The sequence below is a fragment of the Anabrus simplex genome, chromosome 1 (assembly GCF_040414725.1).
Source record: "Anabrus simplex isolate iqAnaSimp1 chromosome 1, ASM4041472v1, whole genome shotgun sequence".
Classification (NCBI taxonomy): domain Eukaryota; kingdom Metazoa; phylum Arthropoda; class Insecta; order Orthoptera; family Tettigoniidae; genus Anabrus; species Anabrus simplex.
The window spans coordinates 164,977,364-165,115,555 of NC_090265.1; the positions used below are offsets into that span (position 1 = coordinate 164,977,364).

The 138,192-nt window shown below is 40.3% G+C and overlaps 1 protein-coding gene across 1 annotated transcript; it reads left to right on the forward strand.

Moving 5' to 3' along the window:
- The first annotated feature begins 49,388 nt into the window (after window positions 1-49,388).
- Window positions 49,389-118,794, forward strand: LOC136863457 (maltase A1). The gene is made up of 10 exons (XM_067139867.2): window positions 49,389-49,732; window positions 53,527-53,706; window positions 59,471-59,628; window positions 66,920-67,057; window positions 75,901-76,085; window positions 83,109-83,310; window positions 88,455-88,713; window positions 95,817-96,012; window positions 99,021-99,161; window positions 118,566-118,794. Exons 1-10 carry the CDS (start codon window positions 49,582-49,584, stop codon window positions 118,633-118,635), a joined length of 1,680 nt encoding a protein of 559 aa, XP_066995968.2. The 5' UTR covers window positions 49,389-49,581; the 3' UTR covers window positions 118,636-118,794.
- Window positions 118,795-138,192: the final 19,398 nt, after the last annotated feature.

Sequence of the window (138,192 nt, forward strand, 5' to 3'; positions counted from 1 at the left end):
GACCACTGCGTCGTATATACCCCATTCAAATACACATTTTTAGAGATCATGAAACAAGATATAATAGGTAGTAAGATGGTAAGTCACATACCTTATGTTACGCCATCGGTCATCATTGGGCTCACCAGCGACCCTGGTATTTTTATTTAGCCATTTTTACATTTCTGGCTTTACAGATCATTATATTTCTTCCGGTTTCCTGGAAATAAAGCATAAAAAAGAGAAAATGCCCTTCACTTGTTTTTGTTGAGCGCACACGATGGACTGTAATTACTTCCGCACACGAATTACTTTATTTATCACATAAGAATTTATTCAGTACTTTGACCGTCCTCTCTGGTACAATTATTCCACTCAAGAAAACTATCTCCACATGGAAGCAAGACCCCAGCCACATCGGCCGAAATATGTTGGTTGAACTTAATCTACTTTTGTTGTTTGATTTCACAGAGCTCAACCCTCTGTCGTCAGCTTCGTAACACAAAATGCAGGGGGTTTCGTCATGGCGTCAATTCTTATATATAGCAGCTACCCCGTCTCTCCAGGCATCTCCCTTTGCCGCCAAGAAAATTTCTATAACTTTTCTGACTTAACTAAACTGTAATTACAAGAGTTTTGAAGGTGACTACATACTCGCTACATTTCTGGCGGTAGTGTTCATGGACATTTAAAATTTATACATGTTCAATTAGTTGGATAAATGACCTAATTTGATAAGCACTATATTTTCGAATTGGCTTGGGCACGCCATATACACGCGCTTTGAAATAGTTCACCAAAATGACTTAAGATTCTTCCGCCGTTGACACGTGCGACTGACGTCACGTATCCCGGAGCGTGGGACCGAAGGTAATCACCCCTTGCCACGTGTCAATTCCATGCTATCAAGAATCGAACTTCTTATTAAATTGACAATTTAATGCATGATATTCTTAGGGCACAAAGGTCATGGGTTCAATATATATATGGCAGGAATAATAATAATAATAATAGAGAAAAATATGACTTATTGAGTTTTACAATTTACTAATTTTACTAATTGTACATTTTACCATACGTCGTACCGACATAGATAGGTGTTATGACGATGATGGGGTAGGAAAGGTTCGGAGTGGATAAAACGGCCATGGCTTTAATTAAGGAACACTTCCAGAATTTGCCTGATGTACAAATGGGGAACCAAGGAAAATCGTTTCCAAGTTTGCCAACAGTGGGGTTCGAAACCATTACCTCCCGAATGCAAGCTGACAGCTTCGTGACCTGCGACACGCAGCTACTCTATCGATAATAATAATAATAATAATAATAATAATAATAATAATAATAATAATAATAATAATAATAATAATAATAATAATAATAATATGATTTCGTGTGTCTATTGCTAGCCTGGTGCAGTCCCATTATCTGGGACCCAAACTATTCAACTGTGCCCGTCAGGTCGGCACGATTTTCACAACCTTAGTAGTGATGTTCACACAGGAAGCGTTGCCCGGACAGTGACAGCGTTAACACAACGTCTGAAGATCAACGAAACATACGCTTCCAATTCTCTGCTCCGTATGAAACCACCTTGAACTAGAAAATTCCCAGTAACTCAGTCGCCTGTTCTGTGACCGAGTAAATAACAGGTCTAAGATCCCTTTCTCTATAATTAGCTCTTTTAGATTGTAATTAAATATTTTATGTTCAAAAACACACTCAACAGTATAAAGACACTTAAAGTGCACAACAGGTTATCTGAACACGAACGGGAGAGTAATGAAAAAAGCTGCAAGTGGAAAGACCAACTAATCATGCAATAATAAATTACTGAGAATATAAATGTACGAAAAATAAAATAGACCGGATGAAGAGTCGTATTTCTGTGAGCACCAATTAAATAGCCCTAAAACTTACAAACAGCACTTAATACGCTTCGCAGTTAATTTATTAAGTGTCAAGTAGTGTCGGTGGATGTGATTGTTGTTTTAAGAGAATGTAAAACAGAATAAAGCAAACATCAAACAAACACATTTCTGTATATAGTTAAGGAATGCATTTTGAAAGTACAGGGAAATGAATTAACCGAAAATAAATTTAGGAAATTGGGAATAGATTATAAGACATCAAGGGGAAACACAAGATCCCATAATAAATGTACAATCGAAAATTCAGACTATTTTATCAGTGTACTCCCACCCATAAAGCAAATGACGAGATCACAAGTATTCTCTTCATTAACTAGTATAGTCACTTAAATACGAGTAGTCACGGAAAAAAACCGTTAAAGTGAAATGATTCACAGCCTCTCTTTTCTTCAGGGCCTGAAGAGCCGGATACGGAAGTGCAAAAGTCATCAATATATTAGACTCGAACAACACACTTTTGTTCAAAGGAAGCAAAATCATTACCTAGTAAAACGTGCTTGTTTGCATGCACGATGTTGGTGAAGTCAAGTAGCGGTTTGGGTCTCGTGACCGTGATCTTGATTTAGGGAAACAGTAGTTTCGAGCCCCACTGTTGGTAGCCCTGAGTATGGTTTATCGTAGATTGCCATTTTCACACAAGGAAATTTCTAGCGCTGTATTTTGATAATGCCATGGTCGCTTCCTCCCAGTCTTAGCCCTGTCGTAAGCCGTATCCGGGACGGTGCTACGTAAAGCCAATAGCAAAGAGGTTAAGCCGAATTGTAAGTTCTGTTAATGTTTTGTAGATGAACGTGTATAGGCAGATCACCATAAATGACACTGCCCTTTTACGCATCTCTCCTTTATTTCTCTTTTACATTATAACCAAAAATATTCAAGCATTTGTTATGGCGTGTCTCCTTTCCTTAACGGTAGAAAGTAGCGCCCTGCTAGTTGAATCAACGGTACAGTACAGGTTTGTTCTCTCGCAGTACTTCATCAACTTCATCAACTCATCGACTATCGACCCTCATCGTCACTCATGTCTCGACCAAACTTCACCTTTTCTGTTATTTTGTAACCACTGTTGCAGTTACGATAAGAGAACGAGGGAGCATGGAACGGTATCCATTTTTCAATATAAAATCAGTAAAAGTAAAAAAGTACTCATACCACGAAGTTTTATTTATTTCTTAATCCGTTTGCCGTTCAGGGTTGGCTTTCCTCTGGGACTCAGCGAGGGAACCCACCTCTACCGCCCTAAGAGTAGTGTCCTTGAGAGTGAGACTTTTTAACCGGGGATACAAATGGAAGAGAGGACCAGTCCTCACCCAAGCGGCTTCACCTGCTATGTTGAGCAAGGGCCTTGTGGGGCGAAGAATGAGAACATTGGAAGGAATAGACAAGGAAGAGGGAAGGAAGCGGCCATGGCCTTACGTTAGGTATCATACTGGTATTTGCCTAGAGAAGAATTAGGAGGCCACGGGATACCACTTCGAGGATGACTGAAGTGGGAATCGGACTTCCTTCTACTCAGTTTACATCCCGAGGCTGAGTGGACACCGTTCAAATCCTCGCACCCTTTTCAAATTTCGTGGCAGAGCCGGGAATCAAACCTGGGTTTTTGGGGATGGTCGCTAATCACATTAACCACTACACCACTGAGGGGAACGAAAGTTTTATTTACAATGTAAATTGTACAAGTTCGTTCTACCTTTTCTTGGCAATGTTGTAAATTGCTTTCATTTGTCGTGGAATAAATCAGTCCGGTTCAACATCGAAATACACTGACTGACAGAGCAAATGCAACACCAAGAAGGAGTGGTTCGAAAGGGATGAAAGTTGGGGAAGAAACAGAAACTGCACGGACGAATAATTGATGTTTATTTCAAACCGATATTCAGGTTACACAATGCGCACGGCATCGACTCAGTAGGATGTAGGACCACCGCGAGCGGCGATGCACGCAGAAACACGTCGAGGTACAGAGTCAGTAAGAGTGCGGATGGTGTCCTGAGGGATGGTTCTCCATTCTCTGTCAACCATTTGCCACAGTTGGTCTTCCGTACGAGGCTGGGGCAGAGTTTGCAAACGGCGTCCAATGAGATCCCACACGTGTTCGATTGGTGAGAGATCCGGAGAGTACGCTGGCCACGGAAGCATCTGTACACCTCGTAGAGCCTGTTGGGAGATGCGAGCAGTGTGTGGGCGGGCATTATCCTGCTGAAACAGAGCATTGGGCAGCCCTTGAAGGTACGGGAGTGCCACCGGCCGCAGCACATGCTGCACGTAGCGGGGGGCATTTAACATGCCTTGAATACGCACTAGAGGTGACGTGGAATCATACGCAATAGCGCCCCAAACCATGATGCCGCGTTGTCTAGCGGTAGGGCGCTCCACAGTTACTGTCGGATTTGACCTTTCTCCACGCCGACGCCACACTCGTCTGCGGTGACTATCACTGACAGAACAGAAGCGTGACTCTTCGGAGAACACGACGTTCCGCCATTCCCTCATCCAAGTCGCTCTAGCCCGGCACCATGCCAGGCGTGCACGTCTATGCTGTGGAGTCAATGGTAGTCTTCTGAGCGGACGCCGGGAGTGCAGGCCTCCTTCAACCAATCGACGGGAAATTGTTCTGGTCGATATTGGAACAGCCAGGGTGTCTTGCACATGCTGAAGAATGGCGGTTGACGTGGCGTGCGGGGCTGCCACCGCTTGGCGGCGGATGCGCCGACCCTCGCGTGCTGACGTCACTCGGGCTGCGCCTGGACCCCTCGCACGTGCCACATTCCCCTGCGCCAACCAGCTTCGCCACAGGCGCTGCACCGTGGACACATCCCTATGGGTATCGGCTGCGATTTGACGAAGCGACCAACCTGCCCTTCTCAGCCCGATCACCATACCCCTCGTAAAGTCGTCTGTCTGCTGGAAATGCCTCCGTTGACGGCGGCCTGGCATTCTTAGCTATACACGTGTCCTGTGGCACACGACAACACGTTCTACAATGACTGTTGGCTGAGAAATCACGGTACGAAGTGGGCCATTCGCCAACGCCGTGTCCCATTTATCGTTCGCTACGTGCGCAGCACAGCGGCGCATTTCACATCATGAGCATACCTCAGTGACGTCAGTCTACCCTGCAATTGGCATAAAGTTCTGACCACTCCTTCTTGGTGTTGCATTTGCTCTGTCAGTCAGTGTATATGGTGACCTTCAAACAAATACATTCTTCCGTGAATTTTGTAGTCCACATTACCAAGGAAAAACGTAGGCTATAAAAAGGAAAGGGAGAAGAAAATGAAAAATGAAAATGGGACGCATTCATGGAAGTCATGGATCCTGACTCAGTGCTACAGATGAAAATGAAAATCCACAGCCTGTTTTCATTCATTGGACCATGTCAGGAATGGAATGAATGAATCAAGCCCCATCTTACGGCGAGGATGCGAATTGTGCCGGCTGTCGAAGCCTGCCGCACTCGTCTGGGGCAATGATGAAAGACTGCCAGATGAAATAAATGATTTTGGAGAGTGTTGCTAGAAGGATAATGACAGGAAAAACCGGAATAACCAGAGAAAAACCTGTCCCGCCTCCGCTTTGTCCAGCACAAATTACAAATGGTGTGGCCGGGATTTGATTCACGGAACCCAACAGTGAGAGGCAGGCGCGCTGCCGCCTGAGACACGGAGGCTTTAGTTACATACATATATACATACTGTGACCGTTCACCGTTATGCCATGGAGATGTTAGGAGGTCTGGCTAATTATATATGCCGTTTTCCGCAACATCCTGTGACATATAACTTAACGCAGTAGTTAGCATTCTGTATGCTTAACCGGGGTATGATCCGCGACGCGCCAGTCCGGAGGGAGCAGTTTCCCTACGCTGTGCCGAGAAGAAGACAGCGCAGTATTGTTAACCTTGAAACCGCGCTCTCTTTCTGAGCGAGTGAGAAGAGATGATAACGCTACGCACGGAGATGGAGGTTTTTTGAGACAGGGCCAAATTAAGGTGTGTTAACCGTTGAAAAATAAATGCCCACTATAAATTCAACACCGCATTCATTAGTACCACTTCACCATAATTTACGAAAAAGAGGAAGAAGAAGAATACTTCTATATGAGATAATTTTCCTAAATTTATAAATCAGGTCTCATTCGAGCAAATGTATTTTATGCTGACTGTCAATGCATATAAACACAATACTTTAAATATGGATCAGTAATGACTCCTATCATACAGTAGTACGCAGATCAAAGGCGGCTACTGGAATCTGACAACATGTGGAAAAAAGTGGGAGATATTGCATGATGAAACATGACGCATGATTTTCCAAATGGACGCTTTGGAAATTATGAATAACCTACTGATCGCTTTGGTTTCACAGATGTTCAGTAGAAAGTAGAGGTCATGAGCTTTAATTCGATTGTTATCACGTCGTTCAAAAACTTCGATTATCGGACCGTCATTTCCAACAGGGACATATTTCACTTCCCCCCTGACCATTTTTCCGAAGGTTATAAATATAGCCTGGACCGAGACACTGTATCTCATTCTCATCCGTGTAGCTGCAGTGGTAACACGTTACTTAATTGTCGTCTGTATAGTGGCAGCCCAACATATCAGAAGCGGACTTGGATATCAGTTACTTGGATATCAGTATATCAAGTGTTGTGCCATTGAAGAAACACATCAATGTGATTTAATAGTTTTACGGAATAAGCCGTGTGGTACAAGTTAATGTATATAATTGCCGAATAGAAGCCTTAATTTGGCATTTCAACATCACAATCGTCGAAGATAGTTAATTATGACTGATGGTGCAATCACCAACGGAGGGCAAACGCTTCAGGTTATTTAGCGTGGTGAGACAGTTAATTAATATATGCAGGGGCTGATTATCACAGCTCTTGAGCATTTAAGAACGAGTGACATTTAGCAAAAATTAAATAACTGTTCTTGACAAAATTAATATTCGCATCCTCCAGGGACATTCGTTGTGATAGTCTGTGTGACGGTCAGGGAATGAACAGTGATTTTTACAAACGTATCACTACTTATGTTAATCTGTTTGAACTTAAGAGTGGATCTTGTTACAAGTAGGCCCCCTTTGAAAGTGCAAAAAACAGTATTTGATAACTCATTCTCCATTTTTCTGTATGTTCGTGAGTGGTCGTCGAACCCAAGACTCGGAGCCTGCAAGAGTCGCGCCTCAGTGCCTGCAATCAGCTTTACAAGGATCGTCCCGAAATTCAACTGAGAAAACAGCAGTTCGAGTCATGGATCGTCGTATGAAGAAGAACCAAGGACTACTAGGAACAATAATATTCATCATGTTCGTGTAAAGAACTAAGATGTACCCTAGATGACAGCAAGCCTTACTCACCAAGTGTTAAGTACATACTTTAATATACCCTAAACACGAGAGATGCATGCCAGTAATAATAATATTTGTAAATATTATGTCATAATTAAATATTAAATATGTAGGGAACATTATGCGCGTATGATTGGGAAAGATTTATTATTATTAGTTAGGATCATCAAGTGATTTTTAAGATAATCATTGATATTTAACAAAATTCATTTGCATGAATTATTATATAGACTTCAAAGTTCTTAGCTTATATGAACTATCTTTGGGAAGAACGGCAAGTTAGCTAGATTTATATTTCTTCGTCTGGTAAAGATCTTCAGAGTAGTTTGGATATAAATGATACTTTGAGATTCGGGTATTTGTAATCCCGGATAATATTAGATAATCATTGGAGTTGATCCAACTCGAGGTGTAATTAATTTATAATTATATATAAAATTGTGAGAATAAAATAACCTTAAATAATGGGGTTTCCTCTGTGAATTAAATGAATGGATTGAGATACGATGCCAAGACATTGAGGGCGAAGCTGTAACATGTTTTGTTGTTGGAGTGATAAAGAAGAATACATAATTATAGCTGCTGTGAGATATAAAATTGGGCTGAATATATAGCCAGATTACGAGTAATAAGAAATAATGGCTTTCAAGTGAGTGCATGCTTGACAATGAGCCGAGATGGTATGTAAGAGAAATGAAAGGGAGAGTGACGGAAGATTTATGGTATCCACAACCCAGGACTAGTCACAGCTGTTATTGTGATGAACAGGTATATGCTGGTCGACCGTAGGCCGAGCAAACTTTGCAGTCTCTAGCAAAGCGATGTTAACGGGCCAAGCTCTTTTCATTTACCAAAGTAATCTCAATCCCATTCTAATTATACGTTGCAAGTAACACGGATAATTTCCGGATTTTGTGAAGGATAGGTCCTGTCTCGTGCTAAGCATTAATTTAGCCTCTGATTGGAGTCCAAAAATTTTTACCTTGGAAGCCGAAGCCTGTTGGTTCGAATGATGTTGGAGCGAAGATTTAACCAGATATTATGGCTTGGTGAAGCCATATCTTCAAGATGTGTTGTGTAAATATATTCGATATTTTTTTATATATATGTTTCTGTGTGTTTTATTATTTCCCAAAATGATATGGTGATGGGTTTGATTCCAGCTTTGACTGATTTTCTTTAATTATATAATTTGTTAGGTAAACCCAGGATACGCACATATATGTTCAGAGTGTATGTTCATCGTAAGTGTTCAATGTAAATATACATTTGTCGTGGTCAAATGGATCACATGTTCGATACTCGGCAATGCAATCTCGTGTGTACATCAGATGTGCTTATATTGTGTTATAATTTCTTTTCTTTTCTCCAAATCATGACCGGTAGACAACGGATACTATTTAATATCCATTTATGACTAACACATGAAGGATATCTGGTTCTTACCCAGGAGTCTCGAGTTCGATCCTAGGTACCGGAACCATATTTAATATCCATTTGTGACGAGAGTTTAACAAATAAATTCAATATCCATTTTTTTAATATCATGTATCAGTGTATGTTGATCGAATGGTGTACATCAAGAATTAATTATGCCAAGACAATTTCAAGAAAAGAAGGCATATAATGTATATGACTGTATCAGTTTAATTGTTTCTTTTACTCATATGTTGAGATACAACATTATTTGTGTGGTTCATATCAGTATAATAAATATGTTTAGAATATATACTTGAACGGAGATTCTTCTCATTTAACAAATATTAGCATGTTCCTCTCATATTATAGAATCCTACTTTCATTATTTTAGATAGTGCCTATTTTATTTCTTTATCGGACATTCCATTACCCATATTGCTCTACGAATTCAGCCGGTGATCTTATGAAAGTAGGGAGGATGAGACTTCAAGCCTGGTAAGTGACTTCTGGCGGTTCTCATCGAAATGTTCCATCTGTACATCTGTTTGTGAAACCAAATTAAGTAATATTGCCCTGATTATACCTAATGTAAGCCTCATTTTTGTTGCCCAATTTTTGGGGCCAGTTTCATTTTGTCGCCCGATGTGCTCAGAGCTGGTTCATACTTAATTTGGTGCGACGATTAAAGCCCTAACGGTTGCAATACATACATACATACATACATACATACATACATACATACATTATCATTATAGACTGTTATGCCTTTCAGCGTTCAGTCTGCAAGCCCCTGTGAATTTGCTAAACGTCGCCACAATCCTCGATTTCCTACTAGTGCTGTGGCCTCAGTTCTATACCTCTTATCTTTAAATCGTTAGAAACTGAGTCTAACCATCGTCGCCTTGGTCTACCTCTACTTCTCTTACCCTCCATAACAGAGCCTATTAATTTCCCAGGTAACATATCCTCATTCATTCGCCTCACATGACCCCACCACCGAAGCCGATTTATGCGAACAGCTTCATCCATCGGGTTCATTCCTAAATAAGCCTTTATCTCCTCATTCCGAGTACAATCCTGCCATTGTTCCCACCTTTTTGTACCAGCAATCAATCTTGCTACTTTCATCTCTGTTACTTCTAACTTATGAATAAGATATCTTGAGTCAACCCAGCTTTCATTCCCGTAAAGCAAAGTTGGTCTAAAAATAGACCGATGTAAAGATAGTTTCGTCAGGGAGCCGTCTTCCTTCTTACAGAATACTGTTGATCGCAACTGCGAGCTCACTACATTAGCTTTACGATACCTTGATTCAATGTCACTTACAATATTACCATCCTGGGAGAACACACAACCTAAATACTTGAAATTAACGACCTGTTCTAGCTTTGTATCACCAATCTGACATTCAATTCTGTTGAATTTCTTACCTACTGACATCAATTTAGTCTTCGAGAGGCTAATTTTCATACCATACTCATTGCACCTCTTTTCAAGTTCCAAGATATTAGACTGCACGCTTTCGGCACAATCTGCCATTAAGACTAAGTCGTCAGCATAGGCCAAACTGCTTACTACATTTCCACCTAACTGAATCCCTCCCTGCTATTTTATACCTTTCAGCAGATGATCCATGTAGACTATGAACAGCAAAGGTGAAAGATTACAGCCTTGTCTAACTCCTGTAAGTACCCTGAACAAAGAACTCATTCTACCATCAATTCTGACTGAAGCCCAATTGTCAACATAAATGCCTTTGATTGATTTTAATAATCTACTTTTAATTCCGCAGTCCCCCAGTATTGCGAACACCTTTTCCCTCGGTACCCTGTCATATGCTTTCTCTATTTCTGCGAAACATAAACACAACTGCCTATTCCTCTCGTAGAATTTTTTAATTACCTGGCGTATACTGAAGATCGGATCTTGACAGCCTTTCTGTGGTCTGAAACCACACTGGTTTTCGTCCAACTTCCTCTCAACCACTGATCGCACCCTCCCTTCCAGGATGCCAGTGAATACTTTGCCTGGTGTACTAATCAATGAGATACCTCGATAGTTTTTGCAATCCTTCCTGTTCCCTTGCTTATAGATAGGTGCAATTACTGCTTTTGTCCAATCTGAAGGTACCTTACCAACACTCCATGCTAATTTTACTACTCTATGAAGTCATTTCATCCCTGCCTTCCCACTATACTTCACCATTTCAGGTCAAATTTCATCTATTCCTGCTGCGGTATGACAATGGAGTTTATTTACCATCCTTTCCACTTCCTCAAGCGTACTTTCACCATTTTTTCCTCCTCCCCATGAGCTTGGCTGTTCGCAACACCACCAGGATGATTTCCTTTTACATGGAGAAGATGTTCAAAATATTTCCTCCACCTCTCCAGTGATTCCCTGGGATCTATTATGAGTTCACCTGAATTACTCAAAACACTGTTCATTTCCTTTTTCCTCCCTTCCAAGATTCTTTATTACTGTCCAGAAAGGTTTCCCTGCTGCTTGACCTAGCCTTTCCAGGTTATTATCAAAATCTTCCCACGACTTTTTTTGGATTCAACCACTATTTTCTTCGCTCTGTTTCTTTCATCTACGTACAAAGCCCTGTCTGCCTCGGCCCTTGTTTGGAGCCATTTCTGATAAGCCTTCTTTTTACGTTTACAGGCTGCTCTCACTTCATCATTCCACCAAGATGTTCGCCTTTTCCCATCTTTACACACAGTTGTTCCTAGGCATTCCCTTGCTGTTTCTACTACAGTATCCTTTTATGACACCCATTCACTTTCCATATCCTGAACCTGCTTACTGCCTACTGCTCGAAACTTCTACCTAATCATGTCCATGTACTTCTGTCTAATTTCCTCGTCCTGAAGATTTTCTACCCTTATTCGTTTGGAGACAGATTTTACTTTCTCTACCCTAGGCCTAGAGATACTTAGTTCACTACAGATCAGATAGTGGTCTGTATCATCGAAAAATCCCCTGAAAACTCGCACATTCCTAACAGATTTCCTGAATTCGATGTCGGTTAAGATATAGTCTATTATGGATCTGGTACCCCTAGCCTCCTATGTGTAACGGTGAATAGCCTTATGCTTGAAGAATATATTCGTAATAGCTAAACCCATACTAGCACAGAAGTCCAGCAAACCTTTCCCATTCCCATTAGCTTCCATATCTTCCCCACATTTACCAATCACCTTTTCGTATCCTTCAGTTCTATTCCCAACTCTCGCATTGAAATCGCCCATTACCACTGTTCTATCCTTGCTGTTAACTCTGACCACGATGTCACTCAATGCTTCATAAAACTTGTCAAGTTCATCCTCATCTGCACCCTCACATGGTGAATACACGGAGACAATTCTAGTCCTAATTCCTCCAACTGACTAATCTGCCCGCATCATTCGCTCATTTAAGTGCCTAACCGAAACTATGTTGCGTACAATGGTATTCCTGATAAAGATCCCTACCCCAGACTCTGCCCTTCCCTTTCTAAAACCCGTCAAGTACACTTTATAATCTCCTATCTCTTCCTCGTTATCTCCCCTTACCCGAATATCACTTATTCCTAACACATCCAGATGCATCCTCTTTGCTGACCCAGCTAATTCTACTTTCTTCCTTCCGTAATCCCCATTAATATTGATAGCTCTTCATCGAATTCCATTTCGTTCGCCAAGTTGTTTCCAAGGAGTCTTCACCTGTCAAATGGGAGTGGGACTCCGTTACTCCCATAGGTCCGAGGCTTGCTTAAAATGTTCTGAGCTCGGTAAATTCATGAAGCAGGATGCTACCCTGTTAATACATAGCCCAAGTGAGGATCTCTCCTCTACGTGTTATGGAGTACCTGTGAATTGTGTAGTCCTAACCACCTGAGCACAAGTAGGGCCATGACCCTATGTCCGAGATGCCCACTCCCATTCCATAGCAACTGGTATCCCGAATCTCAGGACCACTTACTAGGCCAATCAGCCATTGCCCATGGTTCACGAACTAGGACGTGACTACAGTAACCCACTACACCATGAACTCGCGAAAATTACCAACAGTATGTGTGCCGTTACATTTTAAGGTTCATTATCTCGTTAAATAAGGGCCAACGACACAAATCCGTAGACATGTATCTGTTTATTTATGAAGTAGGTTGGCGTCCCGATGTTTGAACGAAATCGTGACTTTATAATTATGGCCTTCTCTTGTCAGTAGACAGACACAATCCTCCTGTTTGTTGACAGGTTCCGTGATTTTGCCTGCAGGAAACCGATCGACTTACGTACCCGATAGTTAGTAGTTACACCGACAGGTTGTGCAGAAGTCCACAAGTCGGTAAACCGGAATCTTGGCACAGCGAACTCCATGCCTTTGTTTCTGAACAATAAACCTGGGAAAGTTTTTATTCACTTGCGTACGTTATTATCTCCAACAAGGTCTTCACACACGTCGTCATGATGTGGTCATCTGAACCGTTCAAGTACTTGGCCTCATACATATGTGCCTCGTGGTCGTTGAGATAGACTCAAATATACAACAATTATTTTATAGAATTAGATATCTCTTAATTTGGGAATTAAATGCACATTAAACGTTTGCAGATACATACAATATGTTACTCTTTATGTGTTTGTTTTAGAAATTAGAAACTTTAAAATAAGCAATGTCCGCCTGTGTGGTGTAGTGGTTAGTGTGATTAGTTGCCACCCTCCGAGGTCCGGGTTCGATTCCCGGCTCTGCCACGAAATTTGAAAAGTGGTACGAGGGCTGGGACGAGGTCCACTCAGACTCGGGAGGTCAACTGAGTAGAGGTGTGTTCGATTCCGACCTCAGTCATCCTGGAAGTGGATTTCCGTGGTTTCCCACTTCTCCTAGAGGCAGATGCCGGGATGGTACCTAACTTAAGACAACGGCCGCCTTGCCTATCCATTCCAATCTTCCCATCCCCCACCAAGGCCCCTGTTCAGCATAGCAGGTGAGGCCGCCTGGGCGAGGTACTGGTCATTCTCCCCAGTTTTATCCCCCGACCCAATGTCTCACGCTCCAGGACACTGTCCTTGAGGCGGTAGAGGTGGAATCCCTCGCTGAGTCCGAGGGAAAAACCGACCGTGGAGTGTAAACAGATAAAGAAGAAGGAGAAGGAGAAGAAGAAGAAGAAGATATCTCTTAATTTGGGAATTAAATGCACATTAAACCTTTGTAGATACGTATAATATGTTACTCTTTATGTGTTTGTTTTAGAAATACGAAAAATTAAATTCAGCACTAAGTGTTAGAGCCCCCAAAGCGTAGTCTTCGACGAAAATCGCTGGAACTCGCTTTGAGCGATAGGTTTGTTCCCGGATGTCTAAAAGTAATCTACAGAGAGAGAAAGAAAGTCCACAGCATGCTCCCTGTTATACGACCGGGTCAGAAATGGAATGAATGAACCCTCCATCTAGCGGCGAGGGTTAGAATATGCCGGCAGCAAAAGCCTGTCGCACTCCTCTTGGGCAATGATTAACGACTAACAGATGAAATAAATTATTTTACAGAGTGTTGCTGGAATGAAAGATGAGAGTAAAAACGGGAGTACTCGGAGAAAAACCTTTCCCGCCCCTGCGTTGTCCAGCATATATCTCACAAGGAGTGACCGGGATGTGAACCACACAACCCCGCGCTGCGAAAACGGTGCGCTGCCGCCTGAGCCATGGAGGCTCGTAATCTGCTGAGACTAAGGAGAATTTACCTCCTTCAGTACATATCTCTCTCCAAGTTACATTTTATCGCTTGTATTAACCTGTCTTTCACATTTTCGATAATCTTATAATAATTGAATACATACCGGTACCTATAGTGAGAGTAGAATATTTCCTTGGAAATCGTCTTCCTCACACCCTAAGAAACTGCGCTTGAAATTTACTACTTATTCTTTCTGCAGATAAATGTTGCTATTCAATAATTAGTAGTTTTGTCATCAGTGTCGTAACGCGGATAACAAATATCTTATTACACTATGAAATGTAACTACGATTTAACCCTTTGAGTGTTTCACACATAATTTATACTGTATTTTTGAGGGCCATTTTTCATTCCATCCCATATGAATATATTATATCTTGCTGATAAATAACTAAGCCCTTATTATCGTATTATCCGCCTCTGTGGTGTAGTGGTTAGCGTGATTAGCTGCCACCCCCGGAGGCCCGGGTTCGATTCCCGGCTCTGCCACGAAATTTGAAAAGTGGTACGAGGGCTGGAACGGGGTCCACTCAGCCTCGGGAGGTCAACTGAACTGAGTAGAGGTGGGTTCGATTCCCACCTCAGCCATCCTGGAAGTAGTTTTCCGAGGTTTCCCACTTCTCCTCCAGGCGAATGCCGGGATGGTACCTAACTTAAGGTCACGCCGCTTCCTTCCCTCTTCCTTGCCTATCCCTTCAAATCTTCCCATCCCTCCACAAGGCCCCTGTTCAGCATAGCAGGTGAGGCAGCCTGGGCGAGGTACTGGTCATACTTCCCAGTTGTATCCCCGACCAAGAGTCTGAAGCTCCAGGACACTGCCCTTGAGGCGGTAGAGGTGGGATCGCTCGCTAAGTCCGAGGGAAAAACCGAACCTGAAGGGTAAACAGATGATGATGATGATGATGATGATTATCGTATTATCATTTTATGTAGCAGACAAATCGTCTGTTCTTCACACATGGAGGTAACAGCATAGCACAAGCACAGTAAACTCCTCTACCAGAAGAGTGAATTTGCCTTCATCAGAATAAATCTCTCAGATCCGATCCCCTTGCGGGTTGGGGTGGTAGAATAACACCCACTGTATCACCTGCCTCTTGTGAGAGGCGGCTAAAAGGAGCCCTAGGGGCTATGAACTTTGGAGCGTGGATGGCGACCACAGAACCCTTGGCTGAGTCCTGGCATTGCTCCTACTTACTTGTGCCAAGCTCCTCACTTTTATCTATCCTACCCGACCACCCTTGATCAACTCTTGTTCTTTTCCGACCCCAATGGTATTACAGCATTCGAGGCCTAGGGAGTTTTTCATTGTCGCGCCCTTCATGGTCCTTGTCTATCTTTTGCCGATACCTACATTTTTCAAACTGTTGGATCGCTTCCATTTTTTCTGTCTTATTAGTGTTGTATCCGCGAACAGACCTATCGCTCAAACCGAGTTTCAGAGATGTTCGTCGAAGAATACGCTTTGGGGATTCTAACACCTATTGCTGATTGAAAAATTTTGAATTTCTAAACCAAACACATAAAGAGTAACATAATAGATGTATCTGCAACCGTTTAATGTACATTTGCCTAGTTGTACTTCCTCTTAAAACAATAATCACCTCCACCACCACCATCTCAGATCTAAGTGTGCGTCTTTTCCGTAAAAGCCTGTTAACACGAAAGCAATTAGCATTGTATTAATTTTTCTTAGTTTAATTTTAAGAGCAGTTATGTCTGTTGTTAATTTTTTTTATTTTTGCTAGGGGCTTTACGTCGCACCGACACAGATAGGTCTTATGGCGACGATGGGATAGGAAAGGCCTAGGAGTTGGAAGGAAGCGTCCGTGGCCTTAATTAAGGTACAGCCCCAGTATTTGCCTGGTGTGAAAATGAGAAACCACGAAAAACCATCTTCAAGGCTGCCGATAGTGGGATTCGAACCTACTATCTCCCGGATGCAAGCTCACAGCCGCGCGCCTCTACGAGCACGGCCAACTCGCCCGGCGTTATTTCAATTAATTGTCACTTCAATAGGTTAGGAAGTTTAATCCAAGCTAGTAAATAACACTGGCATGATTTCCTTAAACGAGATTATAGGGGGTACTTTGATGTAGTATTAGTCACGTGGAAGTTTCGTCACAAAATGTCGCCCCACAGCACGCTGAAGAGCCGAATACAATGCTAAGTTTTACTCTGTAGAACTGTAGTTACAATTAATTTGTTTAGCCTCATAAATGCAACAAATGTTTATGACCCTTTTATTACTTGCTCTTTTACCCCAGAGAAGCAAACTCTGTGTCGCTCTCCTTAAGATACTGTGCACCATTCAACCCATATATTCCATCCTCTTTATCCTCGCACAATCGAAAGGCATTATGCACCCCCACCCAAACCATTTAGTATCTACCTCGACGCAATTATTCTAATCCCTGCCTTCTAACTCCTTGCTCTCAAATAGGATTGGACCTGCACCACAGAAAGCTTCCATAATTCCCGTACACTACCAAGTTCCATACTAAAGCTTTACATGCTTGCATGACAAATTCAGATAGCTAATAGCATAGCAACACAGCCAATTAAATGTGCACGAGGATTGTAAGATCGGCTCTGAAACACGCAGTACTGAATATTCGACATATTAGTGAGCAGATACAATACGACTTCCTCCGAGAGAAAGTAATCTGTAAACTAGATGTAGTAAACACACGAATGCCTTTAATCAATAACATAACTATCACTATTCTTATGTTCCTGATAGTTTTAGACCTATGGTTTCTCTGACTCTTTGTCTGAATAGTCATTGTATTGGCCTCTGTTTCAGGTGGTCCCGGCTTTGATTCCTGTTCGGATTTTAGTCGCAACTGGTTAATTCTTCCATTTTTCGGGGACCGAGTGTTTTTGTTCGTCTCAATATACATTTCTTCATATGCATTCACACATCATATTACCAACCACCACAGAAACACGTGATAGTGAATGCTACCTCCACCTGAGCTTAATACACGAGTAGTGGCGATATCAATTAAATGGTAAAACTTGAAGAAGAATAAAGGAAGTACACTAATAATTATGGGTTGTTCCATGCAAACAAGGTATTCTATGGGGTTGCCTAAAAGAGGCATTAAGAACGTGTTCGTTTCTTCCATACTCTGTCGAGAAATGTGTAAGTAACTTTTGCACTTTCGGAGAGACATATGATACTGGGATTCACTCGACCTACATACGGAGGGAGTATCTACTGATTCCCGGCTGCAAACAAGGTCAGTCATAGAGATAACCACTCTATCCCATTTAGTGTTAAAGCTAAGAATATTATGAAACTTGCTTTCATAGCTTATTGAGTTCTTGCTGTTTTAACTGGTTTGTGAACTTTGTATATATGAATTCGGCATGTAGAAAAGGGAAAAACAATCTTACCGTTTCACGTGACTGTTGATTTTGTGATCACAGCAACGTAACTCCTGATACGTTGAATCCAAACCACATGAATTTCAAACTTTCCAACGTATTATCTGGTAATAGAACCACACCTTTTTCGTAACGAGCCATTCTAGGTGTCAATCATCAACCCTCCCCCCTCCCTACTGCGAACACTTTTTATCCTTTTATGTGCACCCTAATGTTATATTTTAATTAAACATCAGTCCGTAATATGCACAACAAAAAGATTTGTGTAATGACGAACAGAACAGAAAAAAAAAAACATATAGCCATTTTTGGAAGCTGCTGAAATGCCATTCGTGATCTTGTAAAGTGTATCGTCATGAAACATTCGCGTGCCCCTCACACAGGGGTCCGCATGTCCAAGTAGTCCACACATTGTGCGGAGGGCTATTCATGTTTAAGGCTGGGATAACGCAGGGACGGTGGGCCCCACTCATGCTTCTTAACGGCACTATGGCGACAAGCGTTATATTTGAGAAGTGCTGCGACAAATTGTGCGTCCATCCAGAGAGCAAATCGGCGTCGGATTAATTCCCTTAGACGATAACGCAAGACGGCATCGAGCAGAGGAGGTGCAAACCTTTCTTCGGGTGTGAGATCACAACACAACTATGGATTTTATAAAAATCACCCACGATATCCGATTAAATTCAGACAGACAAAAACGCACTGTATTGCATCTGTTCGCTTTAGGAAAACTATTGACTTTTTATAATATGAATTACTTCGGAAAAAGTTATAGTTTGTTAGATTGTCACCAAAACTTTTGCCGTGGCTTGAATTATAATCGTCCCGTTGTTCCTAGAATGTTGTTTACCTTGATGGTCTGTCTTTAGTGTGGCAGTTAGTGAATACTAATATACCCTAAGATTCAATGCTTGGTCCATTATGCTTCTCGATATAAGTCAATGATATATTCACAGTTTATAAGATTATCTTCAGGGATTCATTCATTTTATTCCTCGCGCAGCACATCGACATACATAATGTTTCAATAATAGCATCGTCCGTATCATTCAGTGGAAAAAAAATTCGAAATCTTTAGATAAATATTTTCAATGCCCAGCTCATCCTCCCCTGTGAACCATGTGACCTTGCTGCTTTGGGTAAGCTTTCGTGTCCCAATGAAGGAGATAGCCAAACCGCACGTGCAAGTGTTTATGTCAAGAGACCAGACTAACGAAAGTGGGGTAGCAGCCTTTCGGAAGTTGCAAGGGTGGCAGTCTGGATGATTGACTGATATGGCCTTTTATAATACTCAACATGGCTTAGCTGTGCTCATACTGCTACATGGCTGAAAGTAACGGTAAACTACAGCCGTAACTAACTCCCGAGGACATGTAGCTCTCTCTGTATGACTGACGTACTTATTTTGGCTTCCTTCCGGCTAAAATATTCCGGAGGTAAAATAGTCCCCCATTCGGATCTCATGGTGGGGAAACACGAGAGGGGGCAATCATCAGGAAGATGGATACTGACATTCTGGGAGTCGGAGCGTGTAATGTTAGAAGTTTGAACCGCTGTGGTAGGTTAGATAATCTGTAGTTGGTATAAGTGACGTTCGTTGGCAGGAAGAACAGTATTTTTGGTCAGGTGACTACATAATTATCGACACAAAATCAAGTAGGGGATATGCAGGAGTTGGATTAAGAATGAATAAGAAAATTGACCAGCGGTTAAGCTACTACGAACAGCATAGTGAAAGGATTATTGTTGCCAAGATAGATGCCACACCAATGCCCACCACAGTAATGAAGGTCTATATACAGTATCTACTAGTACAGCAAATGGTGAAGAAACAGAAACAATATATATGAAGAGATAGATTTAATACAATATGTAAAAGGTGACGAGAATTTAATTTTGATGGGAGATTGAAATGCAGTGATAGGCCAAGGAAGAGAAGTTTATGCAGTAGGAGAATTCAGACTAGGACAAAGGAATGGAAGAGGAAGTCGGCTGGTTGAATTCTGCACCGATCATAATTTAGTTCTTGCTAACACTTGGATCGGCCGGGCTGAGTGGCTCAAACGGTTAAGGCGCTGGCCTTCTGACCCCAACGTGGCAGGTTCGATCCTGGCTCAGTCCGGTGGTATTTGAAGGTGTTCAAATACGTCAGCCTCGTGTCGGTAGATTTACTGGTACCTAAAAGAACTCCCGCGGGACTAAATTCCGGCACCTCGGCGTCTCCGAAGACCGAAAAAGTAGTTAGTGGGACGTAAAGCAAATAACATTATTATTATTATTATTATTATTATTATTATTATTATTATTATTATTATTATTATTACTTGAATCAAACACCACAAGAGGCGGCGGAATACGTGGACGAGACTTGGAGACACTGGAAGGTATCAACTAGACCTCATTATGATTAGTCAGAGATTCAGAAACCAGGTGTTGGATTGCAAAACTTTCCCAGGAGCAGACGTGGACTCTGACCACAACATTTTGGTCGTGAAATGCCACCTGAAGTTGAAGAAACTCAAGAAAGGAAGGCATGCATGGAGATGGGATTTATACAAGTCGAAAGAAAAGAGTGTGAGGGACTGTTTCAAGAAACATGTTTCACGAGGACTAAATGAAAAGGCTGAAGGAAACACAATAGAGGAAGAATGGACAGTCGAGAAGAATGAGGTCTCTAGGGCTGTTGAGGAAATGTTAGGAAGAAAGGAAAGATCACCTAAGAATCAACGGATAACTCAGGAGATACTAGACCTGATTGAGGAAACAATATCGACAACTTAAGGGGTCTACGAGGTTTCGATTTCGGAGCCTCATGAGACGGGTCTGGTCGTGACATCCCTGGGAAGGGTGGTAGGAGTTCCTCACCAGGGGGGATGTCGTGACCAGACAGATTTAGGTTAGATGTAGTATATATTCAATGTAAATTTGTCATTTTGATTCTAACTTTTCTTTTAATGTTATAACGTAATAAATAATAATTCGTCCAGTTAGTAAGATAAGGTAGGGAAGATACATGTTGTCCTAGACTATATAATATTGTTAATGTCTAGGACAAAATAATTCATATTCAGTATAGTAACAGCCAACAATTGTAAGAGGGTATTGTAAGTCATGTATCATAATTCAAGGAATTGCAATAAACGAATGCTCTCTCCCCAGCTCTAGGCGATCCGGAATTGGAGGATGGGAGTATTCTATTCTATTCTATTCTATTCTACTAGACCTGATTGATGAACTAGGAAAGTACAAAAATGCAACAAAAAATGAAGAGGGAATAAAAGGAATGCAGGTGATTAAAGAATGAAGTGAATAGAAAGTGCAGGACAGCTAAGGAAGAATGGCTGAAGGAGAAGTGCAAGAATGTTGAAGGCTGTATGGTCCTAGGAAAGGTAGATGCTTCATACAGGAAAATGCAGGAAACCTTTGAAGAAAGGAGAACTAGGTGTATGGATATTAAGTGCTCAGATGGTAAACCACTTCTAGGGAAATAAAACAAGGTAGGAAGGTAGCAAGAACGTATCCAACTGTTGTGTGAAGGTTATGACGTAGATAATATGGTTTTGGAACAAGAAGAGTCTGTTGATGCTGATGAAATGGGAGATCCAATTTTGAGGTCCGAATTCAACAGAGAGAGATCTAAACAGGAACAAGTAACCTGGAATTGATGACATTCCCTGAGAATTACTGACTGGTTTAGGAGAAATCCAGCGAGGCTTAGTGTGTAAAATATATGAGACAGGAGAAGTGCCATCCGATTTTCACCAAAATGTTGTTATACCTATTCCCAAGAAAGCCGGTGCTGACAAGTGTGAAAACTACCGCACCATTAGTTTAGTATCTCACTTCTGGAAAATTTTAACACGTATTATTTACAGAAAACGGAAAGACAAGTTGAAATTGAGTTGGGAGAAGATAAATTTGACTTCAGAAGAAATGTAGGAACACATGAAGCAATCCTGACTTTACGTCTGATCTTAGAGGATCGAGTTAAGAAGGACAAACCCGCATAAATGGCTTTCATAGATCTTAGAGAGGCATTTAATAATGCTGATTGAAGCAAGGTATTTGAGATTCTGAAGGTGATCGGGATCAGATACCGAGAACGAAGAATTATCTACAATCTGTATAAAATTCAGTCTGCAGTAATAAGAATCGAGGGCTTTGAGAAATAATCAGGAATCCAGAAAGGAGTGAGGCAAGTTTTCAGTTTCCCCCCCTCCTTGTCAATGTTTACACAATAGAGCAGGCGGTAAAGGAAATCAAATAAGACTTAGGGAACGGAATCACAGTCCAAGGAGAGGAAATCAAAACCCTGAGATTTGCTGATGATTTTGTTATTTTATATGAGGCTGCAGATGATCTAGAGAAATTGCTGAATGGTATGGACAGAGTCCAGTGTAAGGTGTAAAGGAGGTAAGTAAATGAGGCCAAAACAAAAGTAATGGAGTGCAGTCGAATGAAGTCAGGTGATGCAGGAAATATTAGATTAGGAAATGAAGTCTTAAAGGAAGTAAATGAATATTTTTACTTGGGTAATAAAATAACTAACGATGGAAGAAGTAAGGAGTATTTGGGTGGGGGGTGGTGCGGTAGTTAGCTATTAGGCTTTCACCCGAAAGGCTGAGATTCGAATCATAATTGATCCTAGGTTGAAATTTTCATCTCGAGGATGGTGTGGCGTCAGGGGGGGTATACTGTCTTAAACCCCTGGCCGCAACCTAAATGTGTTTGGGGGTTCCAGTGACCCAATCATTAACTGGGGTAATAATAATAATATTAATAATAATAATAATAATAATAATAATAATAATAATAATAATAATAATACACTGCATTAAGTAAGTCACCCCGCAGTGAACTGAGAGCAGCTTTCGTCAAGCAGTTTTAAGTCGCTTTGATACCTACCGTACCGTAAGAAAGAGACTCATGTACCTCTGAATGAAAATAATGATGACAATTAACAATTATGTGGAAAACTAAAAGTCAAATACTCAATTACTAAGAGCCTTATGTACTCTCAGAATGACGAAAAATGATGACAATGAGCAATTATGTGTGAAACTACAACTCAAGTACACAATTAGTGTCACTAATAAAAATAATGATGAAAATGAAAATATTCACTGAATATGTATTATAATTCACCACAGGAGAGTTCACCTCTGTGTGCGTTAGTATTGTAGGTACGTCTGAAAGCGGAGATTTCTCCATACGGCGCTATTTAAACTTCACAAAGGCACTGAGACCTGCTGCGGAGAGTTCCATATCGGTCTTAGGTACATTTTCATATGACTTCATTTAGACTGCTTATGCATCAGTTTCGATGTTTTACTTTTTTCTACTAGATGGCAGAGAAACTAAAACTCTATTGGGCTACCTGCTAATGAGTTTGATTAATATTGCCATGTAAACACAGAATGTGTTACTCAAGATATTTTGCACTGCGGCATCACACGTCATGGAGTGCGAAATGGACATTTTTCTGCCCTCACAAATCTGAATACCTCTGTCGAGCTTGAATCCACGTTCCTGGGATGCTGACGTTACCAGTCACATATAGGGCGAGCTTCAGTATCAGTAATTTCAAACTGAGGGACATAGAGGTTCAGCAGTGAAACGTGGGGAATGGCATACGATCCCTCTACCATCTAGGAGAATGTATAGATCTCGTTTCACTCGCCAGTGAACGTAGATGAGGTCGACCTGAAATCTGCATATGGGGGCAGAAACAGTCCTGTGAACATTGAGCAGGTGCGGTTTATATCAAGGGATGTACTTCATAAGGCAGCCAACTATAAATCTACTCAGAAGGAAGGCTTCCATCTCAGGCGCCTGTACATCTATTGTAAGCCAGGCCAGCTTTGTGCAGGCAACTCATTAGGGAACGTGAGAAAAACAGTTCTAATAAGCTGAAGGAGACTAACCGCAGCAAAATAAAGAACATAAAATGCGGTATGGCGACACGAGTTGCGGTAACTAAGAGATCACACGGCGAGAAGCTTTTACAACACTCTGTATAAATGTATTCGTGCTAAAACTTGTGGAAACTTGGGGGATATGCACATATAACCAAAGGAATATTAACGTGGCAATGCTTATGCCTTGAAAAGTGGCATACATTGAGCGACTAATGGAAAAGAAAGAAAAGCAAATAGGAACCGATACAACAGTTGGACATTGTAAGGGGTAGAGCAAGGGCAGGAGAAGGCTCAGGAAAAGGAGGAAGAGGAAAAACTAGAAAGATGAGGATGAGGACATTAGGGGAATGAGGAGGAGGAGCCGAAAAAGGAGATGACAGAATAGAAGGAAGAGAGAAGGGGAAGGAGATCTAGAAGAAGGTGATAAAGAAGGAGATATAGGAGATGAAAGGCGAGCAGAAGGACGAGAAGAAGGGTGCTTAGGGTGAGGAGGATGGCGAGGAGAAGGGGGGAGTAGGAGAAGAAGCAGTAGAGAAAGGAAAGAGAAGGAGGTGGATGGTGAATAGGAGAAGATGGAACACAAGAGGGACAAGAAAGAGGAGATGAAAAAGGAATAATTGACAAATGAGGAATAGGTGGAAGAGGAGAAGATAGAAACTAGGAAATTAATTATTTACAGTGAAATATATTTGACATTGTATTGCACCTAGAGGTGAGGCACAACCTTAAGGCGACACTCCGGAGATAAACATATATTTTTACCTAATGCATGGATTATCACGAAACTTTGTGGGATTGTCACCTGCATAAAAGTAGAGATATCACGAACATTTCTTTTATATACAATTAATAGTTTTTCCAAAACATTTATTTGAAATTTTAATTCCATTTTTTCATGAAATTGAATTAACTTGTTAATGTTAATTCGTAATTAGGTAGGTAATACTTTCTTAAAACTACTACATATCGATTTTTCTCAACATAATTTATATAAGGAGATATATCGTACTAAAGTTTGTGAAATTTTTACATTCTAAAATTTTGGACTTAAAAATCCCTAATATCTGGAAGAATTCCGCAATTAAAAAATTCCACACGCAGGTTTCTTAATATAACTCTAATACATATATCATACACATTTTGTTACATTTGGGGGAATATTATGGGAGAGAAATGAGATTTAAATGTAAAATTTGGCAAACAAAGCATTATTACACTAATAAATTGTTTGAATTCAGCGGAATAACTTCGTGACAAGAAGAAAGAAACTCAATCCTTTCAATTTCAGTCATAAAAATTTCACCAAAATGACCAAAATACCGATTTTTAACTCCGGAGTGTCGCCTTAAATTTCACTCTCTCTCCTAGGATACGTTAGAGCAGGTTTGTTACTTACATCGACCTGTTGTAGTGTGACTTTTTCATTTCACGATATGAACCAAGCTCGTAAAGTGTTTTCTTGTGCACCCAGTCTCTCTGTGTCTTTTGTAGAATCTATCGTATGTAAGTTATAGAAAACCTAGTGAACAGTATTTTCTGGCTCAGTGCCGAGCGAGTTGGCTATGCAATTTGGGTCAGGTTGGGGTGAGCTTGCATTCGGGCTTCTTATAGCAGCTGATGGTGGAATCAGCGGAGATTCAACCAGCCTTCGGGACAATGATAATAATAATAATAATAATAATAATAATAATAATAATAATAATAATAATAATAATATATACGGATATTTCGTGGCTCACAGAGGAATAGGAAGGGCCTGGGTTGAAGGGCTGGACAGGGGATTACTTAGAGCAACTTTCACATTAATAAATTTGAAAAGTTTATTTTTTTCCTTTCATAAAATTCAGAGATAGAAATGTAATAATATAACAAAGAACAGTAGAGAATGTTAACTGCGAAGTCGTCAGCTCTAGCATTGCCTTAGACTTCGAAGTCCTAAATCAGGTACAAAATAACTTGGGAGAAACTTGCAGTTGTTAAATTACATACCAAAGAGCATAATTGCTTCTTACAGGTACAATATTATGACAGAGCATAGTTGCTCCGAACAGGTACACTTCATAGCAGTCTCAGCTCCAGCAATACAAGAGTCTAGCCTCGAACAGGCAATCAGTTGCTTTTGACACTCTTAATTACACTAGGCAACCCACAGGGTGACCCCACTACAAAGTGTTCATACGCGGTTGCCCCATAGTGGGATTATCTATTGCAAGGTTGTACAATAAGTTTAATTACTGTTCCCAGAGGGAACCAAAACCAAGACACAGTTACCCAAAGAATTATACAGAATAAACAAGGACATAATTACCCATTCTACAAGAACTGAAGAATAACAATTAATGGTTACTCATAACAGGCCATTAACATAAGGCAAGGAGGCGAAACACCAGCATTCCTTAAAGAATTTTCTAAAAAGACGGGAACCTAAGTGGGCTTAAGGCCCAATGACGCAGAGGCTAATCTCATACTAAAATGGGTGACTAAAAATGGAAAACTTAAAAGCGAGACAAGATTTTCAAAATTTGGAGGTTGAAAACTTTAGTCACCCAACTCCAAGGTTGAACGGGAGACAACTGAGGTCCACCACTCGTGCTCCCTTACACAAAATATTTCTCATTAGGGAATAGAATACAGTCTGAAGACTGCGCAGAAGGTCCTACATTTCAACGACCAATAAGACAAAATTATATGTTAGATATTAAGAAATAGGCTGAAACCTTCTCCTCGAACGACCCGCAGGCAAGATCATATGTTTGGGTAAATTCTGCCATTACCTTGTAGCGCTGGATCTTCTTCAAGTCAGCCACGCCCTGCCTCCCTAGCCCTCTCTGGCCTCCGTCAAGTCGCACTCTCAACAACTGGACGTAATTCAGACAAGACGGCCTTTTTTTTCGTTGAAAGCTCGTAGTTGTGAGTCCCGAGGCGAACACAAAGCCTCTCTACTCATCGGTTGCGGCGAAAGTGCGAAGACTCGCATCAGCACCAGCACGACGTACACATAGCGGGGGAAAAATCGGCTCTGTCGTGACGAACAAGTTCGCCAGTCAGAAAATGAGAACCCCCTCTTCGCTTTGCTGATAGTTATCTAATTAGACTAGTGCTAATAGGAAAGGCTGGGAGACATTGTGCGAAAAGAAGAAGGCAATTTTTGCAAGTTTAGAAGAAGAGGCATGGCGATAATGCATGGTGAGTTGGGTGATTAGGGAACTATTTGTTGTCGGGAGGGCATGGCAGGGAAGAGAGGGGTAGTATTCGGTGCAAGAAGACTGAGAAGTAGTTGAATGAGGGGGGAGGTGTCTTAGATGGATGGGCGAGCGGGTGAGAGGGGTGGCGGAGGAGTGGAGTGGTTGAAATGTGGTGGTGGAACACTGTTGTTAGTTAAGTGCCTTGCGCGCCTGTAGTGTGCCCTGATGGCTCTCTTGATGAAGGGGCACCCGGGGAAGGAGGCGGCATGGTTTCCTTCGCAGTTGAAACACCTCGCCTGGTCACGAGGCTCCTTGCAGTCAGTGTGACGTTGGGAACCGCCACACCTATTACACCTGGTGGAATTGGTGCACGTTGCAGCAGTGTGGTGTAGCTGGAGGCAGTTGTAGCACTGTATTACCAGAGAGGGGTGGGGACCAGGGGGTGGGGGGTGTGGTAGGGTGGCTGGTTTGGGGCGCGAAGTAGGCTTCGGAGTAGATGTCCGTTTCTTCCTTCTTCGGCGAGTCTGGGTGGCAGAGGTGGCTAGGTTACTGGTAGTGATTGACGGCGGAGGGGTGCTGGGCGGAGGAGTAGGCGATGAAAGGGTGGAGGGGGGTCAGTTTGGGCTTCCTAGGAAGTGCTGGGAATGTGGTCAGTTTGAGTTGGAGTGTTGTCGGTGGTTGGGGCTTGAGTACTATGGTTCAGAGTTGCTTTGTGACAGGAATTTTTGGCTGGATTGATCTGGATGGGTGGGGGGATGTCCAGATGTTGAAGTGACCTGAGGATGATTGGGATGGAGCTGTCTTTGAAGGGGGTAATGAGGAGGTGGTTATTGTGGGTCCCCTCAATTACTGCTATGTGTTTACTGATGAGTGGGTTGATTTACTCAATGATTGATTTCTTGAGGAGGGGTTAGGGTCCTAGGTTCGTGAGGGGTATAATGAGGAAGCTGCTCTTGGCTGAGAAGGGAAAAGAGGTATTTTTGGAGGTATAATGGAAGGGTTGTTCGAAGGGGTGTTCTTCTTCTTCATCACGTTCGTCGTTCGCAGAGTTGTCTTCTTCTTTTTCCATTGACACCTCTGCGCCGCAGTTCTCTTCCATTGCATCCAAAATTTCCTGGGGGAGTTGGGGGAAGGGTGTGCAGGGGATGAAATTTTGAAAGATGCGATTAGAAAGGGTTGTTAGGGCTTTCTGGGCGGTTGGAAGTATGAAAATGACGTGAGAGTGGACATTTTCATCGACGAGGTGAATAAACTTGGTAGAGGGGAGGAGGGCAGAGGCAATTTGTTGACGATGGGTCTTTAAACAGGCTGGTGAAGTGTCAGGGGAAGGGGGACTACCAGGTAGCCATCTTGGTGGCGGGGGTGGGGGGCGAAATGATTAAATTCGATGGAGGTAAAAATCTTGATATGGGCCCCAGCTCCTCGGTCCACCAGGAGAAGAGAGAAGGTTTGGCGGGGGGGGGGGACTTGGTTTGATGTCAGGAGCTAGCACTAGTTTGGGTCAAACTCCGAAGAGCACTCGGGGGGTACCAGTGATGCCAGGTGTAGTTGTACGGATCGCGCCGGGACAATGCACGAACAGGAACACACCAAGCGCCAGACAAATTGCTCAGATCGTGTTAGTTAGCCCGATGGGACTAGCAGGCTGAGATCTGGCTGGGCTGGACTTGTGGGCAGTCGAAGAGCCGGTTGTAATATGGCAGACCGCAGAAAGCCGGCCACCGGAGTATACTCAGTTCGGACCGCGCTGAGAACCGCGGTAGACGAGTCGGCGGCTGATGGCGGGGGCGAGCTTGGGCTCGCGATGGCAGGCAGGCCGGTGAAGTGCTTTTGGCTGCGAGGTGCGGTACTGAGGTACCGCAGAGAGAACACCAGTCAGCAGATGAAGGCGAGCTGGCGGTTAGACTGGGTACGCGCTCGGGCTTGGATCTCTGAGGATGTTTCTCCTTCAGAGCATCAACCTAAAATGCCTTCCTTATATAGTTCCGTAGAGGAAGTTACAGACTAAATTAAAAACCAATATGTTGATAGGCTGAACTTCCGTACACACCGCCGGGTTTGATTGGCTAGAGAACGTAGTTACAAGCATGTGATTGGTACATTACAATAGAGCAGGAACCAGCTGAAGTGTTGACGACTTCGGTACATTAAAAAACAATCCTCAAAAAAGGTTTACCAATAACAAAAACATTTCCTAACCTACTACTTTGTATCCAGCCGTAAGAAGTCGCTAACAAATAGATGGTAGAGCCATCTAACCGTCGAAGAAGGAAGTTTTTAAAACTTCAGCTTCGCTGGCATAGATGGCCGTAGAGAAGGCGCGCAATTTAAGTAGCTAGGGAAGGTGTGCCGCCCTCCATGGCAGAAATGGAATGGCCTACACTGACCAAGACAAGGCCGACGCCCTGGCGGATACATTCGAAAGCGCATGCACCCCCAACGTCGAGCCTTGCGACGACAATTTCGTAGAGATCGTCGAAAACGACAACGAACTTCACGCCACTGACGAGACTGACCTTCCCCCTGACTTTAAGTTCATATCGCCTACCGAACTGTTCGCCGCCATAAAACGACTTAAGAACAGGAAATCCCCTGGCCTTGATAGCGTGTCAGCGTCTTTCCTTAAGAACCTTCCCCGAAAGGCGCTGACATGTCTAACCAAGCTTTTTAACGCGATTTTCCGTTTCGGCCATTTCCCTACGTGCTGGAAGACAGCGAAAGTCATCATGTTACCAAAACCACAGAAAGACAAAACTTTTCCGCAAAATTATCGACCTATCTCCCTCCTCAGCATTATTTCTAAACTATTCGAAGTACTGTTCTTAAGCAGACTTAATACTATTATTGACGACAAGAAACTTATGAACGAGGAACAGTTCGGCTTCAGGCGAGGCCATTCCACTGTCCATCAATTAACTCGCCTAACTGAAGAAATCACCAAAGGCTATAATGACCGTCGCCACACCGGAGTCTGTTTTCTAGATATTTCCCGTGCGTTTGACAAAGTTTGGCACGATGGACTCATCTACAAATTAAGGACTTTAGGCTTCCCTCCTTACGTTCTACGACTACTGACGAGCTACCTAGCTGACCGAAAATTTCAGGTCCAGGTCGGCGCTGCGCTGTCGAGCCCTCGCCCAATTGAGGCAGGCGTTCCGCAGGGTAGCGTGATCTCACCAGTGATTTTCAACCTTTTTATGACCGACATGCCAAAACCTACGCACGGGAAATTATACTTATATGCTGACGACACAGCTATTTCCTCTGTCTCGTGGCAGGCATCTAAAGCAAAAGACTATCTCCAAGACGCGCTCTCCACTTTAGAGCCTTGGCTCGAAAAGTGGAGAATCAAAATCAATGTAGACAAAAGTAGTGCTACACTATTCACTAAACGCCGTCCTGACCCCCCACAGCCCCTGATGTTTTTTGGCGAAGTCATCAGGTGGACCAATAAAACCAAATACCTAGGTGTCACCCTAGACAGAGGACTTACCTTCGCGGACCACATTAAAACTATAGTTGCGCAAGCTAAAGTGCGCCTTTTTCAAATTATTCCCATGATTAAAGCCGATAATGGGCTTACAATAGAAAACAGGCTCCTATTATATAAATCAATGGTTAGGCCCATCCTAGAGTATGCCAGTCCTATCTGGGGAGGCGCAGCTAAGACACACCTGGAAGCAGTGCAGCGGGTACAAAACCGTGCCCTGCGCTCCTTAACAGGTGCCCAATGGTTTGAGAGGAACACCGACCTGCATGATAGATACCAGCTAACTACCATCCTTGGCAGGATCTATCACGCAGCCACTAAATTCTACAATAAGCTCCACATGAGCACTAACCCTCTCATCTCCAATCTGGGGAATTACGACACCGTGGGGCTGCGATACCGCAGACCTAAAGATATCTTAAACAAACCACACTAGGTTCGGCGCTGTCGTGGTCCCACGGACATCCAACATAATGTAAGTCAACATCATCCTACCCCTCGGGGTACAGGCCATACCCTGGTCAATTAGATCCCTTATCAACAATCCACACAACGTCACAACAATGCAGTTCCAGTCTAATCTTACCAAGAAATAGCACTCAAGGCCTTTAATTGGTCGATGGGCTAAAAACATCATTGGTCCCTCGGGACCTCTGATGAGGTGGCTTCATCTGGAATAATAATAATAATAATAATAATAATAATAATAATAATAATAATAATAATAATAATAATAATAATAATAATAATAATAATAATAGGCTAATATTTACCATGGTCGGCAGTCCTAAAGATGGTTTCCCGTTGTTTCCCATTTTCATAACAGGTAAATGTACCTTAATTAAGACCACGGTCGTTTCCTTCTCACTCCTAGCCCTTTCCTGTCCCATCATTGCCAGAAGACCTATTAGTGCCACGTAAAGTAAATATTAAAAAGAAAAATAGATGTACGTCTTCCCTTCGTACCGTTTCTTGATACAGCGTCGGAGATGAGGTGAGATACATTTATATGGCATTTATTTACGACCGGATGCCCATCTTGACGTCAACCACAGTTGAGCAGGTAATGAAGGATGTGGAAGGAATCAGTTATGGCCTGTGAATAGAAAATGTCCCTTCATTTCCCTGGAAGGGAAATGAGAAACCACAGAAAACCATTCTCAGGACGGCCGATGGTGGGATTCGATCCGTCGCATCTCAGGAATGCAGAGCTTGGCTGCATAATAATAATAATACGGCACAGAATTTGTAGTCAACAAAAAGATTCTGGACTGCAACACAAATTTCACCTCTGTGAATAGCAGAATCTCGACTCTGTCAATTCGAAGCACAAACAATATATATATATACTATTGTGAACGTTCATGCGCCGATAAACCAAGCGAACAGGAGAGACCCGGAGGGAACTGACGGATTCTGGGAAGAACTTGAGGATATTTTATCCCAAGATTCCACACAAACATACCATCACCTTAGTTGGAGATTTCAATGCCAAGGTAGGCAAAGAGAGAAAATTTCGAAACATCGTTGGAAACTATCCTGCTCACCAGAGAACAAATCATAATGGTGAAAGGCTAATAGAGCTGTGTAAGGCATTTAACTTCGTAATGAAGTCTACTGCTTTCAAACACCTGCCCAAGAAGCAGAAGACCTGGAAATCCCCAAATCTCCAAATCCCCAAATCCCCTCCCCCCAATTGGTGAATTCCAGATTGATCATGTCGTGATCGCATGGAATGCTAAAAGAGAAATTGAAATGTGAAAGTTCTAAGAAATGCGAAATTAGACTCAGATCACTATCTACCCTGAATAAAAAACAAACTGCTCCCGGGAAACACAAGGTGAGTTCGAGCCTAAAGGGTTGAAAGGTCTGATAGAGAAAGCTAGGATCTAACCTCGAGTTCACGAAGAAACTGCAATCCTTGGATGCAGAGAACTGGAAACAATTGCTCGAGGCCATGGTCGAAACAGCTAAAGAGACGGTTCAGCCTACTATCCCCAGGAAGCATTCTTGGTGGAACAGTGAATGCATGCAGCGATAGGCAAAGACAGTTCGCCTAGCACAAATGGAACTCGCTTAAGAACCAAGTCAACTGGACAAACTTTTTGAATGAAAGAAAGTTTGCAGCATAAACCATCCGCAACGTTAAACGTGCTTTCGATGAATACCAGCGGGCTCAAATTGATTAGGATTTCAAGAACAATACACCCGACTTTTAAAAAACACTCAAAAAACTTGAGGAAATACAACTCATCGAGCCTACAGTTCAGAGATTCTTATGGAAAACTAGTCCATAACAAGGAAAACTGCCGGGTCTTTGCAAAATACTTTGAATCCCTTCTTAAATGGGAGGCCCCAATATCCAGTTTCACATTTGACGACAAGGAACAAGTCCACCCAGATTCAGTCCCATCCACAAAATAGGAAATCAGACAGATCATCCAATCCTTGAAGAACAATAAAGCATCGGGTGAAGATAATAGCTCAAGTGTGGAAATTTTCTAGTGACAATGTAGTGGAGAAATTAACAGACATCATACATGAAGTATGAAATACTGAAAGACTTCTAAGTGACTGGACACCCACCCTAATCCACCCACTTCATAATGAAGGTGGCAAGTCGGATGTTAACAACTGTCCTTTCATATCTTAAACTAAGGATCAAGGCTTTTGTAGTAACGTTCATCGACTTTAAGAAGGCCTATGATTCATTTTTAGCTGTTTGCTTTACGTCGCAACGACACAGATAGGTCTCATGGCAACGATGGGACAGGAAATGCCTAGGAGCGGGAAGGAAGCGACCGTTGCCTTAAATAAGGTACAACCCCAGCATTTGCCTGGTGTGAAAATGGGAAACCATGAAGAAGCATCTTCAGGGCTGCCGACAATGCTCACTATCTCCCGGATGAAAGCTCACAACTGCGCGACCCTAACCGCATGGCCAACTCGCCCGGTACCTATGATTCTATTCACAGAACTACCTTAATTCAGATCCTAAAGGATTTTGGCTTAGATGGTAAAACAAGAGCGGTGGTCCAACAGACACTCACCAACACCATCTCAAAAGTGAAGTTCAGAGGGGAGACTTCAGATGTCTTCGAAGTACGGACAGACGTTAGGCAGGGAGATGGCCTCTCACCTCTGCAGCTCAGCTGAGTTTTTGAGAAAGAGATCCGTTAATGTCGCAGAGAAATGAGGTATGAAGGAGTCGAAAGCGGAGTCAGACTAGGCCACAAGAACAAGAACCTTGCAATTGACTGTCTTGCATTTGGAGACGATCTTGCAGTTTTCGCTGGTTTCCTGGATGTGGTCACGAAGCAGATCAACCAGATTCAAACACAAGATGAGAAAAGGGCCTCCAGATCTCATTTGAGAAAACGAATTTCATTACAAATATCAAACTGGCGCCAAGTGACCTAGTAGGGACCCACGGGAAAGACAAGCGGGTAGAAAAAATTAAGTATCTTGGAGAATGGGTAGAACCTAACTTGTCCGAAAAAGGGGACATGGTTCAGTGGGGTACAGAAATATCTGCAGGAGATTGGTATCTCATTTGAAGATATCCAGGATCTTGGCCCACTTGAGAAAAACCTCCAAGAATATCGAAGCTTCCAACCAAAGCCGAAGTTTAAAACTGGAAAGGCATGGACGAAAAATCGAAAGGAACAACACCATTGACTCGGCCTCCCGTCCCAGCTAAGACTGCTCCAGAGCCAACTTACCCCACCGCTTTTATAGCCGCTTGGGCTAGCGCGTGTATGGGGAAGTCAGCACTGGCGCAGCCGCACTGGGGCGGGAGGCTATCGTGTCGTGAGACCCCTGAAGAGTGGTCCCACCGTGCTTATTTTATTATTATAGGTTACACAATACATGAGCGACAAGAAACATACATACAACAAACAAAGTATAAGCAATCACAAAAATAACAATACATCCTGCTAAAAGGCAGCCATCTCTCACGCAACCTTGCGAGGACTGCGACGTGTCAGCCTCCTGGTTCCTGGTTGTGGTCGGCGACGTCTGCGAGGTGGCAAGTATAGGACCATGCCTGATCTTTCGGCCGTCGTCGGCGATGGATTTGGACTCCGCCGGACTCAGGGGAGTTCGTCCGGTGGTGGAGTAACTGTCGCTGCATCTACTGTGGAGCGGCTGCTGGTGCTGCTGCTGCGGCCACTCCTCTCCCTCTTTCGGCCCGTCCGCCACGACCCCACCCCCTGGTAGCTCTGGTGCGGCTGACCCGTGTCCGCGGAACAGGTGGGAATTGGAAGCCCGGCGGAAGCTCGGCGATTTCGTCTCCTGTCGCCTGATCCAGTTGGATGGCGGCGTTCCAGCCTCGAGAAAGGGAAATATACAAGAGATTGGCCCTGTTGAACGCGTACTTGCGTTGTGCGTGGTCCAGGCTGTACCAGGCTGACAGGAGCCAAAGAGTGGTCGTCGTATCGTGGTGGTCTCGTCCTGCTGGTATGGATGGTAGGAGTGCTTCGAGGGCCGTAGCAATCTGGTAGACTCTGTAGTCCGCTGGTACTTTCAACCTCTTCGGATAGTTGTTCGGTCGGAGCTACCGAAAGGGCAGCTCCCCTACTTCGGAGTTGTCGCCGCCCCCGTCGTCCAACTCTCGGCCGTCCTCTAAAAAATGTTGGGTCAATATTAAAGCTCAAAGGAAACAGTTGAAATGACGTGGTACTTAATTGGCCGAAAAGAAACAAGAACGAGAGAAATAATAATAATAATAATAATAATAATAATAATAATAATAATAATAATAATAATAATAATAATAATAATAGTTCCAAGGTATTTGTGGAACAGCAGAGGTGAAAGAAGGTGCGGGGGTGAACAGGTCCCAAAATACGAAATTAAAGTTAAGATAAAATTTAACAAGGTTATATTTTCTTTCCAAGATTAAGAAATAACAAGAATGGCAGGTACAGAGTAGCGAAGCAACCAATCGAGAATGTACAATTACAGAGTTACAGGATTTGGGCTCCGAGAGCCAGACACACATTTCTTGAGCAGTAAGCCCAACTTTACCCATACATAAGGTTTAACAACGGGGCAGAAAACCCCAATCATACCCAGGAGCACTTGCTCCCTATTACTCAGAAAAGCCTGCTCGAGGCACACAGAAACCAAATTTCAAAAGAGCAATCCGCTCTCAAAGTTTAATCCTCTCAAAGGCCACACCAAACTCGACTTTCAAGCTGTCCTCCAAGGACATAGACACAGGGGTAAACATACCCAACCTACTGAGGCCTATTCACCAAAGAAACAGGACAATTACATGGCCCCAAAATACCAATTTGAGAGGAGGCGAAATTGCACTCCTAATACATTTTGTTTAAAACCTACTTGGCACTAGGCCGTTAATGCAAGGGCTAATCCCATACTAAAGAGGTGACTTTTAGAAGGAAACAATTTACATTACGTTAAGGAAGAAACGGTTGCGAAAATAAGTTCACCTCAAGGCAATATGAGTGGGAGCTCGAGAGGGTTAAGCACTCTCTATCCCAATATGTAGTTTAAAAGATAGAATAGATACTAAGTGTCTTTACATTTTAGGGGAAAAGTTACATGGTGGAAAGGCTTCGGACCTGCCCCGAGAGACAAACTGCTGAGCTGACAAGAAAAGAAGTTATTAAACGGCCATTACCTGGTGGCTGAACTGCTGCACGAAGAAAGAGGCGCTTCCCGCCCCCTGCTACGTACTTTACACACTGAAAGATGTTACTGAAGTGGCGCGGAGACCCGAACATCAGCAGTTTATATACTCTCGCGGAAAGTTCGAGGCTTTTCAGGAATGAGAACACCCTCCCACAAGAATTTTATTGGCTAGGGTTAAGCAACATATCCAAGTTGAAGAAGATACACCTGATTGGTCATAAATTAATTAAAGAAATTCGGGATTGGCTAAATTCAAAACAAGGGGAAAGAAAGGGTTAATATTGCCAACTTAAACAATGACTGAAAGAAATTTAACAAAGAACAAACTTATGAATTCAAAATTTCTCCAAAAACATAGTTCTTTCACTTCGCACTAGGGTACACAATTGTAGTTCTTCAGTAGTGCCATCTGGAAGACAATGTCCACACTTCTTACTACAGGCAAAACAAAAATACATCGAAAACAACCCAGTTCAGAAACTTCAAAATTTCCAAGTAGTGACATCTTCTGAGAAACTTGAAAATTAACCCAGTAGATAGAGTTCAGACTTCCTCCAGTAGAGGAGTTTCAACTGGCGCAAAGTTTGAATGAGCGGCGTGGAGGTGTACCACCCGATACAATAATAATAATAATAATAATAATAATAATAATAATAATAATAATAATAATAATAATAATAATAATAATAATAATAATAATGGCAGAAACTCGACAAGATCAAATACGAATCACAGGATGCCTATAGGACCTGGAGATTGTAAGGGAATACGTATAGGTGGGTCAGTCATCACAGACACTGGAAAATATGAAAGAGATAATATGGCGTATTATCCACGGTAGAACTGCAATGATTAACCTCACGAAGACCTGGCACACCTGGGCAATATCAAACACGAGGAAGATGCGCTTGGTTGAAACACTAGTGTTTTTGAGATGTACTGTTGCTGGGAAATGCTTCGATTACCTTAGGTGGAAACAAGAAACAACGTTTCCATCATACGAGGGGCGTACTATATTGTTTTACACTTTATGATTTGTACGTCTGGGTATGGTTCACATTTCATTTTTGAAGGTGGTGACGTGTAACTAGTGTCTTATTACACCGTTTGGTAGCAGTACATGCACAGGGGCAAACGAATGCACTCGTCACAGCCATTAATTTCATAAAAACACTGTCAGCATAGGAGCTTACAACATGGAAAGCAACCGTCAGGGACAGCGCAATACGACTTGGTTCCTATGGACAGAAAGCGTGACCACAGAAGAAATTCATCGGCGCTTGGTGGCAGTCTGTGGAGAACATGTGCCGTCACGGATGTCAGTTTACAGCTGGGTGGAAGGTTGGAAAACAGGGCGCATATCGGTTGATGAGGGAACCAGTTCTGGAAGGACTGTGACAGTGTCAACACCAGCCAACATATACCGGATGAAACAGGCCATCCAAGGAAACAAATACACCACATTTACGGAAATGGAGGCAGCCACGGGAATTAGTCGAAACACCCCACAGCGGATCGTGCACGGCCACTTACAGTTGGGAAGGTGTCATCCACGTGGGTGCCTAGACTCTTGTCTGCGGACGAAAAGCAGAGGCGCGTGGACGTGTGTAGAAAACTTTTAACGCCATTATCAAGATCTAGCCGACTTCATGGTTTGGCTTATAGCTGTTGATGAGACATGGCTCCATTACCATGAGCAACAAACGAAACAACAATCGATGCAATGGAAGCATAGGGGCACCAAGTGATTAATCACCTGTTCGGGAACATGAAGAAACCTCTGCGTAGTCGCCGTTTTGCTGATTTTGCAGAAATGGATACAGCTGTCAATGCATGGGTACGCAACATTGCGAAAGAATGGTCTCAGAAAGGTGTGGAGAGACTAACACATCGATGGCAAAAGTGCATACAGTTGCAATGAGATTATGTTGAGAAGGTGGACGCAACAACTGATCTGTAATGTACTCCATTTGGGTAGAAAAAAATACTGTAAAACAATATAGTCCGCCCTTAGTATGTGAAATGAACATTATGAATCATGAAACATCCCGTGTGAGTGTTACCTCCAGTTTCTTGGCCAAATTTTCTGAAGAGTGTGCCAGAATTTGATCATTCGGTATGTTCACAGAAGCTTGCAGACTGAACGCTGAAAGGCATAAGATTCTATAATGATGCCCTTCGAGTTGATATCCTCAATTGAAGGGTTAATGAAGTTGAAATAATTATGAATGAAATTGGGTGAAAGGGATCGGCTGTGGCCTATGGATTGGAACTGTCCGGGCATTTTCCCGGAAGTGAAAGTGGGAAACCACAGAAAGCCACTCTCAGGACAGCCGATGAGGGGTTCAAACCCACTTGTCTCTCGAAAGCAGAGCCCTGATCCATAACCGTAGCGCGCTGACATGCGCGATCAATCCCCTCGGTCCCAAACATCTTCATACAGAGGGAAGACCTTTTTCCTTGTCAATAATCGTGAATATCTCTTTTGTTGCAGGTAAAATGCCATTGTAACGTCAAGGCCTAATAAGTCGAAAGTTAATTTCGAGTACAATGTGGTCGTGAAAATAAAACATTCTACCAGATTGAATGTTGTATACCAGATGCGAATTAATAATATACCTCCCATGGAAGTTCTCAGAATATTGCCAACAAATTGAGAACGTTGTGTAAAATTGTGATATTTAGTATTGCCGTGTCAATACCATTGAAGAATAGTACCAAGCGAGTGGCTGTGGGGGTTGGATCACGTAGCTGTCAGTTTGCATGCGGTAGATAGTGCGTTCGAACCCCACTGTCGGTATCCCTGAAGATGTTTTTCCGTGGTTTCCTACTTTCACACCAGGCAAATGCTGGGGCTGTACCTTAATTAAGGCCAAGAGCGTTTCCTTCCCAGTCCTAGCCATTTCATATCCCATGGTCCCTTTAAGACCTATCTGTGTCGGTGCGAGGTAAAGCAAATTGTAAGTTAAAAAATTAATAATAATTGAGAAACAAACAAATGTTTTCCCCATATATGGAGACTTGAGGGACAGCCCTGTGTACTAGTTATTTACGTACCGAGACGGTTTGCAGTACGGTTAGGTTCCTGTAGCTGTGAGCTTGTATTCGGGAGGTTGTGAGGTAGAATCCCACCGTCGGCAGCCTTCAAGATAGTTGAACGTGGTCTCCAATTTTACACCAGGCAAATGCTGGGACTGTACCTTAATTAAGGCGGTGGTGCTACCTTCCCAATCCTAACCCTTTTCCATCTTTCCATCACCAGAAACCTTTCGAAGTGTTTGTCCGACTTTAAAAAGGTAGAGAAATAAACGTTATAAGGGCCGAGGGCCGAAAGTCAGGTATTACTTCTGATTTGAGAACAGATGGACCAAATTTCTCCCCTGTAAAGTACAATATTTTCTTTCATACTATGTCGAATGTATGTTTTAAAAGTCTCAGTATGCTGAGTTATGGTCCCAGAATTAATACAGCATGCTTACTTCAGGGCGTGTCCGACTCGTTGGCTGAATGGTCAGCGTACTGGCCTTAGGTTCAGAGGGTCCCGGGTTCGATTCCCGGCCGGGTCGGGGATTTTAACCTTCATTGGTTAATTCCAATGGCCCGGGGGCTGGGTGTTTGTGTTGTCCCCAACATCCCTGCAACTCACACACCACACATAACACTACCCTCCACCACAATAACACGCAGTTACCTACACATGGCAGATGCCGCCCAGCCTCATCGGAAGGTCTGCCTTACAAGGGCTGCACCCGGCTAGAAATAGCCACGCGAAAATTAAATTACTTCAGGGCGTGCCTTTCAAACAGTCTATGCCATACATGAAAGAATGAATGTCATCAAGAAAGTCGATATGTGCGTTAATTCGCCCGCATGACGCAGTGTAGCCATGGAAGTATCCTAGTGACTGTTTTACACGCATCAAACATGCTTTGTGTTGGCAGAAGTTGGGTGCGGTAGCTAACTAACGTGTCATTAATTTCCACTTTCAACATTATTTAAAGAACGGAAACTTATATACTGCACTGTAATAGAATAGTATGGAATCGTTTTAATGCACCACAATTTCAGTTCGTTAATATACACGTAGGTCCTACCTCTACAATGCTACAACTGTGAATGTGTTATGGAACAAGTCATGACTGATCCATTCATTCTTCAAGACACGATCTAACGTAAGTAACAATAAGCAGCCCAACTTCTCTTACAATTATTTTTTTTTTTTTTTTTTTTTTTGCCGACGTGATTTCCTGAATATTTTGAGTGTGAACAGTTAGAACACATCAAGTTAATTACCGGATGTTGTGACATTTCCTGCTCAAACTACAAGACGGTGTCCAGCAAAGAGAATGTCACTGGCAGTAAATCAAATGTAGGGATGGCTATTATTATTATTATTATTATTATTATTATTATTATTATTTTTATTATTATTATTATTATTATTATTTTTATTAAGAACTACATTACAGATGGGAGATATCCCGATGGTAGAGTCTGATTATAGTGGTAAAACTATGGATATCTGAAGAGCGAAATGAATAAAAAATAGGAATTATAACGTGAAAATAGAAATAAAAATGAACTATATTATCTATGTTATTTATTATTTTTATTCTTCTACCATTTTCTTTCACGTGGCACCGACGCAGATAGGTCTTACGGCAACGATGGGGTAACAAAGGACTAGGAACAAGAAGGAAGTGACTGTGGTTTTAATTAACGTACATCACCAGGATTTGACTCATGTGAAAATGGGAAACCACTGAAAATCATCTTCAGGGCTGCTGAGAATGGGACTCGAACCCACTATCTCCCGAATGCAAGCTGATAGCTACGTCACTCAAACCACCCGACCACTTGCTCAGTATGTTAGTTACTGCCACCGACCCCAATGAATAAGTTTGGTGAGGAAGACAATAATTACATTGATGTTCTACACATTGTACTAAAGAAGAGATAAAGGTTCTGCAAGGTTAGGAAGAGGCAATTTGCGTGAATGAAACTTAAGCAACAACATGACCATGTGATGATGGAAGAGCTTCATACATTGGCTGCCATGCCCGTCAGTTTGATACATCTCTAGGGTACCTTGTGAGGCCATGTAGTGTATATAATTTAAATACATGTTCAAAGGCCTAGTTTCAGGCCCATGTATAATCTCTATACACATTTACTACTTACTTAGCGTGTAAATTCCTCATGGGGTAGTTCAATGAGTATTTTTGTAGTTAATATTAATTAACTTTATTTCTCGCGTAAATCCGAATGGAGTAATATTAAGTGTATATTATACAGGTGATTGCCGGCCCCGTGGTGTAGGGTTAGGGTGCCTGCCTCTTACCCGGAGGCCCCAGGTTCGATTCCCTGCCCGATCACGGATTTTTACCTAGACCTGAGTGCTGGTTCGAGGTCAACTCAGCCTACGTGATGAGAATTGAGGAGGTATTTGACGGTGAGATAAAGGACCCGGTCTAGAAAGCCAAGAATAACGGTCGAGAGGATCCGTCGTCCTGACCACAGGACACCTCGTAATCTGCAGGCCTTCGAGCTGAGCAGCGGCCACTTGGTAGGCCAAGGCCCTTCAAGGGCTTTAGTGCCATGGGGGGTGGGGTGTATACAGGTGATGGGAAACAACTTGAACCGAGTATACGAGCGATGGAGCATTGGCCATAGGCAATTTGAAAACACATACGCCGATATTTCGAGCCCTTGTCATTTTATACGCTGCTGAAATTAGTCAGATCGCTTCGCGGGCGAACTGCCACCACAGCGTGCTTGCTGTGTTGCGAGCCTATCAGCAGGGAGATTTTGTTTCAAGTTCCTCCCCTGGAGAAGTTTTATTCTTCTATTGGCGCTCTCAAGACGGTCGTAGGCCACGTGCAGATTTAGCAACACCGCCTCGCAAAGCCCATCTGAAATTGCCCACGAAGAGATCTGATTGGCTAACTTCAGCAGCTGATAAAGTGACAACGCGCGAGATATCGATGTATTTTTTCCAAATTACTACCCAGTATGGCCAACGCTCTAACGCTCATATACCCGGTTTAAGTTGCTTCCTATCACCCTAATTCGGGCAAAACTCCAGGCAAAAACGGAAAGCAATGTGGCCTGCGAGTGTGATTTACCATATAAGGCGTTGCAATCAATGTACTGAAGGTGACATGCTAGGGCATTACTCTCTAGGTAGAACGATTGAGGAGACATTCCCTGGAATACAAAGTTATGGAGGTTTAGACAAGCTTAAACACATTGTTTAGGACTGATGCAGTTAGAGAAGACGCGTGACTGAGTAAGTCAGCCGTAGGACTAAATAGCGAATGAAAGCAGGATATGCATACACAAAAACAATTTATTTCTACCATGGTAGCCACGGGACGTTAGAAGGTTAATGATCTCACATGAGGGGTAAGTATGTAATCTGCTGACTGTAATCGGAATCTTAGGATTGTAGTTAGCTTATCGGAATAAACACTTATCGAAGTCAATGAGAGAAGTAATCCACAATCTAACGTACAGTTGACGTTATCGAAACGATCACAAATATTTATTGTCTGCTGGAGGCGTGTTATATGACCAAAGTTTGTTTGATTGGTTGAAGTTTGTTCCATGTATCAGCAATAATTTGGCCATTTTATCGTCATAATAACTGATGTGTGGCTTAGATAATTCCTACTTCGTAAGTAGACAATTCGCGGCCATCGAGTATTAAAATTACGTGTTCAACACTCTAGTCACAAAAGTTTCTGAGCACGAACATTCCGCTGCTTTTCGACATAATACGGTATTTGAACTGTTACAGCGAGTATTCACGTACAAAGAGGTTGAATGTGATATATACTAATCTCTAGACATCAGCACTAATGTACTAAGGGATGGTAACACGTGCTCTTGGTTTATGTACTGAAGTCAGTAGTGACGTAGAAATGGAAAGTAGGGTGTACAGATGCCGGCAATTAGCTGTACACTTCTCCGCCCAACTCCTCCTGCATACTGCTTCAGCGTACATTTGCCACTGGCATAATCGTGTACGGTTGAACACACTAGTCAGAGGGCGATGTAGTGTGTTCTGTCTCCAGTTCCTAATGATAACAGCAACATTGTTAAGAAACAAATTATACCACCAGCTTCAAGAAAAGGAGCTAATTTCAGTGGTATAATTATCTCTTTTGTAAAAATTTTAAGCCTCCGTAGCTCAGGCGGCAGCACGCCGGCCTTTCACTGCTGGGTTCCGTGGTTCAAATCCCGGTTACTTCATGTGAGATTTGTGCTGTACAAAGCAGAGGCGGGACAGATTTTTCTCCGAATTCTCCGGTTTTGCCTGCCATCTTCCATTCCAGCAACACCTTCCAATATCATTTCATTTCATCTGACAGCCATTAATTATTGCCCCAGAGGAGTACGACAGGCTTCGGCAGTCGGCACAATTCCTATTCTCGTCGCAAGATATGGGCTTCATTCATTCCATTCCAGATCTGGTCGAATGGCCGGAAACAGGCTGTGAATTTTCACTTTTAAATGTTTAAATATAGAAATAAAACACGTAAATTTAAATTTCTTAATCTGTTTACCCTCCATGGTTGACTTTTCCCTCGGACTCAGGGAGGGATTCCACCTCTACCACCTCGAGGGCAGTGTCCTGGAGCTTCATACTCTGGGTCGGGGACACAATTGGGGAGGATGACAAGTACCTCGCCCAGGCGGCCTCAGCTACTATGCTGAACAGGGGCCTTGCGGGGGGATGCGAAGATTGGAAGGGATAGACAAGGAAGAGGGAAGGAAGCGGCCGTGGCCTTAAGTGAGGTACCATCCGGGCACTTGCCTGAAGGAGAAGTGGGAAACCACGGAAAACTACTTCCTGGATGGCTGAGGTGGGAATTAAACCCACCTCTACTCAGTTGACCTCCCGAGGCTGAATGGACCCCGTTCCAGCCATCGTAACACTTTTCAAATTTCGTGGCAGAGCCGGGAATCAAACTCGGGCCTCCGGGGTGGCAGCTAATCACACTAACCACTACACCACAGAGGCGGACAATAAGAAAGTCATGTATTGAAAATTACGCGAGGGTTTACTGGTTTTTTGACCAGGTAATCTTTGTCAGTATGGGAAATCTATGAAGTCTTCTGAATTATTCCTGTTTCCTGGCACATGTTTTTAATTGGGGTTTTACTTTATCTTGAAACTGATCATCCAAATGTCTCTAATCGAGGTTGTACACGCGTGCACAAGACACGGTATTTTCGATTTATATCGTTAAACTGTATCGGGTTTACTAAAATTTGGAATAACATCATTTGCTTCCTTCTGCATAAACGTGCTAGTTCCTTGCTCTGTCCATGCAACGTTCTACTTTTAAGTTTCGAGGAAATACCATGCATTTCATCAGAATTTGGTTAAACAATGAAACTGAACATGACTGTCGCTTGTGCCAGAGAATCTACTGTCGTGCGCGTCGATGTTATCAGACAGGCACGCATTCGGCTCGGTCCCCGCACTGCTCATTGCACCTCTCCCATCATTTCGCTCAAATGGCCAAGTGTACACTAACTGTCGGTATCTGTACTTCAGTCAGATTCATTTGTTAAGAAAAGTCCTCGTGCATGAAAGGAATATAAAGCATGTTTCAAATTCCTTCATTAAGGTAAACGTTTATGTATCAAAGAAATAAATTGTACACTTGATTCAGTCGTTGAGGCTAGCGAGTATACTCAAGTTAAGGTAAAATGTGGTTTGAGATACATTCGTTAAGGCGGTCTCAAGTCACACTTAACGGAATAACACTTACCGAAGTCAAGGAGAGATATAATCCGCAATCTAACCTACAGTTGACGTTATCTAAACGAGCACAAAATTTTGTCATATTCTGAAGGTGTGTTATGCGACCGTTGTTTGATTGATTGATTGATTGAAGGAGGTAAAGTGTCCCTGGGTAAACTATTCCATTTTCCAATTTCTAATTCCTCTCCCTATAAACGAATGCTTGCTCTAATTATTCCTCTTGAATTCCAAACATAATTTGATATTGCAGTATTAACTTTCGTACGTTTAAAATCTCCATTCAAACATTTTTCTTCTGCTAATGTAATTTCACGCCATCTCTCGATGGACAACTCGGAACATATTTTCTAGTGGTAAGTTGGCATCCTGGTATTGGTCCAAGGAGATTTTAACTTTCAGTAGTTAATTACAATGTGTGTGCCGTATTCAGCATTAGAATTCATCATAGGTAGGGTCCCATCCTCACAGACCCAAGGTGTCAAATCGAAAGACCTGCACCAGGCCGTTCTGATGCTTGATGATGCTTGTTGTATAAAGGGGCCTGACAAGGCCGTTCCGAAGACCACACCCAGTTATTATTATACTCTCAGGGTGAACCCGTTCTAATTACACTCGTACACGTAATAATTACTCTAAACTGAAAAGAAATCTAGGGGTCAATAAACTCTTCATCACAAAAACACTTGAAACCAAGGACAAACTGCAGTACTTTATCATATGTAGTAAGTTAATGGAGATATCTGAGAGCTCGGTTATCAGAAATGTCAACAATGAATGATCATTTTGTTATATAATTTTGTTTATACTAGAAGTTCACTTTCTTTCTTTCTTTCTTTCTTTCTTTCTTTCTTCTTTCTTTATTTCTTTATTTCTTTCTTTCTTTCTGTTTTCGGGAATGATACTTATAATAATTCTATCATAATGCATGGAGGTTCTTGCTGTAGTTCTTGGTAATTGACTGCACGGTCGCATCATTCGCTATGGCGCAATCTTGAATGCGTTTTGATATAACCAGCTATTATAGAGCCTGTTATAGTGTCTAAAACCGAAAATGTGTAGCTCAAATAATGAGTGTACTTATAAGAATACTCCTACATAGTTTTAGAGCAAAATGAGACAGGATGCCGCATGAGTTAACTTGAAAAACACTGAATTTGACAGGTTGAAATTCCTCGGCATTGACCTGTCAGATAAACTGGAACGCATAGTGGTGCAATAAAAATAGGCCTATATGGCCCTAAAAGAAGGAAGGAAGGAAGGAAGGAAGGAAGGAAGGAAGGAAGGAAGGAAGGAAGGAAGGAAGGATTAACTAAATTACGAAATATCGTATTATAAGAGGATATATCAAGGCGTAATCTGTTTTAAATGAAAGAGAGAAAGTTTATATTCTTAACAGTTCTCAAAGTTTGCACACCAGTTTTGATTTTCCAATTGTCATCTAGATCTGAAGTGGAACCCTACTGGGAGGATTCTCAAGCTAATTTTGCCGGGTAAACTACTTAGCATCGCATGGAGGCCCAATATTTTGTTTTCTCTTCAAAAAGTATACTATTTCGAACTTGACCGAAACCATTATCTTGGAATCGTGAGTCGACTAATGCGTTGCTGTCACAAGTGGCAAGTGTGATAAACACTTAATTCCCCTAGCAGTAAAATAAAGAAAATTATATATCAAATACAATAAAATTTTGCACAATTTTTCACGAAGGTTGGTGATATAGATTTTCTTCTTTTTATTTCGCTGGAATTGTGGGTGCGCACACTTTCATACATGTGGACCTGGTCCTCCTTTGAGGTCGGATCTCCTTCTTGATGCCGACAGTACGTAGAAGGATCTTGGTATGGATGATTAGTTATGTCATTGTCCGAAATATTTCTTTTTTCTGCGGCTTTAATCCTCATATTAGATACTCAGGACACAATACAGAAATAGTTTTGTACTAACGTTTTATCGGCTGAGTTACTACTGTTAAGTAAGACTGTTCGAAATTTCTTTTAGGAAATTGATGATGAAGATATAATTATTCATCTGTCTGTCTGTTAGGTCATCAGCTCAGAGGCTGGTTGGATCCTCAAATAGCACCACCAAAGGTTATGCTGTTATGGGGAAAACCCAAAAACCAATGGCAGCACCAAAATGAGGCGTACTAGGCAAGATGAAAAGTGAGGTAGTTTGCCATTGCTTTCCTCACTGGGTCAGAATTACTATTGCAGCACAACTGACCCTATGAGCAGCACCTTTCATAACACTCAGTTGCACTAGTCATGCTCTGAATGTCATTACTCAGCACTACCCATACCCCCAGCAACTTCCATATTGTCACAGCCATGGATGTTGACTGGGACTTCGGTGGAAGCTACACTTTACTCTGGCCTGTGCCAAGAGATGGATGCAAAAGTACTGTATCAATCAAGAAATGACAGCAGGCAGAATAATTATTCATATGAAAGTAATATAAAGTGGGATGACCAAATCCAGAACCAGACAAAGACATACTTCTCTCAAACAATCCGCTAAAATGATTTCAAAAAGTCAGAGATATGTTACATCATAATTGAGGACCAAAGATGGAAAAGGGTGAAACATGCAAAGTATGTTTTCCTGTAATAAGGGGTTGTATTAATCGTGCCTCATATGGTGCTAACTTGTGCATATGCCTGAGGTCATTAGTTTAGTTGGTAGGAAGTTCAACAGGTACAGCCACAGTCCAATGTGCCCAGCTGAGTTTGTTGGGGAAGGGTGAATGTGCCAGCGTTTCGCGCTGCAATTCTTCTGTGCTGTCCATTGTGTCAGCGTGCTATCACTCACGTGTTTTCTAATATCTGAGCCACTTAATTAAGGAAATGAAATTTATAGAAGCTAAATATCCGACTCGTTGGCTGAATGGTCAGCGTACTGGCCTTCGGTTCAGAGGGTCCCGGGTTTGATTCCCGGCCGGGTCGGGGATTTTAATCGCTTCTGATTAATTCTTCTGGCTCGGGGACTGGGTGTATATGTCCGTCCCAACACTCTCCTCATCATATTCAGACAACATACTACACTACCAACCACCACAGAAACAAGCAATAGTGCTTACATCCGTCCAGAGAGGGTTGGCGTCAGGAAGGGCATCCGGCCGTAAAAACAGGACCAAATCCACATGTGCGACGCAGTTCGCACCCGCGACCCCACAGGTGTGGGAAAAAGCGGCAGGAAAAGAATAATAAGAAGAAGAAGCTAAATATTGTTATGTAATGATATAAAATGTATTGATGTATTGTACTTGTACTTCAAAGGCCGTACGTAACCATTAATTCCTGGTCTCCTTTGGTGGAGAAGGAGGAAGTGCCATTGTGCTCGGGAACCCTATTATTGGCGTTTACTCGAAAGCATGTTTCTGGAACTTTCACCCTTTTCCATCTTTGGTCTTCAATTCTACTGAATACAGAAAAATTTAATGAACGATCCCAAAAGTAAGTATTTTACAACAAATTAAACTGTTTTATTCACAAAAGAAAGAGACATATCAACTGAAACATTATTATTTTAATAAATCTATACACCAACTTAGTTATATTTGGATGGCAGGAAATATGTTTAAGCTGAATTAGTCTATACTTGTATTTATCTGCTGAAGGTATGTCATTCAGAACCTTAGTGATATGCAACAGAATTTAATGGAATTCATTACGAGGAACATTTTGAAAATTAAATTTTAAAGTAACGATGGCCAGTAAATCTTGCCAGATAAGGGTAGCGAATTTCAGCACCTTCCGTACCACAGGAGTGAAGCGGGGTTGAACCAACAACGTGGGGTGAGCAGGTCAGTGCTTCTACCGTCTTAGACATTCAGCCCATTCCTTTCTTTCTATGGAGGGTATTTTTCATAAGCTTATACAGTATAGGAATATTTTGAATGAAAAAATTCCACACTACAAAAACGAAATAATTCACAACGGCTGATGTTTTAAATATTTTTCTTTTTCGCCGCTAGAAAATTGCTATTGTGCACTTGCAATTGATGGCTTTACTTGTTTTGTTTATTTGGTCCCTGCCGGGACAAGTAGCTCAGACGTTAGAGCGTTGACCTTCTGAATTCAAGTTGACAGGTTCGATCTTGGCTCAGTCCGGTTGTATTTGAGTTTGCTCAAATACTCCAGCCTCGTGTCGGTAGATTTCCCGGCACCTAAAGAAGTCGTATGGGAAAAATTACGGTACTTCAGCGTCTCCTAAAATCGTGAAAATAATTAATGTGACGAAAAACTATTATTATTATTATTATTATTATTATTATTATTATTATTATTATTATTATTATTATTATTATTATTATTATTATTATTATTTCGACCTTCCCTGTAATTCTATGTCGGCGAGGTTCTCACCATTCCCTAATCACCTATGTGTGGAGGTCAGCATGTAATTCCGCTCCTTACGTAATGAATGATTGGTGGGAGGGGAGGGGGGGAATCCCACACAGCATTGCGTTGTAACCTTTGTAGTTTCACCGTCTCCTTGGCAACGGAATAAGCAGCGGTTGGTCTAGTGCCATTGTTAGACAGATCATGTTATTCCTGCAAACGTTAACTATCTGCGTGGATTCATCTAGGAAAGTGACTTCTCAGTTGGTGATAAGTGACTCCTCACGCCAGGTTGAATGTTCAATTGGATGATAAAGAGGATGAAAGCAATCGCGTGCGAAGCACGTGACTAACCGCTCGGGGTTATAAGAACAAGAGGAGTCTCCTCCTGTTTCAGAGTCACCATCATGACTTCACTGAGTTTACTTGCAACACTTCTCGTGACACTCGCTGTCACTTCAAGCGCCGACCTGGAATGGTGGCAGACCGGCGTCATCTACCAGATCTACCCCAGATCTTTCATGGACAGTAATGGGGATGGAATTGGTGACCTTGAAGGTGAGTTTTATTATTATTATTATTATTATTATTATTATTATTATTATTATTATTATTATTATTATTATTATTACCAAACGAAACTGGAACAGATGGATTATTTCGAGTACCTAGGAAGTGTATTCCATGAGAATTGTAGAACACTAAGTGAGATTGAAGGAAGGTGCAGCAAAAGCGACCAACTCTATAAGAATGAGGTGAGTTCACAGACGAGGTTGTCTTTATATCGGTCTGTTTTCAGACTGAATTTACTGTATGGGGATGAAAGGTGGCGAGTGTTAGGATATCTTATTCATAAGTTGGAGGTAAAGGACATGAAAGTAGCGAGAATGATTGCAGGTACTAACAGGTGAAAACAACGGCAGAAGGGTACTCGGAATGAGAAGATAAACTTAACGTTGGGCACAAACTCTGTACATGAAAGTTTACGCATAAACCGGCTTCCGTTGGTGTGGTTATGTGAGGCTAATAGAGGAGTTTAGGTTACCTGGGAGAATAATGGACACGGCCATGGAGGGTAAAAGAACTAAAGTGAGACCAAGGTGGTGGTGATGATGATTTGACTTCAATTTCAGTGATGTAAATGTAAGAGGTGCAGAACTACACAAAGCCACAGAGCTAGTTACAAATAGAGGATTGTGGGGACGCTTGGGTAATTCACAGAGGCTTGCACGCTGAATGACGAAAATCATACTAATCTTTAACAAAGTTCTATATTATTATTATTATTATTATTATTATTATTATTATTATTATTATTATTAAATAATACCGACTCCCCCGGTGTAGGGGTAGTGCTCCAGCCTCTTACCCGGAGGAACCGAGTTCGATTCCCGACATGGTCACAATTTTCAACTGAATCTGAGAGCTGGTTCGAGGTCCATTCAGCCAACATGATAGCAATTGACGATCTATTTAACGGTGAGAGACTGTAGTTACCCCGTCTATGAAGCCAAGAATAACGCCGACAGGATTCGTCGTGCCCACCACACGACACCTCGTAATCTGTAATCTGCAGACCTTCGAGCCGAGCAGAGGTCGCTTAGTAGGCCATGGCCTATTATTATTATTATTATTATTATTATTATTATTATTATTATTATTATTATTATTATTATTATTATTATTATTATTATTATTATTATTATTATTATTATTATACTTTAGCAAACATGGCTGGAATCCTTCTATGTAAAACATTTTGCAGTAGTCCGACTCCATGGCTATATCCTTAGCATGTTTGCCTTCATTCCAAGGCGTTCCGGGTTCGATTTCCGCCCGAATAGAAGATTTTAACTATTGTGTAATTCCCCTGGCTCTTGGTGTTTGTGTCGTCTTTATCATTAGAATTCATATTAGGTAGAGCGCTACTTTCAGAGAGGCGCAGGTCATCTATGGCGCGTTGACTCGAAAGATTTGCACCAGGGCTCTCCGGAGACCACACGGTATTATTTGTTTCTCATCAGGCCAAGGTGTCATTCACATTACACAATACACCTATTGTTGTATTATTGTTTTAATCAACAGTCCACAAGCAGTTTTGATGCAGCTCTCTACGCCACCCTGTCCTGTGCTAAACTTTTCATTTCTACATTACTACTACATTCTACATATGCTCTAATTTGATTATCATATTCATACCTTGATCTACCCCTACCCTCCTTCTTCTGGTAAGATTGCGCTAAATCGTTCTCTTATTACCAATTCGATTCAGCATCTCTTCATTTGTGATTGGATCTATCCATCTCACCTTCAGCATTCTTGTAAAACCACGTTTAGATAGACCTCATTGTTTGAGAAGCCTTTCTCGTGAACAGTCGAGATTTTCTTCTGAAGACGCAGATCAAAGTTCTCTGTGATACGTAAAGAATTTCACCTATTTTCTTGACATGCCACAAGCCCAAAAGCCTATATCATGTCTACAGTATAAGTACGGGCCGTGAAAGCATCAATGGTAACACGTTTAAATAGCTTTTATTGAGGTAGTTATTGTTCATGTTTCGCTTCTAAGCAATGCTACCCTTCAGACGAAAACGAAAACCTCTGTATAATTCCTATATCAATGTTCCAAATGAGAAAATTTCTTTTCTTAAGAAAGACCTTCCTTGCATTTTGTGTCCTCCTTATTTCTGCCATCGTTAGTTATTTTACTACCGAAGTAACAATATCCATCTACTTCCTTTATTACTTCATTTCCTAATCTAACATTTTCTACATTACCTGACTTCATTCGACTGCACTCCAGTACTTTTCTTTAGGACTTATTTATTTTCATCCTCTACTCCTTCTCCAAGACTCTTTCCCTACCATTCAGAAATTTCTGCAAATCTTCTGCAGACTCAGAAAAAATGACAATACCATCGACAAATCTCAGATTTTTGATTTTCTTTCCTTGTATTGTGATTCCCATTCCGAATACCTCTTGGATTTCCTTCACCGCCTGTTCTGTATGAACACTGAAAAGGAGAGGGGTCATATTGTAGCCTTGCCTCACTGCATTCTGAATTGCCGCTTCTCTTTCAATGCCCTCGATTCTTATGACTCCAGACTGAATTTTGTACAGATTGTAGACAATTCTTCTTTCTCGATATATGATCACAATCACCCTCAGAATATTAAACCAATTAGTCCAATCAACATTATCAAATGCCTGTTCTATATCTTACTAGCTCAATGTAAGTACGCGGGCTTGTGCATCTTACACCTATTACAATAATATTATAAACACAAACTGATGATGTGTGTAGTGTATGTTAGTTACATTGTTTTATTGAAGTTCACCACTTAAAATCCGTGCCACATAGAACCCATTTTTTCGCTTTGACATGCCAAGACGACTGCTACTCTGTCAGATGGCTCGCAGATATTTCAGTGTCACGAATCAGCGTAACAACGTTATACTGTCAGAATGAAGTGAAGTTTTGGACTAAACTGCCTTTACATCGGTCTGTTATCAATTGACTTTGCTGTACAGGACTGAGAGATGGTCGTATTCATATTGCTAGTAACAGACATGGAGGTATCGAAAATAATAGCTGATATAAACAGATGGGAGCTATGTCTACGTATCTTGACTTTTATGACTGAGTTCGCTGCCTTTCTTATGAACCAGCTCCTCAACTAGTCTCGCAAAGATGAACGAACTTTCAGCCCAATACTAACATTCCTCGACTGATCTGAAATCGATAGTAGCTTACCACTTCATAACCTTTCTTTTATATTATTCTTGTCTTGTCTCCAATATCAAATTGGACCAAGTTCTAAGAAAGTATATATACTCAAAAATGTCAATTATTAATTTCTTACTATGTGGAAGTGTATACGTGACTCTTAGGCAATCGTATTCGTTCTGTGGATGAGTCGTGGAATTCTGGCTTCAGCATTCCAATATCGTGGGTTCAAACTCAACAAAGTAGTCTATTCTAAAGGGTGGGATAACGTCAATTCGGTACACTATGTCAGCATCTAAATTACCTTTGATAATTAAAGTTTCGTTAAAACTCAGCTAGTGTTCATTCTATATAGTTTCTGTTTTTCCGCCATCTGATAGGATAAAATGAAACGTTAGTACCGACACCCAGGCAGTCTATGGCCCATGAGATCAAAATGCTTACACATGGATGTTGAGGTCTTACAACTATTATTATTATTATTATTATTATTATTATTATTATTATTATTATTATTATTATTATTATTATTATTATTATTTAATAAGGTAAAATCTCTACTCATATTTTACTTACATGCTCCTGATACTTGACTGACAATTTGAGGAAAATATAATTTTTCAGGTATACGCCAAAAGCTGACCTATTTGAAGAACCTTGGCGTGACCGGCATTTGGTTGTCACCAATATACAAGTCTCCCATGGCGGACTTCGGATACGACATCGCAGACTTCAGAAACATAGCTGAGGAGTATGGTACAATGAATGACTTCGACAACCTTCTGAATGATACCCACGCTCTTGGTGAGTTAATTCAGTAATACAGTACTTTTACCGTCGCTATGCCAGTTTTTGTCCCTTTTATTTCCTTCTTATTCCTTTTCTATTCACATCATTTTATACCTCTTATTCCTATCCCGATAAATTCTAAAGCATTGAATTTGCCATAGCTGTAGGAATTTCACTCTTTTCTCTTGTAGAAACAACCCCTGATCTATTTTACACTGATTTCCTCGCCTTGCTGTAGTGGTTATATTTTGCTTGAAGGAATTAATATGAGTTGCATACCGTAAGAAAATATATTGAGTATTGTCTAGTACTGTATGTTCTAATATGTAATAAGTACAGTAATAAGCTACTTTCTTCTATGCAGTAATAGGGCATATGCAAAGTCAGCTTCTATAAATATGAATCCAAGTCTGAACAATCATTATTTCCTCAATATGTACACATTGGTTTTATATCTCCTGCAACACACTTACCTTTATACGACACATGGAGTGTAGTTTGGAGTCCAGGGGACATTTCTACAAAATATTTAACATACCTGACAAATTTGTTGTCCCTTTATGAGTAAAAGTAACTCTAGAGGAGAAAGGGAACACATTCAGTCCCAGATAAAATTACCATCAATAATTACATTCCTTATTTCGTTTTCGGAAAATCCCAATAGGAGGGGTGAAGAGGGGGCTGAAAATGGGTAAAAAAGTGGTTGAATGCCTTTAATGAGGACACCAATATCTCACAAACTGAAGGTATTACAGACCTGACAATTGGTATGTGGGATCTCTTTTATAAACAAAGAAATATTAATTTTTTGTTTCTGGAAAATCCAATTAATGGCGGTGTGTGAAAAGGGGGTGAATTTTTAAAATGAGTGTATCGATATCTCAAAATTTTTAAAGTTTACAGATGTAAAAATTGGTATTTAGAATCTCCTTTAAAAATAAAGAAACACGTAATTTTTGGTTTCCGGAAAATTCCAACAGGAAGGGTGAAAAAGGAAAAAAGGGGTTCAATGCCTTTAATGAGGATACTTATATCTCAGAATCTGAAGATATTAGAGACCAGAAATTTGGTATTTCGGATCTCCTTTAAAAATAAACAAGTATTTTTAGTTTTGAGAAAATCCAATTAATGGGGGTTAAACAGGAGTGACAAATTTGGGGTTAATTTTTAGAAAGACTATATCTACAGTATATCTCAGGAACGTAAAATATTACAGACGTAAAAATTGGTATTTGGAATCTCCTGTAAAAGTAAATAAACATAGGTGATTTATTTTTACTAACTCCACTTAAGGGGACCTAAGAATGCGGTGAAATTTTAAAATGAGCATTTCTAAAGTACATCTCAAAAACTTAACATGTTACCGAAGTGAAAAATAGTATTTTTATCTCTATTAAAAATAAAGAAACATGTATTTTTTATTTTCTGAAAAACCACTTGGGTGGAGTGGTAAAAGTGACTGAAGATGGGGTTGAATTATTTTAATTAGGATACTGATATCTCAAAAGCTGAAGATGTTACAGACGTGAAATTTGGTATTTGAAATCTCCTTTAAAAATAAAGGAATACGTATTTTTGGTTTTCGGAAATCCACCTAAAGAGGGGAGGGAAATTGAAAAATTAGTTGAATTATTTGTATGAGGATACTATTATCTCAAAAAGGAAAGATTTTGCAGACGTGAAAATTGGTATTTGGAATCTGGTATAAAATTAAAGAAACACGTATTATAGGATTGGTATTTGAATCTCCTTTAAAAACAAAGAAAAAAGTGGTTTTGGGGGAAATCTACTTGGGGGCGAAGGTGAAAAGGAGTTGAATTCCTTTTATGAGCACACATACCTCAAAAACTGAAGATGTTAGAGTCGCGATAATTGGTATTTAGAAGATCCTTCACTATTAAAGAAACAAGTACTTTTCAACGGGAAATTCACTTAGGGGCTGGGGGGAGTGTGATAGGAAGTGAAAAAAGTGAATTCTTTTTATGGGGATACTTATATCTCAGAACTGAAGGTAACAGACGTGAACATTGTTATTTGGAATCTCCTTTAAACATAAGGAAACACGCCTTCTTTTTTTCGGGGGGGGGGGAGGGGTGTAAATCAACATCGGTGGGGTGAAAAAAGGTGTTGAGACCAATTGATTTTTCTGTTTATAATGTACTTATTCCGATCATAAACTAATCATTTTTAATCTTTCCTGGGTTCGTTTTCAAAAACCATTTTTTCCTTTGGAGAACATAAAGTTAGAATACAGTAGATTCTCCTGGCATATACATAAAAATTTAAACTCATTTGAAATACACGATAGGAATGATATTGACCGTGCAATTGCTTACCTTTATAATAAGGTCAATAATGCACGGAAGTATATCATTCGTGTCGCCAGTGAGCTTGCATCCGGGAGACCGTGGGTTCGAATCCCACTGTCGGCAGTCCTGAAGATGGTTTCCCCTGGTTTCCCATTTTCACACCAGGCAAACGCTGGGGCTGTACCTTAATTAAGGCCACGGCCGCTTCCTTCGAACTCCTAGGCCTTTCCTATCCCATCAACGACATAAGACCTATCTGTGTCCGTGCGACGTAAAGCCCGTAGCAAAAAAAAGGAATTTCGTGTCGCCAGAAATCTCGCGCACTTGCCTACGCGCGACGATGGTGCTGGTCTCATTGTCAGCATTGACAATGGCAGCAGATGTAATTTACTGCCACGTATCGGTTTTGCATTTTTCTGTGGGTTCCAGACCATGAATATTAATAATAATAATAATAATAATAATAATAATAATAATAATAATAATAATAATAATAATAATAATAATAATAATAATAATAATAATAATGTTCTGGACCGTCGACAAAATGTGCAGACCGCGCTGGAAACGGGTCCTAGTGGAGTAATGACTACGATTGCAGACCGGCCGCGGATTCGGTACCGCCAAGGCCCCCAAGATGACACCACGTCGGATCTCCTCAAGAATTTGATCCATATTAAAAATGCTTGTAGGAAAATATTTAGGGACCCAACTGACCGGGTGGAATACCTGGACCTAGCCCGGGAAGTACGAAATCTATTGCTGGAAAGAAAGATTGAAAATGGGGGGTACTTTGCCGTAATCTCTCAGAAAATGAGTCAGATCACGAATTTTGGCGGATTCTCTGAGAAAACGAGTTAGATCGCGAATTTCGGCGGATTATACACTGACTGACAGAGCAAATGCAACACCAAGGAGGAGTGGTTCGAAAGGGATGAAAGTTGGGGAAAAACAGAGACGGCACGGACGAATAATTGATGTTTATTTCAAACCGATATGCAGGTTACACAATGCGCACGGCATCGACTCAGTAGGATGTAGGACCACCGCGAGCGGCGATGCACGCAGAAACACGTCGAGGTACAGAGTCAATAAGAGTGCGGATGGTGTCCTGAGGGATGGTTATCCATTCTCTGTCATCCATTTGCCACAGTTGGTCGTCCGTACGAGGCTGGGGCAGGGTTTGCAAACGGCGTCCAATGAGATCCCACACGTGTTCGATTGGTGAGAGATCCGGAGAGTACGCTGGCCACGGAAGCATCTGTACACCTCGTAGAGCCTGTTGGGAGATGCGAGCAGTGTGTGGGCGGGCATTATCCTGCTGAAACAGAGCATTGGGCAGCCCCTGAAGGTACGGGAGTGCCACCGGCCGCAGCACATGCTGCACGTAGCGGTGGGCATTTAACCATTTAACGTGCCTTGAATACGCACTAGAGGTGACGTGGAATCATACGCAATAGCGCCCCAAACCATGATGCCGCATTGTCTAGCGGTAGGGCGCTCCACAGTTACTGCCGGATTTGACCTTTCTCCACGCCGACGCCACACTCGTCTGCGGTGACTATCACTGACAGAACAGAAGCGTGACTTATCGGAGAACACGACGTTCCGCCATTCCCTCATCCAAGTCGCTCTAGCCCGGCACCATGCCAGGCGTGCACGTCTATGCTGTGGAGTCAATGGTAGTCTTCTGAGCGGACGCCGGGAGTGCAGGCCTCCTTCAACCAATCGACGGGAAATTGTTCTGGTCGATATTGGAACAGCCAGGGTGTCTTGCACATGCTGAAGAATGGCGGTTGACGTGGCGTGGCGTGCGGGGCTGCCACCGCTTGGCGGCGGATGCGCCGATCCTCGCGTGCTGACGTCACTCGGGCTGCGCCTGGACCCCTCGCACGTGCCACATGTCCCTGCGCCAACCATCTTCGCCACAGGCGCTGCACCGTGGACACATCCCTATGGGTATCGGCTGCGATTTGACGAAGCGACCAACCTGCCCTTCTCAGCCCGATCACCATACCCCTCGTAAAGTCGTCTGTCTGCTGGAAATGCCTCCGTTGACGGCGGCCTGGCATTCTTAACTATACACGTGTCCTGTGGCACACGACAACACGTTCTACAATGACTGTCGGCTGAGAAATCACGGTACGAAGTGGGCCATTCGCCAACGCCGTGTCCCATTTATCGTTCGCTACGTGCGCAGCACAGCGGCGCATTTCACATCATGAGCATACCTCAGTGACGTCAGTCTACCCTGCAATTGGAATAAAGTTCTGACCATTCCTTCTTGGTGTTGCATTTGCTCTGTCAGTCAGTGTATATAAAACGTTAAGCATTCATTTATAAATTTTATTATAATACGGTAGCGAAGCACGGGTATCTTGCTAGTCATTATTAAAAAATTACTACCATTTTAAAATTATTCCTTGCTCTTGATATTAAACGAGAATTAACACACTGGGTTATCAGAGTTTTATATGCATTTGGGGAACTGGATAGCACGTCATTTCATCGTAGCAATCCCGTCAAATATTATTACGTCACAGCTACTTACTAATACATTTGAACCGGAATATAGTACTCTTCACGTCAGGTGAGTTCTTATTTTACTGAATACATAATAACAGAAAGAAATATAATTAAGGAAATGGTGTGTTTACTCACAGTACAGGTGAGAAACTAACAATGAACAAAGACATAAATTACCAGGCAGGTTATAGTCATGAAGGTTGAAGATTAGTGCTTGTCTTACGTAAGTCTCAAATGTAGTATTCCTGTACAAATTCGTGGACGAGAGAAGATTATAAAGCCCACAATGCGCTTTAATTATGTTTATGTCCGACTCCATAGCTAACTAGTTAACATGTTGGCATTTGGACGAAGGGGCTGGCCCTGTGGTGTAGGGGTAGCGTGCCTGCCTCTTACACGAAGGCCCCAGGTTCGATTCCCGTCCAGGTCAGGGACTTTTACTTGGACCTGAGGACTGGTTTGAGGTCCACTCAGCCTACGTGATTAGAATTGAGGAGCTATCTGACCGTGAGATAGCGGAACCGGTCTCGAAAGCCAAGAATAACGGTCGAGAGGATTCGTCTTGCTGACCAAACGACACCTCGTAATCTGCAGGCCTTCGGGCTGACCAGCGGTCGCTTGGTAGGTCAAGGCCCTTCAAGGGCTGTAGTGCCATGGGGTTTGTTTGTTTCATTTGAACGAAGGGAGCTGGGGTTCGGTTCCTGGCTGATTCGGAAAAGTTAACTTTTGTTTGTTTCCCCCGCTCCTTTCTCTAGGACTAGGTGGTTGTACCGTCCTTAGCATTAGATTTCATCCTAGGTAGGAACCATTCTCTCAGACGTGCATGTTTCTCATGAGCGCCCACTCGAAAGACTTGCACCAAGGCCTCTCCGGAGGCCACTCGCCATTAATTAATGTTTATGTGTCATTCTTACAGAGTGTGTAACATATCTTAATAACTTTAGGTATGAAACTCATCTTGGACTTCGTTCCCAACCACTCAAGTGACGAACATGAGTGGTTCGTGAAAGGAACCAACCCAGACGATCCCGACTTCGCTAAATACAAGCAGTACTACGTGTGGCGTGATGCTAAGGAAGATGGATCTCCTCCAAATAACTGGGTAAGTGAATGACGAATGTCTAATGAAATATCTCTTCCTTTCTTTCCTTTTTTTCCGCGGAATGACCGGTCCTTCCCGTAGACTATTTCAGGTTTATTTTATCTGTCAGTATCTAGGAGTTATGTGTTACCCTAATTTAAATGCCCAACAAATGAGAGGAATGAGAATTTTCAAAACCGATAACCGATTCCTTCCCAGACCTCATCTAAATTACAAACTATAACGCGAACTAAACAGTAACAGAGAGCGCATACATTTCATCCATGCATGCAATGTGAAGGTCAATTGATGACCACAGAGTTCATCACTCTTAAGTAGAAAAAACTGTCTGCAATTAATGCTTTAAAACCGATATAATCACTAAAAATACTCCGGGAAGGACAGTCCATATGTGTGTTACTCTGATTTTATCAACGACATTTCGACAGATAGGTTCCTTGAAGATGAAAATTATGGCAGTGTTCATGCAGAGAAGTGGAAGAACGTATCTAAAATACATGCGGAATATGTCATCGCGGCACTTGTCTGTAATTACTGCAATTTCTTTGATAGTTGACAGTGAAATTTGAACTAATTGAAAGAAGCCTTTGTTTAACGAAAATTAACATTTAAGTCATCTGTATATAACTTATTATGGAAATATATCTAGTTGTAATTGATCCGTTTGACAATGCTGAAAAGAATAAGCCAAACATAATCATGTCAAATCGGGCGACTTAAGTTTGACAAAGTGTATCCTAAGTAGATATTAATTTAAATGAAATTTCTGTCAGATATTGGTTTTGAAGGGCGTAAGACAGTGTGTTCCGTCTGTTCTGCACACCCTGTCATATAATGTCGCATATAAAAGTTTAATTATGACACTTCAGTGTTTTTTCGACTCAATGAACTAAAACTCAGCAATATGTTGCTGGTTTCTCTGCCATCTGTAAAAGTAAATCGGATTTTCGAAACTGGCTGCAGCCACTATAATTCTTAAATTCTTAATTTTGGAGATATTAGGTAGTGTAGTGCTTATAAGATTTGTGGTGATTCAATAGGGTGCATTTGATACACACCCACTAAAACACACGGAATACAGAAGTTAGCAGCTTATGATCCTCAACTCTATAAGAAAAACGTATTTTGCATGCTCGCAGAGGTTGAATGCGCAGAATATATAAGACATTAATAGAACGATACACATGCAAATAGCTCGAGTATTCAAATCAACATACTATATCATTGTTATCGGTCACCATGGGCGCCCGCAAGGGGGGGCAAGGGGGGGCACTTGCCCCCCCCCTGGATTTCTAATAGGGTTGATGTTCAATTGTTTAATATCATACCAGATTATACAGTGAGTCATCTAAACATCTGTTATAACCGGAAATTTCTGTAAACGATTTAATGTTGCTGACGTTATATTGGTTTTTATATTTAAGAAAAATATTCTAATAATGTCATACAATAGGCTACTAATGGAAATATTGCTTCAGTTTCCAATGTAGTTACGCCTACCCTAGTTTTATGTACCGTATGTTTCCATTACACTAATCATCATCATGAGTGCCGACTAACTACTTTTGCCACCCCTCGTACGGTACCTTAGGAATTTGTCCTCGGCAGTGACCATAAGGGAAAGCACGTTCTGGAGATATTTTTATACATTACCACACCTCTAGCGAAGTTCAACCCCCTAAACCAAGGTCGTGTTTGCTGACTGGTAAGACATTAGTCCAGTAAGGTCGTGCTTACAAAGCGGATTATTTATTGTGCTCTCGCCTAATTTTACGCCGTTTCATCTTACCGCAATCTTTGTTCGTGCTGCGAAATTCTGTATATTGTTATTTTTAAGGCGTGCAATAATACGGTAGCTAATTTCTTGTGAACAAAGTGACGATTGCTATAAGAGAATGGTAGCCTGCCATTGTTGTCGTACAGTAGGTTCTTAACTTGTAGTGTTAAATCATCTACAATCGAATCATTGTATAATAGTTCAGTGATTCTGGGATGTTTGTGTTGTTATCAAAGCGGCTATTAGAGTGAGAAGTGATTTAGTAATTTTTTTTCTATTTGATTTAACGGTTATAAGTTATTGCGAATACAATCAAACGATTTAGCGACTTTTATGCATTAGAAATGGATATAAGACGGTTTTTCAAAAAGGCTAAACTTAGTAACTTAAGTGAAGGGGCTGGAAGTTCTGAGGAAATAAGTGCGTCAAGTGACAGTGTTGAGCAGAACAAAGAGTACAGTGTTCGCGAACTGGAATCTAAACTTAGTAACTTAAGTGAAGGGGCTGCAAGTTCTGAGGAAATAAGTGCGTCAAGTGACAGTGTTGAACAGAACAAAGAGTGCAGTGTTCGCGAACTGGAATCTAAACTTAGTAACTTAAGTGAAGGGGCTGCAAGTTCTGAGGAAATAAGTGCGTCAAGTGACAGTGTTGAACAGAACAAAGAGTGCAGTGTTCGCGAACTGGAATCTTCACAAGATATAGAACAATGCTGTGATAAAGCGGAACTGCAAGGGGGGATTATTAACGAAGTATTTCTGAAAGATGAAAGTGACAGAAAAGACATTGGCATGTTCTTAATGCAGGAAAATATATGTGACACTCTTAAGTATGAATTATTGTTAAAACCATGGGTCCCACAAGTAACCTACGATTTTAAAGGTGATTTGCGAGCTGGAACCAGCCGCGCTTTCAGACACCAGTGGTTGAAGGATTATTCTACGTGGCTCTGCTATTCTCGTGAACTGAAGGGTGCTTTATGCCGAACGTGTGTTCTGTTTAAGCCGAGCGTTAAAAGAGGTCTTCAAGGTTCATTCATTACGAAACCTTTCACAAAATATAAGGACTTCAATGCCAGCGCCAAAGACCATATAAAATCAAACTTGCATAGAGAATCATCAGAAAAGGCGAAAAACTTTGTGGACATCTACGAAGGAAGGCAACTCACGGTGGCTGATCAAATAAATAGTAGTCTCCACCATCAGATTGAACAAAATAGAAAGAAGCTGGAACCAATTTTGTCAACTATCATTTTCTGTGGCACCCATGATATATCACTTCGAGGGAAAACTTCAGACAGCGGAATTTTCCATGATTTATTGGAATTCCGTCTTGAGGCGGGAGATGCTCAACTACAAGAACACCTCTCAAATTCTGCAAAAAATTCCAAGTACACTTCTCATCGAATTCAAAATGAAATGATAAGATTTTGTGAACAGGAATTACGAGAGATACTGGTTACGGAAGCAAATTCATGCAATGCTTTCTCTGTTATTGCTGACGAGACAGCTGACATATCTGGAACCGAACAGCTGTCTATTGGAATTCGGTTCGTCAAGAATACATCTAGTTATGATTTGAAAGTATGTGAAGAATTCCTTGGGTTTCAGCCTTTGGAAGAAATGAATGCCAAGTCAATCGCAAATTCAATTTTGAATTTTTTAACAAGCTCTGGTCTGGATTTAACCAAACTATGTGGTCAAGGATACGACGGTTGTGCTACTATGGCAGGACGTGAAGGTGGAGTTGCAAAATTAATACAAGATAGGTATCAAAAGGCTATTTTCTGTCACTGTGCTAGTCATAAACTTAACCTGGTAATAAACGACCTCAATGAACTCTCTGTTGTGAATAATGCGGCAGGTACCATCAAGGAAATAATTAACTTTTTTCGTGAAAGTCCACTCCGAAGAAAGCAGATCTGTAACTTGCCTCTTTTCTGTGAAACACGATGGTCCTCAAAGTACAAAAGCATTAGGCTCTTTTCAGAAAACTTTTCCAGTATCATGAAGGCTCTCGAAAATATTTCTAACTGCCGAAGTTTCAATTCCAAGACTCGACAACGTGCACATAATCTTCACTGTTCAGCATCGAACTTGGCCTCTATTGTTGCAATTCACGTAATGTCAAAATACAGTGGCATTTTAGAACCCGTAACAAACTCCCTTCAAGCGGAAGGACTGGAGCTCTTCAAAGTTAGAGAACATATCTTGTTGCTACTGGACCTTTTTAAAAAGCAACGATCAGACGCAATTACCCACTTTCAAAGAAGAATGGTAGATGCTGAGGACACAGCTTCTAATAGTGGATTTGAAATAACGATCCCTCGCCTCGCTGCCAAGCAGCGTCACAGGGCGAACCACAATGAAACTATGGCCGAGGACTATTACAGAGTTTCAATCTACATTCCCTACATGGACTCACTGATAAAGTCTCTAGAGTCGCGTTTTGGAGAACAAAACAAAACCATACTGATGCTGTATTCTCTCCATCCTTGTGTTATGAAGACATTAAGAAAGGTAGATTTTTTGCATTCCATGAAAGTTGTTTCTAATATCTACAACATAGACAGGTTAATGGTTGTCGCAGAGTTGTGGTATGACGTGTGGCAAACCAAGGACTGTAAACCAGATATGAATTTCCTGGAACTTTTAAAAGAAAGTAAGGATTTTTACCCAAGCGTAGGTGTTGTTTTAGAAATTTGTATATCCCTGCCCGCGACAACGTGCACAGCGGAGAGGAGTTTCAGCACGCTTCGTAGGGTGAAATCTTGGCTTAGATCAACAATGACAAACGATCGACTTAGTGGGCTTTGCATGCTGTCTTTGCACCGTGAAAGAATAGCCGAGGACAAACAGAAGTTTATTAAAAACGTTCTTACACGATTTTCCAGAGAAGCTCCTAGAAGAATGCAACTTCTCTTACCCGATTCTGTTGTTTAGGGATATATTACTTAAAAAAAATAATTTAAACTATTAATCAGATTTTAGCGTGGTTTACGTCCATTTTAATAAAAATGATGGATAATATTTGTCATGTGATAGATATGTTTTAATTGAATGAATTTGTATGCTGGAAATCGTATTACGAAACTAAGCCTTCATATTCCTAATGCTGCTAAATCAGTACAGATTTTTGATTCGTACTTTTTTCTTCTCATTTAAAGTAGACAGAACATTTGCGTAGCTAGTGCTTTTTATCACTGCCGTGAAACTAAGTGTGTGAGGAAATAAAATGAACATTACAAATTTTGTCATTCCGTACAAGTGTTTCATTATTCTAACAAGAGCACAGCAAGATATTCATGATTGGCTGTGAAGAAGAGGAAAAACGTGATGATCCACTGTAACGGTGAGTACAAAACTAGATTTTTTTAAAACATTTGGGAATATTATTTTTAAGTAACTGACAAATTATCCCATTGTGTGTGCTATTCGAATAATTAGCCAGGATGAGTTTTAGAGATATTTCTACAGTTGAATTTAACATAGTGACTTGGTATTATCTCAAAATATATCCATTTGTTTAGAAAATCCGATGGTGCGTCCACACCAAGATGTTTTTGTTAACTTTGTTAATAAACATTGTTAATGAACAATGTTCATGAACATTTCCGTGTGTTAATAAACAAAATAACGTGTTCATTAACTTTTCGAGCATGTTGCTAAACAAAATTTCTTTAACTTTTGTGAATGAAACTTTTCTTTAACATTTCGTGTTTTCGTTAACATTTCGGTTCGCACATGCGCAAAGACGCAATTAGAACACGCAAATTCGTAGCGCGGAATACTCAAAATCGAATTGATTCACCATACAAATACGTAAGTGAAGTGTAGGAGTCACCAGTTGTTACGAATCTTAAAAGTTCTACCTAGCCTAACATTAATAGAGATGGCATTCCGATAATTTGTATCATTTCTTGCAATTTCAGGCCCGATTACTGTCAACAGGAACTCAAAGTCATGTGGGGACATTCTCAGAAAATTTTGAAAACCTGCTGCATCATGAATTAAAAGTTCTTTTTTTAATTTGCTATTTGCTTTAAGTGCCGGCCCCGTGGTATAGGGGTAGCGTGCCTGCCTCTTACCCGGAGGTCCCGGGTTCGATTCCCGGCCAGGCCAGGGATTTTTACCTGGACCTGAGGGCTGGTTCGAGGTCCACTCAGCCTACGTGATTAGAATTGAGGAGCTATCTGACGGTGAGATAGCGGCCCTGGTCTAGAAAGCCAAGAATAACGGCCGAGAGGATTCGTCGTGCTGACCACACGACACCTCACAATCTGCAGGCCTTCGGGCTGAGCAGCGGTCGCTTGGTAGGCCAAGGCCCTTCAAGGGCTGTAGTGCCATGGGGTTTGGTTTGGTATTTGCTTTAAGTCGCACCGACACAGATAGTTCTTATTACGACGAATGGACAGGAAAGGCTTAGGAATGGAGAGAAAGCGGTCGTGGCCTTAAGGCACAGCCCCAGCATTTGCCTGGTGTGAAAATAGGAAACCACGGAAAACCATCTTCAGGGCTGCTGGCAGTGGGGTTCGAACCCACTACCTCCCGGATGCGAGCTCACAGCTGCGCGCTCCTAACCGCACGGCCAACTCGCCCAGTAATTAAAAGTTCTGACATAAGTGTCCTCTCCAAACTTAATTCTAAACGCTTTACCAATATTTTTCTTTGCCACACTGTGCGTCTGCGCTTTTCTCTAATTGCACTAGTTAAAATAATGAAAGCGGCAGCTATAGGTATGTTCTTCTTCCTGACCCTATCTATTGTAACCTCACAAACAATTTTGGTGTGGACACAATGTTAAAGAAGTTTGTTAACAAAAGTTTATTGACATATTGAGAAATGTTTTCGTTAACATTGTTTACTAACTTTGTTTCGTCAACATTGTTTATTAACTTTGGTGTGGACTAACCATAGTTAACATTACCAATTTAAGAATTGCTTGATTTCTAATTTTTGGAAATACGAACTGATCATTATATCATTTGTAACCATTTTAAGAACTCAACCTTTTGATAATGAATCACAGAAGAGGAAACACAAAATTTTGTGGTCAAAATCTCTGAACTAAAGGCTAAATATCCATTCATTCCGGCCATAAAGTAGCCAACGGTTTCAGAGCAGCAAAGCGCTGCAACGAAAATGGGTGGGGGTGGGGCTGCTTGCGCATCATCGTCATCTAGGTAGGTAATGAAACGAAATAATTTATCTTCTTTATAACAGGAAAGTTGATCTAGAAAAGTGTTAATGTGCCCCCCCCCCCCCTGGAAAATATCCTGCGGGCGCCCATGTCGGTCACCATGAATGAAAGCATACTGAAATTTTCTTCACTTTACATAATTTTACTTTGTTGGCGGAGTTTTTAGAAGCATATTAATTAATGGCACTTAATTAGTATTTTACCTTCCTCAAGTTCGAATTCAAACAGACTACCTAGTTTCGGATTCGTCTCTCATCCGAGACAACTAATAACCAAGGAATGCTTCTGACTTAACGGCAAAATTAATTTTCATTCCAGAACAGCGTGTTCGGTACAGGAGTACCTGGTGATGGGTGGCAATGGAACGAGAAGGTAGGACAGTACTACCTGCACCAGTTTGATGTTAAACAACCAGACCTAAACTACAGGAATCCAGAACTTGTGCAAGAAATGAAGGTAAGAGGATGACTGACTTGTACTATTCTTACGTTCAGTAATAGGTGAGCATTCAACTAATATGTTAGTATTGCAACAACTTTAGTTCAGCTCTGGGTAGTCAGCAAGTTTCTTAGGGTTTTCCTTAATACCTTATTTAACTCCAGGTCTAAAAGAATGAGTCTCAATAGCGTCTCTTTGTGGTAATAATCTTCCCTGCATGTTCATCCTCTTACAACAGCGATCGCAACTTGCGCGGACTGCCTTATAAAATCATTAACGAAAGGGGGGCTGATTTCGATGTTTGGCATCTTAAACTAACAATCATCCCTTCATTATTTAAAATGTACATGTTAAGGGCATCTTATTCTTCCTGACGCAGTCGACACTATGTGTGTGGATTAAAGCTGAGTTTTAGGGCTAGATGGCTTTCCTTACGCCAATCCCATGTAGGATGTATTCAGTATTGCATTTTTCTGTGCTGGTTAAAAGTGTGATGAGTTGTGTGTGTGTGAACGTGTGCAAGGGATTATATGAGATTATTTAAGAAGGTGTACCAAAGAGTGCAAGACACAGGAAGGCAAACAATAATGTAATAGCAAGGGAACACTTGTAGAAATTCGTAAATCAAGTACAAATGTGAAATGGAATAAAGCCGTAAGACAAAACATGAGAAACATCGGTGCATATTATGCAATAAAGATATGGAAGTGGAGCACCTACTCAAGGACTGCAAAGAAACAAGAAATATCCGAGAGAAGTATGTAGATGGGGAGGAGATAGAAGAATCGAAAATGAACCGGAACTTTACATTCTAGATAAGTTATAAAACATAGAGTAGAAGACACTAGGGAGAACAGCTAAACTGCGTACCATTATAAGGGGAATGTAGAAAAAAATCTAAAGTAGGTGAAAACAAAGGAGATATTTGTAACTAGTAGTAAGGATATGCATGTGGAGAGAAGAGCATTCTATTTATTCAGCCACTCATAAATGAACATAAGTACTTAGTTCCCGAGCGAGAGAAATGAATCAGGCGCAGATAAAATCTCCAGTCAGTGCGAAACCGACCACCAGGCTCTGTGAACTGGAAGCAACTAAGCTGACCATTCAGCCAATGAACTGGACCCCGCAAGTTACCCGTATTGTCAGTTCATACTGTATATAATTATGCTTCTGCATTTTTTAATTCTACAGAATACAATTTTAAGGATTTTTCATATTACAAACCAGCCAGTGTAGGATCAAAAATATCATATGGCCCTAAGAAAACCCAATTTATTGATATTATGTTGAATAGTAAAATTGAATTTACCAACAGGATTTTAATTTGAAGAATCGGAGCATACATTTACACCTGAAAATACATCAACGTGTTATGTGATAACTTTGACTTTTGAATTTTGACTTCATGAATATTACCGAAACCAAAAGGAACTAAAAGTTCTCAGGCTGTTTCCAGTCATTAGATCGGGTCAGGAATGGAATGAATGAAGCCACCATCTAGCGGCTAGGATTGGAATTATGGCCGCTATCGAAGCCTGTTGCATTCCTCTGAGGCAATGATTAATGATTGACAGATGAAATTAAATTTTAGGTTATTATATTGGAGAGTGTGGCTAGAATGAATGATGACAGGGAACACCGGAGAACTCGGAGAAAAGCATGTCCCACCTCTGCTTTGTCCAGCATAAGCCTCGCATGGAGTGAGCGGGATTTGAAGCACGGAACCCAGAGGTGAGAAGCCGGCGCGCTGCCACCTGAGCCACGGAGGCTCTCTAAACCGAATAAAGTGATTCAACATAAAACTGTCGCTCTAAACCTGAAAATCGAATCATGTTTTGCTAAAACGTACGGAATACTGGTAAATTTTCAATGAATGTAGTTTTAAAACACACGAGGTTTTATTGAACGTAGTTATTTTGAACATCCATTCCTTAATTCAAGTCTTTAAGATATAACACTGACTAAATGAAACAAAGGCATATCTATATATATATAAAATAACTTGTCCTGACTGACTGACTGACTGACTGACTGACTGACTGACTGACTGATTCATCATCGCCGAGCCAAAACTACTGGACATAAAGAAATGAAATTTTGGGGATATATTCATATTAAGATGTAGGTGCTCGCTAAGAGAGGATTTTTGGATATTCCGTCGCTAAGGGGGTGAAAAGGGGGGTGAAATTTTAAAATGAGTGTATCCATATCTCAAAACTTTAAAAGTTTACAGATGTAAAAATTGGTATTTAGAATCTTCTTTAAAATTAAGGAAACAAATATTTTTTGTTTTCAGAAAATCCCAATAGGTGGGGTGAAAAAGGGTGAAAATGGGGGAAAATGGGTTGAATGCCTTTAATCAGGATACCGGTACTTATATCTCAGAAACTGAAGATATTACAGACCTGAAAATTGGTACATTTGGTCTCTTTTAAAAATAAAGAAACACGTATATTTTTGTTTTTGGAAAATCCAATTAATGGGAGGGTGAAAATGGGGGGATTTTTAAAATGAGTGATTCTATATCTCCAAACTTTTAAAGTTTGCAGATGTAAAAATTGGTATTTAGAATCTTCATTAAAAATAAAGAAACACGTATTTTTTTTGTTTTCGGAAAATCGCAATAGGAGGAGTGAAAAGGGGTGAAAAAGGGGTCGAATGCATTTCATGAGTCTACTTATATTTCAGAACCTGAAGATATTACAGACCTGAAAATTGGTGTTTGGGATCTTCTTTAAAAATAAAGAAACACATATTTTTGTTTGTGGAAAATCCAATTAATGGTGGAGGGGGTGAAAAGGGGGTGATTTTTTAAAATGGGTGTATCTATATCTCAAATATTTTAAAGTTTATAGATGTAAAAATTGGTATTTAGGATCTCCTTTAAAAATAAAGAAACACGTATTCTTTTGTTTTCGGAAAATCCTAATAGGAAGGCTGTAAAACGGTTAATAATGGGTTGAATGCCTTTAATGAGGCTACTTATATTTCAGAACCTGAAGATATTACAGACCTGAAGATTGGTATTTTGGATCTTCTTTAAAAGTAAAGAAACACGTATTTTTTTCGTTTCTGGAAAACCCAAATATTGTAGGGTGAAATGGGGTGGGAATTTTTTAAAATGAGTGTGTCTACAACTTAAAACTTTAAAATTGACAGATGTAAAAATTGGTAGTTCGAATCTCCTCTAAAAATAAAGGAACACGTATTTTTTTGTTTCCTGTAAATCCCAATAGGAGGGGTGTAAAAGGGTGAAAAATGGGTTGAATGCCTTTAATGAGGATACATATATCTCAGAAACGAAAGATATTACAGACCTGAAAATTGGTGTTTGGGATCTCCTTTAAAAATAAAGAAACACGTATTTTTTAGTTTTTGAAAAATCCAATTAATGGCGGTTAAACAGGAGTGACAAATTGGGGTGAATTTTTTGAAAGACTATATCCACAGAATATCTTGGAAACGTAAAATGTTACAGACGTAAAAAGTGGGTGTTTGGAATCTCCTGTAAATGTAAAGAAAGAAAGGTGATTTGTTTTTGGAAACTCCGCTTAAGGGGAACTCAAAAGGGGTGAAATTTTAAAATGAGAATTTTTACAGTATATCTAAAAAAACTTAACATGTTACAGAAGTGAAAAATGGTATTTTTTATCTCTATTAAACATAAAGAAGCGTGTATTTTTAGTTTCCGGAAATACCACTCGGGTGGAAAGGAGGGGGGGGGGGTTAAAGTGACTGAAAATGGTGTTGAATTCTTTTAATTAGCCTACTGATATCTCAAAAATGAAGATGTTACAGGCGTGAAATTTGATATTTACAATCTGCTTTAAAAGTAAAGAAACACGTATTCTCGGAAAATCCCTTGAAGGCGGGGGGGGGGGGTGGGGGTGAAAGAATTGAAAAATTAATTGACTTAATTCTATGAGAATACATACATCTAAAAATATAAAGTTGTTACAGACGTGGAAATTCGTATTTGGATCTCCTTTAAAAACAAAGAAAACGCATTTGGTGGGGAAACCATCTTGGAGGGCGGGAGTGTAAAGGAGTTGAATTCCTTTCACGAGGACACATAAATCAAAAACTCTGAAGAAGTTAGAGTCGTGATAATTGGTATTTAGAAGATCCTTTACTATTAAAGAAACAAGTATTTTTTGAGGGGATAATTCACTTCGGGGGGGGGGAAGTATTGTGAAATGAAGTAAAAAAAGTAAATTATTTTTATGGGGATACTTATATCCCAAAACTGAAGGTAATAGACGTGAACATTGGTGTTTGGAATCTCCCTTAAACATAAAGAAACAAGCATTATTTTAAAATTTTTTTTTTGGGGGGGGGGGGAGCGGCGGTAAATAAACTTAACGGCGGTGGGGTGTAGAAGGAGGTGTATCCAATTGATTTTACTGTTATTAATGTACTTATAAGTATCCTCCGTTGCTCAGGCGGCAGCGCGCCGGCCTCTCACAGCTGGGTGCCGTGGTTCAAATCCCGGTCACTCCATGTGGCATTCGTGCTGGACAAAACGGAGGCGGGACAGGTTTTTCTCCGGATACTCCGGTTTTCCCTGTCATCAGCCATTCCAGCAACACATAATAGTAACAATAAAAAAATAATAATATACCGGACCGTCGTCAAATGTGCGGACCGCGCTGGTAACGGCTCCTGGACAAATGACTAAGAATGCAGTCCGGCCGCGGGTTCAGTGCCGCCAAGGCACCCAATATGACACCAAACCGGATCTCCTGAAGGATTTTATCCATATTAAAAATGATTATAGGAAAAGATGGCAAAGATTTACGGACCCAACTGACCGGGAGGAATACCTGAGACTAGCGCGGGAAGTACGAAATCGATTGCTGGAAAGGAAGATTGAAAAATGGGAGGAAACGTGCCGTGAAATAATAGAAAACCAGTCAGATCGGGAATTTTGGTGGATTCTCGCGGAAAACGAGTCAGTTCGCGAATTTCGGCGGATTATATATCTAAAACAATAAGCATTCAATTATAAATTTCAGTATAATACCGTAGCAAAGCACGGGTATCTTGCTAGTATTGAAATATGTGTTCAAATATCCATATATTTCGCAAATGACTGATATCCGTGCTATTTCTCATCTGTATATTATAAATTTGTAACTTTTGTCACTATATACTGAAGGTAACCCATTCGTGATATTGTCATATTGACATGCGTATTTTTAGTGTCATTGTAAATTCACAGTATGGGGTCTTGCGGACATTATTTTTATCGCCACCTTTTTGTTCTGAAAGTTCTTCTACTCCCTTTCCTTCTACGTATGGCTTGTAGGTTGTCTCTCTTGAGTATCCAACCATACTTAGCAAGCATGCTAATGTTCCATCGTAATAGGTAGTCTCTATCAACCTCCTTTAAATCTTTATGGGACTTTTCACCGTGTTCTTCGCATGTCGAACCCACATTATCGGGGAAGAAATCAAAGTGTGAGCGTGATATTTGGACTTTCAGATAGGGTTACCAGACGACAACGGCTCGAAAGCAGGACTTTTGAGTTCCAAAAGCAGGACAAAACCAGGACAGCATTAAAATTGCTTAATTTTTTTGTTAAAACCATTTATTTCGTGTACCTTATTCACATTGCTTGGCTACAAGTGAAGTCTCGAAAGCAGGAATGTCACTGACAACTTATTCATGTTGATTGTACTTATCAGAGCTACTTATTTTATTGAGAAACTCTTTATTGTCTTTTAAATAGTCATAAAACTGGTTACAAGTGAACTCTTTCATGTTAAATTTCACTGACACCAACCATTTCACAGAGTCAACATTTAACCTGTTTCTTTCTTTGGTCCACTGTGCATTTATTAAAGAAAAAAGTTCTTTCGACGTTGGCGTTATGTGCAGGAATTGCAAAATACACTTCTTCCAATTTCATTAGCTCGGAAGCACATGTAATATTGACACTATTTAGAAAACCAGCACAATTTTTATGGACTGGTTCCTTCAAGAAATTTTCATTCTGCTTTTGCATTTCAGCATACTTTTGAAGATTTACAAATTGGTCAAATAATCTAACATCATCAATGTGTACACCTTTAGCACTAAGATATTTAACAGTATCTTCAAGGTCAGTCCAGTTGAAGTCTGAAGTTAAGGTCATCCATTTAAAAGTACTGAATTCTTCAAGTGGTTGTAACCATTTTCCAAGGTACTCCAGGCATGCATTATATTTATCATGGACTTCTTTCATGAAGGAATCACTGTCTTCCTGCAACCCATCCTCCTTCAAAGTTTTCATCATTTCTTTCACTTTCATAGGAACAAAATTATTTGAAAAACAAGCTTGTAAAATGCCAACAGTTTCTTCAAGTGCCTGTTTCACTTCAATAATGGAATTATTCTCCTTTTCAACATGAAGAATGTTCTCTTGAAAGACTGACATTAAAGACTGGCAAAATATTAAATATATTTCACTTAACTTATTGCTGAAAAACTTGTTCAAAATTGTTGGCGGGTTATCCACAGACAGAAAATAAGACCGAAGAGCTGGATACATTTCAAGCCATCCTTTCAACAGCTGGAAAAAGTGACAACCAACGAGACTTTGTATGTTTCAATAAGGATTTGTAATTCACATCAGCAAATTCACAAAACCATTTTAGCTCTTCATACCTTACGGTGGATGTGAAAAGTAGTTGAACACTTTTAACACAATGCTTTCAACGTCAATCGACAATAAATCAACTCCATGTTGAACATAATTATGCAACACGTGTGCTGGGCAGCCTACTCCAATCAAGGTTTCATTAAGCTGAGATCTGAGGTTAGAAAATACATTATTATCTCCTCGTCTTTTCAGGCCACCAAAATTCGTATTGCACTTTTCTCCTCCAAAAGCAATGCACTTCTCCGAAATTTCATTTTGTTGCAGGACATCTAACACCACTGAATAGATTGTTGCAGCTTTTTCATTACTAACACTGTGTAGGTCAATTAACTTTCCTTGCAGCTCTCCATTCCTGTAGTCAAAATACTGCATGAGCACAGGAAACAGGTTTATATTCCCATGATTACTGTCATCCGTACAAACACCAATGTATTATACGTCTTTGGCTTGTTTAATGGCACTTTCTACACAGTGAGGTCCAAGTTTATTATTGACAATAGCCTCAGACTTTGTACGGGCACAGTGAATATTTTTCCCTATTTCAGAATCAGGAAATAATTTAGATGGAAGCTTAGACATACAATCCATAGTTTTGTAGCTCCCATGATGAACAGCATTGTGGTACACAAGAACTCCCTCTTCAGCAATCGCATTTTCGTTTAGTGATGTGCTTTTTGAAAAATGCCAACACATTATTTGAAGTTGAAGTTGATGCACTTTGAACATTAGCTTTATGTTTGCCCGTTGTAATGTGACTTTCTAAACCCATAGCTCTACGATTAGCCACAGAAACCTATGTTGCTAGTTTACATACTAGACACATGGCTCTTCGTCGGTGCGGACCTTTTTGAAGCATTTATATCTTTTCTCCAATTCAGCAGTGAACTTACACTTTCTTTTCCCCATAATACATTTAACGTACCAACAGATCACAACAGATACTGTAGAGTATATCACAAGGATTGTGGCACAACTAAGCAGCAATATGGACGAAAATTATTGGTCTTTAGCTTCCGTTAGCTGTAATATATGAGCTTCCTGATATCGGAAAAATGAAATAATCCTTCATTTAATGTTGATTAGGAGATAGTTTAACATTTTTCACAGATGTATGTATGACAGGCACCATCTTCGTTTAGTTTTATAAATACCCTTTACCACAACACCATGCCCCTTCTGTTTGAAACCTTTTTTATTCCTTATTAACATATTTTGAATAATTTCACAAGAAGTCTCACATTCTGACATAATAATCTGCTAGTCAATCAATCAATCAATCAATCAATCAATCAATCAATCAATCAATCAATCAATCAATCAATCAATCAATCAATCAATCAATCAATCAATCAATCAATCAATCAATCAATCAATCAATCAATCAATCAATCAATCAATCAATCAATCAATCAAAACAAGGAAATGGTGTCAAATTTACCTTCGAGAAAATCAAATGTTCCAAAATATGCCTTTCAATTATTGAAACTCAAAGTGGTAACGATGAATTCATTTGCATTTAATGAATCGTTTTCGGGAAGTATCTGTATGGAATCTGAAGTCGACAAGTGTAGGATTTAGTAAATCGAAAGCGGCGAACTGATTCAGGGCCTATGAAATTACCATGAGTGAAATAATCAGCTCTCTACAGTATGATAAGATAAGGCGCCTTTAGTAAAATAGCCTTCTGTATGTATCTCAGTCATGCCCATCCATTACTTCACATCGGGCGAGTTGGCCGTGCGGTTAGGGGCGCACAGCTGTGAGCTCGCATCCGGGAGATAGTGGGTTTGAACGCCACTGTCGGCAGCCCTGAAGATGGTTTTCCATGGTTTCCCATTTTCACACCAGGGGCTGTACCTTAATTAAGGCCACGGCCCTTCCTTTCCATTCCTAGGCCTTTCCTGTCCCATCGTCGCCATAAGACCTATCTGTGTCGGCGCCATGTAAAGCACTCCAGAGTTTCCCGTTGGGAATTAAAAAGGAGTAGAGTAAAAAAAAAAATGATTGTAGATGGTAAAGTTACAGTAGAAAATATGTATCTACTCTAAGTTTTAAGTACGGTGATGTATCTTGTCCATTGACATCTTGGGAACTCATTATCACAAGTGATATTCACGAAAATCAAATTTTTTTTCCTCGTACAATTCTATGACCGATCATTAATATCATTCAATTTTACTTTTCCCTAATGTGATTGTTCCTCTCATTGCGCAGGACGTCATTACATTTTGGCTAGACAGAGGAGTGGACGGCTTCCGTGTAGATGCTATTCCCCACCTTTTTGAGGACTCGGAATGGAGAGACAACCCACCGAACAGCAACGAACGGGTTACAAATCAACCTGAGACGTACGATATGGTGGAGCAGTGGCGCACTCTGGTGGACAAGTATCCTGATAAGTAAGTGAAATACTGAGTGTTTGTAACAATGAAGTATACCTCTGTGATTCAATACGCTTGAGAGAAAAAAGGCCTGGAAGATTAATTCACTTCGTAGGTCACATTTCACTGTAAGATCTCTTAGTCAACCCTTTTTCTGCCCCAGCAGTGTAAACTTTTCGAGGTCTCCATATTCTTTCACATCGCCACCTTCCGTGGCACTTCTAATTCCTTAGCCCAATGGCTCTCAAGAATTACCTCTGGCCCCCCTGGTGGGAGAAAATACTGACCGACATTGTTTTTCACTTTGTTATTTTGTTCATGTCATAAGTGTCTACTAAATACTAAAGTATCACAATATTAGATTAACAGTAAAACAATGCATTTGTATAGTTTCCTAATATAATTATACTGAAATGAAACACTATTTAAGTAACAAAGAACCATTTTTCCTGTATAGGAAATCAAACATTTGAATATCATACTTCAGTGTGATGCCTTTGAGAACAATATGTTATCAAACCGTGGTGCAGTATCAGGAATAGGAACTCTTAGTTTATCTTTCCTGGCCTTTTCCTAATCACGCGGGATCGGCACTATTGTGGATTAAGGCAAGTTTTACGGTCGGATGCCTTTCCTGATGACGACCGTATTTGGAGGGATGTATCCATTACTGCGTGTTTGTATGGCGGTTGTTAGTAGACGAATATGTGGGTTAAGACTTTCACGAACAACCAGACCCCGAACCAGAAAATTAGCTATTCGCAGTTAAAGTTCAAGACCCAGCCAGAAATCGAACCTTGGTCCCCCTGACCTGAAAACCAGTACGCTGACCATCCAGCGAAGGAGCCATACAAATAGTACCTGTTAAGGTATTTTACAATACATATGCTTGAACGATACTTCAGTTTAATCTATATGAATAAAGTTGTAGGGGTTCCGCTGCCTGTAAATTCGTTTGCTTTGAAAATTTTTCAGATATTTATCCGTTTTAAGTCAGCTCAGGACCATATCAGTGGCTTTTATTTTCCTTGTCTGTTTGTTCCACCATCACAGTGAAACGGCTGGACAGATCTCCACGAAACTTCATATTTAGAGTATACTCTTCCACGGGAAGGTTTTGATATACATATGACTTAAAAATCACTTAACAGGTTGGAAATTTTCACGAAAACCAGAACAGTTTTCTTTAATTTTCTTTTATACTATTGATATACTGCAAAATCCGTGGACTAGATATGAAACGCCACTTTATATACATAATTTCGCTTACTCTTCAAATGACGGAGAGAATTAGTATTTTCTGCGGGTTTCATGCTCTGCATTGACTGATCGACAGACCGAGAACGATCTTACCGGTTACCATGGCAACGTCTACGGCTGCTTGCCAGCAGGGAAGTGAAAAATGCCATTTTCATCACCATTCCTGTAAACTCGCGGTTGTTCCTTGGGTAGAAATTGAGACAGACGTCAAGCTGCCATTCTGCGGGATATTTGTGGAATAACGTTGGACATTACAAACGTCCTGGAATAGCACTAAGGGAGGCTGTTAATATTTATTAATATTTGAATATTTGAACTCTACCACAGAGTGTAGACCATTATTTCACACTGTAAAGTGTTGTCTGGCATTTGCTGTAACTTTTACGGTATTTCCCTTCTACTACTGTTTTCCGCTTTAATTTATTGCCTATTCTTTGCCTCTTTAGGCTTACGTAAAAGCACCATAAGTCATCATATCATCTATTACCAAAGAATCCCTGCGCGTAAATTTCTCATCTGCCACCGACTTCTTATATCCGAAACTCATGTCACCACAGTTTAGTGAAGCACATTTCATTTTCCAATACATGCACTTGGTATTTACATATTTGTCCTACCCGGTTGTCCTCAGTTATAATGTATTTTATATTAATTTCAACTTTCTTTACTGTATTAGTTTCTTCCTTAATTACTCCGTACGTATGCGAGTGCAAATCCTGGAACCTGGACTCTCTTTCCTTTGAAGAAAAATTCCAAACTTTTGGAATATAGGTTATAACATTTTGGCCCAGGAAAATATCGAAATAGGGATGCAATTTTAATGACGGTGCAGACCTTCGTTTCGGGGTAATTGGTGGCTAAACGCCAAGTCATATCACAAAACAGATAGCACAATCGTCATTCAATTAGGAGAGATCTACAACGTTGGTCCTATGACATTTTGTCGTACCTCGATCCCTTATAAGTTAGATAGCGCTGCATTTCTGGACTATAATCAATCTTTCCAACCCGATTTAGATTTTAATTAGGAAAAGGGGCCTTATTTATAAAGAAAACTCTCCATCGCTATTATGAATGACAGTTGACAAATGGGTCTGATGTTATAGTAGGTATTCCCTAACTTGTTTGTGAATGGCAGTAGAAACGTGGCCTGCCATTATCATCAAAACTTCCCCAATGCCCACCTTACATCGGAAACAACGTATGACGTTATCCCGGTTTTGTTTCTCGGTCAGCCGTAAAGAACATGCAATTTAATATCTCTTATTCACTGCGCGTACAGTAATTTACGCAGAAATCCGTGTACATGGTAGAATACCGTAGCAAAGCATGGGTGCATTTGCTAGTTGTTGATAAAGCAGAAAGGCCTGTCTAGAGCAAGTAAACTGCTTTTAACGGAATCAGAAATGAACAAATCAGTAAATCTGAACTGAAACGTTTAAAGCAAGAGAACATTCATCCCCAACCAAGCATAACCGTCGATCACCTCTACGTTTTACCCCTCTCTGACCAAAAGACGCCAATGAGATGGCACACTACTTTCAAATACAGGTATACGTAAGGTGGTAGCTGGAAGAGATTACGGCTGCTACCGATCAGTCAACACTGTCTTTGGAATACGGAAAGAATATTTTGTTAATTATTTGGAAAAACCTGTTAATGAAAGCTGGTTTTTTAAAACATGTCTTCTATTCATGTAATCTCTTGTGTATTTCTAATCGAATTTATTTCACCCTGTTTTTTTAATTGCGATGAAGTTTGCTACGGACCCCATTCCAGCACTCTGTGATGATTGCGGTCGAACTCCTTTAGAATCACTACCTGAGCTGACACCCCAATTCTCTGGGGTTTACAACTCCTTCTTTGATTAAGGATAAATTATCAATTATCTAAATTGGGCCGATGACCTAGCTGTTAGGCTCCTTAAACAACAAACAACAACAATTATCCAACATTATATGTATCATTTCAAAGAGTATTGCTTTATGTTTGGCAATATAATTTATCTGGTGGTTGTTCATTGAACTCTTTTCAATTTCATTCTTCCTCTCATAACAATTCTATTAAATGAAGAAATTATTTACATATATCCACGTGTTATATATTTTTGCGTTCAGTCTACAAGCCACCGTGAAATATCTAAGCCGCTTTACAGTTCTCAATTTGCAACTAGCCCTGTGCCCTTGTTTATTTCCTCAATTAGTGTAATTAAATAATAAAAATATAATGACATACCTGACAAATCATCCCCTGCGAACCATGTGGCCTTGACGCGGTGGGGTGGCTTGCGTGTCGCAATGAAGCAGATAGCCAAGCCGCAGGTGCAACCATATCGGATGGGTACCTGTTGAGGGAGTAGACTAAGGAATGGTTCATCGAAAGGGCGTAGCAACCTTTCGGAAATTGCAAGGGCGGCAGTCTAGATGATTGACTGATATGGCCTTGTAATAATACTCAACCTGGCTTAGCTGTGTTGATACTGCTACACGGCTGAAAGCAACAGGAAACTACAACCGTAACTAACTCCCGAGGACATGCAGCTCTCCCTATATGAATGATGTACTGATGATGGCTTCCTCCCGGGTAAAATATTCCGGAGGTAAACTAGTCCCCCATTCCGATCTCCGGGTGGGGACTACACGAGAGGGGACGGTCATCAAGAAGATGGATACTGATATTCTGCGAGATGGAGCGTGGAATGTTAGAAGTTTGAATCATTGTGGTAGGTTAGAGAATCTGAAAAGGGAGATGGATAGACTAAAGTTAGATGTAGTTGGTATAAGTGAAGTACGTTGGCAGGAAGCACAGGATTTTTGGTCGGGCGACTACCGAATTATCAACACAAAATCACACTGGGAAAATGCAGGAGTTGGTTTAATAATGAATAAGAAAATAGGGCAGCGGATAAGCTACTACGACCAGCATAGTGAAAGAATTATTGTCGTCAAGATGGACACCAAACCAATGCCCACCACAATAGTGCAGGACTACTAGTTCAGCGGATGATGAGGAAATCGAAAGAATATATGAAGAGATAGAATATTTAATACAATATGTAAAAGGTGACGAGAATCTAATAGTGATGGGAGACTGGAATGCAGTGGTAGGCCAAGGAAGAGAAGGTAATACAGTATGAGAATTCGGATTGGGACAAAGGAATGAAAGAGGAAAACGGCTGGTTGAATTCTGTACTGATCATAATTTAGTCCTTGCCAACACTTGGTTCAAACACCACAAACGACAGCTGTGCACGTGAACGAGACCTGGAGACACTGGAAGGTATCAAATAGACTTCATTATGATTAGGCAGAAATTCAGAAACCAGGTGTTGGATTGCAAAACTTTCCCAGGAGCAGACGAGGACTTTGACCACAACTTGTTGGTCAAGAAATGCCATCTGATGTTGAAGAAATTGAAGAAAGGAAAGCATGCAAATAGATGGGATCTAGACAAGTTGAAAGAAAAGAGCGTAAGGTATTTTTTCAAGGAACATATTGCACAAGGACTAAATGAAAAGGCTGAAGGAAACACAGTAGAGGAAGAAAAAAATGAAGTCAGTAGGGTTGCTGAAGAAATGTTAGGTGGGAAGAAAAGATCAACTAAGAATCAGTGGATTACTCAGGAGATACTAGACCTGATTGATGAACGACAAAAATACAAGAATGCTAGAAATGAAGAGGGCAGAATAGAATACAGGCGATTAAAGAATGGAATAGATAGAAAGTGCAAGGTAGCTAAGGAAGAATGGCTGAAGGCGAAGTGCAAGGATGTCGAAGGTTGTATGGTCCTTGGAAAGGTAGATGCTGCGTACAGGAAAATCAAGGAAACCTTTGGAGAAAGAAATCTAGGGGTATGAATATTAAGAGCTCAGATGAAAAGCCACTTCTAGGGAAAGAAGACAAAGCAGAAAGCTGGCAGGAACATATTCAACACTTGTATCAAGATAGAGATGTATATAATTTGGTTCTGGTACAAGACGAGGCTGTTGATGCTGATGAAATGGGAGACCCATTTTTGAGGTCAGATTTGACAGAGCTCTGAGCGACCTAAATAGGAACAAGGCACTTGGAATTGACATTCCCTCTGAATTACTGACTGCCTTAGGAAAAACCACTGTCGCAAGGTTATTCCATTTAGTCTGTAAGATATATGAGACAGGAGAAGTCCCATCCGATTTTCGAAAGCCGGTGCTGACAGGTGACAGGTGTGAAAACTACCGCACCATTAGTTTAGTATCTCATGCCTGCAAACTTATAGCACGTATTATTTACAGAAGAATGGAAAAACCAATTGAAGCTGAGTTGAGAGAAGATCAATTTGTCTTCAGAAGAAATGTAGGAACACGTGAAGCAATTCTGACTTTACGTCTGATCTTAGAGGATCGAATCAAGAAGTACAAGCCCACGTACATGGCATTCGTAGATCTAGAAAAGGCATTCGATAATGTTGATTGGACCAAGCTATTTATGATTCTGAAGACGGTAGGGATCAGATACCGAGAACGAAGAATTATCTACAATCTGTATAAAAATCTGTCTGCAGTGATAAGAATTGAGGGCTTTGAAAAAGAAGCAGCAATCTAGAAAGGAGTGAGGCAAGGTTGCAGTTTGTCTCCCCTCCTTTTCAACGTTAAAGGAAATCAAAGAGGAATTTGGAAAGGGAATCACAATCCAAGGAGCGGAAATCAAAACGTTGAGATTTGCCGATGATATTGTTATTTTATCTAAGACTGCAGAAGATCCCGAGAAGCGGCTGAATGGTATGGATGAAGTCTTGGGTAAGGAGTACAAGATGAAAATAAATAAGTCCAAAACAAAAGTATTGGAGTGCAGTCGAGCGAAGGCAGGTGATGCAAGAAATATTAGATTAGCAAATGAAGTCTTAAAGGAAGTAGATGAATAATGTTACTTGGGTAGTAAAATAACTAACGATGGCAGAAGTAAGGAGGACATAAAATGCAGACTAGTACAAGCAAGGAAGAGCTTTCCTAAGAAAAGAAATTTGCTCACTTCAAACATTGATATAGGAATTAGAATTATGTTTTTGAAGACTTTCGTGTGGAGCGTGGCATTGTATGGAAGTGAAACATGGACGATAACTAGCTCAGAAAGGAAGAGGAATAGAAGATTTTGAAATGTGCTATTACAGAAGATTGCTGAAGGTGAGAGGGATAGATCGAATCACGAATGAAGATATACTGAATCGGGTTGGTGAGAGGAGATCAATTTATGTAAATTTGAAGGGAAGAAGAGATAGAATGATCGGACACATCTGAAGACACTCAGGACTTGCACAGTTAGTTTTTGAAGGAAGTGTAGGTGGTAAGAACGGTAGGGGTAGACTAAGGTATGAATGTTTCAAGCAGATTAGAGCAGATGTAGGTTTCAATAGTTACGTAGAAATGAAAAGGTTGGCACAGGATAGGGTGGCATGGAGAGTTGCATCATACCAGTCTATCGACTGATGACTCTGCAACAACAACCTGACAAGTCTTTATAGCCATACGTTTGTTACGTTTGTTGTTAAAAATAATATTTGGTCTATGAAAGGTGACATCAGTTTGCAGAGTCTATGAATTAAGAACGAGCCTCCTTTAACCGTCAGATAATCTGGAAATACGAGTTGCTATTGCAGTAATATGAGAAATTTGAAATCCCATCTACTATAGTAGGAAGAAACTCAGGCTAAATACCTTGAACAGATTTTCAAAGGACCAGATTACTGTATACATCTGAGCCTATACTTCATCTGCATGTTATAATAGAATTATTATCTTCATAGGGTCATGATGCTGGAGGCTTATGCAAGCACGGAACAAACAATGGCCTATTTCGGTACGAAAGAGCGACCAGGAGGACATTTTCCATTCAACTTCTTCATTATCTCCAACCTGCATACGGACAGTATTAACGCTGCGCACGTAAACGACTTGATACATCAATGGGTGGATAACGTTCCCTCGTTTGGTTGGTCCAACTGGGTGGTAAGTAAAATATATTCCCTCCATTCTTAACGTACAAAAACTGTGACATTCTATTAGATTTCACATGTGACGTTTTACACTGTAATTGCAGTCCACTTGGGGTAGTGTTTTGAAACAATTGTCTTCTGCTATTACAAATTACTCTATCTCAGATTATATTAATGGTGGTAAAATTAGAGGTTCAAGAACATTAATATTTCGGATCTCAGTCTCAGCAGACATGTTCTTCGGTATCGCGAGGAATAAAGATATCAGGCAGTACACGTTAAATTACTATGAAAGATAACGAGGAAAATTCAATAAATCAAAGTAATGGAAGAGTACAGGAGTATGAGGGCAGAGGAAGATGAGTGGTGTAGTTCTGGTCTGAATTTTTTTCAAAAGATTTGGAAATTATTTATTAGTTCTTGGAAGGGCAAGATGAAGGGATTTTGGGGTCTCCTGCAAGGCATAATTTTGGGGCCCCCTACTTGATAACCTCAGGTCAATCTAACCAAACCTATTCACAATAGTGGATGTTCAGATTATTACACAATTAGCCACCATTAATTTAGTTTAAGAAACTACACTTAGTCTTAAGTATATAAGCCAATTACGCTTTACCTTTTCATTATTTTGACACCAGTGAAAACAGCTGTATATTTCAAAACGATGTTTAGTTTCTTTGTCTGTAGAAAATATCACATTATTAGCACAAAATCTGTAGGGCCTTCCGCAACTAACTTTATTCTAAACTTTTTGTCTTGCCGGGCTGAGTGGCTCAGAGAGTTACGGCTCTGGCCTTCTGACCCCAACTTGGCAGGTTCGATCCTGGCTCAGTCCGGTGGTATTTGAAGGTGCTCAAATACGTCAGCCTCGTGTCGGTAGATTTAATGGCACGGGAAATAACTCCTTCGGGACAAAATTCCGGCACCTCGGCGTCTCCGGAAACTGTAAAATTAGTTAATGGGACGTAAAGGAACAAACGTTACAACTTTTCCTCTATAAATTCTGGTCAATTTCTTGGATCCTTTGAATGGAATGTCTTGCACTTCTTGTAGTCTTTCTGCCCTTCTGCGGAGTTGAAAGTTAGCTGAAGTATACTTTTCATTACACAACAGTGATTGCGTTGAGTTTACTACTGTATTTTTCAATTTCAGAAACATTCACATTCATGTTCAATACCGGTTAACATTACTCGTGTTGAGTTCCCTGCACTACCTTCTAACTGTGCATTATTCGTATTTAAAAAAATACTAGACACATTTTCGCTACACTCCGTTGTTGGGGGTCTTATTAATCTACACTAGTTCGCTGTATTCCGTGTATTTATATCATATTGTTCACCCACAGGCGCCACAGCCACATTCGCATCTAGCGTTCTCTTTACAAATTTGTTCAGCGCAACTTCCTGCCGTGTTTTTCTTTCTTCATCTCCTTCTTACGTTTTCTCCTTTGATACAGTAACTTGACATCCATTTTCTATCCATTTTATGCTTAAGTTATGACAAACCATGGACACAAAGATGAACTTATCCGACTAACAAACAATGAACAGACATGCTAACCAGAGAGGAACAAGAACTTGAAGGACTGGAAATTCGTGATCGATAGATAAGGATAATCCAACAAGAATTGCATTGATGTGCGACTCTGTTCAGAGATTTCAGTTATCGTAAAACACTGAAAATTCAAGTGGAAGAGTAAGGGATTTTATAGGAAAACGATTTCAGCAGGGCCGGGCTGAGTGGCTCGGACGGTGGAGGCACTGCCCTTCTGACCCCAACTTGGCAGGTTCGATACTGGCTCAGCCGGGTTGTATTTCAAGGTGCTCAAATACGTCAGCCTCGTGTCGGTAGATTTACTGACACGTAAAATAAACCCTGCGGGACTAAATTCCGGCACCTCGGCGTCTCCGAAAACCGTAAAGGTAGTTAGTGAGACGTAAATCCAGTAGCATTATTACTTTCAGCAGGAAATTCGACATACTTTTTTTACTAATTACGTACCTAGAGGAGGGGGGCGATGGGGCCCCTACAGCTACCGGCGCTGCGGGACCCTTAAACCGGTCCTGGCTCTTGGTAGAGCACAGGGAGTGATGATGACTTGAAACAGATGACTGCTTTTCTCGTCTGTTAGTTCGGAGGAACGCCGAGCTGAATACTGCGGGGTTCAAAGAGTTCGTGGTAACTATCTAAAGTATATGTTGTGTCCAGTCAAACTAGAACAGGTTGTACGATGCTAAGTACTGTATTCCAGACAGCCATGGTGAGGTCCAGCTTTTATACCACGACAGTATACATTTTTCTTCTTGCAGTTTTATCTCCTTTAAGAAGATTGGCGATCATTATGGCGCATACATTTCTGTCGTAAGCTTGTCTAATTATCTGTTATAGATTAAGACCTGTCCACTCTCGTATATTGGTAGAGCTATATAGTCTTCCTCTTGCCTTTTCCTCTCTTCTTTTCGATATTCCCCTATATGATGACCGCGAGGTATTTCATATCTTTCATGCCCCAAGGATACGACGAAGTGCACTGTTTTAATGCTGTGTAGCATAGGATTTCTTCGTTGGCCATCCGTACTGTTCAAGGTTGTTTCAGCATACATGAATATACCCGCATCTCAACTTCTTCGACTTTATGCTTCATAGCTACTTTAAGATTCCATGATTCTGCTCCATGTAGAAGGATGGACCAGACATTTTCCTGATTGTTCAGGTCTCAAAATCCACAGTATCTGACAGAAGAAAGGATAGAGGATCAATGCCCTAGGCTTAACTCATCCAAAGCAAGAAATGGGTAGGTCGATGAGATTAATCTCAGTTTCCATGGGAAAGAGTGGACTGAAATAGTATTAACCCCTTTATTTCCATCAGCTCCGATTTCATAGATATATGAATCCTTTACTTTTCACTCTTTATGACCAGTATAGGGGTTATTATTATTATTATTATTATTATTATTATTATTATTATTATTATTATTATTATTATTATTACTCTATTATTATTCCAAGAGGAATACGTGGATGTTTTTGTAGAGCAAAATATACCATTCTTTATTTGAGAGTATGCAATTTTTTTACATGTAAGGTATAGTGTAATATTTGTTATAATTACAATTTTGACGGAATGAAAGACGGTACAAGTTACGTTAAGTAAGTCGACACAGGAAAATATGGCTTCCTTCTTAACGAATTATTGTCTTTCATTCACGTTGATCATTATTTAAAGTTGTTTAAACATTTTGCGTTAATACACTGGAGGTCAATATTTTAATGATTTGAGAAGTTCTCGTTCTCAACCTCTGATCTATCTATCAATTATGTAATTCTGCTTCAGTTTATAACATATTATTCCAATTTCCACTTAATGTAAGATAATATCATTTTATTATTATTCTCAAGAATTGTCTACCAGGAGCGCAGAAAGAACCTTGTTTTTTAAAAAATTTAAATTTTCTTTAATTATAGCAAGATCTGACCATAACGAAACTATTGTAACGAGCATTGTATGGAAGTCGGTGAATAGTTAATTGAGGCCTGTCTGTTCAAAAGGTGCTATATCCACTTCTAAAATAATCATTATTTTGTCTACATACATTGCAGTCTGTCAAATATGTGGCAAAGCCAGATCAAAAAATGTTGTCTAATTCCATAAAAGCTGTGCTATACCCGATCATGAGTACGTTCAATGTACCACTTATTATAAATTTCTTGAGTTTTCCCACAGCATTCTTATGGTGGAAATAGCACCTTGTAGTAATTGTTTCCCCTCTTGAACCATGATCATTCAGATGTTACCCTAGGATTATTATTAATTTTTTGGGTTCCCCCAACAAATACTTATACCGATCTCGATAGCTGGAGTCGCTTAAGTGCGGCCAGTATCCAGTATTTGGGAGATAGTGGGTTCGAATCCCACTGTCGGCAGCCCTGAAGATGATTTTCCATGGTTTCCCATTTTCACATCAGGCAAATGCTTTGGTTGTACCTTAATTAAGACCACGGCCGCTTCCTTCCAAGTCCTAGCCCTTTCCTGTCCCATCGTCGTCATAAGACCTATCTGTGTCGATGCGACGTAAAGCCAATATAAAAAAAAAAAAGAAATTCTTATTGGGATACTTGAAAGTTTACTCTTGGTTCCAAGTGGGCATTAACTCACTGGTTCTTGTTCTGACATTTATGTTTCACGTGATATGTTAATGATTGCTCTTGATCAGCTGTGTATGCTGTTAATTGACCTGCCTTAAATTTCTTTGGTACTAATTATAGTACCTGTGTTGACGGGACGATCACTTAGCAAACGCACGATGACATTTTTATAACCCCTCATATTGTTCTCCATATTTTAGTCACATAAATGCGCCAAGTCAGTGGCTTGGTGTGACTCTCGCTTCCCTGCCCCCTGTGTCCCTTCACAGTTTAATTTCTTGCTGATTTGTATTTGATCTATACATTCCGGTATAAAAGAAAGCCAACTATCGGGTAATGTTAAAAAAATACTGACAGGTGTACAACGCCTTTAAAATGTTGCCGAAACGATCTCAGTAGTAACTCTCTTTACAATCTAAACAGTCTAAACCTCTCTTTACTGTCTAAACTCCTTTTTATTATTGTTTATCCTCCTTACATGTATTTTGTAGTTTGATGATTATCAACAAGAAATATATGGCCATTGGGCTGATCGTTACTAAATTAATATACGTAGTATACATGAATATAATACTTTGACCTTCCTTCTGTTTAATCATTTATATCTACGCAGAAGTTTCTATAAATACGACCAATTTCAAAATTCGAACTGAATTCCTACGCTCTCCGGTTCCCTTAGAACAATCGACCTCTGAAAAAAACTGTATTCTGATATTTTGCATTGAAGTCGCTGTATATGTAGCAATCTGCAAGACAAAGAAAGGTGTTCTATGAATTTACTCGGACGATGTATCAATATACTGTATCTTATTAGTTATAAGAAAAACTGACTGAAGCTGTGTAATCTTTTGTACCTTTCATATTAACGAAATATTTAACGCAGTCGTTCATTGATGATTTTCAAGAGTGCACACATATTAAACTCTTTCCCCTCATATAACGAGCGTTTCATGAAGAGCACTCGAACCTGTTGTAAATGTCTGAATACAATTTCGTTTGTTTTTGTTAGGTTGGTAACCATGACAACAGCAGAGTGGCAACTCGTTTAGGTACCAACTACGTCGATACCATGAACATGCTGGTAACACTCTTACCAGGTACCGCCATAACATATGATGGAGAAGAAATTGGTATGACCGACAACAGAGATATAACCTTCGACGAGGGAAAGGATCCACAGGGCTGCATAGCTGGGGAGGATCATTTCCAAGATAAATCTAGAGATTTCGAAAGAAGCCCTTTCCAATGGGATGATTCAAAGAATGCAGGTAATTACTGTATGCGTTGGAGACTTTATCTTCTTTTCACTGTCGTATCTTTAAAATTATTTGTATTATTTCAATCTCTCTCTTAACCCACCATCCGAAATAATTTTCTTTTTCTTTTCCTTTTTTCCTTTTTTCCTTTTCATCTTCACAACAAAACTATGGTTCTCCCTGGGATTTAAAATTTCTATTTTATAATCGTGTTGACAAACGTTCCGCAGATTTCTTAGGAGGATAAACATGTCGATGCTTGTCGAGTACTTCCTGGGATATACTAACATTATTGACCACTAGGAGTGACCAGGGACGTTAGCCATCATTCTGAAATACAGGACGAATATAAATAGTTTCAATCGACAGCCTCCCCTACACTACAAGAACTGCTTGATGTGTGCAACTACCTCCTTCCATGTGCTCACTGTATCTGTAAAGCATATTTTGGTACACAGGCTCAAAAATGACTGGTGTTTTCTAATCCCCTATGCTGCAACCAGAAGGCGTACAAGCAGATTATCTCCGGGCTCTAGAAGAGTTCAGATATGGCCCCATAGAACAATACTGAGAGTAGCTAAATTCGGCGATAATGGCGACCAACCAATTTGTCCAACTCGACCTCTCCACCTTTCCCCGTATGTTATGTCGAGATGCTGTCGGACGTTGAGCAAAGTATGCCGTGCGAAATTGTGCTGATCCCGCGTTTGCGTACGGATCTTCGAAATCACACGGTCCAAGAACACCACTATTTCCTTTTACAGGAGGGTCGAGTACCTGGGAACCGCTGGGCAAGAATGAAAAGATGACGGCCTTGTAAAACGATCATCGACGTTACCTCCCAATACGTTGATGGCCAACTGTTGCTGAAATTCATGTGAATGTGTGGTTTGAAGGTTTTCGTGGATCGAAAGGCCTCTTCCTTGCCACTGCGTAGGAACCAGGTACTGAAGTCTGCATGTGACGCAGAATCGGCCTGACCTATTACATGTACCCTATTCGAGCGGAAAGAGTGTAATTGTTAATGCAGAACACACCGAGCAATGCTTTGAAGGAAATGCATGTCACGAGTAATACCTCGAGTAGTTGTCGAATTAGTATGTCTTCTACGCCGAGAATACGGCACCCTTTGGAGCACCACAGTTGTCCCTTTTAACTGTGTATATAACTGTTCCCAACTGTCTTCTCTTCATACCGGCGTTGATTAACTTTCCCATTGCGCTCCGCATCACCGTAAATTGACAACATTTCGGTGTAGCCGCAAAACGATTTAGCCATGCTGTACTCCATCGTATTCCTCAGTGACTGAGTGACTAAATGAATACCGAAACAGGAAGTCAGAATACAGTGCATCACAGTCTTGTTTGTACGCCCAATTTATCAGATATAATGTCTTTATAATTTCTAAATAGTACAAAACCAATGCACGAGACTTGGATAAATTATTAAACAAGGTGCAGCGAACTTGATGTTAGCGATCGAAAGTCTCGGTACATAATTTTTAAAGAATATGAGTGAAATATGTTGTGTGGAGGCTTACTTGCTTGCAACAGTCTTGTTTGTACACGTTCACTACCTCGTATTCGCTCGGGAACACTGCTAGTTAGCTGGTGTGTATCTGTGCTGTGCTAGTGTGTATAGTTTCGCAGTTAGTGCACCAGGCCGTGAGTTGCACAATGGGTAAAAGAACAGAGTTAAGTGACGAACTCAAAAATGTAATTTTATCTCTTTGATTGCAAGGGTATTCTCTGCGTGAAATTGGACGCAAAGTAAATAAACCGCATTCCACAATACACTATGTGTTGAACAAATTCAGATATAGAGGAACCACAAAGAATTTGCAAAGAAAAGCATAAGAAAAGATACTGAATATGCGAGATGAACGTCATATAACAAGTAAAACAGAATCCACAATTAAGTGCGCGTAAGATCCACGTAATGCTGGAAGGAAGCACGAAGTACGGAGAAGAAAATATCAAGTCATACAATTCGTAGGGTATTGCGGAAATATGACTATCGCGGTAGACGGACACGGAAAAGGCCGTTTGTTACTAAAAGAATCGACAAGCCAGAATGAAATTATGCAGAGAGTATGAAAACAAGGATTGTATGTCCTGGAACAAAAATATTTGGTCAGATGAGACCAAAATATCTCTATACGGTTCGGATGGGAACAGCTATATATGGATAAAAGTAAATACAGCCAATAAACCTGCAAATGCACTACCCATAGTAAAACATGGAGGTGGATCAATTAAGATTTGGGGGTGTATGCCGTCTTGTAGAGTGGAAAATATCGAAATCATCAATGACATCATGGACAGATGAGGTTATTTAAACAATTTAAAGAACAATGTCAAACAGAGTGCAGTAAAAATGTGGTTGGGGTCTCGCTACATCTTTCAGCAAGACAAAGACCCCAAGCACACAGCTGATATTTGCAAGCAGTGATTGATATGGAACGTACGAATGCAACTGCGAACTCCTGCCAAATCCCCTGACTTGGACCGTACAGAACATTTGTGGGTCGTTCTAAAAAGAAGGGCTCATGCAAGGAAACTTCAATCATTTGAGCAAGTAAGAAGTATAATTAACGAAGAATGGGATAAAACTGACCCAGAAAGATGTAAAAAACTGCTTCATTCCATGCAGTGAAGGTGAAAGGCAGTTATCAAGGCCATGGGATGCTCATCGGGGTATTAAATCCAAGGTAACACGTGTTTTTGAGTGAAATTTTCATTTTCTTCTGTAAGAGTACAAATAAGATTGTTGCACGATGAAACGCCCGGTTTTGGTACATTGCTTGTATTTGTGTTAAATTGTAAGATCACAGACCTGTTTTTTTATTATTTAAATTGTTTATTATTGTATCCATTACGATATGGGCAATAAAAAACAACACAATAATTGTATACAAAAGTTTAACCGTTATTTAGTTGCAAAAAGTTGGTGTGCAAACAAGACTGCTTTTCTTAATTTTATTTTTTTGCTATTTTGTTTTACGTCGCACCGACACAGATATGTCTTATGATGACGATGGGAGAGGAAAGGCCTAGGAAGTGGAGGGAAGCGGCCGTGGCCTTAATTAAGGTACAGCCCCGACATTTTACTGTTGTGAAAAGAGGAAAGCACGGAAAACCATCTTTAGGGCTGCCGACAGTTGGGCTCGAACCCATTATCTTCCGATTACTGGATACTGGCTGCACTTAAGCAACTGCAGCTATCGAGCTCGGTAAAAAAAAGACTGTTATGTACTGTATATTAAAAAGAAAAATGACATCAAGGTAATCGTGATATAGCGTACGCACTTCACCTGTTATCAGATGAATTGCCTTTCATACAGCAGAAGGAAAGATTCTTTTTCTTGATTCCATATAGTTTTACTTGTAGCATAGAGGCGGAGCGTTCTTATACCTGGGTCCTTATCCCAAAAGAACAACCCCTGGAAGCGTGTAATAGGAATTTGTAATCACCCTGCGTATATACCATTGTCATACCTTGCCTTTTTTAAGAAGATTTACTGTAATTGCTGTAAACGATCCCACGTTGAGATACTGAGGTCTATTTTTAGTCACCCCTTACAGCAGGCAGAGGATAATACGGGTGTATTCTAACCCCCCTCCCTGTCCAAACAGGAATTAACAGCGATCGTTAACATAGTAATAGTGGAGTTCCACCGGAGACGAGTCACCCTATTTGATGCCACAAAAATACATATCTGGAATATAACGTAGGTAAGAAAATACTCACGAAAAATCTCCTTTAGAAACACTGTTAGTTTATCCCACTCCCCACTCATTCGAACGAGCGTTCGGATTTATTCGAAAAATGTTTAATGTGTGCTAACGAGTCGCTTTTACTGGACTGCAAAGATTGTGCGGGTCCCGTTGTGTGTGTTCCTGTTCGTTCTTTTGTTGTGGTTTGCCAGACAATTCCAGGCCTAGAATTTGTCTATGAAAATGTAGAACCAACATTATGTGTGTAACTGTTTCAATTTTCTACCGAGTTTGATAGCTGCAGTCGCTTAAGTGCGGCCAGTATAAAGTATTCGGGAGATAGTGGGTTCGAACCCCACTGTCGGCAGCTCTGAAGATGGTTTTCCGTGGTTTCCCATTTTCACGCCAGCATATGCTGGGGCTGTAAATTAATTAAGACAACGGCCGTCCGGCTCCATGGCTAAATGGTTAGCGTGCTGGCCTTTGGTCACAGGTGTCCCGGGTTCGATTCCCGGCAGGGTCAGGAATTTTAACCTTAATTGGTTAATTTCGCTGGCACGGGGGCTGGGTGTATGTTAGGGTGGGCCAAAAAACTCGAATTCTTATTTCCAAGTCGTAATACCGAGGAAAAGCTGCGCATTGGGGAGAATAAAACGGGGCAAAAACGAAACAAAATAGGTTCATTTCTTCCGGTCACGCACGTGCTCTAAACTTGGCCGAATTCGGAAACATGTATATTTTTACGATAATTGTCTACCTTGCTTATCCTGTCAATAATTAAATGCAATAGCTCCAGTCGACTCTTAGTCAAATCTAACAAATTCTCGGGCTCATCGTAACTCGCTCGGGTCAAAGACCCTGACGCTCCGCCCACCTACCACTCTCGCCACCTCGCCGCGCCATTGTTGTGTCAGTCTGCACTTAACCCCACTGTTTGATGTGTGTTTCATTCGCTCTTCCAGATACTATTGAGGCATTTGCATCTACTGTATTTCGATGTTTGTTTGGTGTTATGATATTTTTGTGTAGCTTTGTGACTTAACTGTGGTATACTATGGCTGTACCTAAGAAACTCATCATAAGACAGGTATTTGATTGCCCTATATTTGGTGCACCTAAAGACTTTCCATCAAACAAGCTTCCTACTGTGAGAACGTGATTCGGTGTTGTTCACGGTAGAGATACCACTTGGCGCTTAAAGTTAATAAGACCTTCAGTTTTTCACGCGTTGCCAGTATAGTAGGTAACAAAATAATTCGTTTGTATCAGAAAGCATCCATCCCAATGGTTACAAATACGAGAATTGTGCAACTTATAAAAGCGATGCATGATAAATATTACAGTATTCGCAAATCATATATTCGGGATAAGAATAAAGATTCGTTTAAGCAGAAAATTGACGAGTTTAAGCAAAAATGCTCATAGCTTTTTGACGTAGAGGCTTGAAAATGCCCCAATGTTGTTAATTGCATTTTTAACAGATGAGATACAGATTCATCATTCACACTTAAATGGCTCTCACGCGATCTCCTTTCCAATGATTCAATTTTTTTTCTTTCAGACACGTCCAACCCTCCAATTTTTCCTATTCCGTATGCTCATAATAAGTAAACAAATCTTAAATCAATAGCAGGTACTTTGTTTGATTTTGCACGATCACAGTTGACAGTTACTTCGCATTTTAATAAATCAGGGGTTCTGTTACAAATGCCGTTAACAACAATGGGAAATTTGCAAGCCGCTACGTCAAAAAGCAATGAGCATTTTTGCTAAAACTCGTCAATTTTCTGCTTAAAAGAATCTTTATTTTTATCCCGAGTATATGATTTTCGAATGCTGTAATATGTTTCATGCAACGCTTTTATACGTTGCACAATTCTCTTATCTGTAACCATTGGGATGGATGCTTTCTGATACAAACCAATTAATTTGTTAGCTACTGTACTGGCAACGTGTGAAAAACTGATGCTCTTATTAACTTTAAGCGCTAAGTGGTATCTCTACCGTGAACAACACCGAATCAAGTCCTCACAGTTGGAAGCTTGTTTGATGGAAAGTCTTTAGGTGCACCAAATACAGGGCAATCAAATACCTGTCTTGTGATGAGTTTCTTAGGGACAGCAATAGTGTACCACCGTTAAGTCACAAAGCTACACAAAAATATCATAACACCAAACAAACATCGAAATACAGTAGATGCAAATGCCACAATAGTATCTGGAAGAGCGAATGAAACACACATCAAACAGGAGGGTTAAGTGCAGACTGACACAACAATGGCGCGGCGAGGTGGCGAGAGTGGTAGGTGGGCGGAGCGTCAGGGTCTTTGACCTGAGCGAGTTACGACGAGCCCGAGACTTTGTTAGATTTGACGGCTGTTGTGCGAGCGAAGAACTTTAACCGATTTGAACCATCCTTTTTTCTAAAGCATTATTGGTTCGAGTAAGAGCTATTACATTTAAATATCGACAAGTTAAGCAAGGTAGAAAATTATTGAAAAAATTTACATTTTTCCGAATTTCGGCAAAAATTTCGAGCACGTGCGCGACCGGAAAAATGAACCTATTTTATTTCTTTTTATACCCCATTTTATTCTCCCCAATTCGCAACTTTTCCGCGGTATTACGACTTGGCAAAAATAAATCGAGTTTTTTAGGCCCACCCTAGTGTGTGAGTCGTCTTCGTCACCATTTCATCCTCATCACGACGAACAGGTTGCCTACGGGCGTAAAATCAAATGACCTGCATCTGGCGAGCCGAACTTGTCCTCGGACAATCCCGGCACTAAAAGATATACGCCATTTCAAGGCCATGGCCGCTTCCTTCCCACTCCCAGCTTTTTCCTGCCCCATCTTCGCCATAAGACCTATCTGTGTCGGTACGACGTAATGCAACATGTAAAAAAATATTATATGGGAAAGTAGAACAAAAATGATCTGTGTAACATTTTTCGAAGTTTCCATGCACATATAAAGGCCATAAATGTCTTCCCAGAGAAAGTCTGATTGAATCTTAAAAACTATGGTGCAATTTTATTATGTTAAACATTTTCAGCAGCATAATTTGTTATCATTATTAATTTGAGGTTACCTCCCCGAAGAGTTAGTTACGAACCACTTAAAATATTGTAGTTTTATCATTCTTTTTGTTTCAAATAATAAGGAAACTTGCTGAGTAAACTAATCAGCAAGGTTGTTCCCTTTTCCATACCTTCTGCCAAAAGAATATTCACAACAAACATTTTAGGGTTATGAAGTTCTGAATTTATTAACATCCTTTTTACCAAAATCTCATATGATGAGGGGATCATTTATAACAAATGATATGTTAGTTACTGAAAATGTAATGCACTCCAAATGTACCACTTTCAGAATCTTGATAAAAATGTACCCTTTACAGGATTTTCTACTGCCGATACCACGTGGCTCCCAGTGAATCAGAACTATAAAACTCTGAACGTTGAAGCTCAGCTGAAAGACCCTAAGAGCCACCTCAACATCTACAAGAAGCTTGCTGAAGCTCGTAAAGATCCCGTGGTACAAAATGGAGATCTTACAACTCTTGTTGTTGACACTAACGTGCTCTCGTTTGCCAGGTGAGTGAATTATATTAAATGATTTCGGAAGTCTTGTAAAAGGAACGAGTTAAATAACATTATATCAAGTCTGCAAGATAGCGTATTGTTAGAAATTTCGGTACAAAATGTTATATCGTCGCTGAGGAACAAATACCGCGTATGTGACAATGCTCTTCCTATCCATTATTTCCCTTAAGACTGGTCATGCCTCCCAGACGCATATTAATATGCAGTCCATCAGAATCATGCTCGTTGTTTTCATTTTCCTGTGCTAATGTGTAAAGTAAAATCATTTTGCCTTGGGATGGAGGCTACAAATACACGAAAGAACTATGCTCCGTATGTTGTCACTTCCTCGGTAGATCCGTCGTAGAGTGTCCGACTAAAAATCCGAAATTTTGAGGCTCGATCCCGGCACAGTTAATTTTTGAAGAACGGCCAAAAATCTTATCCCCCATGTCATTGTTCTTGGCATGTTATAAACCCTGTGACGTACTTAGTGTTACCAGATAAAGATAAATGAATTGAGTCATAGGAACCGTACAATATAATTCCTGCCTGACTGCAGCACTACTGCAACGCTGAAATTTTTAGGCAGTCCACTAACATGACACCTGTGTCACACTACTGGTAATGGAATATTTTAAGTGATATTTGTACACTTAATTCGAATTCCCTTGTGACAGCTATAGAGGTGGATGTCATTTGTAGGGTATAGTAACCAATAAAATTATTACTCAAAAGAGTTCGGTGGTTTACCACTACTTCTACTAAACGTTTTCATTCCTCCCCTGAAGGGGGAGGCGGGCCTGTTAGACGGTTAAGCCGTCTCTCAGGTCAGGAGATTTGTTACGGTGAAGGAGATGTGCGGTAGAAGGTGAGGGGGGTGGACGGCCGTGGCCTATACTACGAACTGTCCCGGCTGCAGTGGTTTTGATCTGGGCCTTGCTTAATACCCCTTGTACGGCGTTTGCATTATACTGGGAAGTGTAGGTACATACCATTGCTGTAAGATGCTACGTAAGATATGGCTAAGAGACCTTACACACGTAGCATATTTTTAAAAAATTCATAGGCACAGCCGATTCATTGAGTAAATTTATGACATTACACTGTCTCTGTATTTTGGAAAAAATATTGTTGATATTTGCTTAGTAGTTTATTAATATTGTATTTTATTTCCCTGTATTAGACTCATCTGACTCTCCTGCAGAAAATATTTGAAATAAACAGACTACTACGTATTTTTAGAACTGAACTCTGAAATACAGTGAATTACCTTAATATTCGGACATCGGATGGCAAGTGACAATCTGAACATTATATTTGTATTTTCTTGAGCATACAGTTTGAGAATACAAAACACCAATGTTTCCAATATGATTACATAATAATACAAGTGTATCAGAACAAAAATGACTTGTAGATAAAAAAAAAAGTCGTCACCTTATCACATAACAAAACCACTTTAATATTCGAACACAAGGATCATAATGACCGAAACGGTAGCGTAACATGGAACTCAAACCAATCTAGTACCTGGTGGCATTGCCACGTTGTTTTATGACGGCATTCAGTCGTTGTTGCATAGAACAAGCTAACTTTTCCGTGTCCTTAGGGCTAATATTAGCCCATTCTCGTATCAGTCTTCCTTGCAGTTCCTTCTTTGAGGTTATTTTGGACTTCCTCGCTCTCTTGTCAAGTACACTCCATAAATTCACAATGGGAATGAGATCCTGGCTATGGGGTGGAGTTTCAAGCACCTTTGGGCAGTTGAACAATAGCCACATTCGGACATTCCACGTTTTATGCTTGGGATCATTATCTTGATAGAAATGAAATGTGTCCCTGATCGCAAGCTTTGTAGCACTTTGGTGTAAATTCTGCTTCAGGATGGCTAGTTACTGTTTATGGTCTATTGTATGTTCAATAAACGACATTTCACCCACTCCAGCAGACGAAAAGCACGCCCATACCATTGCATTCCCGCCTCCATGTTTGGCAGTTGGTTGCAAATGTTTCGGTTTTAATTCGTCATTCGGTTTGCACCAAACCATTCTCCTCCCATCCGATCCATAAATATTAAATTTGCTCGCATCACAAAATAACACATGTTTCCGCTATTCTGTGTCCTTGTGTACATATTGCAAGGGAAACTTCAATCTTTTCCTTCGGTTCACTTCACTGATGAATGGCTTTTTCCTCGACACCCTCCCGTTAAATCCGGCCTTTCGAAGAGTCCGGCGCACAGTTTCAGGGTGCACTGATTTGCCAGCTTCCTCTTCTAACTCCCATGCAAATTGTGGCGCACTCAGTTTAGGATCGTTTCCTATTTTTTTTAAGAGAAGTCTTTCTTCACGATCAGTTAGCTTTTTCGGTTGACCCGTTTGCGATATAGACGGAATCCTGTCCTCTTCTGTAAATCGCCGTACAATGTCATTGACAGTACTCTTACTCATACACAACATTCGCGCAATATCTCTGCAACTGCGCCCCTTTGCATTGTGAAAAATAACCGGTTGGCGCTGTTCAAACTTTGTGTTTCTGCCTTTGCGCCCCATTGGACGCACAGACTAATCCCTGTCGTTATGTACAGCGCTGCTCACTGCAGTGAAGTTCAGGGATACGTATCCTACTCCTTAAGTTTCTTCCTTGCCGCAGCTGGGTCAGGTAGTCACGCGCAAATGGAGTAACGATGACGTGTCCGAATATTAAAATGATGTGTAGTATCTCATTATTTCCTTTTCTATCACTATCAGAACACTTCACCAATTCCCCTGACATTTAATTTCGTTGTGATACATGCGCTAAATACACAAGAATTATTGGACGCATTTTTGTTGTATACACATTTGTTTGCGAACGAATTATGTCAGGAAACATTCCATTATCTGTGTTGTCCGAATATTAAAGTGACCCACTGTATAGTCTACATTACTCCAGATTCACCAATCAGAGACCCATATTAATTCGTTCCTTACTTTTAAATCTTCATGTTAAAATATTAAAATGCATGTTGTTTACAGGACATTGGAGAGCAGCGTATACGTGGTAGTAATTAATCTTGGAGGGAACGACGTGTCAGTTGACCTGAGTAACAAATTTGGCATTAATAGTGACAGCCTGGATGTGTACGTTAGCAGCAGCAACTCAGCACTCTCTGAAGGGTGAGTACAAGCAAGCTAATAATGAGCACAGTTCACCTATCAATTGTGAAGAATAGTTTTCATTATTTTTGTGCTAATTGCACCTGTTCGAGCAGATTCCCTTTCTACCGATGAGTCTTCAGATGACTGGTCAGTCCCGATTCTCGAAGGACACACTTTAACACAATAGTGATCACCGACTATTCAGATGCCAGCTTGTAATTAACTATTCCTCCTTTGGACACGACTCCATGGCTAAATGATTAGTGTGCTGGTCTTTGGTTAGAGCGGTCCCGGGTTCGATTCCAGGCAGGGTCGGGAGTTTTAAACATCACTGGTTAATTTCTCTGGCTTGGGAGCTTGGTGTATGTGTCGTCTTCAACAACATTTCATCCCCATCACGACGCGCAGGTCGTCTACGGGAATCAAATCAAAAGACCTGCACTTGGCGAGCCAAAAATATCCTCGGACACTTCCGCCACTAAAAGCCATACGCCATTTCATTTCCTTTGGACACATCTCCGCTCATCAAATACGGTAGTTTTTTTATGATGGGAGGTACCTATTCAGGTCGAGCGGTCCAAGTCACGCGTTTCCATTTATAAACCCATTCGCAATACGGCAGACTGTGTATAGATTTTTATCAAGCAGAAAACGTCTTCTACTTTAATAGAAAATTTTAATTTACCACTTCTTTGGACTCATTGCAATGTTGAAGTATGTATACTATGTGTATACACAAACCTTACTCTCAATGCGGATTTACAGTAATACATACAAATGTATTGAGAGTTTCTATTGGTGTGGGAAGACGTATGACGGGGAGGTAAACGTTAACTAAGGAATGAATACTTTGGAAGAAGCTCTGCATGATAATAGGGTACGGTGACGAGTTCATACTAACACATCATTACACATAGAGAATGCCTTGATATATTATTGCCGGGCTGAGTGGCTCAGACGGTTAAGGCGCTGGCCTTCTGACCCCAACTTGGCAGGTTCGATCCTGGCTCAGTCCGGTGGTATTTGAAGGTGCTCAAATACATCAGCCTCGTGTCGGTAGATTTACTGGTACCTAAAAGAACTCCCGCGCGACTAAATTCCGGCACCTCGGCGTCTCCGAAGACCTTAAAAACTAGTTAGTGGGACGTAAAACAAATAACATTATTATTATATTATTTTCATAAATGCAATTCAAACGGTTTATCTATATATATAAAAGCAAGTCGGGCTGGAGCGATGTATATATAAATATTTAAAAATGAAAAAAGACGTGAATTAATGAGGCACTTCCAGAAATCTCAGAAATTTGAAACTTGGTACGAGGGAAACTGATGACCCCAGGATCCCTAGAAAAATCGGAAATTCTCAAAATTCCCTGAAGGGGGCACGCTGGGGGGGCTCAAATTTTGGGCTCAGCATAAGAACACAGTCGTATAGTATATCCAAAACGATAACCTATAGGTTCCGTGGGCTTAAAAATTTTCGGAAATTTCCTCATTTTTATCCCCCATCCCCCCAAATCAAGATGGCGGCACAACCTGCGAGACGAGGTAGACAATTGAAATTTGGTGAAATTATAGCTTTTGGTCCCTAACCGACGGGAAAATTCCAATGTGTTCAAATTTTTCACTTTTTAACCCCAAAGATATCAAAATATGGAGGCAATTTTAATGACTGCGCAGACAATCCTTTTGAGCTATTTTTTGGCTAAACGGTAAGTCGTATCACAAAACGGATGGCACAATGTCCCTTCAATTCGGAGTGATCTACAACTTTGGTCCTGTGACATTTTGTCGTATCTCTCTCCCTTATACGTTAAATTTGGCCGTATTTCTGGATTGTTCGTAAATTTGGTGATTTTTACAAGTATATTTTATTGTTTGACACACTTATAAGAATGATAGGATCATCACGTTGTGTGCGCACATTGGCACGATTAAGGGACATATGTGTACCAAATTTTATGATTCTAGCTTATACATAAGTAGGCAAAATGTAATGTAAAATGTTAAAAATGCACCCAAATTTCACCCGATTCAAAACTTGAACTGAATTTACCCCCTTAATATGGGAGATACGAGGAAATGGTTTAGAAACAAACATGTAGAGCGATAAATGAGGCGTCTGATGGCGCAAACCGTTTCTTAATATCATAAACCGTTTAGGAGATATGAATCTCGAAGTGGAAGTCTGCACTTTTCAACGTGCTCATGCTTATCCGTCATCTATCTATATATATAAAAGCAAGTCGGGCTGGAGCGATGTATATATAAATATTTAAAAATGAAAAAAGACGTGAATTAATGAGGCACTTCCAGAAATCTCAGAAATTTGAAACTTGGTACGAGGGAAACTGATGACCCCAGGATCCCTAGAAAAATCGGAAATTCTCAAAATTCCCTGAAGGGGGCACGCTGGGGGGGCTCAAATTTTGGGCTCAGCATAAGAACACAGTCGTATAGTATATCCAAAACGATAACCTATAGGTTCCGTGGGCTTAAAAATTTTCGGAAATTTCCTCATTTTTATCCCCCATCCCCAAAATCAAGATGGCGGCACAACCTGCGAGACGAGGTAGACAATTGAAATTTGGTGAAATTATAGCTTTTGGTCCCTAACCGACGGGAAAATTCCAATGTGTTCAAATTTTTCACTTTTTAACCCCAAAGATATCGAAATATGGAGGCAATTTTAATGACTGCGCAGACATTCCTTTTGAGCTATTTTTTGGCTAAACGGTAAGTCGTATCACAAAACGGATGGCACAATGTCCCTTCAATTCGGAGTGATCTACAACTTTGGTCCTGTGACATTTTGTCGTATCTCTCTCCCTTATACGTTAAATTTGGCCGTATTTCTGGATTGTTCGTAAATTTGGTGATTTTTACAAGTATATTTTATTGTTTGACACACTTATAAGAATGATAGGATCATCACGTTGTGTGCGCACATTGGCACGATTAAGGGACATATGTGTACCAAATTTCATGATTCTAGCTTATACATAAGTAGGCAAAATGTAATGTAAAATGTTAAAAATGCACCCAAATTTCACCCGATTCAAAACTTGAACTGAATTTACCCCCTTAATATGGGAGATACGAGGAAATGGTTTAGAAACAAACATGTAGAGCGATAAATGAGTCGTCTGATGGCGCAAACCGTTCCTTAATATCATAAACCGTTTAGGAGATATGAATCTCGAAGTGGAAGTCTGCACTTTTCAACGTGCTCATGCTTATCCGTCATCTATATATATAAAAGCAAGTCGGGCTGGAGCGATGTATATATAAATATTTAAAAATGAAAAAAGACGTGAATTAATGAGGCACTTCCAGAAATCTCAGAAATTTGAAACTTGGTACGAGGGAAACTGATGACCCCAGGATCCCTAGAAAAATCGGAAATTCTCAAAATTCCCTGAAGGGGGCACGCTGGGGGGGCTCAAATTTTGGGCTCAGCATAAGAACACAGTCGTATAGTATATCCAAAACGATAACCTATAGGTTCCGTGGGCTTAAAAATTTTCGGAAATTTCCTCATTTTTATCCCCCATCCCCAAAATCAAGATGGCGGCACAACCTGCGAGACGAGGTAGACAATTGAAATTTGGTGAAATTATAGCTTTTGGTCCCTAACCGACGGGAAAATTCCAATGTGTTCAAATTTTTCACTTTTTAACCCCAAAGATATCGAAATATGGAGGCAATTTTAATGACTGCGCAGACATTCCTTTTGAGCTATTTTTTGGCTAAACGGTAAGTCGTATCACAAAACGGATGGCACAATGTCCCTTCAATTCGGAGTGATCTACAACTTTGGTCCTGTGACATTTTGTTTGTATCTCTCTCCCTTATACGTTAAATTTGGCCGTATTTCTGGATTGTTCGTAAATTTGGTGATTTTTACAAGTATATTTTATTGTTTGACACACTTATAAGAATGATAGGATCATCACGTTGTGTGCGCACATTGGCACGATTAAGGGACATATGTGTACCAAATTTCATGATTCTAGCTTATACATAAGTAGGCAAAATGTAATGTAAAATGTTAAAAATGCACCCAAATTTCACCCTATTCAAAACTTGAACTCAATTTACCCCCTTAATATGGGAGTTACTAGGAAATGGTTTAGAAACAAACATGTAGAGCGATAAATGAGGCGTCTGATGGCGCAAACCGTTTCTTAATATCATAAACCGTTTAGGAGATATGAATCTCGAAGTGGAAGTATGCACTTTTCAACGTGGTCATGCTTATCCGTCATCTATATATATAAAAGCAAGTCGGGCTGGAGCGATGTATATATAAATATTTAAAAATGAAAAAAGACGTGAATTAATGAGGCACTTCCAGAAATCTCAGAAATTTGAAACTTGGTACGAGGGAAACTGATGACCCCAGGATCCCTAGAAAAATCGGAAATTCTCAAAATTCCCTGAAGGGGGCACGCTGGGGGGGCTCAAATTTTGGGCTCAGCATAAGAACACAGTCGTATAGTATATCCAAAACGATAACCTATAGGTTCCGTGGGCTTAAAAATTTTCGGAAATTTCCTCATTTTTATCCCCCATCCCCAAAATCAAGATGGCGGCACAACCTGCGAGACGAGGTAGACAATTGAAATTTGGTGAAATTATAGCTTTTGGTCCCTAACCGACGGGAAAATTCCAATGTGTTCAAATTTTTCACTTTTTAACCCCAAAGATATCGAAATATGGAGGCAATTTTAATGACTGCGCAGACATTCCTTTTGAGCTATTTTTTGGCTAAACGGTAAGTCGTATCACAAAACGGATGGCACAATGTCCCTTCAATTCGGAGTGATCTACAACTTTGGTCCTGTGACATTTTGTCGTATCTCTCTCCCTTATACGTTAAATTTGGCCGTATTTCTGGATTGTTCGTAAATTTGGTGATTTTTACAAGTATATTTTATTGTTTGACACACTTATAAGAATGATAGGATCATCACGTTGTGTGCGCACATTGGCACGATTAAGGGACATATGTGTACCAAATTTCATGATTCTAGCTTATACATAAGTAGGCAAAATGTAATGTAAAATGTTAAAAATGCACCCAAATTTCACCCGATTCAAAACTTGAACTGATTTACCCCCTTAATATGGGAGATACGAGGAAATGGTTTAGAAACAAACATGTAGAGCGATAAATGAGGCGTCTGATGGCGCAAACCGTTTCTTAATATCATAAACCGTTTAGGAGATATGAATCTCGAAGTGGAAGTCTGCACTTTTCAACGTGCTCATGCTTATCCGTCATCTATCTATATATATAAAAGCAAGTCGGGCTGGAGCGATGTATATATAAATATTTAAAAATGAAAAAAGACGTGAATTAATGAGGCACTTCCAGAAATCTCAGAAATTTGAAACTTGGTACGAGGGAAACTGATGACCCCAGGATCCCTAGAAAAATCGGAAATTCTCAAAATTCCCTGAAGGGGGCACGCTGGGGGGGCTCAAATTTTGGGCTCAGCATAAGAACACAGTCGTATAGTATATCCAAAACGATAACCTATAGGTTCCGTGGGCTTAAAAATTTTCGGAAATTTCCTCATTTTTATCCCCCATCCCCCCAAATCAAGATGGCGGCACAACCTGCGAGACGAGGTAGACAATTGAAATTTGGTGAAATTATAGCTTTTGGTCCCTAACCGACGGGAAAATTCCAATGTGTTCAAATTTTTCACTTTTTAACCCCAAAGATATCGAAATATGGAGGCAATTTTAATGACTGCGCAGACAATCCTTTTGAGCTATTTTTTGGCTAAACGGTAAGTCGTATCACAAAACGGATGGCACAATGTCCCTTCAATTCGGAGTGATCTACAACTTTGGTCCTGTGACATTTTGTCGTATCTCTCTCCCTTATACGTTAAATTTGGCCGTATTTCTGGATTGTTCGTAAATTTGGTGATTTTTACAAGTATATTTTATTGTTTGACACACTTATAAGAATGATAGGATCATCACGTTGTGTGCGCACATTGGCACGATTAAGGGACATATGTGTACCAAATTTTATGATTCTAGCTTATACATAAGTAGGCAAAATGTAATGTAAAATGTTAAAAATGCACCCAAATTTCACCCGATTCAAAACTTGAACTGAATTTACCCCCTTAATATGGGAGATACGAGGAAATGGTTTAGAAACAAACATGTAGAGCGATAAATGAGGCGTCTGATGGCGCAAACCGTTTCTTAATATCATAAACCGTTTAGGAGATATGAATCTCGAAGTGGAAGTCTGCACTTTTCAACGTGCTCATGCTTATCCGTCATCTATCTATATATATAAAAGCAAGTCGGGCTGGAGCGATGTATATATAAATATTTAAAAATGAAAAAAGACGTGAATTAATGAGGCACTTCCAGAAATCTCAGAAATTTGAAACTTGGTACGAGGGAAACTGATGACCCCAGGATCCCTAGAAAAATCGGAAATTCTCAAAATTCCCTGAAGGGGGCACGCTGGGGGGGCTCAAATTTTGGGCTCAGCATAAGAACACAGTCGTATAGTATATCCAAAACGATAACCTATAGGTTCCGTGGGCTTAAAAATTTTCGGAAATTTCCTCATTTTTATCCCCCATCCCCCCAAATCAAGATGGCGGCACAACCTGCGAGACGAGGTAGACAATTGAAATTTGGTGAAATTATAGCTTTTGGTCCCTAACCGACGGGAAAATTCCAATGTGTTCAAATTTTTCACTTTTTAACCCCAAAGATATCAAAATATGGAGGCAATTTTAATGACTGCGCAGACAATCCTTTTGAGCTATTTTTTGGCTAAACGGTAAGTCGTATCACAAAACGGATGGCACAATGTCGCTTCAATTCGGAGTGATCTACAACTTTGGTCCTGTGACATTTTGTCGTATCTCTCTCCCTTATACGTTAAATTTGGCCGTATTTCTGGATTGTTCGTAAATTTGGTGATTTTTACAAGTATATTTTATTGTTTGACACACTTATAAGAATGATAGGATCATCACGTTGTGTGCGCACATTGGCACGATTAAGGGACATATGTGTACCAAATTTTATGATTCTAGCTTATACATAAGTAGGCAAAATGTAATGTAAAATGTTAAAAATGCACCCAAATTTCACCCGATTCAAAACTTGAACTGAATTTACCCCCTTAATATGGGAGATACGAGGAAATGGTTTAGAAACAAACATGTAGAGCGATAAATGAGGCGTCTGATGGCGCAAACCGTTTCTTAATATCATAAACCGTTTAGGAGATATGAATCTCGAAGTGGAAGTCTGCACTTTTCAACGTGCTCATGCTTATCCGTCATCTATCTATATATATAAAAGCAAGTCGGGCTGGAGCGATGTATATATAAATATTTAAAAATGAAAAAAGACGTGAATTAATGAGGCACTTCCAGAAATCTCAGAAATTTGAAACTTGGTACGAGGGAAACTGATGACCCCAGGATCCCTAGAAAAATCGGAAATTCTCAAAATTCCCTGAAGGGGGCACGCTGGGGGGGCTCAAATTTTGGGCTCAGCATAAGAACACAGTCGTATAGTATATCCAAAACGATAACCTATAGGTTCCGTGGGCTTAAAAATTTTCGGAAATTTCCTCATTTTTATCCCCCATCCCCAAAATCAAGATGGCGGCACAACCTGCGAGACGAGGTAGACAATTGAAATTTGGTGAAATTATAGCTTTTGGTCCCTAACCGACGGAAAAATTCCAATGTGTTCAAATTTTTCACTTTTTAACCCCAAAGATATCGAAATATGGAGGCAATTTTAATGACTGCGCAGACATTCCTTTTGAGCTATTTTTTGGCTAAACGGTAAGTCGTATCACAAAACGGATGGCACAACGTCCCTTCAATTCGGAGTGATCTACAACTTTGGTCCTGTGACATTTTGTCGTATCTCTCTCCCTTATACGTTAAATTTGGCCGTATTTCTGGATTGTTCGTAAATTTGGTGATTTTTACAAGTATATTTTATTGTTTGACACACTTATAAGAATGATAGGATCATCACGTTGTGTGCGCACATTGGCACGATAAAGGGACATATGTGTACCAAATTTCATGATTCTAGCTTATACATAAGTAGGCTAAATGTAATGTAAAATGTTAAAAATGCACCCAAATTTCACCCTATTCAAAATTTGAACTCAATTTACCCCCTTAATATGGGAGATACTAGGAAATGGTTTAGAAACAAACATGTAGAGCGATAAAGGGGGCGTTTTATGGCGCAAAGCGTTTGTTGATATCATGTACCGTTTAGTGGCAGTGAATCTCGAAGTCGAGGTCTGCAATTTTTAACTGCATATTTTATGGTACGTGATACTTATTAAATAAATGAAATCATCACATTCGGTGCACTCATTGGTCATCCGGTAGCTGTATGCGACTTATTTTCATGACCCTTGCTCCCACATGAGTACCCGTATGCAAACAGTAAATGAATATGTCAAGCTGTACACATATTTCACGGCATTCAAAATTTCTAACTCAATTTCGCTCATAAGTACAGGGTGTATCTCGTAGCACCAACCTTGTAGACCACTCGAAATTGTGTCTATTTGCGCCATCCGTTTGTCGATATGCCTTACGCTTTAGGGCCATGAATCCTTTTATAACATGGACATATTTTTGATCTGCGTGTCTATCTGAAATTAGCGAACACAGTTTTGCATCTACAATTGTCAGACACCTAACCAGCCAACCTTTATGTCATATGGGTGGAGAACGACAACCTTTTGGTGTACGGAAAGGCATGTTTTTGGAAGATATTCATATTGGACGTACGGGCCAAATTTCGTTGTTCTTCCCTATAATTATGCGAATATTATCTAATGTGTTTAAAATATACACAAATTTCACTCCAATCAATGTTTCTCACTCACTCTAACGCAGAAGGAGTCCACACACCAGAATATATCATGTACCAACCCTTTAGATCACTAACCATGGCTGCTCATGGCGAATTCCTTTGTTTAAGGCACGTATAGTTTATCAGCACTGCATCTTTTTAACATGCATACGTCTGTGGGCTGCTCATCTGTCTGAAATCAGCATGGATAGTTTTGTGTGAACAAATATCGGACACCGTAACCTGGCAAGCTGAGTAATTCATATGCATGGAAGAAGTAGCGTACGCCATTTTGGTACACGGAAATGCATGTTTTCGGAAAAAGTTTATTTTCTACATATTATACGTATGAAATGAGACTAAACTAAAAATGGCTAAGCATTTTAAGGGAAAATGTTAATGAAAACTCTGAACTTAGTGGAAGGAAGACATAATTATGCGACCCTCATTTTATGATTCTAGCTTGCACATAAGTATACGAAATATAAGGTAATGTGTTTTAAATGTACACAAATTTCATACTAACCAATTTTACACTTCAATCTAACGCTGAAAATGTTATTTACCAACCCCATAAACCAATCACGATTGCGGATGATGGTGGAATCACCTTATATCGCGTACCGTTTAGCAGCAGAATGCGTATATTCCGCCTGCGTGTCTATCTGAAATTAGCGTGGACAGTTTTGCATGGACAAAATTCCGACACCGTAACCAGGCAAGCAGTGTTCGTCATGTGTGTGGAAGGATGACGCTATTTGCGTGGACGTAAAGGCATGTTTTAGGAAGATGTTGATCTTGGATGTATTAGACCTATAAATAGACACTGTATACAAAGCAATGACTAATAATTTTAACGAAAAACGTTAATGAAAATTCTGTACTTCGTTGAAAGGTGAGAAAATTAATTCGTCTAAGCCTAAAAACATATCCATGATTCCAGATTTCTCTATGCAGATGAGAAAACATTAACTTTTCGTAATTTACTGCAAAGCCTTGATCTATCCTTTTCTTGGGCTGATAAATTTTCTGAAAATACATATTTATTTTTAACATCATATTCGACATATTATGGAGTATAATTGGAAATAAGTGAGAATAATGATATTTATTTATATTCAAACTCTTAGAAAAACAGCGTGTATATATACATTTTAACAACAAACCAAGAAATGAAATGGCGTATGCCTTTTATTGCCATTAGTGTCCGAGGACAAGTTAGGCTCGTCAGATTCAGGTCCTTTGATTTGACTCCGGTAGACGACCTGCGCGTCGTGATGAGGATGAAATGATGATGAAGGCAACGCGTACACCCAGCCCCCGTGTCAGCAAAATTAACCAATTATGATTATAATTTCCGACCCTGCCGCGAATCGAACCCGAGACCCCTCTGACCAAAGTCCAGCACGCTAACCATTTGGCCATGGACCAGGACAAAAGCAAACCCTGAGACGGTGGAATCAGTACATTCAGCAGTTTCCACATTTACAAGCCAAAATTTGAGATTTTTATTTATCGTGAGATTCTTATAAGACACAAGTAGCTTACAATTAACTTTGAATAACAACCCTCGGCGATGGAATATCGCTTTACCCTTAAAGGCGTAACCACTCATTTAAGCTCTGTTCATATATAGGAAGAAGGGTCATGATTATTCCGGATTCTGTATTTCTGTATGTATGATGGCGCCAAAGCGCACACATCTCCAACATGGTGTTTATTATCTTCACCGTCTGCTTTCCTTGGATTTCGTTTGTGCCATTAAATTGTGGAATGTTTAGAAGTGTGATGTCTGCGCCAAAGATAGACATAATAACAATATGGCATTTGTTTATATTCCTTTCGAGTCCGTATATACGTGTCTTAATTGCATTCAGAACAGTACTTGAAGTAATTGGTAGCTTATTTCAGTTACAATATTTAAAGTACCTTTGATAGATAGTCGTTGAGATATGGAGAAAGTGCAACTGGAGAGTGGATCGTTCGCTTATCTCCGTGTTGTTAATATGCAGAGCGACGGATCATGTTTATTCCGGGCTCTGTCATTCTGTGTGTATGGTAACGCCGAACGCCACATGGAGGTGAGGCGACGGCTTGTACGTCATGTCGTGAATAGGTGGAAGGAGTACAGCATGCGTACACTTACAGCAGATGATATGAGCTACCCAAATGCTTGCGTGTATGAAAAGGCTATGGGTAAACATGGGTGTTTTGGCTCTGCTTGCGAGGTACAGGCAGCTGCCGAGGTGTACCCACAATACAAGTTCGAGGTTTACGCCAATAGAGCATGGGTCGTGTCTTTTGGAGAAGGAGCTAGCGTAAGGAGGTTGAGGTTCTCTGGGAACCCATGTGGCGGACATTTTGATGTGTATCAGGAAGCGAGTAAAGAAGCCTCCGACGTCTCTCAAACTGTTCGTACTCTTCTTCCTGTTCAGCAAAGGGGCAGGCCAAGGAAAGCGAGACCAGGCCCGATCAAAACCAGGAAAAATAGTAGGCCTACTGAACAGGCCTCCTTGGGTGTTACTAAAAGGCTGAAAGAAGCTTTGATAGATTTCGAAGCAGAGGAAGAAAGGGAAAAGAGACTTGACGACTTGAGGACAAGAAACGAAAAGAGAACTGGAAGCGAAACACAAGAAGAGCACGAATTGAGACTGAAGGACTCAAGAGAAAGAAATAAAAGGAAAATTGCAAATGAGACCCAAGTGATGAGAAAGAGGAGATTGGAAAATTTACGAAAGCAAAATACGAAGAGAATAGAGAATGAAATTGAAGAGGAAAGAGGGAAAAGATTGGAGAATTTAAGGGTGTATAGTAAAAATAGAACACATGATGAAACTGAAGAGGAAAAACAGAAAAGTGATGAAACTGAAGAGGAAAAACAGAAAAGGTTGCAGAATTTCAGGGTATATCGTAGGAATAAAATACAGGATGAAACTGAAGAGGAAAAACGGAAAAGGTTGGAGGAATTAAAGATCAAACGGCGTAAAATATTTGAGAAAGACCTTGAGCGAGAGAAACGCCTACGAACTTCAAAACATAGTTTTGAAAACTTGACAATTTGGGGAGTTAAGAAAGATTCAGGTTTCCACTACGACCCCAAGGTGGCTTACGACACCGACCCAGCTGTTCTAATTGGCACAATGACAGTAGTATGTCAGTACTGTCAAGCTCGTAAGTGGCGTGATGAGCCCCCTCGAACCTGCTGCCTTAAAGGGAAAATACAGTTAGAGAAAATCCGTGATCCACCTGAGCCTCTGTACGGTCTTCTGACTGGTACAAATCAATACTCCAAAACATTCCTTGAAAACACCAGAAAATATAACTCGGCTTTCCAAATGACGTCATTCGGCGCTCAAGTCATTCGTCACGGGAATTTTATGCCGACGTTCAAGATACAAGGGCAAGTTTATCACCTTATTGGGTCACCTTTACACACTGATGACAAATCAAAATCAAAATTTTTACAGATATATTTTACAGGTGACGACGAGACAAACTTGCGTTGTAGAAATAATCCTTCTCTCAATCCCAGTCTCGTGAACGGTTTGCAGAATATGTTGCACAATAACAATACATATATCCGCAGTTTCAAAAACACTCTCGAAAACAACCCATCTGGAGATTTATCACTTATCATTCACGCGGACAAAATTCCTCTCAATTCTCACAGAGGACGTTACAATGCTCCCACATGCAACGAAGTAGCAGCGGTCATAGTAGGGCAGCAGTTTGAACGGAGGGACATTTTACTTAAAGCAAAGGATGACAAACTGACCAAAATTTCTGAAACACACAGGTCGTATGACGCCCTCCAATATCCACTGCTCTTCCCTAGAGGCGAGGATGGATACCATTTCCTACTGAAACACGCTGATGGCAAGGGCAAAGTTTCAGCTATGAACTTTTATGCGTACCGGCTCATGATCCGAGAGAATGACTTAAATAGTTTGCATTATTTTAGGAGATTATGGAGTCAAAATTGAAAGTGAACGCTTATGTTACATACGAGCGAACCAGACAGCACTCCGTGTGGAAAACTACATCCACTTGCGAGATGCAATCATGAGTGATGGAAATGCCAACGACGTGGGGAAACCTTTCATTTTACCGTCCTCCTTTACGGGAGGTCCACGTTACATGTACGAAAAAACCCAAGACGCGATGACTTATGTGCGGCACTATGGCAAGCCCGATTTGTTCATAACTTTTACATGTAACCCCAAATGGAAAGAGATTGATTTGGAGTTGTTCGAACACCAAAAACCCCATGATCGGCACGACATTATCTCGAGAGTGTTTCAGTTGAAAGTAAAATGCCTCATGAGATTACTCACAAAAGAAAATATCTTTGGATCTGTCCGGTGCCACATGTATTCCATCGAGTGGCAGAAACGAGGCCTTCCCCACGTACATATCTTGATATGGCTTGAAAACAAAATTGCAGCTAATGCTATTGATTCAATCATCTCTGCTGAGCTCCCTGATCCTCACACCGATCCCGAACTTTTTGACATCGTAAAATCCAACATGATTCATGGGCCCTGTGGTGCTCTGAATTACAACAGTCCGTGTATGAAAGACGGACATTGCTCAAAGAACTACGCTAAGAGGTTCATAAAGGAAACTGTAACAGGAGGTGATGGGTACCCTACCTACAGGCGGAGAAGCCCTGCAGACGGAGGGGTGTCCTTCGAGATGATTATGAGACAAGGAGCCGTTACTGTTGACAACCGCTGGGTAGTACCATACTCGCCATTACTGTGTAGATTATTCAAGGCCCACATCAACATGGAATATTGTAATTCAGTGAAATCCATCAAATATATTTGTAAGTATATTAATAAAGGATCAGATCAGGCCATGTTCACTGTTCAAAATGGGAGGGATGAAATTTTGCAATACCAGACAGGACGATATATTAGCACTTCTGAAGCCGTGTGGAGAATGCTTTCTTTCCCAATCCATGACAGAGAGCCGACTGTTGTGCACCTGGCAGTCCACTTGGAGAATGGTCAACGTGTGTATTTCAACCCTAATAACGTCCAACTTGGTGACCCACCTGCTACGACACTCACTGCTTTCTTCAGTCTTTGCAGCACTGATGACTTTGCCAAGACTTTGTTGTACCCTGAGGTTCCATCATACTACACGTGGAAAAACAAAGAATTCTCACAGCGAAAGCAAGGTGCTCTTGTACATGGTTTCCCTCATGTGAGGAAATCAAATGCCATTGGCCGAGTCTACACAGTTCACATGAAGGACAGGGAATGTTTCTACCTACGGCTATTACTTCATCACGTGAGAGGGCCCACGTCCTACAAGGCCCTCAGGACAGTAAATGGCTATCTTCACCCTGATTACCAATCAGCGTGCAAGGCTCTTGGACTACTCGAGGAGGACGATCAATGGCAGCAGACTATTGCAGAGGCATCGATCACAGACTCTCCCAAAAAATTACGAAATCTTTTCGTCGTGATATTAATCTTCTGTGAAGTGTCCGACCCCCTACAACTGTGGATGAAATTCAGAGATGACCTCTCTGAAGATCATTTGCACGAAGCTAGAATCACAGACGCTGCAACTAACGTCAAACACATTTATAACCGGACTTTACTTGCTCTTCAGACGGAACTCCTGAAGTCCTGTGGTAGAACTGTGGACAGCTTCGGCCTACCTGCTCCAGACGGCAGTGCCGCGGGAGACATTTGCAGTAGATACTCTGTGGAAAAGAACTATGATACTTTCCAGCTGAAGATCTTTGTCAACGCCAATGAACCTCTTCTAAACTTAGAGCAGAGGTCTGCCTACTATGCCATTTTAGACAGTGTCCATAAACACTTGGGGAAGCTATACTTTTTGGAAGCACCAGGTGGTACGGGGAAAACATTTCTCCTTAGTCTAATACTTTCCCATGTAAGGTCTCGCGGGCAGATAGCTTTAGCTGTTGCTTCATCAGGCATTGCAGCCACTTTACTGCCAGGCGGCCAGACAGCTCACTCTGCCTTTAAATTGCCTCTCAACTTAAACTACGAGGATAATCCTACGTGCAATATAAAAAAGGGGACAGTGGACGCCAGAGTGCTGAAGGAAAGTGTTCTAATTGTCTGGGACGAAATTTCTATGTCTCACAGACGAGCCCTGGAAGCATTAGATACAACTCTCCAAGATCTGCATGACACTCATAGAGTGATGGGTGGAGTGACAGTTCTGCTCTCAGGCGACTTTCGGCAAACGTTACCAGTCCTACCAAGAGGCACTCGCGCTGATGAAGTCAAGGCATCAATGAAGAGCTCTCACCTTTGGTCGTATGTCGAGACTCTTAAACTTGCAACAAACATGAGAGTCCACAATTCAGGAGACCTTGAGGCGCAAAGGTTTGCCGACTTATTACTGCAGATAGGGAATGGGGATGTTTTAGAGATCAACGGGGAGATTGAATTGTCTAAGGAACTGGGAAATAAGGTCGATTCTATAGAAGGACTAATCTCAAGAGTGTATCCAGACATCGGCAACCTTCATGCCAAACCTTTGGAATGGTTCTGCGAAAGAGCTATTCTCGCCCCCAGGAACGAGACAGTTGATAGCATCAACAGTAGGATTTTGCACCTTTTCTCGGCCGAAGAAAGAACCTACCTATCAACTGATCGCACAGTCGAAGAGAGTGATTCTATCAACTACCCCATTGAGTTTCTCAATTCTCTGACCCCTCCTGGGATGCCTCCAAATAAACTTACACTCAAGGTTAATTCTCCCATAATGTGCCTCAGAAACTTGAAGCCCCCTGCTCTATGTAACGGAACAAGGCTGCAGGTGAACAAGTTAATGGCTAGGGTAATAGAGGCAACCATAATAACAGGCATCGGTAGGGGAGAAAGTGTTTACATTCCTCGCATTCCACTGGTACCTTCAGACTACCCTATCCTTTTAGGAGGACTCAGTTCCCGGTGAAGCTATGCTTTGGGATGACAATCAATAAATCGCAGGGCCAGACAATCAAAACTACAGGAATTGATTTGACTTCGCCCTGCTTTTCCCACGGCCAATTATATGTTGCCTGCTCACGCGTGACTTCTCCACGTGACCTATATCTACTCACAACCAACGGGAAAACAGTTAACGTAGTTTATAAGGAGGTGCTCCACTGAAGTACCCAGCTCAATGCCGTAGTCGGAGTGAGAATAGTAGACTGCTACAAATAGAGTATACAGCAAAATATAATTAATCTTCCATTCACGGTCGTTGCTACGCGATTCAATAAAGGATAGGATTAATTACAGTAACCTACCTCAATGGACTAAGGAACACTGAAAAATATGCCTTACAGCGAAACACCTGTATTTTCTTAAAATAATACAATCCGTTTTAACATATGAAATTAGAAGGGTACCGATGTTTAAAGCTATATTAAAAATGTAAGTAGTCACCAAAACATCAAGCACCTCCAGGCACATTACAAACTTTAAACTTGGTACCATACATAGAACATAATCACAAAATTCATAGGAAAATCGAACTTTCAATTCTCCCCAAACGCGACGAAATAGGGAGAGTGTTCCTAGAAATTGACACCGAGAGCAAAACCGCGAAAATAAGCAAGTGTAACAATTTTTGCACCCAATGGGAAACTTTTCCTTCTAAGCGATGATCAATACACAATTTTTCTAGACTGTAAAGTTTCCTCCAAATGGAAATTATGTTTTAACATAATAATCCCTGAAGTCTTGTGTCCGACTTATTAGCTGAATCGTTAGCGACGAGGCCTTTGGCTCACAGTGTGTCGGGTTCGATTCCCGGTTGTTTCGAGAAATTTAATCGCCTCCTATTAATTCCTCCGGCTCGCAAACTGGGTTTATGTTTGCCCCAACACGTTCCTCTTCATATTCAGACAATACACGACACCACCAGTCACAAAAAAAAACACGCAATACTAATTATACCCTCCTTATAGGCTTGGCGCCAGGAAGGACATATGGCCGTAAAACAGATCCATATCCACATGCGTGACAAGGTTCGTACCCGCCACCCTACAGATGTGGAAAAAAGGTAGAAGAACAATTCGAGCAAAAAGAAAGAAGACTCCCAAAAGTCTCCTCAGAATATTCCAGATACTACAAACTTAGGCAGACAGAACTGATAGATAAACTAACTTATCTTAGCCCTTTAATTTGAAGAACACCAGCTTAAACTGTTTATTAAACGATCAACAGATTTGAACTTTTCTCCCATAATAACATTAATAAAATACCCTCATCTTAACTAAAATGCATGCGTTGAACACGAAAATGACAGTGAAAAGTTCATAACACGTCACGATTTTACGTTATAAAATTTACTTGATACATTGAATGAATCAGGATTTTTGATCTGTTAAAAATTACTGTGTTCACATTTTTGTATGAAAGTCTTCAAGGGTAGCTTAGATATGATACAACTGGTATATTAATAACTGACCAGCTATTAAGACATATAAAAACTACTTATTTTTTCTCTTATGTGAACTGGAATCTTCCCCTTGTATAAACCAACAATAATCGCCTATCATCCGAGGATCCCATCTTCCTCCATACCGTTGCTCCATTGTAGCAATGTCTTCGTGAAATCACTCTCCCTGCTCATCACTTACAGCCGCCAAGTTCTCAGGAAAGAAGTCCAAAGAAAATGCAAGATGTGTACCTTCAGTGACATACGGCAGCTCATTTCTTTGTAGTTTCTTAGTAACGTCTCCATTAATTTTCAGGAATTTCTTAATTTTTATCCCCCTTCCTTCAAAATCAAGATGGCGGCACAATCTGCCATACGAGCTAGAAAATTAAAATTTGGCAAAATTATACCTTTTAGCCTGTAACTGACGTAAAATTTTTCACTTTTTATCCCGGATAAGTTTCGAAATATAGAGGCAATTTTAATGACAGTGCAGACCTTGGTTTCGGGGTATTTCGTGGCTAAACATTAAGTCCTATCACAAAACGGATCCCTAAATCTTAGTTCAATTTGGAGTAATCTACAACTTTGGACCTATTACTTTTTGTCGTATCTCTATTCCTTATATGTTATATTTCTCTATTTCTCCATTGTAAATAATTTTTTCACATTTTACACGATAATTCATACTTTGAATCACTTCTATGTAAGATAGAATCATCAAATTCGGCACGGATATTGACTCATCCGGTATCCGTATGTGACCCATATGTTATGTTTGTAGCTGTCACATAATTATCCGAAAAGTAATGCACTGTTAGACAATCTTACCCAAATGTCACCCTATTCAACGTTTCTAACTCAATCTGATCCATGACTACATGACATAGGAGAAAATATCACAGGACCAGCAATTTAGACCGCTACACACGACGTTTTATGCTACAATCCATTTGACGATATGACTTACTGTTTGGCGGCAGTTAATCTCTAAATGAAGCTCTGAAATATTGTAAACGTGCATGTACATTCGTATATATGTTCACTGTTGTACATTTTTAGCGATCGAGAAAGGGTGCGACTGCTATTGTAATCAGTAGGCCTACTCCCCATATCGAATTTGCCTGGTAGTAGGAATGGAGTCCTCTTTCAACATTTGTGTAACTGGCATTAGTAAGGAGGGTCTAGCATTGTAATGAATAATTCCCTTCTCGATTTGACTTCCAGAAGACAAGAGAGCGTGAAATTTTGTTCAAAACTCCCCTACCTGATTGTGTTTGGCTGTGGGCAAGCGCGCCCGCCATTATGAACCAATGTATCCATCTAAAATGTGACTGGCATTAGGCATAGTAGCCTGTTATGTTAATGAAAACTTACCACCTCGGTGTGACTGGCAGTAAGCTGGCTGGCATTAGGAAAAGGGGCCTGGCATTATAAGGATAATAGCACAACTCAATTTTGACTGGCAGTAGGGAGGTTGCCTGCCATTATAATAAAAGCTCCTCAACTGTAATCTGTCTGGAAGTAGAAAACGGGGACTGCCATTATAATAAAAACTCCTCAAATAGATTGTGACCGCACAGTAGGCAATGGGGCCTGCCATTATAGTATAAACTTCCCAACTAAATTGTGGACGGCAGTAGGCAAGTAAGCCTGCCGTTATCATCACAACTCTGCAACTCACACTTTCCATTCGAAACAACGTATTGCACCCTTTTGTCCTGCCCATGCAGTTTCTCGGAAAATGCATTGGGGCCTGCAATTATAATGTAAACTTGCCAACTCGATTGTGAATGGCAGTAGGCAAGTGAGCCTGCCGTTATCATCACAACTCCGCAACCCTCACTTTACATTGGAAACAACATATGTGGACCTCCCCATGCTATTTCTCGGATAAGGCTAAGAGACATGCAATTTTAAAACAATCTCATTTGCTGCACGCACAGTATTTACGTCGATATCCGTATACAATGTAGAATACCGTAGCGAAGCACGGGTACATTTGCTAGTTATTACTAAATTTATATATGTTTAAAGTAAATTTTATTTTCCAAGAATTTTGTAATCAATATATTAATCCATAAATAAAATATTAATTGTCTTGTTACAGCCAAAGAATCCAGCTGTCGAACATTCAACTTGAGAAATATGCTGCTGTGGTCCTCACTAACACTGCTTGAACACCCAAAGGAATAAAAAAATTCCTACTTGACTTGCAAGTTTTAATCTATGCCATCTTCAAAGATCTGTGATTCTATTTACAATTAATTGTCCTGTACTTGTACGTAATAATGTTGAGTGATCTATTAAATAAAATGTATTAGAATTGTGTAAACATATCCTGTCTTCAAAAAATTCTCATCATCAAGCAGAAACGAAACAAACCTTGAAATACTATAACGTTCGAAGCGAATGAGGCTTGGTAGAAATGCCATGAAACATTCCCACCTTTTGTGTTAGATCACATACCGGTTGAGCTTATCACGAGTGTAGCTGGTGGCAGGTAAGTGAGGAGAAAGGCAAATAAGGATTTTTTTACAAGGATGTATTAAACTCTTTCCCATTATTGTATCCTCACCTTACCCCCCCCCCCCCTAACTACTCTATCCATCAATAAAGTGACATTTCGTACAACTGCATGATTTTGATTTGATGCAGACCTGCTGAAAGTTGTTGTTACAAAAAATCAACTCTACTCTCACACAGAGTTTTGACAAACTCTAAGTGATACGTTCGATATTACGATATTGAGAGGTAATTCAAAGCCTTATATAAATATCACAACGATCTTATGTATACCTCTACCTCTTTCCAGATTCACTTAACGAAGGCATATATTAATTAGTTCTTTACTTATAAGCCGTCATGTTAATATATCATGTTTTAGTACGAAGATGCAACGTCTCCCCATGAGAGTCTGTGTTTCGGGCGCTCGATTAGGTGTGGATCCAAGAGAGCATAATTCCTAGCCTCGCCTTGTCTCATCGTAGTGGACAATGCCCCACTACCATGGGAAACACGTTGACAAACCGCCTACAGAGATATCCTTAGAAAAGGGAGATGTTAGATTATCTAATTAGACAGAGCGTGTCCTGCGATAATAGGAGACAGTACATTCTCTTCTCTCGTTGAAGAAGTACGACCTCATTCATTCAGGTATTCTGCCTTTTGGCAGGTCTTGTCGTGGGATAAATATCTTCCACTTTTTCCTGTCCATAGCCAACTTCTTCATCTCCGAATACATTTTTTCCTTTGATGTTTTCCAGCACTTGATATCTTTGCCTTCGTCTTCTTCTTTTGCCTTTCATCATTCATTATTTCGGTAAACACTACCTCCTCAAACAATGTCCCCCTTTGGGTGCGGGTGGTAGAATAACACCCACGGTATCCCCTGCCTGTCGTAAAAGGCGACTAAAAGAGGCCCCAGGGGCTCTGAACTTTGGAGAGGGGATTGGCGACCACGGGCCCTTAGCTGAGTCCTGGCATTGCTTCCACTTACTTGTGCCAGGCTCCTCAATTTCATCTATCCTATCCGACCTCTCTTGGTCAACTCTTGTTCTTTTCCGAGCCTGACGCTATTAGGTTTGTGAGGGCTAGGGAGTCGTTCATTTTCACGCCGTTCGTGGCCCTTGTCTTCCTTTGGCCGATATCTTCATTTTTCGAAGTGTCGGACCCCTTCCATATTAGTGTTATATAGAGGATGGTTGCCTAGTTGTACTTCCTCTTAAAACAATAATCACCACCACCACCACCTCAAACAATGTTCGATCCAGTTAATTTTTCTCCTTCTATTGATATACAACGTAGTTCGTTCTTCTCCAACTCTTCATTCTTTACTCGGTCTTCCCCTTTCACTTGTTCTATCCTCCCCCATGTCCACATCCCTAGTGCCTCCAATCTTCTTTCTTCCGTACTGTCCAAGTTTTTGCACAGTACAGCGCAATGCTCCAGGTATAAAACTTGTAAGTCTTTTCCACAAATATTTTTTAATGGCCAATAAAGTAATTTCTATTTCCTCTTTAAACCTTCTTTTGCCTTGGCAATTCTTTTCTTAATTTCTGTTGTGTGGTACATAAATCTCCCCTGATCATACTTCCCTTGACTTGCTCATTTTCAGCCCCTATATGATTACAACACTTTCTACCTCTTCCTCCACTTATCATACGACCTAAATAAAAACTACTAGTATTTGCCATACACAGACACACTGTCGAGAGATTACTACACAACACGTGTGACTTGAATCTAATTTTGGGAAAAAGACGCAGTCATGTAAGATGAAACTGACAATTTTGTAATAAATCTTGGCGACAATGAAGGCTGTGATGACAATGGGTCAAGCGATTTTGGTAGCGATGGTGATAATAGTGACAGTGTTGGTAATGATGCTGATAATGAAGACATGGAAACATTCTGCTCTGCATTTACTCCTGTGTACCGAAGGTAAGCGGATCAATGATTTTTGTACTGATTAGAAGTATACTGGCGGGAGCTCCTCTCGTCCCATCTAAGTGCTCGCGCGGCCATCTCGCCGCGCGCCCGTAGTACATGCTTCAGGTCATTTGACAAAATGTTATGAACTACGGTTTGAATTTTAAACTTCTACTACGTTGTAAAATGATACACTAAAACTATAACGGAAGTCGTAAACTTGAATTTAATTTCTCCCATAAATATGATGAAATTTAATAGCTAGGCTGAATAGCTCAGGTGGTAGAACGCCGGCCTTCTGAGCTCAAGTTGGTGGATTCGACCCAGGTTCAGTCCGGTGGTATTTCAAGGTGTTCAGATACGCCAGCCTAATGTCTGTAAATTTACCCACATGTTAAAGGACAGTGCTGGACAAATTTTCGGCACATCGGCGTCTCCAAAATCCGCAAAAGTAGTCAGTGGTACGTAAAATCAATAACATCATTAGCCTATTTCAAAAATTAAGTTCCCAGAAGGAAAATAGAATTAAATAATCATCGATTGCAAATGTCAAAAACATTTAAGCTCTTTGGGCCTTTTCAATCGTAAAATTACCAGCGTTTCGCCCCAGTGTAGAAGTGGGCTCATCAGTTGTATTGCTACACGTGTCCAAGATGCTGGTGGCTAGTGTGCCGTTGAGATACCACCACCCCGGTGAAAGTTTAATGGGGCTCATGGTTCCAATCTGTACTTATCTTCAGATAGTTGACGTCGAAAATTTTAGATGGCGCTGGAAGTCATTCACAACGTGTAGATTGTTGTAGACAGGTTCTGTAGATGGCACGCAAGTAGACATGAAATGAGCGATATTAATAGAGGCAGTTTGCCTCGAAGTAAAGTATTTCAAGTCTAACCTCAATCAGTGGGCCCTTCTGAGAAAGAATTGGTCGTATCACGTCAAGTATTATGGAGATAATATTGCTGGATTGCATTGAATCCCGCTTTACCCAATCGATTAACCTTGTTTGAACTTATATCGATTTTAAGTGATATCTTCCATGATGCTACAGTATTTGTGTTGTTTGAATTCCATGTGCTTGTGTTGTAAATCTTTGTTCCTTGTGCTTGTTTATTAGAAATTTATCTTCGCCAGTCCGCCTGAACATTTCCTGTTTGAGTACACCTCAGGGGCTGAAAGCAGAATAGTTCTATTAATGTAGTTCTATACATTTCCTGTCTCAGTGCATTTAATTTTGTAATTTTTATTTTCATTTGGTACTTGGATATTGATGTGATACCCCATATTCTTGCATATGGTGTGCTGTTCTGTCTCGCGTTTGAAGCGATTTCTTATTTGTTATAATATCAGCTTTGTGTTAATGTGTTAAGGGGGCTGCCTGGACGAGGCGGTAAAGGCGCGCTCGGTTCGCCCGGAAGGACGTGGGTTCGTATCCCAGCCAGGAAGTCGTAAAATTTAAGAAAAGAGATTTCAGTTTCCGGAGGTGCATATGGCCCTGAGGTTCACTCAGCCTACACCAAGAATGAGTACCAGGTTAATTCCTGGGGGCAAAGGCGGCCGGGCGTAGAGGTAACCACTCTACCCCATCACGTGCCGAGGTTAACAATGGTGGAAGCCTTTACGTTCTACTCCTCCAAGGGCCTTCATGGCCTGAACGGAGGTGACTTTGCTTTGCTTTTGTTAATGTGTTAATCATTCAGTTGATGTTAAAGCTGTTTTGAGTTGTGAGGTTATGTTCTCAGTAACATAGTATGCCATACGAACTATATATGGATTACAATTTATACAATGTATTGGGCATGGAAGTAGTAGAACTGCATTTTAATCATCGGAAGGAGTGCGGTGAAGGGGATGGGGGAGCTGTAAGCAAATACATTAGAGACAATACGCGACACTTCCGGATATAGCCTTGTTAAAATGGGAGACAAGTCGAAAGTGGCTCTCCTAGTGGCTTGACCTGAAAATTCGCGCTAAATTCAAACATCAATGGAAATGGAAATACGGAAATGGATAAATAACGTCTAGAAAGGAAATGTTACGTGTTACTAACATATTAACTTCAAAGTTGCTAAAGCAATTCTGGATGAATGAATGAAGTATTATTTAACAGGTTATTATTTAAAGACTGAAATTAGACATATAATCAAGATGTGAAATTGCCTGCTGTGAAAGGGCTTGATCTTTCATTTATACATTACTTTTTAGGTTTAGCATTCCTCCCTGAACGTTTACGGCTAGATTTTTCTTTTTTCTCATTTTAAAGCATTGTATCATCATATTAAAACACTTGTCAATAAAAAATTCGGCACGTTCCTTACACACATGATTCGATGAATTTACATTTAAGAGCTGGACAATTTTAATTTGAAGCCTACTAACAGGAAGAAAATATATGAATTTAGCCTCAAAAACATTCAACCTTTTCCTATAAGCAATACTTGCCATAATGCCATTACGTAAGGGTGAAGCAAATTTGCATCATCATATTGTTTCAACAAAATAAGTAGGCCTACATTTTTTAAATCATCCATATTTTCTTCAGTGCTTGACAACGCATTACGGCATTCCAAATGGGGTAACTTGGAACACAACCAGCCACATTCATATGCATATGTATTTTCCTGAAATAAATCAAACCCACAGATCACACCTACAACACCACATAGGTATTGAAGTTTAACTGCTGCAAGCCAGTTGAAATGTATGTCGAGCAGGTCAGAAGATTATGAAGTACTATAAAAATATATTTTTCACTGGAAGAATATATATGCAAACACAATATTACTTACATTTTCTTGTCACGAGGGAAACGGAAGAAAGACCGCGCATTCTCCTCTACTTCATAGTTACTGCAGCCAAACACAGCACATACCTCTCCCCTCATGTTGAGGGGTGATATCAAGGAATGACACACGCTACTATTTAATTATGTCAACATACTGAAGACGCATAAATAACACCAAAAATTTCACACACAAATACACGTGCTCTTATGACAGAATCAGTAGTTCTCAGGTCAATCCGCTAGAGAGAGCTCGAATAGCTGTCCTTCGATATCTCGCAGAGTAATGAGTTGTCGACATAAAGCAGACTCATCGCCATTGCTCACCTACCCTCTGAGTAGTTTCGTATTTGGTTATGAAGCACTTCTTTTAACATGACCCATACCTACTAACAAGTAACGGTGCAATAACTCTTTTATCAAAATGATTTGCTCATAACGAGTTAGAATGCGAAGAGAGCTGGTGTCATCGCCTATTAATGAATGAACAAGGAATTATTTTACTTTTTATCCATTTTTCCCATTCTCGTTATTAAGAAAATCAGGAACGAACACTGATCCTCTGAAAAGGCAGCATACGGATAGCGCATGAGGCATTGAAAAGGCTGCAGATAAGTTTAGATACTTCGGTGCTAATATGTGATGCATTTGCAACAAGTTCTACACGAAGAGTACCGCATATAACTTATAAGTATTGTACTTATTATTGTACCAGGGGTACACCTTCCTCAGCTAGTCAAACTGCGCGCCTTCTAGCCTATAAGGCCATCTATGTCAAGAAACTTGAACTTTTGGACTACCAGATACTTTCGGCTCCTACAGTTGGATGTCAATACTATCGATTTATTTGCTCTCTCTCGTGGGCTCAACTCTAATTGTTTCATAAAAGAATGTCTATTTTTCAAGTTGGCAAACCTTTGGATTTTGAGGATTGTTTTGTTTATAAGCTGTCAACGCTTAAGCTGATTCCTCTTCGACTGTAGCCTAATCAACCTATCAAAAACTTGTAAATATTTTCTCTAGCCAATTAAAATTGGGTGTGTGCACAGGAATTCTGCATATCATTAAAGAGTTCTGGAAGCTTCCCCTTAAAGTAATGTAAAAGCAGGGCGCTCTACGGTTGTGTTCAGGAAACTTCAAAATCCAGCTGTCTTATTTCTAAATTAATTTCAGTAACATTATTATTGTTACATCTAAAATTCAATATATGTATATCTGTGTGATCGCTGCACTTAAGTGGGTAGGAAGAAGTCCAATGCTCAATAACTCAACAGTATATAGGTAATAATTGACTCCAGATAATTCTCTGATTAAAATTATTATAAAAATATGTTTGTTATATAGGCTTACGTGCAGTGTAAGTATTATTGATTGAATTGTTATACTACTACCACAACCGCTTCTACTTCTATAAATAAGAATATAATCTTGGATTTCTTCTTTTAAACAGTGAATATGTGATGATATTCATTGCGGTAGACAGACGTTTAAGACTGTTTCTTCCTAATATTCAGTTAGTTATTCACTTTTTGTACAGTAAAGTTGGTCATTAACGATGGTACAGAGGTCTCTATAAGCCCCCTGCTAAATATCAGGCGTAGTGAAACTGTTGCCGGCCCCGTGGTGTAAAGGTAGCGTGCCTGCCTCTTACCCGGAGGCCCCGGGTTCGATTCCAGGCCAGGCCAGGGATTTTTAGCTGGACCTGAGGGCTGGTACTAGGTCCACTCAGCCTACGTGATTAGAATTGCGGAGCTATCTGACGGTGGGATAGTGGCCCAGGTCTAGAAAGCCAAGAATAGCGGCCGAGAGGATTCGTCGTGCTGACCACACGACACCTCGTCATCTGCAGGCCTTTGAGCTGTGCAGCTGTCACTTGGTAGGCCAAGGCCCTTCAAGGGCTGTAGTGCCATGGTGGTGGGGATGAAACTCGCGATTACTTTTCGACTGTATATACATCTCTTTTGCTTCCTAACCCCTCCAACCTCCATCCCCTCTCTGGTCGAGTCTACCTCTTTTCTATTTCTGTTTCTACGTGCTGTGAGTGGTCAGACTGTTGCTTCATTTCCCCTTCGGGATTGTCCACCCTAAATGCACGTTGCATACCTGGTATACAGAGACTCGGCACACGATTATATTTTTGCAAGGTCTTCAATAACTTTACAAAATATTGTCTCTATTTCAACACATGTTAACAGCCATAACTTGCGAGTGATATAAAGAAAATGTTCACCTAATACTTGGACCTAGTCCGACATAGTCTTACTGTTGCTAATTCCCTGGTTTGCCATTTCCCTTCTTTCTCACTTTGTTGCGTCCCCAAACCACAATTTACGTTCTTTTAACTTGTATACACGGTTAGTTTTTGCAGCTTACTGGGAACATTTTTCTTACACTCGCTAATGAGTTGTCGACATAAGGTAGACTCAGACATCGCCACTGCTCACCTACCCTCTGAGTAGTTTCGTATTTGGTTATGAAGCACTTCTTTTAACATGACCTATACCTACTAAAAAGTAACGGTGCAATAACCCTTTTATCAAATGATTTGCTTATAACGAGTTAGAATGCAAAGAGAGCTGGTGTCATCGCCTATTAATGAATGAACAAGGAATTATTTTACTTTTTATCCATGTTTCCCGTTAGCCTACTTTCGTTATTAAGAAAATCAGGAACGATAGCTTACTGGAATATTCTTCAGTATAGACATATTTGTATCAATTCTGATCTATTTTAAATTCATCTAGCAAAGCATGCCAGATTAATGTTTGAATTTATTCTATTAACATCTACGTTACGTAAGTTATATTTTAACAATGGTGGCAATCACATTTAGTAGGAGAAAAATGATATGTGTGGACACCAAGGCCAACAAAATTTCATGCACATTTTAATTTTCATTAATTTTATTCACATTTTCTTTAGGCTAAATTAATTATTTTTGGCCGTGCGCGTAGAGGCGCGCGGCTGTGAGCTTGCATCCGGGAGATAGTAGGTTCGAATCCCACTATCGGCAGCCCTGAAGATGGTTTTCCGTGGTTTCCCATTTCCACACCAGGCAAATGCTGGGGCTGTACCTTAATTAAGGCCACGGCCGCTTCCTTCCAACTCCTAGGCCTTTCCTATCCCATCGTCGCCATAAGACCTATCTGTGTCGGAGCGACGTAACGCCCCTAGCAAAAAAAAATTAATTATCTGTTAATTCTTTACACATAACCAACCACGGACATCCTGCAATATATTAAATTATGACAAGTACAATTTCCCAGATGATTATTAATTTTTTAATAATCTGCTTTACATCGTACCGATGCAGATAGGTTTTGCCGAAATGGCGACAGTGGGGTTCGAACCCGCTATCTCACGAATCCGAGCTTACAGCTGCGTGACCTTAGCCGCATAGCCAACTAGCTCAGTTGTGAAGACTTTATAGTGATAGTTTTCTATTAGGTCTACAAGCAGGTTACATAAATCGTCACAAAATTTCGTATATGAGTGGGACAGTCGAGCAAGGTCATATTACTGGACCCGAACGGAATGGTCACGTAGAAAGTGGCTCTATAAACATAAACAATTTCTTACCTCCTCTTCATATCAGAGTAGGGCTTATTAAGTAAGTTGGTATGGCTTTAAACAAAGAAGGCGAATATTTGCAGTACCTGTGTCATCGATTCACAAGCATCAGAATTGCCAAAAGGAATGAGAATATCTTCACATGTCCAGATATCATAAAACGTCTTTCTGATGTTAATTTTCCAGACGTTTTATGCGTAGTAGAACAATCGACATGGAAAGCATTCCGGGATGTAGCCATAAACTTTCTTGGCAGTATAAAGGATCCAGATTACAAACAAAGGTGGAGAGAATGCTTGTTTCTTTCCAAGGTCTAGGCTGAAGTATGAGCTTTAAAGTACACAAGTTACAGTCACATCTGGACTAGTTTCCTGAGAACCTAAGGATGGTGAGCGAAGAGCGAGGAGAAAGATTCCACCAGCATCCAAGAGACATGGAACAAGAAGGTGCTGGCAGTTAATGCTGGCTACTGAAGAGAGATATAAAACTAGACCTTGCAAGTGAAAAATAACGCAAAGAAGTTTCTTAAAATAACTCAAGATATCATAAAATTGAAACTATAGATTTCCATTCTAGAAAATGTTACCAGTAAAATAAAAAGTACAAAGCAGTGTTTACAGATGCTTTTCTTTAATGTTTCTCCTCAAATCTGTTTACACAATACATTAATGATGATTGTATTATTCTCATAAATATAACAGAGTAACATCTGAGTTTTCAGATGAGTAAAAATTAACGAGAAAATCATTCCTTACTTGTGATAATAGAGTTCATTAATCCTGTCTATACGTGAGAGATATATTTATTTTTGTTTTTCAAAGATACCTGATCTACTGGAGAAGAAACTGACTTCAGATCCAGATTCGGCATGCCTGAAAATGGAAAATCAATTTTTGAACGTTATACAGTAATCAGAAATGTTAAGTTCGCAGGCCAGTGATATTAATAGAGCTTATGTCCTTCTCCAAAGAGACTGGGACAAGGGACATGAATGTGGAGATTTATGGCTGTTTCAATCAACTTGTAATTGAAGTGACTCAACAGTCAGATTCAATTTCCTGATACGAAGATTATTCACACTTAATTGTGAAATATTTTTCAGTGGAGTGAGCTGCTTCATTTAGGAAAATTGTGTTAAATTATTTAAGGCATTCACACAAGGCCAATAGTTGGATGGTCTTTCATATTCAGAATGGATGGAAGCCATTAATTTGACAGTCAAAGTTGCCGCAATTCACGCATTAACAAGCAGGTCTCAATACAACACCGTCTGTCAGCGTTCCAACACCGAGTACGGAACACATGCCTGTATCCTGGGTGCCTGTCCGTTCGGAGATGCTTGAAGCAATAGCCGGCACCACAAGATATGACATATGAGGGTTAGCGCTCTTCCAGAACGAAGTTCTATGGTTTACGAAGAAGTGTCTGTTTTGGCGGTAAATGAAACCACAAGATAAATAGGCATCATCATCTTCAAAACGCAAAGCAAGAATGGATTGATAATTGATCCAACTGTACGGTAACTGTCCAAACGGAAGGAGGGAACTTATAGTGAACGAACATTTATGAACCTATGTCCCTGTATTATAAACGAGATTAAGGACTGCAGAATATAACTGTCGCAGGGTTAATGGTGGGAACACGAGGAACAATCACGAAATTCCTGCCCAGTGTTTGAACTTCATTAGGCCTAGAAAAACAACTGTTGAGAAACACACCTATAGTGGTCATACCATTTGTACGGTTAATAGCATCGTGTGTTTCGTAATTATCATTAGTAACTTTTTTCATAGTCACTTATTCTTTATGTGTCTAACCTCGTGAGATCCACTATGAGAAATAAATGGCATCTTAGGATAGTAAATACACACTGACATCATATAGACTCTATTTATCGACAAATCACCGTTAGTTTGAATTTTCGTCTTTTACCTTTCTGAAAATACCACGTGTAGTATACTACACACCGGATACCAACCTATACAATTTTTCCAATGAATGGCAAATTTGTTTTACTAAGGGCCGGTTCTACCACCTACTGGTAAAGTAGCGCGTGACTTGCCCTCCACGTAAAAGGATGTTTCCGTTCGACCACTCCCAGGTAGCGCTATCGGCAGCATAAATCGTAGTTACTCGGCGCGTAATTCATCGGCCACTTCGAGGGCCCTATAAGACCTTACCTGCCGGGCAAAATCTGAGAGCTTAACATTATTAGCTGTATTTCTGGTGACATACACCTCAAATTAGCTTAGTATACTGAAAAAAGCATTATACTGTAACAGTGATCGATATTGTATTGCAGGATTTTGAACATTAATGCTTTCTTTGACTTGCAACGGTCACACCAGCCTTTCGCATTGGTAGCGTAGGGAACACATTTTATACGTCAAGCTTTCGCAAAGAAACTCTAAAAGGATATAAAATCAAAACCTATTTGGAAATAATTTCAAGTGAGATTTAGTTTTCTACTTTTTCAGTTTTCAGACACCAGGTATAACTTAGTCCTATATATCCCAATTACTCCAAGCTTCCTCGTAGCGCAATGGCTAACGCGCTCAGTTAATAACACGAGGTTTGCAGGATGGAGTCTCTATCATGACGAATCATATTTATTTATTTATTTAACCTTTTATTTAGTGATGAACATAACAGGCTTTTTGCCCAATTACAATGTTCACAATATACAGTACAATTAATAGTTACACTACTAAACATGAAATGAAAAAAAGACAATACAAACTACCCAAACAATACAAAGTTGGTAATACAATAAAAATATACAGTTACTACATTAATAATTATTATTTTACAGTGGTGCCTAACACAAAGTAACACATTCAGTTATACATTTAAATTATACAGTCTTAGTATTAAACATGAAACATGACACATTATCCAAAATAATATTCTAAAAGAGAAATAAAGTGTTTAATTTATAGGTCATTTGAAAACTGTGAATTCAAATAGAAGAGAAATAAAAGAACAACTAGAAGAATGAAATAAAACATATACAGAAAACAGAGATAATATTCAACAGTATGTGCATTATAGGAAAGTATCACACGCCAATTCAATGTTGATTCGAGTCATGAAAGGTAAGGTAAGGTAAGGGTTATTCTGCCCGAAGGCAGGTCCGAACCTCCGCAGAGGTGTTCCTGAACCGGTGTTTACGTGCGGTAGGGTAGCCAGTTCCTTTCCGCTCCTCCATTCCCTTAACCCCCACCAACAGCGCGTGGCAACCCATCCAACTCCTGACCACGCCCAATGTTGCTTAACTTTGGAGATCTCACGGGATCCGGTGTTTCAACACGGCTACGGCCGTTGTCAGTCATGAAAAAGATATCCAAATTTAATGTATTATAAAGTTTCAGAATTTTATTAAGAGGAGAATTCTTATGGGCTTATGTGCGGCATTTCTTAATGTAAAACAAATTCTTGAACCTGCCAGACTTCCGAGGAACGTAAAATGGTATCCTTCTAAGTAACTCTTCATCATCAATATTACTATTCAATATTTTACACAAAACTAACATCATGGACTTTTTACGTCTTTGTTCCAAAGTTTTAATACCAAAGTGTGATAACATTGTGGAGTAGGACAGAAATGTCGGGTACTCGTGTGACTGTTTCCAGTACACATACTTTAAGAATTGTTTTTGTACGTTATCAATTAATTCGATGTACTTAGTGTTTGAAGGACTCCAGATAATAGAACCATATTCTAGTTTCGGTCTTATTAAAGAGTTGTATAAAATAAACTACGTTGTACGTTGAAAATTTAAGGAATTTCGAAATGTGAAACCCAAATTTATATAGGCTTTATTAACTGTATATTCAATATGACTTCCAAATTTCAAATCTATATTGAACTGAATACCTAAATCCATCTTTTGTTTGACTTCCTTCAAGACGGAACCGTTGATGTTGTAAGTATACCCGATATGCTGGTGACATCTTGTGAAAGACATTTTAACACATTTATGTACATTGAATGGTAATTTATTTTCTTTACTCCACAATGATATAGCATTTAGATCGTTTTGTAAATTCTCACAGTCATCAGTGGATTTAATTGCAGAAAATACCTTCAGATCATCGGCAAAGAGTAATATTTCAGACTTAGACACGACATCTACAACATCATTAACATAAATTAGAAACAGTAAAGGTCCTAGATTTGAGCCCTGTGGTACACCTGAATTGGCTATAAAATTGTGAGATGAATATCCTTTATAACACACATATTGTTTTCTGTTAACTAGGTAAGACCTTATCAAGGAGTAAAAGGCCTGAGAGAAATTCAAGGAGTCAATTTTCTTTAAAAGTATATCATGATCTAATTTGTCAAACGCTTTCTGAAAGTCAGTAAATACAACATCAACTTGGCCTCTCTCATCCAAATGCTCTGAAATATACTCTGAAAATTGGATTAAATTTGTGGTGGTAGAACGCATTGGCATGAAACTATGCTGACGAATAGAAATAATGGGTTTTACATGATTCATTATACGTTCAAAAAGAATATATTCAAATAGCTTTGCAGGAGTTGACAATATAGTTACTGATCTATAATTACTGATTAAGCCAAGGTCACCAGTTTTGGGAATAGGAGTAATTTTCGAATATTTCCAAGCATCAGGAAAAATCGAAGAGCTAACAATCATATTGAACAGTATTGCCAATGGATACAGTAATTGATCTTTGCATCCCTTGAAAATAAACTGAGGAATACCATCTGGTCCTGACGATTTCGTTGGCTTGAGTTTCGTTATTGCTTTCTCGATCTCATAGATAGTTATTCTACCCAAGAGAAGCAAATCCAATTGTACGTTTGAGTTACCATTTGAACAGAGCGGATTGTATGATGCAGTATTTTCTGAGTACACTTTAGAAAAATATTCTGCATAACAATTCCCAATACTTTCATTACTATTGAATACTTTACCATCTAATTTCATCACTGTGCTTTTATTCCTGTTATTTCTTTTGTTTTTTTATAAAATTCCAGAATGAATGTATGTTCGTTGGTATTTCTAACTCAATACTTTCAATGTATTGTTTGAACGCAACATTCATTTCCTTCTTAATATTTGCTCTTAATTCTTTATACATAACCAAATTAAAATTATTTTTTCCTTTTATTTTCCTAATTGTTTCTTTAAGCTTCAGTTTACGTATCAAATGTTAGTGAACCAGACTGGATACCTCCGTTTATAGGACTTAGTTTTTGGAACGCATTTACAAAAAAATGAATACAACTTATCGTAAAACACATCTACAGCTAGATTTACATCATCACAATTCAGAATATCATTCCATTTTTCTTCCCTAAGCAAAATATAAAGGTGTAAAAAATCTGCTCGTTTAAAATTAAATATATTTTCACATCCGTGAATTTTACTTGTTTTATTTTCTGTATATTTGATAGAGGCTAACAAAGGAGGATGGTGTTGATCAATGGGATTCTTCGCACAGATTGACTGTATCTATATTTGAAAGCACAAGGTCAAGGGTTCTTCCATTTTTATTCCGTAGATAATTAATTGATTTTAAATTAAACAAGTGTAAATACTTTAAGACTTCTTTAACCTTGTTGCTACCTTAACTCATATCATAATTGCTGCCTGTTATTTCAGGTAAATTAAAGTCACCCATTATAATAATATTTGATGTAAATATACCTTTGATTTGAATTAGACTTTCAAAGAAGAAACTATAGTCTGTCAGATCTGAATTTGGTGGAAAATAGGCTACGCAAATAATGTACCTAGCATTGTTACTAAGGAATGAAATGCATAGTGAATCGGCATTTCCTTCAACTAGATTTATTCTTTCAGTGATGATACTATTCTTTACACCAATCAACATCCCTCCACCTCTGCCCTTACTTGTGAGTTGTATATTTCTGTCCTGGCGATATACATGATACCTATCGTCGGAGCCATGTTTCAGTTAATACAATAAGATCATAAGAATTACACAAAACACTGTTATAAAATAAGTTTGTCTTTGATCTGAGACCTCTGACATTCTGATAATAAATATCATAGGGTGAAGTTAACATTTAAACTTATTTAAATCACTTTCGCCTTGAATTCTAATCATTTGTGAGCCATATTCTTTCCTCTTAAAACTTTTTCCGTTTCTGATCCAGAGGTATTTCATATTTATGGAAATCTTAACTTCCTTAGCTTTCGAAAACAGTTTCCTAAGAGTAGGACAAAGACTCTCGTTTATATAGATAGGATTACTGAATGTGTGCCCAATATCCAGTGTAGAAAAGTTCCTTTTTATTCTCCTTTGACGGAGAAGTTCTTCCTTGAAATACCTACGGCAGAATCGAACAGTTATGGTGGGGGAGTTCAGACTGTTGCTGTTAGGGAGCCTATAGCAAGCATCAATGTCAGTTTCTTCAATAATGACATTGAGTGCTCTACCAACAGCTACCACTTTTTCACTCATATTTTCGTTCTGTTGATGAGGAACTCCATGGATTTCTAAGGTGTTCACCCTGGAATATTGTTCACAGTCAGTAATCCTCTCGCTTAAGTTTTCAATCCTTTTCTTTAACTCATTATTTTCATTTTTCAGGGACTCGATCATGAATAGAAACGAGTCAAATTTTCTCCCATGCTCAGCAAACATAGCAGAGTTACTGTCTAGCTTTTCATGACATAGTTCTAAAGATCTGCCCATTTCCCTTTCCTGAATTTTCTGCGTGTCTTTAATTTGTTGAATTTCTTTCCTTAAATCCACCATTTCCTTTCCAACATCCTTCAGAATTGTTAACACTTCCTTCAACGTCACTGTGTCTTCAATTTTGGCTTTCTCATCTCTAGTAGAAAAACATTCTGAACACTTCCACTGGCAGAAGACACCATGTACAGCTAATGAACAGCACATATTACATCTAAATTATACACTTTAATCGGAGCACTACCCACATACGTCTTCACACCGCCATTAGCAATATACCTTCTTTTGTTAATAATATATTTCATTGAAATGTTTAATCACAATGTTAAGTCTACTAGGAAAATGCTTCATATGTGTGCTACTTATAGAAAGTGATGTTACGATTAATATAGCATATAGGACTGTTGCCCAGGTAGCAACCTCCCTATCGGTTGTTTACATAGTCTTCTTGTAAGTTGCTAAATTTCTCCTTTCTTCAAGCTTACACATTTAGCATGCGATGTTCTTTTGCATTCAAAACACTGTAATTTATCAGATTTATCTGATTTGTTTGGGAGTTTCAAATTACACACATAGCAATCGCTCCTTGTAATTTAGTTTTATGGGATACTCCTAAGCAATTCCTAACGTGCGTTCTTATTATTTAACTGAAATGTTTGTTGAAAAACAAAGCTGTAACTGCAAGAAATACGTTACATGCAATGTAGAGTAAATATAGTAACACGGAGTATACACCGATATCTAGCGGACCTAAACTCTACCTCGCGAGAGTAAAATGACGTTTCAAAGGTGGTAGCATGAGGTAAGTTGGCAGAATAACCACTGTCGACAGTCTTCCATTATCGAGATAATATAACCTCCAAATATTAGTTTGTCACTACACAAAGCGAATTTTGATCTCATAACTTTTATATCGAAGTTAACCACATGAGCTAATGATATTAATTTGTTATGTACTACTTACAGCAGCACAAGACACCATGTACAGCTAATGAACAGCACATATTACATCTAAATTATACACTTTAATCGGAGCACTACCCACATACGTCTTCACACCGCCATTAATAATATACCTTCTTTTGTTAATAATATATTTCATTGAAATGTTTAATCACAATGTTAAGTCTACTAGGAAAATGCTTCATATGTGTGCTACTTATAGAAAGTGATGTTACGATTAATATAGCATATAGGACTGTCGCCCAGGTAGCAACCTCCCTATCGGTTGTTTACATAGTCTTCTTGTAAATGATTTCGAATAAATTGGAAACTATTCCATTACCGAATTCCTCTTCCTATGATGGATATTTACCCCGATTAGTTCTTTAACAGTACCTTCCAACTTTATCTGTATAAAGTTAAACATTACATTGAAATGCATTACAAATAAATGGAAGCATGTGAAACTAAACGAGGTCACAGAGCTAGTTGCAAATAGAGCATCGTGGTGATAATCAATTCACAGAAGCCTGCAGATAGAACGCTCGAAGTCAGTAAGTCCGTAAGGAAGATGCGGGTGTATATACGTATAAGGAAGCGCGTGAAAAAGAGTTAAGAACAACGGCAGGGCACTAACATAAAGTTTTTAATGCAAATTAGAAAGACGATGAAAACCTGTGTACCCTCTATTACGGAGCGAGCGACTTGACCAATCTACTACGAGAATACTTTCCAAAAACGCTGCCTCACATGACAGGTTATAACTGGCGTAAGAAAATGTAATCTCGAGATTTTAACCCCAATTAGGTATTGACTTTGAAGCTCATAGATTAAAATCACGAAAGGTTGACTTAAATCGTTGTCCATAACTCTTAAGACTCCCCTTATTAGGCTTTTTGATGATAATAAACAGATGCAAGCACAGGAAAATAAGATAATCGAAATGAGCTTCATACATCTGACGATATATAGCACCACACTCGAAAGCGAGAAGTCGCCGAAAATCAGTCTAGCCAACTCCGTATATCGGTGTCTAGCTCCGGGTAGCTACCCAGCGCTTGCACGGAGGTGGTTGAACGCAAGGCAAAGTACCAGCTAATTTACAAACCCAGGTAGTTTAACTCCCGGGCAGCTGCCAGCCACTTTACCAGCAGATGGTAGAACTGGCCCTAAGTTGAGCTTTAGCTTCGCCAATTTTACTTACAGTAGCTGTTCTATCTACAGTAAACATTATGCTTTTTATTATTCAATACACTAGAAACACAACTTTATTCAGAGTTATAAAGAAGATATAAAGTAAAACAAAAATATTGAAATTATTTATGCCATATCAATCAAATATCACCTACTTTTTTGGTATTGCTCTAGATGTTCATTCAGTATTTGAAAATCTTCATTTGGCAGTTAACCCCTCCATCTTCAGTCATATTTGATGGTATGCCTTGAAACAGTTTCTGCTTGTTACGAGGCACAAATGAAACTCGCATCACTACAGAATACTCGGGCTCCCATACTCTTGCAACCTCGCATGCGTCAGCTGTGATTTTTGCGGTCCTCCTCGATCTCGGGCATACGTGTGGCTCAGTTATTCGTTGTGACAAGCTTCGATGCGGAGATGGAATTTTTTTTTCCCTTTTGGCTGGAGCAGCTCCGTCTTCAACTTCTTATTCTGCGTCGTCCTTATCTTCCATACTTTCCATGACATATGAGTGCAGAAATTATTCGGCAATCCTCTGCTTGAAGTATAAACAGCAGAGTGTTTTACTGCGTTTTCTTTTCGATGCAGCGCTGTCTCTCCTGCATGCTATCCATCCAGAAACGCAAGCGAAGTCAATCAAGTGAAAAATCATGCTAACGGTCCATTTTCTTGTTTTAGCATTTGGCCGAAGTATGGCAATAATTATGACAAAAAGGTCGATCCCTCCTATTTTTACATTATATGATTTCACAACAAATGCCCGTGGTACACATATGTACCTCTTTTGATGACTTTTCCCTTCTACGCTTGAAGCCAACGTCTAGGCTTGTTATCAAACCATTTTTATATTGATATTTGTCTATCACCTTTCACACATTGATTAATCTCACCACGACCTTTACGCTTCATCTCTGCATCACTTCGCAATCTACAGTCTGTTGGGATTTTACCTGATTGTATGGTTCCAGTTCCCTGACAGAGTCTATCAGCGTGTAAACAGTCCAACGAAGGAATGGATGTAAAGTAACGATCCATGTAGACAATGGAGCCTGGTGAAAGGGAAGTGGAAATGGGCATTACTACCTTTATCCATAGCCCTCAAAACACTATCTCCATTTCCTTCAGAAAGAAATCGAGAGGTAGGCCATCTGGTGACGTACATGCAAAGTTTTTAAACCACACGGGTTTGGTTTTCCTCGAATGTACTGTCTCATACAATTCTGTCCCCAAAACGGGACAATATGCTCATCCACTGAAATTATTTGTGACCTAGGAATTTTGAGATATCCACCTTTTACGCTCTCTAAACAGGGCGAATTTTCGAAAATTTATCCAGCTTTCGGTCTTCGTCTGCGACGTCATTGTCAAAAACCGGTTTCAGATTGTGCCGAAGAAATGTTTCCTTGATATAGCATTGGCAATATTTGGCACACTAGTCCCCGTAGCCAGCACATTTTCATTGGAGTGTAACCCAAATATGACATAGAGACACGCGAAGAAATCTCCGTATTTCTTGAACACTTTTTCTTCTAGTTGCTTCACGTCGCACCGACACAGATAGGTCTTATGGCGACGATGGATAGGAAAGGCCTAGGAGTTGGAAGGAAGCGGCCGTGGCCTTAATTAAGATACATCCCCAGCATTTGCATGGTGTGAAAATGGGAAACAACGGAAAACCATCTTCAGGGCTGCCGACAGTGGGATCCGTACCCACTATCTCCCGGATGCAAGCTCATAGCCGCGTGCCCCTGAACGCACGGCCAACTCGCGCGGTCTTGAGCACTGGTATTCAAGGATTTTCCAGTTCTTAACAAGGAAATTTGGTTCGTGCAATCGGCAAAATCTTCAAACATAGTTTCTGTAACATAATTTATGAAATAATTCTCTGGTTCCAATTCCATTCCCTCCAAAAACTCTTCCTCAGGTGAAGAAGCCGTTGGTAGGGGCTCGAAGGCATCTGTGTGACACCATGGTCTATTATTTTCGGTCGGTTGTGTGCACAGATCCGCCTCGGCTTCTTCCAAACCTTCAACCTCATCACCGTCTTCTCCAGAATACCCTGCGTCTGGAGCAAATGTTTGGTCACCATCTTCATCTAATAATTGCTCTAGTTGGTCTTC

Bases quoted from the DNA above. Each gene is read 5' to 3' on its own strand.
- LOC136863457 (XM_067139867.2), top strand. From the start codon at position 49,582: ATGACTTCACTGAGTTTACTTGCAACACTTCTCGTGACACTCGCTGTC. The intron at 49,733-53,526 runs GTGAGTTTTATT...ATAATTTTTCAG, and splicing joins TGGAATTGGTGACCTTGAAG to GTATACGCCAAAAGCTGACC. The intron at 67,058-75,900 runs GTAAGAGGATGA...CTCATTGCGCAG, and splicing joins AACTTGTGCAAGAAATGAAG to GACGTCATTACATTTTGGCT.